Source organism: Euleptes europaea, chromosome 1 (genome assembly GCF_029931775.1).
Source record: "Euleptes europaea isolate rEulEur1 chromosome 1, rEulEur1.hap1, whole genome shotgun sequence".
In the NCBI taxonomy this organism is placed as follows: Eukaryota; Metazoa; Chordata; class Lepidosauria; order Squamata; family Sphaerodactylidae; genus Euleptes; species Euleptes europaea.
This window is the reverse complement of record NC_079312.1, coordinates 19,663,835-19,784,273: the sequence shown is the minus strand read 5'-3', so window position 1 is coordinate 19,784,273 and position 120,439 is coordinate 19,663,835. Positions and strand designations below refer to the sequence as shown.

At 47.4% G+C, this 120,439-nt stretch overlaps 3 protein-coding genes across 3 annotated transcripts; 2 read left to right on the top strand and 1 right to left on the bottom strand.

Moving 5' to 3' along the window:
* Positions 1 to 5,362: 5,362 nt before the first annotated feature.
* Positions 5,363 to 52,697, bottom strand: C2 (complement C2). Its single transcript, XM_056844632.1, has 16 exons — positions 52,649 to 52,697; positions 43,835 to 44,068; positions 42,076 to 42,261; positions 40,409 to 40,582; positions 38,988 to 39,098; positions 34,877 to 35,013; positions 30,716 to 30,857; positions 27,359 to 27,490; positions 26,354 to 26,443; positions 22,093 to 22,233; positions 12,988 to 13,126; positions 10,902 to 10,978; positions 9,710 to 9,801; positions 7,916 to 8,051; positions 5,879 to 5,928; positions 5,363 to 5,548 (listed from the first exon to the last, which is right to left on the bottom strand). The coding sequence occupies exons 1-16, from the start codon at positions 52,695 to 52,697 to the stop codon at positions 5,363 to 5,365; spliced, it is 2,076 nt and encodes a 691-aa protein (XP_056700610.1).
* Positions 52,698 to 58,805: 6,108 nt separating this feature from the next.
* Positions 58,806 to 65,838, top strand: ZBTB12 (zinc finger and BTB domain containing 12). The gene is made up of 2 exons (XM_056861146.1): positions 58,806 to 59,325; positions 64,800 to 65,838. Exons 1-2 carry the CDS (start codon positions 58,829 to 58,831, stop codon positions 65,827 to 65,829), a joined length of 1,527 nt encoding a protein of 508 aa, XP_056717124.1. The 5' UTR covers positions 58,806 to 58,828; the 3' UTR covers positions 65,830 to 65,838.
* A 14,906-nt stretch (positions 65,839 to 80,744) lies between these two features.
* Positions 80,745 to 119,171, top strand: EHMT2 (euchromatic histone lysine methyltransferase 2). The gene is made up of 26 exons (XM_056844621.1): positions 80,745 to 80,853; positions 82,034 to 82,314; positions 83,060 to 83,132; positions 83,304 to 83,404; positions 87,673 to 87,816; positions 90,209 to 90,349; positions 91,617 to 91,731; positions 92,805 to 92,906; positions 94,219 to 94,364; positions 97,145 to 97,288; positions 97,732 to 97,961; positions 99,857 to 100,048; positions 102,167 to 102,249; positions 104,352 to 104,458; positions 106,218 to 106,340; positions 107,314 to 107,415; positions 108,288 to 108,392; positions 109,263 to 109,417; positions 109,536 to 109,703; positions 111,510 to 111,654; positions 112,642 to 112,719; positions 112,893 to 113,008; positions 115,848 to 115,934; positions 116,100 to 116,178; positions 117,416 to 117,591; positions 118,991 to 119,171. Exons 1-26 carry the CDS (start codon positions 80,751 to 80,753, stop codon positions 119,169 to 119,171), a joined length of 3,477 nt encoding a protein of 1,158 aa, XP_056700599.1. The 5' UTR covers positions 80,745 to 80,750.
* The last annotated feature ends 1,268 nt before the right edge of the window (positions 119,172 to 120,439 follow it).

Genomic DNA, 120,439 nt, shown 5'->3' with positions numbered 1-120,439 from the left:
CGATTGGATTCCAGGCGGCTTTGCGGGATCCTATCTCCCCTGGCGATTCTCTAGATGCGCTTGAGGATCACACTTTTTATAGCCTCGTTGGTCTGGTTTTGGCATTACAACTTTATACTCATCAGCCTTGAAGGTGTTATTTGAGCCAGTGATACACCGGTATACATACAGAAGAAGAAGAATTAATATCAATCACATTGGGACTGTTCTATGGACAATATTTGGAAATCATCTTGTATACATTGTACTTACCTGCAGTGCCTATTGTGGATTATTGTTATATAAATTTTTTAAAACATTGATATATACCCAACCCCTTTCTGACTATATATTACTCTTCCTACACACTTGACACTGAGAGACACTGTCCTTCAGTGTTACTCCTCTGAAGATGCCTGCCACAGCTGCGGGCGAAACGTCAGGAAAGAAAATACCAAGACCACTTGGTCACACAGCCTGGATAACCTACAAGAACCAATTTAGGTCTATATTTATAACTAAATACCAAGACCACGGTCACACAGCCCGGATAACCTACAAGAACCAATTGATATATATACTAATTGCTTGGATTTTCTGTCACATATAGTTTGGCCATTGTGCTGTTTTGGTTTGTTTTTTTTTTGTTACTAATTTCTGTATTCAGCATAGGGTTATTTTTGTATTTAACTTGAGGACTGGCATATCCGACTCTCCACTAGGGTTGCCAACCTCCAGGTACTAGCTGGAGAGCTCCTGCTGTTGCAACTGATCTCCTGCCGATAGAGATCGGTTCACCTGGAGAAAAGGGCCACTTTGGCAATTGGACTCTATGGCATTCAAGTGCCACCCCTGTCCAAACCCTCCTCAGGCTCCGCCCCAAAAAACCTCCTGCCGGTGGCGAAGAGGGACCTGGCAACCCTACTCTTCTCAGCCATAGATGAAATCGCACCCAGATGCCCTCTTCGCCCCCCATAGAAAGAAACTGGGTCCCTTGGGATACCGAGGGGCTCAGGGATATGAAATGGGAGCTTAGACGTCTAGAGTGAGTTTGGCGGTGTGACAAGGCTGCAAGAGCATCTGATAGGACGTTTATGAGGTGGCCGTGAAGGCAGCTAAAAAGGAATATTATGCAGCCTCCACTGTGTCCTCTAGCTGCCGCCAGGCACAATTATTCAGAATCATTAGGTCGCTTTTGTCTTTATCAGAAGGACAACCAAATTTAAGAGTAAATTCGACACATTGCTGTGAGGCTTTTCCCCCAGCTATTAAAAGGCTGGGGATAAAGCAGATAAAGGCTGTTACTGCACTTGTATTCCCAGCGATGTATTAAGAGTGTGAAAATGTTATAAAAAGTATCGTTCGCACTTTCTTGTATTCCCACCGATGTATTAAGAGTTTGAAAACGTTATAAAAAAATACTGTTCGCACTTTGTTTGGCCCCTTTAGCTGTGAAGACGTCTTCCAACCATTTATAAGCCGTGGTATCCAAAAACCCTTTTAAAGTGATGTTTTTTACAACATTTTCAAACTCTTAATACATTGCTGGGAATACAAAGTGCGGTAACCCCCATTGTCTTGTCGCTCCGCCAAGACCTCCCAGCCAACCTCGACACAGCAAGGGAACTGGAGGCCCCTTGCTAGGGTTGGCCAGGTCCCTCTTTGCCACCGGTGGGAGTTTTTTTGGAGCCTGAGGAGGGCAGGAATGGGGAGGGGAGGGACCTCAATGCCATAGAGTCCAATTGCCAAAGCGGCCATTTTCTCCAGGGGAACTGATCTCTATCAGCTGGAGATCAGCTGTAATAGCAGGAGATCTCCAGCCACCACCTGCAGGTTGTAGTAGTGAAAATATAGTACTAGGCTCAAACCAATTAATTTAAATAATACACAAGCAAACTATGCAAACATATATTGTGAACAATGTGTAACATCTACAGACAAGTGAAAACAGCAGTGATAGTATGTACAAGCAAATCTAAGATGGAAAGACTTTTTCAAGGTAAGTAAAAATCTTATCTCTAGGTTGTTTTCTTCAAAAAGCAACACGAGGAAGGCTGAAAAAGTCCACAGTAACGCTGTCCGGATGCACACTAGCGTTTTCACTGCAAAATTGCAGCTTCATCAGCTGGAATCTTCATAGATATTAATTGGTTTGTCTTTGTAGATGCAATAATAGCAATCTAATACAGAGAGAATAATTCAGTCTATGTTCACAATATATGTTTGCATAGTTTGCTTGTGTATTATTTAAATTAATTGGTTTGAGCCTAGTACTATATTTTCACTACTATCCCAGTAGTACTTGTGCATATTTTTCTCAGACCACCTGCAGGTTGGCAACCCTACCCCTTGCCCATCTTCAGGTCCAGTATTGGACCATTTCAGCTCAAGCCGATGTGAGCAGGATCCTGTTAGCTGTAAGGCCCACCACTTGCCTCTTGGATCTGTGCCCCTCCTGGCTGGTCAAAGCCAGTCAGGATGCAGTGCGGGTTCCCTTGGGAGAGATTATCAACTTGTCCTTTAGTATGGGGACCTTCCTGGGGCAGGGGAGGTTGAAAGAGGCAGTGGAGCGCCCGCTCTTAAAGAAGCCATCATTAGATCCTAGAGATCTTTTTAACTACCGCCCGGTATCGAACTTATCGTACCTGGGTAAGGTAGTTGAAAGAGCGGCGGCCAAATAGCTTCAGGCTTTCCTGGATGAGACATTGGTTTTGGACCCATTTCAATTGGGTTTCCGCCGGAGACGGCTCTGGTCACCCTCACAGATGATCTTCTTTGACAGATGGATTGGGGCAGGGCAGCTGATTCTTTTAGATTTGTCAGCGGCCTTCGACATGGTTGATCACGATCTTCTAGACCACTGCGTCACTGGCATTGGGATACGGGGTTCAGCCCTTCAATGGCTGTGCTCCTCCTTCCGGAATCGGAAACAGAGGGTAACATTTGGGGAAGAGGTATCGCAGCACCGCCCTTTGGTGTGTGGGGTTCTGCAAGGGGCGGTCCTCTCTCCTATGTTGTTTAACATCTGTATGCAACCCCTCACCCAGCTTGTCAGGAGTTTTAGGCTGGTATGTCGCCAGTATGCTGATGACACCTGGCTTTACCTGTTGATGGATGGCCATCTGGACTCCGCCCCGGTCACACTGGCTAGGTGCTTGGATGCTGTGATGGATTGGTTGAAGAAGAGTTGGCCGAAATTGAATCCATTGAAGATGGAGGTCCTGTGGCTCAGCCGGGGTGGGGCGCCGGCTCCCAGCTCTGGATGGCTTGCAGTTAACACCTTTGCCCCCTGTCAGGAGCCTGTGTGTGACCTTTGATGCCTCCTTGTCAATGGAGGCTCAGGTCACAGCCGTGACCTTTCTTCCATCTCCGTCAGGCCCAGCATTTGGTGCCTTACCTCTCCTGACCTGACTTAGCCACTGTGATCCATGAGACGGTCACCTCCAGGCAGGACTACTGCAACTCACTCTACGTAGGGCTGCCCTCGAGACTGACACGGAAACTCCAGCTGGTACGGAACACAGCAGCGAGGCTCCTTATGGGGACTCTGCTGCGGGGCCCATATTCCGCCAGTGCTCTGTCAACTGCACTGGCTCCAGCTGGAGTACCAGATCAGGTTCAAGATGCTGGTTTTGACCTTTAAAGCCTTACACGGTCTGGGACCTTCGCAGCTGCAAGACCGCCTCTCCTGGTACACCCCCCAGAGAACGCTACAACCGTCAAGTAGCAATCTGCCGGTGGTCCCTGGCCCAAGGAATGTCCGGCTGTCCTCAATCAGGCCTCTACCGACTGGTGGAATAGCCAGGGCCAGTGCTACCATTAGGTGTACCAGGCGGTCGCCTAGGGCGCAGACCTCCGGGTGCAGAACTGGCCTGAGGGGCACCGTTTTAAACAGATTAGTTTCTTGAAAAAATGCAACTGACAATTTATATTTTTTTTATTTTCAGATTAAGTACCACAACAGTGCTATGGGATATAATTAATCATCATGTCTTATAAAAAGTTTTGTAGGAATGCATCAGGCTTTTATTTTTTCTACAAGACATCTGTTTTTGAAAATTGGTTAGCAATGCAGGGGGGCACAAGTCGTTAGCCTTGCCTAGGACGCAAAAAAGACTGGCACCGGCCCTGGGAATAGCCTCCCAAATGAGATCAGGGCCCTGTGGGACCTAAAGGAGTTCCGCAGCGCCTGTAAGATGGAGCTATTCCACCAGGCTTTTGGTTGAGGACAGCTATGGTTTTTCAATGAGTGCTGGCTTCCCTGTTGCCTCCCCTTTTTAGCATCTTTAGCTAGTTAGTTACTAGATGGGGGGACTTATGTCCGTTGACTTGCCCTTATTGTCCCGGCACACCAGAGACACTGCTGAGTTGTGCCATTTAGGACCTTACGTACCATTTAGGACCTTACGTATTTTAGCAATTGTGATATGAATTTCATTATTATTATTATACAAATGATTTTAATGTATTTATGGAATTTAATGTGTTTAACTTTGTCGTCAGCCCCTCTGAGCCCGGCTTTGTTGGAGAGAGCGGGATAGAAGAATGAAGAAGAAATGAAGAAGAGGAGTTGGTTTTTATATGCCAACTTTCTCTACCACTTAAGGAAGACTCAAACCGGCTTACAATCACCTTCCCTTCCCCTCCCCACAACAGGCACCCTGTGAGGTAGGTGGGGATGAGAGGTTTCTGAGAGAACTGTGACTGGCCCAAGGTCACCCAGCTGGCTTCATGTGTAGGAGTGGGGAAACCAACCCGGTTCACCAGATTAGAGTCCGCCGCTCAAGTGGAGGAGTGAGGAATCAAACCCGGTTCTCCAGATCAGAGTCCACCACTCCAATAAATAAATAACTCCCCCCAAATCCTCACATTTTTGTGTTTATTTGCAAATCCTCCTCCACACACATACCACAGGAAGGTGTTAAAAGATGAAAAAAGCATACAGGAATGGAGGCACTTCTGTGGGGGAAGCTCACAGCACTACCAGTTTGCTGGACATGCTTACTTTCTAAAACAAGAGGGACCAGGGCTGCAGTCTGCCATAACATTACAGATTCAGAGCAACAAATAGTTCCTTTCCGGGTCTGGCTGTGGCTGCCTGGTGGCACTCTGCTCATGTTCAGAGGCATAGGGTAGATTCACGTGCACTGAGGCGGAACGCAGGCGTTGAAAACCGATTCCCAGGTTTCAAAACAATAAGCCCTGTTACAAAGTTCTGACCCTTCAATATGAAAGTGGAAATCAGCACGAACAACCACATTTCACCAAGATGTTTATTATTATTATTATTATTATTATTATTATTATTATGCATCATGAAGACTGGCCAAGAAGAATTCTAGGTAACAGTGAAAGTGGGGGAGGTTGGGAGGGGGGTGGGAAATCATTGCTGAGGGATAAATCTCAAGGATCCAGCCAGATGGTGCCGCAGCCAGTCCTGCACACGAAACAGACTGAGGTAGAAATCTCGTGGCTTCTGTCCCCGCTTAGGTGTTTTCCGAACTCTGTGGTTAGACTCCGTGGCTTTATTTTTGCAGGCATCAAATGTACCCCAGCTGAGCACACCCACCTACAAGGAGAGGCACAGGAGCCAGATCAAGGACTAAAAGGGCCATCGACAATTTACAGGGACAAAGAGATCGATGATCCATCCCCACAAGATCCGTACAGAGAATTAACGTTTCATTCAAACAGAGCCCGGCAATAGTGAAATGGGCAAAAGAGGCAGGCTCAACCAAACGAAAAAAACAGCAATAGCAAATATACCTTGGGGAAATACACAGGTTGAAATCTGAAATGCTCCAAAATCCGCAACTTTTTGAGTACTGACATGACACCACAAGTGAGATTTGTAAAAGGAAGAAGGGCCACAATGCGAGAGCACCAGAGTTTGGCTTACCTGAAAATATCTGGCTCGCCTCTCTACAAACAAGGACCCCCCAGATTCACCTGTGAAAAGAGGAGAGTTAGAATGAAAAATAAGCCCCACTGCCTCAGACTTCCATTGCGCCCCAGAGAGGAAAGAGGATTTGTATTCATGGACCGCATAAACTTGCCGGTGCTTAAAACCTGGATTAAATTGCATATCCGTGTCTTGGGCCTTTTATGCACAGGTTGTTTCTGTTGGATATGCTGCTCTCTCCATGCACAGTATTTGCAGTCAAATTCTCAAATCACTCAGCACTGGCCTGAAACTGACCAATACGCAATGACCAAATAAGCAGCTGCTTAGGTGATTTGTGATTATTTCAGCATTATCGCTAGCTGCAAACAAACTGAAAAAAACCCCTGTTTGATCAAGCTGAGGTCTGAAACTGACCAATACTCGCTCTGAAACTGACCAATAAGCAGCCTCCTTGTATTCCAGGTTGGAGGGGAGGCGTTGAATGAGGGGGAAAGACAAGTGGGAGGGAGAAACGAGAATGGGCTTGGGGAGAAAACCCTGCATTGACAAGTCTGCACAGGGCTGGCTTTTGATTTGGGATTGAGGCAGATGTTAAACTCGGGGTAAAACAGCATCCACAAAACGCGGGGGAAACGTGAGGGGAGAGCCAGGCGACTTCTAAAGGTCAGAAAATACATGCATAATGAAAACGAAAGACCCGAAATACTAGGGCTTGACGGCGATGGAAACAACCCGTGCATTAAAGGTCTTGGTCACCAGGAAACAAACTAAACCCTAATCATCTAAATCACGCACTGCTAGCAAACGGCTACTCCAAGAATGAAATCAGCAGGGCCATTAAACCAAACAAAAATCAGAAAACTCAGGAAAAACAGTCTCCCATAGGAAAGGTATTCTTGCCATTTATTAAAGGAGTCACTGATAGGATGGAGAAACTTTTGAAAAAACATAACCTACGAACAGTGTTTAAATCCACCAAGAAAATACAACAAATGCTACGATCAGCAAAAGACAAAAGAGACCCCCTCACCTCTGCAGGAGTATATCGTATACCTTGCAGCTGTGGAGAAGTTTACATCGGGACCACACAACGCAGCATACAAACAAGGATAAAAGAACATGAAAGATACTGCAGACTTGGCCAACCTGAGAAATCAGCAGTGGCTGAACATGGACTGACACAAACAGGACACAGGGTCTTATTCCAAGACACTGAAAGACTGGACAATTCTACCAACTATTTTGTCAGATTGCACAGAGAAGCCATTGAAATTCATAAACATCAGCACAACTTTAACAGAAAAGAGGAGAGTTTAAGAATGAATAAGGCTTGGCTTCCTGTTCTGAAAACCTCCAGACTAACAAAGACAACATTCAACAATAGCCATGCAGATTAGTTTTGGATTACACACATTAACAGATCACTTCAGGATACAATGGTTCCATATTAACATACCATACCCTCATTAGCACATTATCTTGATACTTACAGGACAATGATTAGCACATTACTTTTGCAGGACAATACTCAGCTCAAACCCAACCTCTTTCTGACTATATATTACTCTTCCTACACCCTTGACACTGAGAGACACTGTCCTTCAGTGTTACTACTCTGAAGATGCCTGCCACAGTTGCTGGCGAAACGTCAGGAAAGAAAATTCCAAGACCACGGTTACACAGCCCGGATAACCTACAAGAACCAAACTATACCCTGTTTATTATGGCATTTAGACGTCAAAGTCCATTGGAGTTAGTTGAAGTCTTTTGTCTTAATTTTCTACAGAACCCTGTGTAGGGAGAAGGTGGTTGGGTGGGGGAACACGTGAGCCTACCAGTTAACTAACAGTTTCATGCCTGTCATGGTGTCTCAAAACTGAGAGACTAACTGCGTTTAGCTGTAAACTATTGCTTAGTTGCTTTAGATCTTTGTTTCAAGAACACGGTGTTAAGTAATTTGGATTTTAAAAAAATCTCCCAACCACCCAACTTAACAGGGATAAATTTCCTTTTCTAATCTAACAAAATAACCTTTGCAAGATGCGTCCTCCACCGCTCCATTCCCATCTTCTCCGCTGCACAGGAATCGGTCAGTCACGACTTCAGAGACGTTGGCCACTTTGGAATATAATGCATGTTGGAGCGCTGCAGAAATGCATTTAGGGCGCTACAGGAAGCAATGGACGCATAGATGGGATGTTAGATCCTTGCAAATATGCATACCACAAATTAATCAAATGCAAAGGGACCTTTACGTATAAATGCCATCATTTTATTACAACAGTCCTTGCAAAGATACCCCAAAGTCTAAAGTGGAGCTGCAAGTTTATTTCTGTAATCGGGGTCAGTGTCGGAATGAACCGCAACTTCCCAGTTTAAATTTCCACTTTGAGCTTCGTGGACTTCAAAAAACAGGAAGATTGGCAGGAACTGAAGCAAACTTCTCAACTCTTCAACATTTGAGTTTGCTCCTTGACTGTGGCGTGTGCGTAGGGTGTGGGGAGGGTGTACTTTCAAACATTCATCGCCTTGCTTCATTTGATGCATATGTTGGAGGGACAGGAGGCACGTGGGAAGGATGGGAAGTCGCAGGCTGTACTTCACAAAAGCCAGGCTACCACACTGCCGGCACGAGATGTTTGGCGTACTCCCAGACTGCACTTCTAAATCCAAAGACCTGCAGGGGTTCAGTATCCTGCAATATCTGAAAGTGCTTTTCCAACACCATCTTAAGAGTGTCATTGGTTTTTGTATTCTAGTCAAGTGCAGTAGCATCACTACCGTTACTGACATTTATCTCTTGGAATATCTGCTCCAAGTCTGATTGAGATGTGGTGGGAGTTTAGAATTTACCTGTGGGATTTTGCACTCAACGCAACATTTCATTTAAAACTGTCTGCTACCTATGCAAAGCAGCATCAGCCTTAATTTATAAGGGCCTGATTACACATTACGTTTTCCTCGTATCCTCCCCAGTCTCCCTCTGATCCACATGATCAATGTGGGTTGTGAAGTCTGTGCTGGGAACTTAATTACCAGGGACACATGGGCCCTATTTGGATTGGAACGAGGGCTTCTCCCCAGCAGCTCTAATTGCCTTCTGCCACTCCGAGTAGCAGAGAAGGCGAAAAGCTAATGTCCTCTGTGCTGCTACATCACTTACAGGGAAAACCCGGACGTGATGCTGGGTAGTTCTAGGAATTGCCAGAAACCACAGAGCTTTTACCATAGAGCTTCAAGCAATTCCTAGAGCTACCCTACATCACTTCCGGCTTTTCCTCAGAAGTGACATAGCAGCACAGAAGATGTTGCAGCTCCCCCCAGTTTGCCTGGCATGGCCTAGTAGCCCCAACTGGAACCCTGGCACACAGGGTGAGGGAGCTGAAGCCTCTTCCCCAACGCCATTTCCCCAACTTGAAACAGCCCTTGAGGGGGCACTAATTGCACTCTTGGGGGGGTTCTACATGACTTGATGGGATATTCTTAGGTTTCCACAATGGAGCAGAGTGGCTGTTGGGGGCTGTTTCAGGTTGGGAAAATGAAATGGGGGGAAGCCTGAAGCCCCCCTCTCCCTATGGGCTGTCTTCCCAATCCAAATCAGGCCCAGGCATGCCTGGGAATTATGTTCCCAGCATGGAACTTGCAATACACATTTGATCAAACAGAAAATGTAATGTATAGTTAGGAAATGCAGCAGTGGCAAACTGGTTTTATCTCCACTCCCAATTTTCTGGCCTTGAAGGGTGGGGGGGAGAATCCCCACCCCAGGACTCCGTATCTCTAATTATTTCTCAGAATCCCACAGCTAGGAATTAAAGTGCTTACGCTTTTCTTTGTTTTGATCAGTACGTTCAGTCTCTCGTTGTTCAGGGATACAAACTGTGCAGGTACCTTCTCGAAACTCAGCAGGTCCAACTCTACAAAGCAGAAAGGGACAAATCTATTGTGAAGGGTTTTTTTGGGAGGGGGAGGTCATTAGGCAACCTCCATTTAGCATTCTGCCGCTCTGGCCTTCTCACATCTCCCGAACAGAAGATCAAGATAGAAACTCCCTGTCAGATAACATTTCCTCTTATCCTGCTACTGTTCTGCCATTCTTATGTGATCTTGTGGCTTTATTTTTGTCAGATACATTTGGTATATTTGCTTTCAACAACATGTTGATAACAATGAGGAAAATGTTCCAGAAAGTGGAGATCAAGGGTTTTGAATCAAATCCCAACACATTCCATACTGTCAGCTCTCCCCCGTCCCCTGCTCATGGCCAAGGGGGACCTGGAAACCCTACAGGGGATACTCAGCTGGTTCGAATGAAAAAGTTCCCAGAAGGAGTAGAAAGAGCAGCTCTCTCCCCAACAGCCTCTTCCCTCAGCAGCCAGCTGTTTACCCTACAACACGGATCCCAAACATGGGGCTGATGGGCACCATGGCACCGGTTGACACTTTTCCTGATGGCCATCAAGAATTTTTTGTAAGTCAGCAGGGTTTTGCCCAGTAGGGCTTCTTATTGGCCACTGAAGATGAAGATGAAGAAGAGTTGGTTTTTATATGCCGATTTTCTCTACCTTTTAAGGAGAATATTGTGACTGGCTCCGTCTCCTTAGGGTTGCCAGGTTCCCCCTCTCCACCGGTGGGAGGTTTTTTGGGTGGAGCCTGAGGAGGGCGGGGTTTGTCTAGGGGAGGGACTTCAATGCCTCAGCGTCCAATTGCCAAAGCAGCCATTTCCTCCAGGTGCACTGATCTCTATCAGCTGAAGATCAGTTGTAACAGCGGGAGATCTCCAGCTATTACCTGGAGGCTGGCAACCCTATGTCTCCTGCAGCAGCCCTTTTGTGGCAGTCGTATTGTGGCTGCACCCACCACGTTGCATCAGAATACCTGCCCACAGGCTCAAAATGTTGGGGACCCTAGTCTACAGGGTCTAAAGAGAAGAAAGCACAAAATGGAAAACTGCAGTTCCTTCTGAACAATGCCAAGATACCCGGTAGCTTCTCCATCTGCTGTTAAATGCACTCACCGTGATCCTTGCAAGTCGCAGTCTCAGGCTTTTTCAGAGCTCTGTTGGCACCTGTGGTACAGGGAAGACAGATCGGCCTGCAAAGGAGGCACATGTTTTTGCGGCTGGCTTGGAAGTCACAGATAGACGTGGGGAGGAGGGCTGTGGGTGGGAACGTTAGAATGGCCCCAGCAAGGATCTCAGGGAAGCGTAACCAAAGCCTGTAGGCATTCCATGACTTCCTGAACATATCAGCTTTCATTTAAAGAATAGCACGCAGGTTTCTAGCCCTTATTGAAGATATGCTGGAAAGTGGTAGGGAGATGCCTGCTGAAACCATACAACCCGGAGGAGTGGCTGAACAAGAATCCTGGTAGATGAGGGGGAGTGGGGGGGCTTCATCATAATTCTGCATAATTCTTTGACCTTCCCTAAGACCAGCAAAACTAGAATGATGCAAAGAAGGCACATGTATGCAACCAGGCATGAGAGGATACAGAACACAGATTTTCTTGGTACAGGGTTGGGATTGCGCAGTAACAGATTTTCCACATTTGTAGCACAGTAAGGCTGTTAAAGATAGGACACTTTGGAGGACACTGATTCATAGGGTCGCCATGAGTTGGAAGCGACTTGACGGCACTTAACACACACACACACACACACATACAGCACAGTAACTGTTTGTACTGCGTGAGAGATACTGAGACATCTGCAAACATACAGTGCAAACCACACATCTCAGAAAATAATTTGTAGTCACAAAAACAGGGCAGGGATAGTTTCATACACACAGAGAGAGTGCCACAGTCCTAGAGTTGCCAGGTCCCTCTTCACCACCAGCAGGAGGTTTTTGGGGCGGAGCCTGAGGAGGGCAGGATTTGGGCAGGGGAGGGACTTCGATGCCATAGAGTCCAATTGCCAAAGCGGCCATTTTCTCCAGGTGAACTGATCTCTATTAGCTGGAGATGAGTTGCAATAGCAGGAGCTAGTACCTGGAGGTTGGCAACCCTACACAGTCCTGAGACTCCCCTATGGCCTCTATTGACCAAGGAAAAACATTATAGAGATCGCTGCAGATCCTCCAACATCTCATCTGCTGCAGGGGTGGGTTGGCCATTAAGGCCACTAGGAAACATCCAGGGGAGCTGAAAGCCTGAGGAGCCATTACCTCCCTCACTGGGGCCACCCCAACCCAGAGCAAAGAGGCCTCACCTACCCAGGTACCTCCTGCTGAGGGCTGGCTGAGCAAGCTCTCCTTTCCTCCTGAGGGGTGGGGCTAGGATCGCCAGGACCCCCTTTGCCACCGGTGGGAGGTTTTCTGGAGTGGAGCCTTGAGGAGGGCGGGGTTTGGGGAAAGGAGGGACTTCAACGCCATAGAGTCCAATTGCCAAAGCAGCCATTTTCTCCAGGCGAACTGATCTCTATCAGCTGGAGTTTAGTTGTAATAGCACGGGATCTCCAGCTAGTACCTGGAGGTTGGCAACCATAAGTGGGTCCAAGGTGAGCTGGGGGAAGGGCCGTCTTCCTGTTCCATTCCCTCCAGCCCTGCTGTGGTGTAAATCTTGTGCTAGATTTTCACTATGGCTGATCTCAGTAGCAAACAGATTCCTCTATAGGGTTGCCAGATCCCTCTTAGTCACCAGAGCCTGAGAAGGGAGGGGGTTTAGGGAGAGGAGGGACTTCAGTGCCATAGAGTCCAATGATAGTTCTTCAGGTGAACTGATCTTTATCAGCTGGAGATCAGTTGTAATATCAGGAGATCTCCAGCTACTACCTGGAGGTTAGTCAACCCTATTTCACTATCATAACATCATTGTTGGGAAAAGTCACCTTGCACATGCTCTAAGGAACTGGGACAAGTTAATTTCCTTTTTAAAAAAAAAAGACAATTCATAAAAACTAAGGAGAAGCACTCTGCTCATCCTCAGAGTCACGCACGAAGCTCTGAGCTCCTTGGAAAAGTGGGATAGGAAATGTACTAGACAACTAGATCAATCCACTGAACTTGGGATGCCAGGATTTTTGAACACAAAACCTTGCAAATCTCCCTGAGCGCCTGTGTCTCAGAGGGCAACAGAATGGAGTCCTTTCACTTCTATATTACCCAAGTTTCCCAGGCCCGTCCAATTCAAGCAGGGAGATGTCATAGTCATAGAATTCCTGGATGCCCTGGGCTGCCTTAGCTCGGACGTTGTATAATTCATGGTCAATTCGTCTCTTTATGTGCAATTGGGTCTTGTCAGCTGCGGGAGAGGGGGAGAGAAAAAAAGAAGCCGCATCAGAATCTGTTTCACTGTGAAATATCCCATTGTTCTCATGAGGAATCTAATTATCTTTGCTACCGTTTTTTCTGCACAACCAGATCCCATGAAGGAGAAGAGTTGGTTTTTATATGACAACTTTATCTACCACTTAAGGGAGACTCAAACCGGCTTACAATCACCTTCCCTTCCCCTCCTCACAACAGACACCCTGTGAGGTAGGTGGGGCTGAGAGAGCTCTAAGAGATATGTGACTAGCCCATGGTCACCCAGCTGGCTTCATGTGGAGGAGTGGGGAAACAAATCCAGTTCACTAGAATAGCTTCCACCGCTCATGTGGAGAGGGGAATCAAACCTGCTTCTCCAGATCAGACTCCACCACTCCAAACCACCGCTCTTAACCACTACACCACGCTGGTCAAAAAGGGTGTACAACAGGAGTCCCCAACATGGTGCCTATCAGTGCCATGGTGCCCACGAATACCCTTCTTGGAGCCCGCCAAGTGTTTTGAGAAAGTGGGCAGGGCCAGGTAGGCTTTTGCCCAACAGGGCTTCTGATTGGCCAATGAAGATCGCATAGGCTTTGCAGATGACTTAAAAGGTGATTTGGCCGCAGTTGCCACCACAGCACAAAAATCTTCATTGTGTGGCTGATGATGTGCTGTGTGTATGTAAGAAATTTTATTTTTAATCATAGGTTCGTTTTAAAAGGCATCCTGTTGAGCAGAGCTTCAGTGTGAAACTGCCCAAACCCCACCCTCCCCCGGCTCCACTCCCAACATCTCCAGATATTTCCTAATCCAGAGCTGGCAACCCTAGCTCAGTTTTGATCAGAAAAATTGAATTGGGGGGGGGGAATCATTCCCTTTTCTCCTACTTCTACTCCAAATGAGTTTGCACTCCTTACCACCACCCCAACCCAAGAAGTTAGAAAGCACGGATATCCTTTCCTTCTTATCCATGCAAAAAACCCTGGGATTTCCGGGGGGGAGGGCGTACCCCACTTTGGAGCACTTTAAACAGAAACCAGGCTTTGGACCAGCTCCCCCCAGGCCTCATGGTAACTTCTAGGGCACAGTCTCCAGAGGCTGGGGATGTGTGATCTGGGGTTGGTCCAAACGTGATTCAGGGATGCTGTTTAAAGTTCAATCATACTAGTATAATAAAGAACCAGGAACTGCAAATTCAGAACTGGGAACCAACTTCAGCTCTGTGGTAAGTAGAAGGAAGGGTGGTGTTCGGGGGGGGGGGATTCCTTTCTTGGTCAATAACCTTCTGGAATTATTACAGAATTTCAATTCACAGTGAGCTTAAAAATTAATGACACAGCACTTTTTGGGTACAAAATGGCCCTGCTAGCATAAAGCCAGGAAAATTGCCTCATACGCTGAGGAAAGCCACACCAATCGTGGATGATATTAGGCTAAACCTGAACCAAGGCACTGCTTATAGGCTATTCTCACATGAATGTTTTCCTGCACCTTCGCTTCCTTACGGTACAGCTCTTTTCTGGAGATTCTGCATGATGTCCTTTTTTCCTACTTCTGTTTCACCTCCATCCCCCCCCCCCCAAGGGGGGAGCTTTCTTGAGATCTCTCTCAAATCTGGCTTGGTACAGTCTTTTTAGAATGGCCTTTGGATGCCGTGTGGATAGGATGATGTGCATTTTTGCATATCCTGTCCATGTTGATGCCATTTTAAGTCCTGCACTCACCATTCCCACACACACACCAGAGAGCTTTTCTTTGTGTGTTTTTTTTAAACTGGGAATGACCAGATTGCTATAGCATTATAACAATCCATTACTAGTTCACAGGATTCTCTTTTTAAAGTAAATTTGTAGCCCTTTTCATTGTGGAATTGTAAGGGTAAAGGCACCTTTCCCCTCATGGCCCCACAACAATAAGGGCTAGGGACTAACATTTTAAAAAAGAAAGCTGGGAACATATACATTGTTCAAATACATTGGTATAATGCTATAAAGTTCTAGCAATTTCTGATTTCTGATTGCAGCAGCAATGAGAGCTTCATGGAGAATCATTTCTGTGTGGAAGCGGCCATGATCGTACTGCTGGTGACCATTTAGATATAGCCATTGTGTTGGGCCTTGGGCTCCCAGCCCTCCAGAAGCCAAAGAGAGACCTAGCTTGGTAGTAGAAAGTGACATGAAGTTGCAGCTGACGTATGGCAACCCCATAGCGTTTTCAAAGTAAGAGACGGACAGAGGTGGTTTGCCACTGCCTGCTTCTGCGTAGCAACCCTGGACTTGCTGGGTGGTCTCCCATCCAAGTACTAACCAGGGCTAACCTTGCTTAGCTTCTGAGGTCTGATGAGATCTGGCTAGCCTGGGCCTTCCAGGTCAGGAGTTGAGCCCCAGCTCATCTCCCTAGAACTCAGTCCAGCATCAAAGCCCATACCAGACATTTTCCTTTTGTTCCTTACCCAAAAAGACTTTCCAGCTGGAACTGTCGTTAAACTTGCTGAAGCAGTGAGCAGCTGTTAGAACCCATGTCTTCGCGATCAAGGCACCCCGACAAGAAGGTTCCATCTGTGACTGTAATAAGAGAGAATGATGAAGATGACTCAGCACTGAGAAATGAAAGCAAGTCTTTACGTAATGCACAGTAAACTTTGGAACTCACTGCCACGAGGTGTAGCGATGGCTGCTAGCTTAGGCTCAAACTAGATGCTATGGCCATTTATGCTTGGTAATTAGCAGTGTGTTCCAGGCTGAAGTGCCCCGCATATTTTTTTGAGTTTTTTAACGTTGAACCGTCATTCAGGAAGTGAATGCGAATCGACAGAGGAACACAGAGATGACAATTATTTCATGACAGATAGGTTTGATGAACTGCAGTTAAGGATTAAGAGAACATGTTAGTTATAATATGGAGTAGAGAGGCTGTGCTAAATGAATGATTACTATGCGAACTATTAATTTGGTGACAGAACGCAATGAAAGTCTAAGCATATAATATTCCTGAATACAGTATAGTTTTAGAGGGAAGGATAGGTTTGAATTAATATGAACAGAATGGAACTGAGAAATAGTATTTAGAATGTAGAATATGGAATTACATGTGGGTATTGGGCGCAGAGTGGTAAGCTGCAGTACTGCAGTCCAAGCTCTGCTCATGAACTGAGTTCGATCTCAACGGAAGTTGGTTTCAGGTAGCCGGCTCAGGGCTGACTCAGCCTTCCATCCTTCCAAGGTCGGTAAAATGTACCCAGCTTGCTAGGGGTAAAGTGTAGACGACTGGGGAAGGCACTGGCAAACCACCCCTTAAACAAAATCTGCCTAGTAAACATCAGGATGTGACGTCACCCCATGACGCGGTGCTTGCACAGGGGACCTTTACCTTTTTTACTGGGAGAAACAAAAGGGTGGGTTGTATGAGGGTTGCATTGGGCACGGGAAAGAATTATCCTGTTATGTTATTTTCCTTTTTATCCCCTTCCCTTTCTTCTTTCTGTATCTAAAAGAAAATTAATTTAAAAAAGGAAGTGAATGCAAAGCCGGCGCATACCTGCTTTGTATTTCTTAACAGCCTCTTTAACGTGACCTTTTGTGTTTGCTCTACCCCCCGCACCAAAGCAGTTACTGAAAGAACCATGAAAAATTACAAACGTGGCTTAGTTACGCAAACAACCATTGCCAATGGCTATGCAAGCGAAGGAGCAAAGGAGCAGGTGAGTGTGTATATGGGGGGGTGGAATTTCTCCTTTTGCATCGGGTCTGTGAATAGGCATTTTAAAGGTCGCATTTTAAAAAAGAGCTTTGAGCGAGCATCAAAACCGACCCTGCAGAAATGGCCTATGACTTTTAACAAACTGGGTCCAAGAGGCTGCAGGGAACTGCCTTTCAAAGAGCCGCAGGGGCCCAATTCTGCTTGGGACTGTGACATGGGGGGGGAGGGGCTCCTGCCTTCCACTTCCACCCTTTTCCCAAGCCAAATGGCCCTGGGGGGGGCATTATTTGCCCTCCTTTTGAAGCTGCACATGGACCCAATTCATTAAAAGTCTGACCATCTAGTTCAGTGGTCCCCAACCTATTTGAGCCTGTGGGCACCTTTGGAATTCTGACATAAGCGTGATGGGTGCCACCACAAAATAGCCTCTACAGAAGGTGAAGCCGGCCACAAAAGGGTGACCACAGCGTACCTTCAGTCACACTGTGGAGATCCTTGTGCTATGGTGGCAGCTGCTGCCAAAGCCAATTTCCAGTGGTCAATCAGAGGCCTTGCTGGGCTGAAGATCTGGCTGGCTCCGCCCACTTTCTAAAAACACTTGGTGGTTATCAGGAAAGGTGCCAGCGGGCACCATGGTGCCCAGGGGGGACCCCAATCTAGTTTGAGCCTTAGATTACATGAAAGGGGATTAGGTACATTTATGGAGGAGAGGTCCATCACTGGCTATTAGCCATGGTAGCTAAATCATGAGAGCCAGCGTGGTGTAGTGGTTAAGAGCAGTGGACTGTAATCTGGAGAGCCGGGTTTGATTCCCCGCTCCTCCACATAAGTGGAAGACACTAATCTGGTGGACCGGGTTCGTTTCCCCACTCCTCCACATGAAGCCAGCTGGGTGATCTTGGCTTAGTCACAGTTCTCTTAGAGCTCTCTCAGCCCCACCTACCTCACAGGGTGTCTATTGTAAGGAGGGGAAGGGAAGGAGATTGTAAGCCAATTTGACTCTCCTTAAAAGGTAGAGAAACATCATTTATGCATGGGAGCTTTACCTGAGGGTTGTTGCTTGCTGGACTCACACTTTCCTATTGGGAATCTATGAACCAGTAGTCTCCCAAGTTCAAACCTTGGCTTACTTTGCAGTGCTCACTGTGAGAGAAAATCACCCCCCAAAAAACCCCAACTGCCGCATAAAAATGCATTTTAAGAACGAAAAACAAAAAATGGAGCAATCTCAAAGAAGGAGGGGGGAGAAATCCAAGCTTTGTTTTTAAAAAGCCTTTATTTTGCTCAGAAAGAGCTCCGTGGAAGCAGGAAGTACTTGCATCCCTGCCTCTTTACATGCTGCTTTGTGACTGGCTGTGTCCAGTGCTTTGCCTTCTGCACGGAGATTTCAGCCAGGCTGAACTCAGGAATAGGGAAGAAGTGGGTTAACAGAGGAATGGGAAGACCCAGATATTGCGAGGGCTGGCGTGTGTTTTCTCATGGAAGGAAAACACATGCATAATTCCAAGGAATATCCGGGACAGACAGGGGGCAAACGTGAGTCCAAGTACCCATGCATAAACAACCAAAATCAGCATATAAAAACCAACTCTTCTTCTTTTTCTTCTTCTAAATGGAACCTCCATGTTCAGTGTACATCTGTATGCCACTAGCTGTGTGGCAACCAGTAGGGTCATGCCTTCGCTCCTGTCTCCCTGATTGTGCAACTTATGGCTACATTAATTTTAATTTTAATGTAATAGGGATTGTACTTTTGGAGAGGAGGGCATTAAATATTATGTCAGGGAAAGGAGCTGGCATTACTTACAGTATGTTGGAGCAATACATGCCATGGTTGCTGTTGACCCCAACGGGCGCTAGCAGAGTCGTTTGCAATACCGCATAGATCCTTCAGATCTCTTGGATCTGAGAGTAATGGGAAAAAAGGAAAGTTATTCTCTACGCATGTTGCTCTTTTACAAGCTGTTCACAGATATCCTTTCCTCAGTCAGTTTTTATGTGTAATCTATTGGATACTGACAACCCGCTGCTCTCCAGAATTTTTGCCAGATTTCTGACAAGTTTTTTCTACTTTAAATGTCACTGTAGCATGGATAAAGCAAGTGCTGTAAAGACATGTTGGCTGCTTACGCATGGCTGTTCTGTCTGGCAATTCTCCTGCGAATGCAGCGATTCTCCATTGTGGTTACACATTATCTTCTCCAGCCTGTGTGGCCAACTTACTCCCGTTCTGAAACTTCCCCAGGTTTTCCCATCCCAGTTTTGTCATGAAAATAATTTAAATTTCGCGGCAATTGCGAATATTTGCCAGTGTGTAATTCAGCGCGCGGGTCGATTCTCCTGCGTCCCGACATGCCCCCATTCGACTTTCCCCCTCCCACTTCTTCTCCCATTTACCTCCCGGATGACCTCAGGAAGATGTCCACCATTGCCTGGAATACCCGGACATTCCACGACTGCTCCTTCATCATTTTTTAAAAACATTTTGACGGTATGTCAGTATAACAATGAATCGACGTGGGATGCGCTTCGGTTTTGTGAAAACACCGCAGTGGCAAGAAACGGTGTGGGTGGGAGCTTTGCCATTGTTCCCCTATACACACACACACACACACACCTCTGCTACAGAAGCAGCTGCTGTGGAGGGTCGCACAATGTGGGAAGGAATGAGAATAGGTCTCCCCCTCTCCCCACCAAGAACAAAGAGGCTGCCCTCCACCAAAGCCTGCTGGAATCCTCCCCCCCACCCCCTGCCCTTGGAGCTCTTTTGCTGCCCGGGGGCACCAGCGCCCGGCCGCGCACCTTGTTGCACCCTACAAGAATCATGATGGCAAGTTGCTTTTTTTTTTTTTTTTGCCAAGGCAGAGAAAGACAGAGTGGAGAGGTGTAAATGCATGCTTGCAAAAAATAAAAAAGAGGAAGTTTTATGTTGATGCGACGGTGTACCAGCATGCTGGTATGAAAAATGTATAGTGGGGAAAAAGAAAGAAAATCACTCAGTGTTAGGTCAACCTCTAACCGGCCTCAGCCAATTACAAAGCGGTGATGAAAATGATGAACACTCCCCTACTAACCTGTGGCACTACACATGGGAACATTCCTCCCTGATCGTTTGCGGGATTGATTCAGGGTGGAGATCACCGTGCATACTTCTTTTTGATCTCGGGGTACAACAGAGTGAGACATGAGAGGGACAAACCAAGGACATCCTAGCCATGTATAAACGACCATTGTCCCTTTAAAATGCCCCCTGTTTTACAGCTTCCCATTCTCAGCCTAATTCCTTCCTTCCTTTGTATGGTGGATGTAGTTCCTGTACGTATGCATTGGAGGAGGGGGGTGAAATGAAGGATTTAAGTACAACTTTTCTCTTTGGAGCCAAAAGATTTCTCCCCCCTTTTATTCATCAAAATGGTAATTTTGTAATCATGATCCTAAAGAAAATTAATGAGCAATCTATTTTGTCTGCAAACTGGGAACCAAATTCAGCCTCCTCCCCCTCCCACCTCTGTCTCAGAGGAACAGTATAGGTACAAGGGGCAAATAGTGGATTGGGGGGGGCGCAGACTGCTACTTAGGGTGGCTAACTTTGGGTTGAGAAATTCCTGGAGATCTATGGGCAGATCGTCAGGAGGGTGGAATTTGGGGAAGGGAAGTTCAGTAGGGATATGATGCCAGGAAGCCCACCCTCTGAAGCTTCCATTTCCTCCAGAGAAACTGATCTCTGTAGCCTGGAGATCACTTGTAACTCCAGGAAAACACCAGGCCCCACCAGAAGTTGACAACCCTTCTGCCACTTGATCCTCCCTCCCTCATTGGTTGCTTATGCATGGGAGCTTTACCCGAGGTTCCATTGCTCACTGAACCCACTCTTTCCCTGTGCGAATCTATCCACCAGCAGTCTCCACGCTCAAATCAAGCAGCATTTGAGTCCCCGTCCCTTGAAATGCTGCTTTGTAATTGGTGTAGTGCTTACAGTGAGAGAAAAGTCCCCATCACCACGGAAACCCAAGTGCTGTGTCAAAAAGCATTTTAAAAACAAAACGGAGCTCTCTAAAAAGAACAGGGGGGTGGGGCAGCAAGCCCAAGCCTCATTTCAAAAACCAATTCTTCTGCTCAGAAAGAACTCGGAGAAAGCAGGAAGCATTTGAATCCCCACCCCTTGACACGCTGCTTTGTAATCGGCTGTAGTGCTTTCTGTGAGAAACCAAGCTTGCGTGTCCCACGCTTTGCCTTTTGCATGTTGATTTCAACCAGGCTGATCTCAGGGGGGATGGAAGAGTCAGGTTATCAAAGGAATGGGAAGTCTCAGGATTTGTGAAAGCTAGCCACAAGGTCATCTCTAATGGATGGAAAACTCTAATGGACAAAACAACTGAGACAGACAGGGCGAAAGTGAGTCCAAGTACCCATGCATAAACTACCATTGTCCCAAGATGGACAGTCAGCCTGCTCTGCTCCTGTTCTCTACAACCTGCATTTGGATCACTCCCTTTCCAAAGGGACAGCCAGTGTGATGTTGTGGTTAAGAGTGGGGGTTTGGAGCAGTGGACGATGATCTGGAGAACAGGGTTCGATTCCCCACTCCTCCACATGAGCGGCGGAGGCTAATCCGGTGAACTGGATTTGTTTCCCCACTCCTGTACATGAAGCCTGCTGGGTGACCTTGGTCTAGCCACAGTTCTCTTAGAGCTCTCTCAGCCCCACCTATCTCACAGAGCGCCTGTTGTGGGGACTGGGAGGGAAGGTGATTGTAAGCCTGTTTGATTCTTCCTTAGTGGTAGAGAAAGTCGGCATATAAAAAAACAACTCTTCTTCTCCTCCTTCGCCTTCTCCTCCTGCCCCGGGCTGTGGACAGGATGAAAGGAAAGAGATGCTCCATTGTAGACGGGGGTGGGGTGGGGGGACAGCAAGGGCCATGGCTTTGCCAGTGGGCTGAGAATCTCCAGGTATTCCCTAATCCAGAGCTGGCAACCGTACCTCAGAGAGACGCTGCATTCTGCCATCTCTATAGCTACCTCCTCAGCATTTCGTGTCCCTTCATTCACACACATGTACACTTTCCCTTGAGTTCAGGAGTGTCCCCTTTCTTGAGCTCCAATGGGTATATCTTTGCAAAACTCTCAGCAGCAATCTCTTTAACCCTTTCCCTGACAATCCTAGTTGTTAATTTTATTGCTTCTTTACATTGTGCTCCCAAGCCAACCCTGCCCCTTCCTTCTCCCATCTAAGCCCATCTGGTCGAGAGACTGTACTCACCCAGAACATCTTCGAAGGCCTTTTTGAGCTCCTTAGGATCAGTCAGTATGAAGACGTGTCTCTCGCCCGCCTTATTAGAAGCCACCTCGTTCATGGCTGCCTGGTCCACATCCAGTCTTCCAATGCCGAAGACATAGATATCTGAATGAGACACATCATGCATCTGTTGGGAGCAAGCTCAGACTCATGAAAGTTTATACTGGAACAAATATTGTTAGTTCTTACAAGGTGCCACTAGACCCCTGGTTTATTCTGTTGCTACAGTCTACCCTACTCATTAAAGAAAGGAAATGTTACTGGAGAGCCCAGAAATAAAAACTGTCAGTTCTCGCAGCTGGCAATGAGGCAAGATGAACCCAATGCATTAGAAACCACGTGAAAGGGATAGAGCCAGTGTGATGCAGTGGTTAAGAGTGGCGGACTCTAACCTGGAGAACCAGGTTGGTTTCCCCACTCCTCCACATAAAGCCTGCTGGCTGACCTTGGGCCAGTCACAGTTCTCTCCGAACTCTCTCAGCCCCACCTACCTCACAAAGTGTCTGTTGTGGGGAGAGGAAGGGAAGGGGATTGTAAGCCACTTGGAGACTCCTTAAAGGTAGAGAAAAGCGGGATATAAAAACCAACTCTTCTTCTCCTTCTACTTGACTTCTAAACATCAACAACTTTGGGGAACGAATTCCCGTCTTATATTTATCCCATCCTTCCTCCAAAGAGCTCAAAATGGTATATATGTGGTTGTCTCTTCCTCTATTGTCATCCTCACAAAAAGATCCTGTCGTGAAGATTAGGCTGAGAGATGGTGATTAGTCAAAGGTGATTCAACAAGCCTCATGGCGAAGTGGAGATCTGAACTCGGATCACCCCAGTCCTAACTAGACACTCTTACCACTACATCACACACTCCGTGAACAAGCAACGAGCTTCCCGCATGAGGGCATTTTGGAGACCCAAGTCCAGTCCAGCAGTGTGCCGTGGGTCTGCCTGCCTGCTGATGCCTCCTCAGATGAGAAAGAGACGGAGGGAAACAACCCCAGCCCTCAGATGCTGCAGGATGACCCACCAGACAAGGCAGAGACTCTGTCAGATGTGGGGGGGGAGGGAGGGGGGAGAGTCTCAGGCAAAAGTCAGCATACCACACCCTCAGTCCTGCAGCCCAGACCCAAAACTGAAGTAGAAGCACGACAGCAGCTAGCCTCATCCCCGGGGCTGCCAGAACCTGTGGAACACCAGAGAAGAAGGACACCGAGGGAGCTGCAGGACTGGCACCGTAGTGCACGGATGGCAGCCCAGCACCGGTCAACCTCTGCCTGTGAGCTTGTGTCACCCCAGGATCAGGGCTGACAGCCAGGAAGGCTGCTCAGACACTGCTGAGTTGCACCTGTCCCTGGAGGACTCAGTAGGTTGATGAGGTGCACCTGCTCCCAAATAATTCAGCAGGGGTTTCCTGATAAAAGCAGCCAGGATAGGGTGAACCAGTGTGGAAGTAACCCATCTACAACACTCCTATGCCTGTTACTGGTTCTTTGACTTGTTCCCGACCTCAGTGTGTTTGAGTTTCTGGACTGTGCTGTGGCTTGTGTGCTTTGGATTTGCTCTTCTGGTGTGATGCTTGGATTTAATCTGAATACCTGTGTTTTGACCTTGGACTGTATTTGGACTGTGGTTGTTTATGCATGGGTACTTTCACTCACGTTCGCCCCCAGGCTGACTTGGTTGTTCCTTGGAGTTATGCATGAGTTTTCCATCCATTAGAGATGAAATTGCGCCCAGGCCTTGCAAATCATGGGTCTTTCCCTTACTCTTTAATCCAGATTATTCAATCTCTCCTGAGATCAGCTCAGGTGAAATTTCAATGCATAATCCAAAACCTGGGACACGGAAGCTTGGGGGTGACGTTTTTCTCCCACAGCCAATTAAAAAGCAGTGTTTTAAGGGGCGGGGACTCAAATACTTTCTGCTTTCTTGGAGCAGACTCACACAGGTCTTAAGGATTTTTAAATGATGCTTGGGTTCCCCCCATTCCTTTTAGAGAGTTCCGTTTTTGCTTTCCCCCCCAAAAAAATGCAAACATAGCACTTGGGTTTCCACGGGGGGGGGATGTTTCTCTCACAGTAAGGACCACAGCCAATTACAAGGCATTGTTTCAAGGAGCGGGGACTCAAATGCTTCCTGCTTTCTCGGAGCAGACTCATACAAGAAAGGATTTCAAGGGGCGGGGAGACGCTTCCAGATTTGAGCTTGGTGACTTTGCTGGTGCATAATAATTTTTGGATTCACTATAGAAAAATGTGGGTGGAGCCAGCATTGAACCCCAGGTAAAACTCCCATGCATAAACAACCTATGACTGTTGTCTCTCACCTCACGTGCCTGCTCTCTCAGACCCACCTACCTCATGAGGTGTCTGTTGTGGGGAGGGGAAGGGAAGGTGATTATAAGCCTGTTTGATTTTCCCTTATTTGGTAGAGAAAGTCACCATATAAAAACCAACTCTTCTTCTTCATCCTCTTCTATCTCCTCCCACTCCCCAAGTAACCCTTGCTCTATGCCTAGGAAGGCAAAAAACCTCCAGGTTCCCTGGCCAATCTGGCCTGGAGGAAAATTGATTCCTGACCCCAAAGTGGCGATTGGCATTACACTGGGCATGTAAGTAAATCGATACCATCACTTTGCATGATCTGGACACTATACTTCTGTTGATACAGCCCAAAATCACATTTGCCTTTGTAGCAACCACATCACACTGCTGACTCATGTTCAGGATATGGTCTGCTAAGACCCCTAGAACCTTTTCACACACACTACTGCCAGGACAAGTCTCCCCCATCCTATAATTATGTATTTGATTTTTCCTTCCTAAATGCTGAACTCTACATTTATCTCTGTTGAAATTCATGTTGTTAGTTTTAGCCCAGTTTTCCAGCCTATCAAGATCATCCTGTATCCTGGCTCTGTCTTATACTGTATTTGCTACCCCTCCCAATTTAGTATCATTTGCAAATTTAATAAGAATCCCCTCTATTCCTTCATTCAAATCATTTATAAAGATGTTGAACAAAACAGGGCTCAGGACAGATCCCTGAGGCACTCCACTAGTCACTCCTCTCCAAGAGGATGAGGAACCATTAACAAGCACCACTGGGTGCAATCTGTTAATCAGTTACCAATCCACCTAACAGTAATAGGATCCAAGCCACATTTTACCAACTTGTCAACAAGAATATCACGTGGAACCTTATCAAAAGCCTTACAGAAATATTTCCACACTGAGCTTCCTTACCCTACGTGGGACCGGCATCAGAATTTTACCCTTGGTGTGATATATAATGTAACCTACAATTTGAACATGAAAAATGTGTAGAAATTTATGCAAGATGCCTTCTGAAGGACTGAAGAAGGATTGTTAATTAGCCAAGAATTTGAAACGGCCGTATCCTCCATTGCTAGTGGCATCCGTCATACTACATGACATTTGTCTGCGAAAGAAGAATTTTTGTACTCAGATTTGGGACAATTGAGAATATTTATGAAAGGTTTTTGTAAGTCCTATTGTATATATTGTCCTATATTGTATGTTATTGCACGTATCTATTTATAAAGTATTTGCACTTTATTTAAGCAGTGTTTCGCTCCTGTACTAATTTCCAAATCATCTGATATCTGTACAGTTGTGTCTTATTTCTTCCCCAGCCTCCAGGTACTAGCTGGAGATCTCCCGCTATTACAACTGATCTGCAGCCGATAAGAGATCAGTTCACCTGGACAAAATGGCTGCTTTGGCAATTGGACTCTATGGCATTGAAGTCCCTCCCCAAACCCCGCCCTCCTCAGGCTCCCCCCCCCCAAAAAATACCTCCCGCCGGGGGCAAAGAGGGACCTGGCAACCCTAGTTACAAACCTCCAGGCGGGGCCTGGAGATCTCCCAGAATTACAACTGATCTCCAGACTGTAGAGATCAGTTCTCCTGGAGAAAACGGCTGCTTTGGAGGCTGGCTTCTATGGCGTTAGACTCTGCTGAGGTCCCTCCCCGCCCCAAATCCCACCCGCCCCAGAGTCCACCCCCAAATTTCCGGGAATTTCCCAGCCTGGAGTTGGCAACCCTACGGGGAATGAACCTGTGTGCAAAGCAGGTGCTCTTTCCAAGCGCTCCCAAGGCATCCCCTGCCGGTCTTTATGAGAAACTAGGCTTACACGGGGAGGGGCTTTCCCTCAGGTCCGACTGGACATACGTTGCTCTGACAAAGTAGGCTTTATTCAACTTACCCAGATAGTCTTTGCGGTTTTCTTTCACGTTCAAGAAGTCTTCTATCCTCCGCACAGCAACTTTGGGGGAGCCGCCCATATTGGACTTCCCTAAGAGAACGCCCAAACAATTTAGCAAAAGGGATGGTATTTCTCAACCCGCCCACAAGGGTGCCATGAGGTAAATGGTTAAAGGCTGAAGGCTGCCATGAAGTAAAGGTAACCGGTTAAGGGCTGAAGTCTGCCATGAGGTAAACGGTTAAAGGCTGAAGTCTGCCATGAGGTAAATGGTTAAAGGCTGAAGTCTGCCATGAGGTAAAAGTAATCGGTTTGAGGCTAAAGTTTGCCATGAGGTAAATGGTCAAAGGCTGAAGTTTGCCATGAGGTAAATGGTTAAAGGCTGAAGTCTGCCATGAGGTAAATGGTTAAAGGCTGAAGTTTGCCATGAGGTAAATGGTTAAAGGCTGAAGTCTGCCATGAGGTAAATGGTTAAAGGCTGAAATCTGCCATGAGGTAAATAGTTAAAGGCTGAAGTCTGCCGTGAGGTAAATGGTTAAAGGCTGAAGTCTGCCATGAGGTAAAAGTAATTGGTTAAAGGCTGAAGTTTGCCATGAGGTAAATGGTTAAAGGCTGAAGTTTGCCAAGAGGTAAATGGTTAAAGGCTGAAGTCTGCCATGAGGTAAATGGTTAAAGGCTGAAGTTTGCCATGAGGTAAATGGTTAAAGGCTGAAGTCTGCCATGAGGTAAATGGTTAAAGGCTGAAATCTGCCATGAGGTAAATGGTTAAAGGCTGAAGTCTGCCATGAGGTAAAAGTAATCGGTTAAAGGCTGAAGTTTGCCATGAGGTAAATGGTTAAAGGCTGAAGTCTGCCATGAGGTAAATGGTTAAAGGCTGAAGTCTGCCCTGAGGTAAACGGTTAAAGGCTGAAGTCTGCCATGAAGTAAATGGTTAAATGCTTAAGTCTGCCCTGGCTTCTGCAATATGGAAACACACAAGCTTTTCCCACCTCCCCTTCTGCCCCTCACCATCCGTCAGCAGAATGATGGCGTGGCGGATTTGATCCCAGTTCCTGCTGTTAGCTGCTCGGTGGTTGATCATCATACTGTAGACAGCCATCAGCGCTTCCTGGATGTTGGTCCCTGTTGCATTGCCATGATCTGCAAGAGGGAATGAACAGACACACACACACCCCGGCTGAGTTGTACGTACTTACACTTTGCCACCTCCCAAACGTGAGACGGCACACGAAGCAGATTTTTTAAAAATGGCAAACAATAAATATTTTTAAAGCCAACAACATTAAAACGAAGAGAAGTAAATCAGGAGCAAGACAGAAATACAAAAATAAATAAAGGCAGCGCTGAACGACGTAGAAGTTCAGAAGACTGAGGAATGGGAACATGGGGGTTGCCATCATGTCAACAGCATAACGTCATTTCCAGCTTGAACCCTGAAGTGACACCACACTGCTCTAGGATTCAGCAGGAACTCTGTGGTTTGACCACTGAGTTTCTGCTGAATCCTAGAGTGGCGTGATGTCACTTCCAGGTTCACCCCATGCTGCTGATGTGATGGCAATATCGCTTCTTGGCCTTTTGGCTAAGATCAAGTATAGTGTAGTGATGGCAATATTTCTCCTATTTCCCCCCCTTGCCAGCCTACCGAACGGTAGCAAGGATTGGGGGGCTGCCAGTGGGAGATCTCCTGCTGTAGCAATAGACCTGGCAACCCTAGAACTATGAGGCCATTTACTCAGTGTTAGCATACGAGCCTGCCCCCCCCTCCCGGACGGGATCCGGCAACCCACTGTGCTGACACTGGACTACTCCGCTGGCCGCGCGCCCGCCCCAAACGCTACTGGACGGCCGCTGCGCGCTCCGTCATCACGGACTCGGCCGCTCCTGCGAGCGCCGTGCAGCTAGCAGTTAGGAAGCAGATGCAGGGGCAGCCTCCGGTGAACCAGAGGGAAGCCATGTTCCTGTATAGGCTCTATTCCAGCTGCAGCCATGTCAAGAGAAGCAGAATGTCAGGAAATCAGTGTCAAGCAACCCCCCCTTGCAACATCCACCGCTTAATGGGTCATCAGCAGCAATCCAGATATCATGATGAGTCATTCCTCCACCTCAGCAGCAGCGACCCCAGGACGTTTGCACAGATCGCTCCCATTGTTCCTGAATGCTAATCTCGTCAGCAGAGAAGTTCCAGTTGCAAAAGCCATTGGAATTAGAATAGATTTCCAAATTCTCACTACCCTGCCCCGGCAGCCACAGCTTAATCCTTTTGTCACCTTTTGTCACCTGGGGACCTAGGAGGGGTGCAACCCCTCTCCCTGCCCCCAGAAAAACAGTATAACTGGGGTGCTCCCCGCCCATTCGCTCTCTCTCCCTTGGGCCTTCCCCTCCATACTGCCTGGCACTCTGCCAGAGGGGGTGTTCATGCTTGGACACCTAGCCCCCCCCCCCGTCCCCTTTTTATCCCCCAAAACTGCATGGAATTCAGGACGGACAACTAATCTGCAAGAGAGGTGCAGTATATTTCCTCCTCTGCCTGCCACATGGCAAAAGTCTCTTTATTCCTCTCTTTGATTCCTAGACTGTGTATGTTGTGTGATGTGTATGTGTAGTTTTGTATGTGCGTGTGAACATATAATCTGAGTAAATTACTTTTAACCTAATTCCATTGCTTCTGCCTCTTTACTGGTCATGGTATGGACTCTGGTAGATAAAGGTTGCATCCCAGCTCAAGTTATGCCCATTGCCGGTTATTGATTCTCTAATTCCCCCATATAACAATTTATAACCGGGCATTTTGGCTAACATCAGGGTCAATTTTGATGCTCGCTCAAAGCTCTTTTTTAAAATGCGACCTTTTAAATGCCTATTCATGGTCCCGACACAAAAGGAGAAATTCCACCCCCACCCCCACTCGCCTGCTCCTTTGTTCCTGCCATTTGCATAGCTAATGTGCGGCTGTGATTTTGCATGCTTCCTTGAGGGGATTCTTTGAGGCGGGGGCGGAGTAAACACAAAAGGTCAAGTTAAAGGGGCTCTTAAGAAATACGAAGCAGGTATGCGCCAGCTTCGCAGTCACTTCCTGAATGACAGTTCAGCGGGAAAAACTCAAAAAAAATATGCGGGGCACTTCAGCCTGGAACACGCTGCTAATGACCAAGCATAAATGGCCTGAGAGTTTAGCTCAAATGTCCCACACCATACTCTACCATGACAAAAGGCTTCCTGGGCTGCTGTGATTTAGAGCAGTGCTGTTCACTAGCTGCAACCTTGTAGAATGCAACTTTATTACCTCCCTCTGCAGCCCAAAATGCCACCCCAAATTAGGGCTGTCAACTCAGGGAAATTTCTGGAGATTTGGATAGGGAGTCCAGGGAGGAGAGAGTTTAGGAAGAGGAGGGACCTCAGTGGGGTGCAACGCCACCCTCCAAAGCAGCCATTTTCTCCAGGGGAACTGATCTCTGTAGTCTGGTGATGACCTGCAATTCCCAGGGATCTCCTGATCCCATTTAGAGACTGGCATCTCAAGTCCATCCCTAGTCCTTTCCCTAAACCCCAACTCTTTCCAGGCTCCACCTCCCAGATCTCCAGGAATTTCCCAGCGCTGAGTTGGCAACCCTATAAAATTAGCTACTTCCTCCAGGCACCCCTCGAATCAGGACCTTGCCCCCAGAGGTCCTTGCAATATCGCAGGTGCTTTGTGGGGTGATGTCCCATTTCCTGGTGGGTGGAGCTCTGGATGGAGCACAGCCCTGATTCTTCAGTGCCCTATTTAGACCCACAATTATCCTTGGAGCTAAAAAGAGGAGGAGGAGAAGACAGAGAAGAAGGAGGAGTTGGTTTTTATATGCTGACTTTCTCTACCACTTAAGGGAGAATCAAACCAGCTTACAATCACCTTCTCCTCCCCACAACAGACACCCTGTGAGATAGGTGGGGCTGAGAGAGTGTGACTAGCCCAAGGTCACCCAGTTGGCTTCATGCGTAGGTGTGGGGAAACCAATCCGGTTCACCAGATTAGCTTCCGCTGCTCATATGGAGTGGGGAATCAAACCCGGTTCTCCAGATCAGAGTCCACCACTCCAAACCACCACCACTACACCACGCTGGTGGTGTACAACCGAGTCCTGTTTTGCTCCTTTCATCACCCCTACAGTTAGAAGGGGGACAAGGGGAGTTACAGAAGAGGGGAAGGAAGGGAGCCATGATGAGGTGGGATCTGTGGACATCCTATATCCAAGCCTGCATAAAATCCTGCAGCCAGGTTTGGCAATGCTGCAGTTAATGGGTGCTCTCAAACCACCCCCCAGGCCTTGGATTTTAAAATAAAATTAGAACCCGCTGCTAGTAGCCCTAGAGGTCTGGCGGTACCTTCGTATTTCATTTCATCCCTCATCTTTTCGATAACCAGGTCTGGGTCTTCAGCAATATCATCAAAGGTGTCGACGATCGTCAGGGGCTGGCTGGCATAAGATAATAGGGCGAACCTGATGGGCATTTCGAAGCTGGCAATCTGGAAGCGGGAACGACAGAAGGAGCACTAAAGTGAAGGAGGATGAGGGGAGAAAGGAAGGGATAGCTGGAATCCTGTGAGTTGTGTGTGTGTTATGTGACATCAACTTGCTTCCGACTTATGGCAACCCTATGAATTAACGATCTCCAATCATTAACAGCCTTGCTCAGGTCTTGAAAACTAAAGGCAGTGGCCTCCTTTATTGAGTCAACCCATCTCATATTGGGTCTTCCCAATATGACTCTGATCTGGAGAACCGGGTTTGATTCCCCACTCCTCCACATGAGCGGCGGAGGCTAATCTGGTGAACTGGATTTGTTTCCCCACTCCTACACATGAAGCCAGCTGGGTGACCTTGGGCTAGTCACGCTCTCTCAGCCCCACCCACCTCACAAGGTGTTTGTTGTGGGGAGGGGAAGGGAAGGTGATTCTAAGCCAGTCTGAGTCTCCCTTAAGTGGTAGAGAAAATCGGCATATAAAAACCAATTCTTCTTCTTCTTTTTCTTCTTTCTTTTTTCCTGCCGTCTAACTTTTCCTGGCGTTATTGTCTTTTCCAGTGACTCTTGTCTTCTCATGAATTGCCTTCTCAGTAGAAGAAGAAGAGTTGGTTTTCATATGCCGGCTTTCTCTATTACTTGAGGGAGACTCAAACTGGCTTACAATCACCTTCTCTTCCCCTCCCCACAACAGACACCCTGTCAGGTAGGTGGGGCCGAGAGAGCTCTAAGAGACCTGTGACTAGCCCAAGGTCATCCAGTTGGCTTCGTGTGCAGGAGTGGGGAAACAAACCTAGTTCACCAGATTAGCCTTCGCCGCTCATGTGGAGGAGTGAGGAATCAAACCCTGTTCTCCAGGTCAGAGTCCACAGCTCCAAACCATTGCTCTTAACCACTACACCACGCTGGCTCAGTATGTATTAAATATGATGAAATGTCACCTCCCTTGGAGTGACCTTCTAGATTTGTCTCCTAGAGAGGAAAAACTGTTCTCTGGTATTCCTGCACAGCAGGCTTTTTTAGGGTTTACCCCATTAATCAGAGGCTTTATTTCTTTAGAATATATTTATGCCGCATTATCAATAAACAGATAATGTGATAAGCAAAAGCACAAAACAATGCATGACAAAACAGGGCAACACCAATGAAGGAACACTTGAAACAAGTAACGTCACATGTTATGAGTAGGGTTGCCAGCTCTGGGTTTTGGGGGCGGAGCCTGAGGAGGACGGGGTTTGGGGAGGGGAGGGACTTCAATGAGAGTTCAGTCGCCAAAGTGGCCATTTTCTCCAGGGGAACTGATCTCTATCGGCTGGAGATCAGTTGTAATAGCAGGAGATCTCCAGCTAGTACCTGGAGGTTGGCAACCCTAGTTATGAGAGAGGCTGTGGCTCAGAGGCAGAACAGCTGCTTTGTATGCAGAAGGGCTCAACTGCAGCCCCAGGCATCTCCAGATAAAAGGACCAGGTAGTAGGGGATGTGCAAAACCTCTTCCTGAGATGCAGGAGAGCTGCTGCCAATCAGAGTAGACAATACTGATCTCGGTAGGCTATTGGGCTGACATAAGGGCTGACGTGTTGAAATCAACAAAACAGTCTCAGATCAACCTCCGAAGACCAAGCAAAACAAAAAGAACATCTCTTCCAAGAGGCAAACCTTTTCACTTCCTAGGTAACCTTATGACTTCACCTGTCTGCCCATGTGCCATGCAATCTCATCATTGTGACTGACTGATAAATAAATCTGGTTGCCTGAGCAGGATCTGCCCTGGACAGTCCTTAGATGGGAGACCACCAAGGAAGACTCAGTTTGCTATACAGAGGAAGGCAATGGCAACCCACCTCTGCTCATCTCTTGCCTTGAAAATCCCATGAGGTGCAACTTCATGGCATTTCCCTAAATTGGTTGCGACATGATGGCACTTAATTATTATTCATTAATGCCTGAGTCATCGGGGCCAAAGTGGATTTTAGAAATTCCAAGCTCTGTTTTCAGGGCAACCAGTTAACAAGACAGCACTAGCTCAGATATGTTCTGGTGCCTGATTCCACATTTCAAAGCCATACACCACAAAACATGCATTTAACACATTTCCCCCTAATCACTACAAAAATCCCCTGAGATCTGTAGTTCTGAGAGGGTTTGGAAAGTCTGTCACAATGTTCTCATTCCTCCCATAAGGCTTTGTTAGCCACAGCGCCTTTGAAAAAGCCACATCGGCTGTCCGCACAAATTCTAAACTGATTTAACGGTAAACATGATCTGAGGTAACTCGAAATCAACACTGTACCTAGCAAATCCGTTTGACTATAGCCTTGCACACAAGATGTTGTGCATACTGGCGATTCACACAGAAGAGGAAAGGGTATGAGGGCCCCTAACAACACATAGTTGCCTCATGGGGGGCACAGCGCCTACACGGATACAAACTTTATACACATACGCTGTGCCCCATATTTGGAAACCTCCATAAAGTAGTGTCAAGCACAGGCATGTTCTAAAAGCAGCTCCAATCACAGTGACAGAACCTATGGATTTTCAGTAGGGCACCACGACTGTGTCAGGAAAATATGTGGGGTCAGGGCCAGGATGCTCATTTCCACATAGAATCATAGAGTTGGAAGGGACCACCAGGGCCATCTAGTCCAACACCCTGCACAATGCAGGAAATTCACAACTACCTCCCCCCGCACACAGCCCCAGTGACCACTACTCCATGTCCAGAAGAGGGCCAAGATGCCCTCCCTCTCATAAACTGCTTAAGGTCATAGAAACAGCATTGCTGACAGATGGCCATCTAACCTCTGCTTAAAAACCTCCAGGGAAGGAGAGCTTACCACCTACTGAGGAAGCCTGTTCCACTGAGGAACCGCTCTGATAGAAAATTCTTCCTAATGTCTAGATCAGGGGTGTCAAACATAAGGCCCGGGGGCCGGATCCGGCCCCTTGAGGGCTCTTAACCGGTCCGCCAGGCAGCTCCCCCCTTCCCAGTCTGGGCTGGCGAGTCTGCTGTGGGCTTGCCAGCCACCCCACTCCAGTCCCGAGGTGTCAATTATAGATGACTGTTAAATAAAAGAAAATACCGTTAAGAGTGTTATTGTTTTAAGCAAGTCTGTATTTTAATTGGTTCTCGTAGGTTACCCGGGCTGTGTAACCGTGGTCTTGGTATTTTCTTTCCTGACGTTTCGCCAGCAGCTGTGGAAGCATCTTCAGAGGAGTAACACTGAAGGACAGGGTCTCCTCTTCAGTGTTCAGTGTTCAGTGTCTCCTCTTCAGTGTCTCCTCTTCAGTGTTACTCCTCTGAAGATGCCGGCCACAGCTGCTGGCGAAACGTCAGGAAAGAAAATACCAAGACCACAGTTACACAGCCCGGATAACCTACGAGAACCAATGAACTCTGACCATGAAAGCCTTCGACAATATTCTGTATTTTAAGTAAAAAATAACATCATTGACGGCTTTGCCTGTGTCTTCTATGAAGTTTGAATCTCAGAAACCTGGCATTAAATTTTATGGTACGCATGGCCTGGCCCGACCAAGTGACATTTATGTCATATCCGGCCCTCGTAACAAATTTCAACACTCCTGGTCTAGATGGAAACTCTTTTGATTTAATTCAAACTCGTTGGTTCTGGTCCAACCTTCTGGGGCAACAGAAAACAACTCGGCACCATCCTCTATATGACAGCCCTTCAAGTACTTGTAGATGGTTGTCATATCCCCGCTCAGTCTTCTCCTCTTCAGGCTAAACATACCCAGCTGCTTCAACCTTTCCTCATAGGACTTGGTCTCCAGACCCCTCACCATCTTTGTTGCCCTTCCCCGGACATGTTCCAGCTTGTCTACATCCTTCTTAAATTGCGGTGCCCAAAACTGAACACAATACTCTAGGTGAGGTCTAACCAGAGCAGAGTAAAGCGATAATCCCTCCCTGACATGATCCCTTCCTGACCTGCACACCCTTGTGTTGTGCGAACAGGCATAACGTTTGTCCCTTCCCAAATCTTGTCTGTACAAACTTACCCGGTCAATGATGATTTCCAGAGATTTTTTAAACATCTCAAAGTGCTTGCTGGTGACGCTGTGGGAGGCATCCGCAAGCAAGTAGATATGGAGGAAACTGTCTGTGGACAGTATAAGTTTTCGTCCTAAAGATGGATCTAATAAAGAGAAAGAAGGGGGAGGGAACCCTATAATTTGCAAGTCCAAAATTCCCAGCCAGCAACCCGCCACACATAACTGATTTTGTACTATGGTTGTTCGCATTGCTGGCTCATCAAAGGAAAAGAAACCCCCAGCACTATCTATCACTGAACTGCACTGAACTTGTTAGAAATATATAGAGCAGTGGTTCCCAAACTTTTCGGGCCACCCCCGCATTGGTTCCACAAACTCAACCCCCAGCGCCCCCTACCCAATCCTATAAAAAGCATTATTCAAAATAGGGGTTTGCATGACTCACTACAGAAAGTAAGAAGAATAACATTTCAAAACAGTAACAATTAATTGCACATCTATTCAAAATCAAAACTTTTTTGTTGAAATTTATTCAACAAAACTGATGAACTTGATCCAGTGGTACCAGCTCTTCAAAGTCTGGGAAAAAATCTGATAGTTTCCACCAAATTTGCCAGCATGGTGCCATAGCTTGATCTATTGTGAATTAATGAACAACACAGTTGAAGGGGCCCACCTCTAGCGCCCCCCCCGCTGCTCCTTGCCTCTTAGTGCCCCCCTAGTTAATCCCCCCACAGGGGGTGGTACTGCCCACTTTGGGAACCACTGATATAGAGGATCATAAATCTTTCTTATTTTTAATAAATAGAATGTAACATGAATTCTTATATTTTATTACTATGCATCACAGTTCAAGCAGGTTGGAATGAGCAACCTCTCAGCATGAAGTCGAGGACCATCTGAGAGCTGATAGGCTGCAAAACAGAGGTTCTCCCATACCTTTTAATCTATGAGGAGGTTTGCGGGGGTACAGATTAGGCAGCAGTGTCGTGAGCCACTGTTAGAGAAGGACTTTGGGATCTTGCTCCTCATTCCATTCCCCCAAATCCTTGGTTCTCAAGGTCACCCAGATTCTCCCAGTACTCCCTGAGACTGAATACAAGGTTCTAGAGCTAAACCCTAAGAATATCTTACTCACATTGAGATAGGGTTGCCAGCCCCCAGGTACTAGCTGGAGAACTCCTGCTATTATAAATGATTTCCAGCCTGATCTCCAGTTCCCCTGGAGAAAAGGGCCTCTTTGGCAATTGGACTCTATGGCATTGAAGTCCCTCCCCTCCCCAAACTTCGCCCTCTTCAGGCTCCACCCCCAAAACCTCCTGCCGGTGGCACAGAGGGACCTGGCAACCCTACATTGAGGCCAGAGGCCAGGAGCGGACTGGCCATTTAACTTACCGGGAAATTTCCCAGTGGGCCCCTGGTGGCCAGGAGAAAGCGTAACCAAGCTCTAGCAACTCCGCCCAGAGAAGCAGTGGCAATGGTACCAGGCGTCCGTCCACCCATTGTCTTTTCTCAGACTGCTGCCAGTTTTCAGGAGGAAGCCATGTATACAGGGTGTCCAGCTCCGGGTTGGGAAATACCTGGAGAATTTGGGGGTGGAGCCTGAGGAGGGCAGGGTTTGTAGAGGGGAGGGACTTCAATGCCATAGAGTCCAATTGCCAAAGCGGCCATTTTCTCCTGGGGAACTGATCTCTGTTGCCTGGAGAACAGTTGTAATATTGGGAGATCTCCAGGTACCATCTGGAGGTTGACATGGGTACCCTAATATGCATTGTTTGCACTGCTGAGATGGCAGATCCCTGTAGCGCTGGCTTGTAGCTAGGGTTGCCAACCTCCAGGTACTGCAAAAAATACTCACAATACTAGTAACAACAAGTAGGGAAAAAAGAACTAGCACGACTCAATTAGAAAAATGAACAATTCATTAAAGTGCTATAAATGAAACCACCACAAGTGTACAATATATACAGTATAAACAATGGAATACAAGGAGCAAATGGAAAAAAATCCAAAGTCCAACGGTCTATTCTTATTCCAAAATCTTCTGATCCAAACGTAGGCTCAAAGTCCACATAAATCTAAGGTTGTATCAAGAAAAACGGAGGGAGGAAACGCTATTCCGGATATCTTAGCGCTTTCACCAAAGCATAGTTTCATCAGCCTCTTAGTGTGTTAGAAAGCAAACTCGTTGGGAGGAGTATAATCCATATAGTTAAATTTTTCTTTTTAACATTCAAAGATATTAGTTTCATATAAAGGGTTTTTTTGCGGGTTTTTTGGATTTTTGTTAATTATTATGCTCCCAAAAAAAGGGCTGCTAAACCTTCCGGTCCTAAGCGTTTCCTCCCTCCGTTTTTCTTGATACAACCTTGGATTTATGTGGACTTTGAGCCTACGTTTGGATCAGAAGATTTTGGAATAGGAATAGACCGTTGGACTTTGGATTTTTTTCCATTTGCTCCTTGTATTCCATTGTTTATACTGTATATATTGTACACTTGTGGTGGTTTCATTTGTAGCACTTTAATGAATTGTTCATTTTTCTAATTGAGTCGTGCTAGTTCTTTTTTCCCAACCTCCAGGTACTGGCAGAAGATAGACACTTCTGTGTACTCAGTAGTTCAATTCAAATTCACACAGAAATCATACTATCAAGAAAATCACAATCATATTCCAATATCTAAGTCTACAATACAGTAGAAAGTACAACCAGCATAGTCACATACAAAACAGTGGTTTCACATCAAAATTCACAAAAGTGTAAATACAGGTTAAGTATATAGATATCCAATTCTAGTCTATAGGTGTCTAGTGATATTTCTTTCTTTCATAACAGGCTCAAGATTCATCAGATGTCAGACAGGCGAGGAAGATGGCCGTTTCTGTTCTTCATCAGTTCCTCTACCTTAATTTCTTCAGAAAATAGGAATCCTATTGACTTGACTAGGCTGCCTAAGCAGAAGGACCAGTTTCTACCCATGGGGAGTTTATATTTATAACTAATATGTTAAAGGAAATATACAACAATTGAAGAAATTAAAGTAGAGGAACTTTTGTGAATTTTGATGTGAAACCACTGTTTTGTATGTGACTATGTTGGTTGTACTTTCTACTGTAATGTAGACTTAGATATTGGAATATGATTGTGATTTTCTTGATAACATGATTTCTGTGTGAATTTGAATCGAACCTCCAGGTACTAGCTGGAGATCTCCCGCTATTACAACTGATCTCCAGCCGATAGAGTTCAGTTCCCCTGGAGAAAAATGGCCACTTTGGCAACTGGACTCTATGGCATTGAAGTCCCTCCCCAAGCCCCGCCCTCCTCAGGCTCTGCCCCAAAATCACCCACCGGTGGCAAAGAGGGGCCTGGCAATCCTACTTGTAGCAGCACCACAGCGCCCACCCAACTTGGCTTGCTCCAGGGCCATCTTAACTTCCCAGTCCTCTGGGGCTGGAAAAATATATGTATAGTGAGCCTAGGGTTGCCAGCGGCTAACTGATCTCCAGGTTACAGAGGTCAGTGCTCCTGGAGAAAATGGCTGCTGTAGAAGGTAGTATCTACGGCAGGGGTCCCTGACATTTTGAACCTGCAGGTACATCTGGAATTCTGACACGGCCTGGTGGGCGCAGCAACAAAATGGCTGCCGCAGGAGGTGGCGCCAGCCACGAAACGATTGCCACAGCTTAACTTCAGAAACACAATGAAGATCCTTGCGGTGTGGTGGCAGCTGCTGCCAAAGCAACCTTTTAAAAAAAATCTGCAAAGCTAGTCAAATCTCCGATAGTAAATCAGAAGCCTTGCTGGCAAAGGCTTACCTGGCCCCACCCATTTCCTAAAAACACTTGGCGGGAGATGTTGGCAGGTCCATGGGCACCACGTTGGGGATCACTTATCTATGGTATTATATCCCACTGAGGTCCATCCTCTCCCCAAACCCCATCTTCCCCTGGCTCAACCTCCAGGAATTCCCCAACCCAGAGCTGGCAACCCAAAGTGAACCTCTGACCCAATGGCTGATCAGATCACTTTCCAGTCTCTGTATTAGGGCCTACCCTTAGCCTACAGTTGTAGCATCACTAGAACAGAACTAAAGATTAGAGGGCTCAGACCTACCTTGGGGCAAATCCGAGTGGTCAGACCCAGACGATACCACACTCAAAACATTGGTTAACGAGGCTCCGAATTCAGCTGCAACGTCTTCAGCCCGATCATAAGAGTACGGGGCTGTGAAGGAGAGAGAGGAGACAGCCCTTGTGGGACAAAATGGCTGAACGTGGGTTCTTGGAGAGGGGTGGAGTCCATTGGTGTTGGAGCTGAGAGGAGGGGAAATAGGAACCAGGTTTTGTAAGATTTGAAGGAAGACCTGATCCTAGTGGCTTCTTTGGGAGTCAAATGAGCATAGAGCTTGTCTGGAAAAGCAGTATTAAGATATTTTCAGTAAATAGAACAGAGCAGAACTGAGTGAAAGCTCAGGGGATCTCTGGAAGATCGGTGGGATCCATTTGTTATTTAAAGGTTGCATAATAACAGCAATACTTATATTTAATATTTAACAATTACTTACAGTAGCTCAATATTGCGCATAGAGCATGTACAACTTGGTCCCTGAAAGGTTTACAACCTAAACACAATGAACGAACAAGGGAAATAACTGAGGGAAACTGAAAAGAATAGATGAGGGACTGAGTCAATCAATGTGTGTGTGTGTGTGTGTGTGTGTTAAGTGCCGTCAAGTCGTTTCCAACTCATGGCGACCTTATGAATGAAAGTCCTCCAAAATGTCCTATCTTTAACAGCCTCGCTCAGATCTTGCAAAGTGAAGGCTGTGGCTTCCTTTATAGAGTCCATCCATCTCTTGTTGGGTCTTCCTCTTTTCCTGCTGCCCTCAACTTTTCCTAGCATGACTGTCTTTTCCAGGGACTCTTGTCTTCTCATAATGTGACCAAAATACGATAACCTCAGTCTATCAATAGGTGGATGGAAAAAATAGTTCCAATGCGTGCGGGGGAGGGACATGAATCACCTTTAAAAGTATCTACAATATCAGAGAGAAGATCTACAACACTGATCATGTATGTGGGTGACCCGTGGGTTTCCTGGTGCCTATTTGCTTCTTCCCAAAAGTAAAAAGCCAATCCTGACTTTCCCCCACCTCACTGGAACAGTGCCTGGCAATCAGCAGTAGGGCTGTGGATGGGAATATGGGGGGACGTGGGCTAATGCCAGCTGTGGCATCATATCACTTCTGGTAAAAAAACAGAAGTCACATGCATGGCTCTAGGAATAGTAGCTCTAGAAATTGTTGGAAACTGTATGGTTTTACCATAGAGCTTCTGGAGATTCCTAGAGACAGGACACAGCAGCTGGCTATTTTTTTTTATTCCCCACCACCATCTCCACTCAGAGCAGCAGTGGGCAACGGGAGCAGGGGACAGTCACCAAGAGGGTCAACATATGTTGAAAGTAAAAATACAAACACAAAAAGGATAGGAAAGTCAGTGAAGATGGAGGAGAAAGATGGCCAGAGCACTTACCTCTACAACTCGTCTCTGCTCCTGACCATTCCCCCTCCGGAGTACAGACATGCTCGGATGACCCTACCAAGTCCAGCCCCGTCTGACACTGGAAGGAGACCCGATCTCCAAGACGATTACGCCCTCCGCTGGAAATTGCTCCTGGTGGGATGGGGAGACTTGGGCAATGTCCCGCTGCAGAGAGAGCAAGACAGCACATGCACAGCATGGAGAGAGAAACTGTGACAATCTGGGGGAATCTGCATAAGCGTGGCAACTTTAGTAATTCCACCCTCCCAGCCCCACCACGAAGCAACACCATTGCCAAGCACTATAGTGCATGGGCTTGCCATTTTCCCGCCTGTGGCAGGAAAAAAACCCACCCTCAGCCCCAATCCCCTGTCCTCAGTGATTTGAGGTACAGTGTCCCGTGGAGAAGACTTTTTAAATTTACCTCCCATGCTGTTCTCCCCATCACCATTTCCAAGTTGCTTTTATACCACTCTGAGAATATTTTCTCCCCAAGCAGTGAAAAGTAGCTTGGTGGTGAAGATTGGGAAGGGGGAATTGAATAAGGGAGAAGGGTAAGAAGCGCTCTCCCTCCCCCCCACCTTAGGGTTGCCAACCTCCAGGAACTGTGCTTAAGACATATATAACAGTCACGCAGAACAATGGAATACATGAACAAAAGAGGTGGAAATATATACAATATATACAAAACTGAATAGATGTACAGTCTATGCAACAAGGTAAAGAGACACTAAGGTCTTCTAGGTATATATTTCTAAAGGTTTCTTCAACAGGTCCAATTGCTGGTACATAGATCCCAAAAGCAACACTTTATGGGAAATGCTGGGGGACGGCCGTTTCAAAGTCTTTTCTTCAGCCTCATGTTATGTTTAATATAGGAATGGGGCTGAAGAAAAGACTTTGAAACGGCCATCCCCCAGCATTTCCCATAAAGTGTTGCTTTTGGGATCTATGTACCAGCAATTGGACCTGTTGAAGAAACCTTTAGAAATATATACCTAGAAGACCTTAGTGTCTCTTTACCTTGTTGCATAGATTGTACATCTATTCAGTTTTGTATATATTGTATATATTTCCACCGCTTTTGTTCATGTATTCCACTGTTCTGAGTGATTGCTACATATGTCTTAAGCACTAATAAGAATTTTGCTACTTTTGTACGCTTGGTCTCTTGTGCAGTTTTTTCTAACCAATGGGTATTAGCACGGAGGTGCCTCATTGTTTTGATTTATAACCTCCAGGAACTAGCTGGAGATCTCCTGCTATTACAACTGATCTCAAGCCAATAGAGATCAGTTCACCTAGAGAAAATGGCCAATTTGGCAATTGGACTCTATGTCATTGGAGTCCCTCCCCTCCCCAAACAGGCTCCGCCCCAAAAACCTCCCACTGATGGCAAAGACGGACCTGGCAACCCTACCTCCCCACAAGCTGGTTACCCTCTAAAACCTGCAGCTCCAGCAACAATAACCAGTAAAAAGACAAACATGCCCTTTAAATTAATCACGGAACTATGTGTAAGATGTCATTCTGCCCTTAGGGTAGCATTTTGTGAGCACAAAACAGGCACAGCCCATAGCCAGTGTGCGCGAACAGCTCTCACTCTTATAGAGGACGGATCTGTGCCAGGAAGCATCAGGGACCGAGTGGGAATTCACCTCCATCGTTGCAGACCGGAGAAGTTCCGTTCCAGCGGCCGTTGGACTGGCAGTGCCGCTGGGCCGAACCATGGAGCTGGTACCCATCAAAACACTCAAAGTTCAAGACGCCGCGAACAGGGTATGCACTGAGCCGTGGGCTGAAGAAACCATTTTCAAAGGCCCGCTGAGGAGGGCATCGCATGCCTGCAGTGGAGAAAATCAAGCCTCAGAACAGCCAGCGTGGCCTGGTGATTGGCGTGTCGGACTAGGACCTGGGACAACCAGGTTTCAATTCCTGCTCTGATATGGGAGCCCACTGGCTGACCCTAAGCTAGGGTTACCCATAGGGTTGCCAGCCTCCAGGTATCACCCCAATTAGCCTCACACCTTAGTTAAGAATATATTAGCTATGAGTCAGCCCCTTTGGAATCACAAGGTCAGAGACCATCAAAGTATGTTATTTCAACTATAAGAAGCGAATGCTCGTGAGTATGTTTGTATTATAAATTATTCTTGCTTTTTGCCTTTTGCTTTAGAATTATAGTACGACTTAGCAAGCATTGTCTTTACTTTTAGCTAACAATCAGCACACAAGCTCAGGCTCTTGTTACAACTACGTTGCACAAAGCTTATGCTTTCAAATGAAATTGTGAAATTAATACAATTCATTGCAACCTAAGAATTGGACACAGGTGGCTGAAGAAGGAAGAAACAAGATCTTTTACTGGAGACTTGTCGACTTGTCCCACCTTTTTGTGTCCTTGTTTAAGTTTACCATGTTTATGCTATATGTTGTATGATATATTTGTAACAAGCTGCTGATTTATTTGTCTCATTGACTCAATGTAAGAAGTATTACATTGATCATATTCCTATACTTATTGCAAAGCCATTGTATGAAAGTAATACAAAGGAAACTGTTCATTGTCAGTAGTTTTATTTTACAGTGTTTTATTATATATATCCAGTACTATTGCACTTAGTTTAAAATACTGTACATACATATGTGATGTTACTTTTGATTTTGAGCCACAGTAGTTGCAATTTCTAAATAAGCCTTTCCCTAAAGCAACTCTGTTATACTGTATATATTTTTGCATAGCTCCAGGTAGTAGCTGGAGATCTCCTACTATTACAACTAATCTCCAGCTGATAGAGATCAGTTCACCTGGAGAAAATGGCTGCGTTGGCAATTGGGTTCTATGGCATTGAAGTCCCTCCCCTCCCAAACCCCGCCCTCCTCAGGCTCCGCCCCAAAAACCTCCCATTGGGTGTGAGGAGGGGGAGATCTCCCGCTACTACAACTGATCTCCAGGTGACAGAGATCAGTTCACCTGGAGAAAATGGCCACCTGGGAAGGTGGACTCCATGGCATTTAGGGTTGCCAACCTCCAGGTACTAGCTGGAGATCTCCTGCTATTGCAATTGATCGCCAGCCAATAGAGATCAAATCACTTGGAGAAAATGGCCGCTTTGGCAATTGGACTCTATGGCATTGAAGTCCCTCCCCAAACCTTGCCCTCCTCAGGCTCCACCCCAAAAACCTCCCGCTGGTGGTGAAGAGGGACCTGGCAACCCTAATGGTATAATACCCCACTGAAATCCCTCTCCTCCCCAAACCCTGCCCTCCTCAGGCTCCACCCCCCCCCAATCTGGGAATCTTGAGACCATAAGGAGGGACAAGGGACGGTGAAATGGATATGCAAGCTGCCTTTAAGCTGATTTAAGTCCACTAGACTTCAAGCAAACTCCAAGGTAACCGGCAAGGTAACCATACCTCGGCATGATGCTTGGGTCACCCGTCTGCCAGAGGAATACATGGGAGCCCAGTTCCCATCTGACTGGCAGATCCGCGTTCGCACTGGGTGTGGATAGGAGCCATCTGGGCATGAGTAGGTGAGGATGCTACCTTGGCGGTGCCCATCTGAGAGTGACACGTTGCCACCTTTGATAGACACCTGCGTTGAGCATGACGGGGTGGAGTCCGGTAGAGATTCTTGGGTCGTAACAGCTGTAGCAGGTGGGAAAAAAGAGACATCTGTTTAAGTTTTTTTTTTTAATAGGATTCGACTCTTCCTCAGTGTTCATTCTCAGCCAGATCCCGGCTGTGGCGCAGCCATAAAGAGAGTGCCTCAGAGAATATGCAGAGTGCCTTTTCCTTAATTCATATCTGGGGAAAGAAGAGCCAGGCTTGCAATGAGACACCAACTTTCTACCCCTCCTCGTGTCTCTGAGCTTTGTGTTGGGTTTTACAGCATTTTTTCAGCAATTTGCTTTATGACTACTTCATAGATGCTTTTGCAGTACTATTTTCTCCCTCTCCCAAAATACAATAACTCAGAGGTCTCAGATGAAGCTGATGAGCAGTAGATTCAGGAAGGCCAACCCAGGTCGTGAAACCCTACCCCCCATCCCCTGCCTAGGGTTGCCAACCTCCAGGTACTAGCTGGAGATCTCCTGCTATTACAACTGATCTCCAGCCGATAGAGATCAGTTCACCTGGAGAAAATGGCCACTTTGGCAATTGGACTCTATGGCATTGAAGTCCCTCCCCTCCCCAAACCCCGTCCTCCCTCAAAACCTCCCGCCGATGGCAAAGAGGGACCTGGCAACCCTACCCCCACCTGTGGCCGCAGGGTACCTAGCAACCCTAAGCTAGATCCAAAAGACAAGCTAGGATGTGATGCATTTTGTTGTTGGCTGCTCAGTCAAAATTTTGCCCCTGGATCTTTCCGAGTTTTGAAAAGTACTGAGGATTCTTGGTACGCTCATCTATGTAAAACACTTTAATAGCAGAACAAAACAGGCTAAAAAAAATTGTGAATGATTGTTGAAGTCTCACTTTAAAAAACCCTAACTTAACCAAGAAGTTTTGGCTGCACTTGTTTCTGTCCTTTTTAGATTTTTCTCCTTTCTGTTGGGGCAGTCTCTATTGTAGGGTTGCCAACCTCCAGATACTAGCTGGAGATTTCCTGCTATTGCAACTGATCTCCAGCCGATAGATCAGTTCGCCTGGCGAAAATGGCCACTCTGGCAATTGGACTCTATGGCATTGAAGTCCCTCCCCTCCCCAAACCCCGCCCTCCTCAGACTCTTCCCCAAAAACCTCCCTCCGGTGGCAAAGAGGGACCTGGCAACCCTAGTCTATTGGGTTGTGGGAACAGTAAACACAATCAAGTAACCCTCTTTGGTTAACCAGGAAATGCAAGTTGCCAGAAGAAAACTGCAGAGAGGACTGGATAAGGAAGTGATAACTCTTGTTGTTGGAGCAGCCCAGCAAAAACAACGTGGTACTATCTAAAATTACTGTATTTTTTTCGGAATGGTCCTTACCTTGTATACTTTTTTATAAAAGCACAAGTCCAGTGGCATCTTAAAAACTATTATATATATTCAAGCATAAACTTCCACAATCTCACTTCATTGGATTCATGACGAGTTCCTCCATTAGGCAGATACATTTATAAAAGCAGCAAATGGAAAGGTGGGAGGGGGGTAGAAATGGATACTAGATCCCCCCCCTGGCCACCGGTGGGCTATGGGTAGGGTTGCCAACCTCCGGGTACTAGCTGGAGATCTCCTGCTATTACAACTGATCTCCAGCTGATAGAGATGAGTTTGCCTGGAGAAAATGGCCGCTTGGCAATTGGACTCAATGGCATTGAAGTCCCCTCCCCGAACCCCTCTGCCCCCCAAAACATCCCACCGGTGGCAGAGAGGGACCTGGCAATCCTAGGGATGGGGGGGTAGGGTTCTCAGATTCAGGTTGGGAAATTCCTGGAGATTTGGGGATGGAGCCTGGCGAGGACAGGGACCTCACTGGGATACAATGCCGTAGAGTCCACCCTCCAGAGCATCCTTTTTCTCTAGGGGAACTGATCTCTGTCAGCTGGAGATGAGGTGTAATTCTGGGGGGTCCCCAGATCCTGCCTGGAGGCTGACATCCCTAGGTAGAGAGGTTAAGACCTGTTCACAAGAGGGCCCCTCTCCAAGCGAAACTGATTCGAGTCCAGTAGCACCTTAGAGGCCAACAAGATTTTCAGGGTGTAAGCTTTCGAGAGTCAAAGCTCCCTTCCTCAGACACAAATAATGGGTGAGAACGACCACTCCTAGCCGTTGATAGATAGGCAAAGTATGTTTAACCAACAAAGTATGATTAACCTGTCAGATCTCATCAAGGGAGTACCGGGTGAAACACAATAGGCAGATGCAGTTGCTAGGAGCGAAGGAGTACTGTTTTATTTTGCAGTTACATGTTAACATAGCTACCCATCATGGAAAACGTCTCATAAAGATATCACAGAATGTACCACTAGTCTTTTATCCCTCCTGCGTAGACCTCTTTTGCTTCTATCTTATAGCTATATCTGCCAGCTAAGGTATTCAAGGAATCTGATGCAGTAGGCTCAATTCCATTCAATTTTATTCCACAATGAATCGGAGGAGGAGGAGGAGAAGAAGAGTTGGTGGAGAATCAAACCGGCTTGCAATCACCTTCCCTTCCCCTTCCCCCCACAACAGACACCCTGTGAGGTAGGTGGGACTGAGAGAGCTCAAAGAAAACTGTGACTAGCCCAAAGTCACCCAGTTTATGTGAAGGAGTGGGGAAACCAACCCAGTTCACCAGATTAGCGTCTGCCACTCATGTGGAGGAGTGGGGCATCAAACCCAGTTCTCCAGATCAGAGTCCACCGCTCCAAACCACTGCTCTTACCCACTATACCACGCGGGCAGCTTTGATAGCCTGTCGGACACCTCAAGTCTTTCTTTCTCTGTTTGATTAACTCAGCTGCCCTTCTGGAGAAAAATGACGGAAATGTAAAGAATGGGGAAGAGAAAGGGCCGAAAAAGTAACCAGAATATGGAGTCAACATCCAGTTCTAGGGAACTCTGGACCTTGGTCTCTGTTTTGTAATATTCTGGTTAGTCCCAGGACCAAGGTATTGCATTGCTGTTTGGGGAATTTTTCCATGGATCAACAGGCAAATCTACAATCTTAGAGTACAGATAAGGAAGAAAGGACATCAGAAAAGAGTTCCCATTAAAAAGAAAGGAGGAGGAAGAATTATTATTAAAGGAGAGAGAAGCGAAAAAGGGGAAAGAGGAAAAAAAAACCAGGCAATCCAGGGCAGTTTCTGGCCCCACTCCCACTTGGATAAACTCCACACACTCCCCAGTGGCAAAGGATCGACTACCTGCCAAAAAGATGAAGGTACAGAGGGAAAGGCGCATGGTGCGGCCTCCGTTTCCAACAGGCATCCGCTTGCGTTTCGTGCAGCTGCCGCAGCTGCAAAATGGGGATCTTGAACCCAAACTTTTCAGCTACCGAGCAGAGGCTGGGCAACGGCTGGATCCTCCTTCAAAGCTCGAAAGAGAAAGGATACCTGGGGTGGGGTGAGAGGAAGGGGGATTATGCAAGAACACTGAAAGGCTGCTGCTTTCTGCCAAACATCTCATAAAAGGGCTAGTCTCTTCTGTGCTGAGTTGTCGGCTGTTTAGTTCTGAGCAGCGAAACCAGGGGTATCATCAGTGACCGGGTAGCTCGCTGGCTGCTGCAGAGTAGTTTATGCATCCCCTAGAAGACCCAGGAAAAGGCTGCAAAAAGATCTGCCCTAGGTTTTTTTTTAATGCTTTGGTTTGACAGCATCATGACCTGGCTCCGGATTCCGACTCAGAAGCCTCAGAGGAGGACCTGAGGAGCCGGAAACATGGGGGGGGGGAGAGACAGGGCTGCCAACCTCCAGGTACTAGCTGGAGATCTCCTGCTATTACAGCTGATCTCCAGCCGATAGAGATCAGTTCACCTGGAGAAAATGGCCACTTTGGCAATTGGACTCTATGGCATCGAAGTCCCTCCCCTTCCCAAACCCCACCCTCCTCAGGCTCCGCCCCCAAAACCTCCCACCAATGGCGAAGAGGGGCCTGGCAACCCTAGGGGGAGAGAGCAGGAAACTACAGGAGATCCTTTCAGGGTAGCTCCCCCCCCCCCATCTGTTCCAGAGGCTGCCCCAGAGGAGCTCTGCCAGAACGTGCACCTGAGGTAGGGTTGCCAACCTCCAGGTGGCACCTGGAGATCTCCAATATACGCCATAGAGTCCAATTGCCAAAGCAGCCATTTTCTCCAGGGGAACTGATCTCTGGCTGTTACCGCACTAGGTATTCCCAGCGATGTATGAAGAGTTTGGAAATGTTATAAAAAATACTGTTCGCACTTTGTTTGGCCCCTTTAGCTGTGAAGACGTCTTCCAACCATTTTTTAGCCGTGGCATCCAAAAACCCTTTTAAAGTGATGTTTTTTATAACATTTCCAAACTCTTGATACATCGCTTGGAATACCTAGTGTGGTAACAGCCTCTGTCGCCTGGAGATCAGTTGTAATAGTGGGAGATCTCCAGCCACCACCTGGAGGTTGGCAACCCTAGCAGATGGCATTCTGGGCGCAAGAATGGCATGACAGCAGTACCCTTCCTTTGGTTTCTGTCTGGTACTTTTCGGGTGTACTGAATGTGACCACTGGGGTTACCAACCTCCAGGTACTAGCTGGAGATCTCCTGCTACTACAACTGATCTCCAGCCGATAGAGATCTGTTCCCCTGGAGAAAATGGCCGCTTTGGCAATTGGACTCTATGGCGTTGAAGTCCCTCCCCTGCCCAAACCCTGCCCTCCTCAGGCACCGCCCCAAAAAACTCCTCCAGGTGGCAAAGAGGGACCTGGCAACCCATTTAACTGTCATGACTAACAAGCTTTGATATATGTATTCCATTGCTATAGGAGGAGTAAAAGATTGCTGTGTGATGCTAGTGTGCTTATTTGGGGGGGGGGAGCTGTTCCATACTTGATGTTTCGCTTCAGGTTTCTTTGGTCGGTAACTTATAAAGCCAGCCTGCATCATTATCTCTGCAGGGTGCTGTGAGAGCAAAACATGCCCTGTACAAACATAACCTCCCCACTTTCATTTCCCGTAAACCCTTGTGATTGTTGCACATTTGCCAAGCCAGGAATCAAGGCTACTCCACCACCACCCCGCCACATCTTTTAAAGGGCCAGACAACATCCAACCCCCTCCCGCAACTCCCATTTTGCCTAGGGTTGCCAACTTAATACGGGACATTGTTCCACTGAGATTATAAGAACAGTGACTTATCTGTGTATATATATTTCCCTGTATATAGAATGGAACAACTTTCTAACATATTGTAAAAAAAGTACATATGATAATTTATCTTGTAAAGTAGTACATATTTTACCACTTGCAGGTTTTCTCTTAAAAGTAAAGAATTTAGTGCATTGGTGGCTGCGTACCGAATAATTCCTTAGCCGGTTGCCAAACCTCCAGGTGGTGGCTGGAGATCTCTTGGGGTTACAAGTGTTCCCCAGGTGACAGAGATCAGTTTCCCTGGAGAAAAGGGCCACTCTAGAAAGTGCACTCTACGGCATTATACCCCATTGATGCCCCTCCCCTCCTCAAATCCCACCCCCCCTCTCATGCTCCACCCCAAAATCTCCCGGTATTTCCCAACCTGGAGCTGGCAACCTTGATTTTGCCACAGATAACAACTGATATAGTGTCAGTAGAGAGATATACTTTTTTGGGGGGGGGAGTTGCTGTCTTTTAATCTGTTCTCATTGCGTAAAGGTGTGCGAGCACCGGGTAATTCCTGACCCATGGGGTGACATTACATCCCGACCTTTACTCGGCAGACTATGTTTACAGGGTGGGTTTGCCATTGCCTTCCCGTCATCTACACTTTACCCCCAGCAAGCTGGGTACTTCTTTTACCGACCTCGGAAAGGATGGAAGGCTGATTACGTACCGGTCAACAATTCAGATCAACTGGTGTAGTGCAGCCAATGGGCAGGCACCTGCCGGACCCACAATATTGTCTTGAGTACCCAGTTATGAAACTGGAAAACAGGTTGCTAATGCCTAATCGTCTCAGCAGTCCTTTATAATTCTACACAGCTATTTTAATTTTCAAAAGAGAGCATGATGCATTATATTTTCTCCAAAACAGCTGCCTGCCAAAATCACCCCACCGATGTAAAATTTCTGGGAATTCTGAAGCCATGAAAAAAAAATTGTTGTAAAAACCCCCCACGAACTACAGAAATTTGGGGAGAAAAACTGTGTGTGTGTGTGAATATATATATATGCAACAATTTCCTATCAAACCTAAACCTATTTTGCTGTTTTAACAATACAAAATGCATAATTTATAACTTAGTATATGCATATGTGTTAAGTGCCATCAAGTCGCTTCTGACTCATGGCGACCCTATGAATCAATGTCCTCCAAAACATCCTACCGTTTACAGCTTTGCTCAGGTCTTGCTAACTGAGGGCCTCGGCTTCCTTTATAGAGTCAACCCATCTCATGCTGGGTCTTCCTCTTTTCCTGCTGCCTTCAACTTTCCCTAGCATTATTGTCTTTTCCAGTGAGTCTTGTTTTCTCATAATGTGACCAAAGTACGACAGCATATAAAACTGTATTAATAGACAGCTATGGAATTTAAGGGTATAAATGCCTTGGTTTTCTACAAGCAAAATAGCAAATACGCTCAATGCTATAGTGAGAGAGATGCAAACTCTTGCACCCTATCCCTTCTTAGAACATTTCACTCATTCTAAAAGAAAATAAGTGATAGTTTTGTTTGTTTAATTTTCACAGAGCTTCTCCACATTTCCCAATTTTCCAATCAGAAGAAATGGAAATAAGTGCCCGGGGGAAAAAAATAATAGAAAAGAAAGTCCCCCACCTGGATTTTTCTGTTGTTTTTTTACATCTCTAACCCCTCCAGCACAAACTTTTTTTGTAACTGAAGAAAACACCAGATGAACTTTGTTTATAGAATTTTGCCTTCTTTGAAAATACAGATCATCACTGGCCACACAATTCGGGGGTGCTCAGTTCCCAAAACAGTCCACAGGTGGCAATCTTAAATGTTCCAAGTATACATTTTAGTGGTTTGTGCCCGTCACAGTTTTTCCCTGCCTCAAAGGGCCACAGGGCGGTGCTGCTGGGTCTTCCCGCTGCCATTTGTCTTCACAACAATCCTGTGAGGTAGGTTAGGCTGATAAAGGGAGTAACTGGCTTCAGTGAGCTTTGTGGCAGAGTAGGGGTCTGAACACTGGTTCTAGCCTGACACAATAATCACTGAACCACACTAGCTCTCACTGTCTTGAATTTGTACCTGCCAGATCCAACAATACTTACTTTGCCAGGGAGTAACTGGCAAAAGCTGTAAATAATTAATAATAATAATAACAATACTTACTAGTTTCTTGTGCTAGACCTCTCAAATTCACAGCACTGCAGCAAAGAAATAGAATTGGGGGGCTATGGTTGCCAACCTCCAGGTAGTAGCTGGAGATCTCCTGCTATTACAACTGATCTCCAGCTGATATTCACCTGGAGAAAAATGGTCGCTTTGGCAATTGGACTCTATGGCATTGAAGTCCCGCCCCTCCCCAAACCCCGCCTTCATAGAATCATAGAGTTGGAAGGGACCACCAGGGTCATCTAGTCCAACCCCCTGCACAATGCAGGAAATTCACAACTACCTCCTCCCCACACCCCCAGTGACCCCTATTCCATGCCCAGAAGATAGCCAAGATGCCCTCCCTCTCATCATCTGCTTAAGATCACAGAATCAGCATTGCTGACAGATGGCCATCTAGCCTCTGCTTAAAAACCTCCAGGGAAGGCGAGCTTACCACCTCCCGAGGAAGCCTGGTCCACTGAGGAACCGCTCTGACTGTTAGACAATTCTTCCTAATTTCTTCCTCAGGCTCCGCCCCACAAACCTCCTGCGGGTGGTGAAGAGGGACCTGGCAACCCTAGGGGGCGGGGGGCAGGCACAGGTGGACTGTAGGAACCACCCCAGGGAAGGAAAGGGTCTGGGGACACATATGGTGGCAGGGATAGTGCCATGGGGTGGCCCATGCTGCCTGCCCTTGCTGCAGCGACTGGGGGCTCAGGTGGGTAGAAGCAGCCCCCTGCCCAGGGCAGTGGCGCTGCCATGCCCCCACCCCATGACCAGCAGCAGCCCTGAAGCCTCCATGGAGGCAGACGTGGCCTTGGACGGTGGTGATGAGCCCTCTCTAGCCCTCGCCAATCTGCCCTGTTGAGGGTGAGCGCTGGACCCAGGGTGGGGGAATGGCTGGGCCCAGCCAGTTCTATGGGCCACAAGCCAGCTGATGGACGGCCCCACACCACACCCCTTGGCCAGCCACATCCCCCGGCTCCGCTGCAGTGGGGTTGCAGTAGGGTTGCCAACCTCCCAGGGGTAAAACAAGAAAAAAAGCACCTCCGTGCTAATACCGTTAGGTTTGGAAACTGGCACGGGAAAAATTCAGTACAGTGATACAAAATATGTATTGTGTTTCAAAACATTTCCACAAGTACAGTGGACTACAAAAAGTGACAATAAATGGCTGCTTTGTACTCCGCTGAGGCCCCTCCCCTCCCCAAACCCTGCCCTCAACAGGCTCCACCCACATTGCCAGGAATTTCCCAACCCAGATCTGATGGCTGGTGTGAAGGACAGCAGCCAACGTCCCCTCTGGACCAATAAGGGAGCCCATGCTACCTGGCCTGTCGGTCCCATGGGGCAGGGCCCTCTCCATTGCCTGTGTCATGGTTGAGAGGTTTGTGTTCAGAGCAGGGTTGCCAACCTCCAGGTGGTAAGTAGAGATCTCCTGCTATTACAACTGATCTCAAGCCGATAGAGATCACTTTGCTTTGGCAATTGGACTCTATGGCATTGAAGGCCCTCCCCTCCCCCAAACCCACCCTCCTCAGGCTCCGCCCCAAAAATCTCCAGGTATTTCCCAAGCCGGAGCTAGCAACCCTAGTTCACAGTAAAGTTTATTCATGGTTGTGTACTGCGTTGACTCCGTCGTAGCGTGGCTCAGTGGTAGAGCATCTGCTTGGCATGCGGAAGGTCCCCAGTTCAATCCCCGGCATCTCCAGTTCAAAGGGCTAGGCAAAGTACGTGATGTGAAAGACCCCTGCCTGAGACCCTGGAGAGCTGCTGCCGGTTTGAGTAGACAATGCTGCCTTTGACGGACCAAGGGTCTGATTCAGTATAAGGCAGCGTCATGTGTTCATGTGTTCTCCAGACTGCATCATCTGGTTTCCCCCAATTCTGTCCCTGGATTGTGCTGTCAGTCTTAGGCACCTTCCTATGTTCATAGAATGCATGATGGCTGAACTTCAACAGGCAATATCAACCTTTTTGGGGGGGGGGGTTAAGATGAAAAGGCCACAAGTCGTGCAAACATTAGTCCTCATGTCAGGAGCCAAACACTCGCCCCCTTTCCCCCAGCTGAGCTGCAAGTGCTTACATTTTAATTCCCCGCCAGAAGTGTGCCCTTTGCAAGGATTAGAAAAGAGCAAGAGTCCAGTAGCACCTTAAAGACTTAACAAAATTTCTGGCACAGCTCCCTTCTTCAGCTACAGCTAGACTGTGATTCCATCTATCCTTAAGTAGAGACGAGTGAATCAGTCATACAATGGCAATGTAAATGTCAATTAACAGGTGTAATTGGATTAGGTGTGATATGCAGAGGGGTAGTGTGTGCGTGTTTGTGTGTGTTGTGCTGTCAAGTCCCTCCCGACTCATGGCGACCCTATGAATCAATGTCCTCCCAAACGTCCTATCATTGACAGCCTTGCTCAGATCTTGCAAATTGAGGGCCGTGGCTTCCTTTATTGAGTCAACCCATCTCTTGTCGGGTCTTCCTCTTTTCCTGCCGCCCTCAACTTTTCCTAGCATCTTTTCCAGTGACTCTTGTCTTCTCATAACGTGACCAAAGTACGACAGCCTCAGTTTAGTCATTCTAGCTTCTAGGATGGGTTGTCAACATTGGGGGAATTCTCCCCCCCCCGGGGGGATTTTATGGTTCCAGGGGGAGAATTGGGACTATTACTCAGCAAAGTGTGATGTTCTGTAGATTATGTACAATCTGTAAAATTGTAGTTTGTTTTTTTAATTTAATCTGCAACTATCCTGGGAAGGGGGAATTATATTCTGAACAATGGTGAAAGGGGGGAACAGAGCAAAAAAGACACTGTCTTTCAGTGACACTGAAAGAGACACTGTCCTTCAGTGTTACTCCTCTGAAGATGCCTGCCACAGCTGCTGACGAAACGTCAGGAAAGAAAATTCCAAGACCACGGTCACACAGCCCGGATAACCCACAAGAACCAAGGAGCAAAAAAGGTTGAGAACCACTCAGTTTAGGCTTGATCTAGAACCCACTGGTTTGTTTTTTGGGCAGTCCACGGAATCCGTAACACTCTCTTCCAACACCACATTTCAAAGGGATCTGGGCCCGGGGAAATCGGCATTGCCAATGAGACAGGAATCCCTCTGAGCGACAAACTAGCACGGCTACCCATCGTGAGCTATCTTTTTGCAAGGATTTGCTTTTAAAGGAAGAAGGCAATCTGCCAGGGATGCCCAACAGCCGACGGCCGAGCTTGCTGCGCCTAAACCCCAAGTTTTGCTCACTTTCCCCGACTACTTAACGAGGGTGGGCATGGCATGGCATGGCATGGCATTGCAAGCCTGTGATTCCACGAGAGGGGCGGGCTTAGTAACCAAGGTGATTTTGGGGGGGGGGAACCATCCTCCCCGCCCATCAAATTCCTAGACGCCTTCTAATGACGTCACGGGCCTTAAAGGGGAGGCGGGAGCGCAGTTAAAGGCGCCTCGGCGGCTTCATCTCGCCACGCGCTGGAAGTTGTTCTCCCCGCCCCTTCTTTCACTGACCTTTCTCTACTTTTTCCATGTGGCTGACAAATATTACTCCCCCCTTGCTGGGTGCCTGGCCCTTTAAGGGGCCCCCCTTTAAACCCTTTTCTCTCGCCGTGGCCGTTTGGGGGCCCACCCTCCCCTCTTCTCTGAGAGAGGGGGCCCCAGCCTGCAAGGTAAGGGGGCGGCAGGGAAATGGGGGGGGGCGAGGGGAGGGGTATTTCCAAGCTGAGCAGGGCAGGAAGGAGGGGTGCAGAGGTGGATGGGGGGGGTGCAGAGGTGGACGGGGGGGCTGGAGGGTGGGGATCACATTGTCTGTGAATGGAAAGGGGGCCTTTGCAAAGGGATACAGGGAGCTGCATTGAATGTGCGTGGGGGAAAGGGATGAATGGGAAGTGGGGGAGCAGACAGGTAGGGTGAGCATGCGTTGTGCATGTGCAGAGCAAGCGTGCAAAAAGTGGGTGCACATGGGCGACTTGGGGTGCCCAGAGTGGAGGCAGGAGACGCGGTTAGGAGAGGTGCAGCGTTCCCCACGAGAAAGAAATGGGTGGTGATGCTGGGGTCATTGCTCCACATCGTGTTGCTGCTGCAAGAATTGTACTAGCTAAAGTTTGGAAGCGAGGGAATGAACAAAATATTGTCGAAGGCTTTCACGGTCAGAGTTCGTTGGTTCTTGTAGGTTATCCGGGCTGTGTGACCGCGGTCTGAACGTGGACTGACCCAAACAGGACACAGGGTCTTATTCCAAGACACTGAAAGACTGGACAATTCTGCCAACTATTTTGTCAGATTGCACAGAGAAGCCATTGAAATTCATAAACATCAGCACAACTTTAACAGAAAAGAGGAGAGTTTAAGAATGAATAAGGCTTGGCTTCCTGTCCTGAAAACCTCCAGACTAACAAAGACAACATTCAACAATAGCCATGCAGATTAGCTTTGGATTTCACACATTAACAGATCACTTCAGGATACAATGGTTCCATATTAACATACCACACCCTCATTAGCACATTATCTTGATACTTACAGGACAATGATTAGCACATTACTTTTGCAGGACAGTACTCAGCTCAAACCCAACCCCTTTCTGACTATATATTACTCTTCCTACACCCTTGACACTGAGAGACACTGTCCTTCAGTGTTACTCCTCTGAAGATGCCGGCCACAGTTGCTGGCGAAACGTCAGGAAAGAAAATTCCAAGACCACGGTCACACAGCCCGGATAACCTAGAAGAACCAAGGGAATGAACCTTCGATTCGTGACTGGAGAGGGAAATTATGGATGTATGTATGGATGGCCAAATTAACCGAATTCTTACATGAGAATGATATGGAAGAATTCAAAAAAACCTGGGCAAAGGCCATCACATATTGGGATAAAATGGATTTTACTATTTTAGTGAGTGAACTTTACTTACTTTTCTATTATTACTATTAACAATTTTCAAAACTGTTTAGACCAGTGGTTCCCAACCTTTTTTTGACCAGGGACCACTAGGACTTTTTTGTTCGGTGCAGGGACCCCAAGGTTCAACATAAAAATGCCGAGAATTTGAAAATAAACTTTAATCATAACTGTTAGTTAAACATTAAACTTAGAATAATATTTGAATATATATTTTTATAATAGAGAACTTTTAATTGAAAATATTAATTTATTATGGGTTTATAACTTCGCAGACCTTAATTTAGTTCTCATGGTTTAGACACTTCTGCGGAAGTCAGGTGAAGGGTCACTTTTTAAGGTGGGTGGAGGGTCAAAAGGGTATTTTTGCTTTGTTGAATTTTATAGCTTTGTATAATTATAACTGATACTCTATTATAATTGATACTCTTTTGTATTTTCTTTTTATTTTTTTGTTATTGTATTTGTTTATTTTGTTTTATATTATAAAAATATAAAAAATTACATTTAAAAAAAAAAGGAGAGGTGTAGCGCTGGGAATGGCTGCCCACACAATCTGATTTGTACGAGCAAAGGATCCAGAGAATCGCGAGGGACTTTGTATGTTGGACGTTACTCCACCCTGAAAGCCCGTGTATGGGAAGTTTGTAACTCGTCATGTGCGATGCTGGCACAGATGTGCATCAGGAAGCACATTCTGCTCCCTCCTGCATGTGGTGAAAATGCATACTTGGGCAGCTCTCGCATGTCACAAACTTTGCGTGGTTAATTGTACCTAGCGTCTGGCACGTTTTCTCCACAGGTAATTTGTGAACAGGAAATTAGTGCTTCGATTTGTGTGGAGATGATTGCCTGTGATGTTTGTGCGTGTATGTATTTCACAGCGTGTTCATGTGCCAGGGAGCCATGGCCGATTTCTGCTTCCAGCCCCTGGGCACCTGGCTTGGCACCTTTTGTTTTGTATGCACAGTAAAATGCACTCTTAAGGATGGGACAGAAATATTAAAATAAGTAATAAAGAAACAGAAAAAATGCAGCACTGATAAGTATCACCCTTTTTCATGGGTGGAAGAGTTTTCAGTGCAGGAAAAATGCCTGGTTAATATATTTTTCTGTTCGAAATGCCCCAGTCTATCCAAGGAGGTACACACAACTGAATAGGATCCCCTGAATTTTTAACTTGTGGGATTGGAAAGTGTGGGAGTAACTCTGGTGGATGTCTGAATGTAGATGCTGGTTGCATTGTTTTCAGTAATGTGTACTTGGATGCAAGTTAAAATGCACATCCATATCCCGGTGGAAGTGGACACATTTAATATAGAAGCACAACCGCAGTTGGACCCAGGCACTCATGCGTGTTGAAACAGTGATGTGGCTGGGGTTATGGGTGGAATTGCCTTCTAGAGAATTAGGCCCTCAGTCCATCTGGTACAGCCCAATTGAATGCTGCTGGAAATGGCTCTCCAAAAGTCTCTGGTTAAATTTTCTCCCAGTGCTATTAGCTGACATCCTTTTACCTAGAGATGTTGGGAACTGAACTGAGGACTTTCTGCATGCTGCTGTGCCACTGAGTCGCAGGTAAAACTCTGGAAACTTGATTTATGAAGGACTTCTTGCCCTGATAATGATAATAATCAAGTCTTCAGGGCCCTTCTATCATTGAAGGCACCATGGGCTCAGCAGGTTAGAGGTCCACCCAAAGCAGGGTTTTCTTGCTGGTGGCTGGAGAACTACTTCCCAGGGGAGTCTTGCTTGGCTCCTTCCCTCCTCTCTTTTTGGAGCTGGGCTAAACCTACTTGTTTCTAAATGGCTTTTGTAGAGGTAACAACCAAGTTGGGGGAATAGATTCCTTCATGGTTTGAAACCAAAGGGTACTCCCTAAACAATGCCTCTGCAAACCACCACTTGAAAAGCTTAAAATACCCAAAGCACCAAGAGACGCTGTGAATGTTCCCTCAGCAGAAAGGGACCGGCTGGCCTGTGGTTTTACTCCACAGAGCTCCAGGAAGCTGGAACCATGTTGGTGGGGCCAATCCTATGGGTCTTGCCCTCCCAGTTGTTTGGGGCTCCCCCGTGGCCAGGTGGCGGTAAGGTGAAAAGACCCCATACAACCGGTTCCTACTCACTAAAGGTTTCTGTTGTGGGGAGAGGAAGGGAAGGAATTTAATTCTCCTTAAAAGGTAGAGAAAATTGGCATATAAAAACCAACTCCTCCTCCTTCTTCTAAATAAATAAAAATGAGTAAATAAAAAGAATGTTGGTGTACTCAAAGATGTTGGAAAATTAGACACTTGTTTCGGAAAGTGGTTGTGGACTTGATCCCATTTTGAACAGGAAAATCTGAAAAGGAGGTGTGATATTATACAGACCGTGTGTGGGATAAATTAACTTCATTTTTCAGTTCCGTGTTTCTCAGCTGAGCCTCTGCTTACAATAGGCTGACTGCAATACTGAAACTCAAACCCTCTTCCTATCTGTTTGTTTCCAGCATTTCTGTTCTTCAGGCCACCCACTGGGACTTCTTCCTTGTAACTTTCTTCCTTCGTCTTTGCCTCCACCTTCACCGACTGGCCCACCCCTCCCACTGTGCAAGAGAACCAATGGCATCCGGCGTGGAGCTCCTTCGCTTCCAGCTCCCCGGCCACGAGGCGGCCACGCTCCGCAACATGAACCAGCTCCGTTCTGAGGAGCGCTTCTGCGACGTCACCATCGTGGCCGACAGCCTTAAGTTCCGGGGCCACAAGGTCATCCTGGCTGCCTGTTCCCCTTTCCTGAGGGACCAGTTCCTTCTCAACCCTTCCTCCGAACTCCAGGTTTCCCTCATGCACAGCACCAAGATAGTGGCCGATCTCCTCCTCTCCTGCTACACCGGTGCCCTGGAGTTCGCCGTCAGGGACATCGTCAACTACCTGACGGCCGCCAGCTACTTGCAGATGGAGCACGTGGTGGAGAAGTGCCGGAACGCCTTGTCCCAGTTCATCGAACCCAAAATCAGCCTCAAGGAAGATGCCACAAAGTTTGGAAGCCACCGACGGTCTCAGACCCCCAGTGTGGTGGACTGTTCCACCTCGACCCGAAAGGAATACTCCCGCAAGAGGTTTGCTGAACAGTTGCTTTTCCATTTAACCCCCCACTAATAAATCTACAAAAGTTACTAGCCCATGTGCATTTTCAGTAAGACTTACACATGCACACATATTTGTTGGTCAAGGTGACTTAAAAGAAAAAATCATTTTTTTTGTGTGTTTCCGTCAACTAGAGGTGGTTTTTAGTCACCCCAGAAGACCAAGGCAAGCAACTTAAGGACATTCCTTTAACTCTATGGTTCATTACTTTGGTTAATAGTGCCACCTGGTGGCAATGGGAGACATAATCACACCATATACTCCGATGCGCATGGGTTTTACTGATTTAACCCCATGCAACTAAATTTCCCCTGTAAGCTGCAGTACTGCAGCCAAATCTCTGCTCACGACCTGAGTTTGATCCTGATGGAAGTCGGTTTCAGGTAGCCGGCTCAAGGTTGACTCAGCCTTCCAGCCTTCCGAGGTCGGTCAAATGAGTACCCAGCTCACTGGGGGTTAAGTGTAAATGACTGGGGAAGGCAATGGCAAACCACCCCATAAACATAGCTTGCCTAGTAAATGTCGGGATGTGATGTCACCCCATGGGTCAGTAATGGCCTGGTGCTTGCACAGGGGGGAGGGGGGGGGCTACCGGCTACCTTTCCCTTTTTAAAACTAAACTCTACATCGGGTGGGGAACGTCAGGCCCGGGGGCTGTTTAAGGCCCGCGAAATAATTTGGTCTGGCCCTTCGTGGGTCCTGGCACATCTCTAGCTCAGAAGGATTTAAGACTGGCGATCCGCCCCCTCCCGCGGCCAGGAACAGCCTCTATTCAAGGTGGATGTGAGTTTGTTTTGCCGAGAAAAGGAACCTTCTTTCCCCCTTGCAGAACAGTCGTTAGGTATGAAGTTGCTAGGACCGCCCAAGAAACTATGTTAACCCTTTCCCACCCGGGCTGTGGAGAAATGTATTTCCTCTGGACTACAAGAGGGCTGGGGGCGGAAGTGGCGACAATGGAGGGGTTAAAGGGGGCAAGGCCAGAATGCACGGCCCGCGAATGATGTTATAAATATCAAAATGGCCCTTGGCAGAAAAAAGGTTCCCCACCCCTGCTCTACATCTTCGTTCACAGGCTAGGGTTGCCATCTACAGCTGGATGAAATTCCTAGAGATTTGGGAGGGGGGTTGCCTGGGGAGGCAGGTCTGCAGAGATGTGAGGCCAGAGACTCTGCCCTTTGGAGCTCCCACTTTCTCCGGGGGGAAACTGACCTCTGCAGTCTGGAGATCAGCTGTAATTCTAGGAGAATTCCAGGACCCTCTGGGCGGTTGACACCCCTCAGTGATACCCAGGAGTGTGACAGCTTGGAAGGGTGTTCCCTTCGTTGTGGGGATAGTTGCCACCATGGTTGCTGTGGCTGATCTGTGGCTGACCTGTTGCACCTGCTGCTTGAATTGAATTGTACGGTCCAAGACCAGTTCTAAAATACAGCCGGTAGCACCACTGATGCATAAAATGTTTTATAATTTGCATTAAAACAAGCAGGTAAACATCTGTTTACTTGGAACAGGGGCTTCATGTGACCAAGGACAGTCTAAACTGCATCACATGGTGATTTTGAGCATGTGAACCAATCCATTCCCTTGACTTCCCACATAGTTAAATTGTGGAACTCCCTGCCCCGGGATCTGGTGATGGCTGCCAACTCGGAAGGCTTTAAGAGGGGAGTGGACATCTTCATGGAGGAGAGGGGTATTCATGGATACTAGTGATGATGCATACCTATTCTCTCTAGTATCAGAGGCACATGCCTATTATAATAGGTGCTGTGGAGCACAGGCAGGATGGTGCTGCTGCAGTCGTCTTGTTTGTGGGCTTCCTAGAGGCCCCTGGCTGGCCACTGTGTGAACAGTCTGATGGACTTGATGGGCCTTGGTCTGATCCAGCATGGCTTTTCTTATGTTCTTATGACTGAAGACATTTTCTATACATACATATTGAATATATACACTCCTGTCTCATACTGTGTTAGATCTTTGCTCCAACTGGCACAGTGTTATTGTTGTTGCCATTATTAATATATATTTCTTGCCTGCCCTCCCCAGCCAAAACCAGGCTCAGGGTGGGTAACAACAATAAAACCACAAAGTACATATATAAATACCAGTTCAAACATTTAAAACCAGTGTGGTGAAGTGGTTAAGAGCGGTGGACTGTAATCTGGAGAATCGGGTTTGATTCCCCACTCCTCCACGTGAGCAGCGGACGGTAATCTGGTGAACCGGGTTGGTTTCCCCACTCCTCCACAGGAAGCCAGCTGGGTGATCTTGGGCTAGTCACAGCTCTCTGAACTCTCTCAGCCCCACCTACCTCACAGGGTGTCTGTTGTGGGGAGGGGAAGGGAAGGGGATTGTAAGCCGGTTTGATTGTTTTCTAAGTGGTAGAGAAAGTCGGCATATAAAAACCCACTCTTCTTCTAAAACAGTAAAATACAGACTCACAAATTATTTAAAAAGATGGTGCACAATTACTAATTAAAAATATTTTTAGAAAAAGATGGTGCACAATTTACTGTAGTACCCACTGTAGCATAATAAATGTCATAGCCAAGCAGGCAGGCCATCCCCCCATAAAAAACACAAGTTATACAAGAAAAGAAGGGGGGAGGATAGGAACGCCAGCATTGATAACCACCTGTGGCTGCCCTCAGTTATAGGCCTGGTGGAAAAGCTCTGTCTTACAGGCCCTGCGAGTCTCCTTGAGGTCCCGCAGGGCCCTGATGTCGCTAGGCAAAGTATTCCACCAGGCTGGAGCCAAGGCTGAAAAAGCCCTGGCTCTTGTTGAGGACAGTCGCACGCTCCAGGGGCCGGGGACCACCAACAAGTTGTTATTAGTGGAGCGTGATGTTGTGACTAGCAGCTGTGGTTCTCCAAAATCTTGGAGCAAAGGAAGTCTTTCGTAGTACTCGCTACCTAAGATTTCTTAACTGGGAGCAGGATCTTCTCTATGCAAAGCAGATTAATCTACCACTAAGCAACATCCCTCCCAAAGGTGTCGGGGGGAAAAGGCATGTTTACCACAGCGTACTTCAGCTTCCAGTGGTGCACATGTGGCAAAATACCCCTTGAATGCACAAAGGGGCTTTGTACTGAAAAGGACCTTTGGTCCATGGAGATCAGCTCTGCCTACTCAGGCGCACGCTACGTGTCCTGCTGGGTATCCGTGATAAGACATGCAGTTTGTTTAAAAAGCAGCTGGAGAGGGTGGTGGTGGAGATTTCAGTCAGTAAAGAGAGGTTGATTCCTTCCTGCCCTTAGATACTTTCCCTGCTGGAAACTTGAGGTTCTATTGGGGGAGATGGGTGTGGTGTTTAAGGATTAAAAACCTGATCCCGTTGGGTTTCCCCCCTCGCATCCATGACAAAAAGAGTTTTGACTCCCAATATCTTGTTGGTCTGTAAGGTGCAACTGGACTTGAATCTAGCTGTTAAGACTTACAGGATAGCAAAATGTTCCAGCCCTGCTGGAAAGCTTTGTCTGGGGTTTTTAGGCCTTCTCAGTGGGCCCTCTTCTAGACTCTCTACTAAATGTCCATGTAGGACATTTTAGGAACCCCGTGGCACAGAGTGGTAAGCTGAAGTACTGCAGTCCAAGCTCTGTTCGTGACCTAAGTTCGATAATGACGGAAGTTGGTTTCAGGTAGCCGGCTCAAGGTTGACTCATCTTTCCATCCTTCCGAGGTCGGTCAAATGAGTACCCAGCTTGCTGGGGGGTAAAAGGAAGATGACTGGGGAAGGCACTGGCAAACAACCCAGTAAACAAAGTCTGCCTAGTAAACGTCGGGATATGACGTCACTCCATGGGTCAGGAATGACCCAGTGCTTGCACAAGGGACCTTTACCTTTTACCTTTAGGACATTTTTATCCCATCCTTCTACTATGCTCTCTACTAAATGTCCAGGTAGGACGTTTTTATCCCATCCTTCCACAAAGAGTTTGAAGCAGTGGGTAGGAGGGCTCGTTTCCCTTTCCTCATCTTATCCTCAAGATAACCTTGTGAGGGTAGGTGAGGCTAACATGGCTGTCCCACATGATGCTGCTTTCTTTCAAAAGCCCTGAGCGATTGGCCTGAAGTCCTCTTGTGAACTTCATGGCAGAGTGAGGAGTGGGCAGCCGGCAGGGGCAGACTCACCCAGAGGTGGGGGCCCTTGCCAGTCCCACACGGATATTGCTGGCTGTGTGCTAATGTCACTTCCTGTATGCTCCAGAAGTGACATCAGTGCATTGTCCCATGGTTAAACCGTAAAGTTTTGACCAAGTGTTGGAGCGACCCCAGCGTCCCCCAGCGATGCACTGACATCACCTCTGGGCATACAGAGAGTGACATCAGCATGCCAGGATGCTGCTGCTGATCCCTCCCCCCACACACACACTCCAGCTTGAGAAGGTGCAGAAAAGAGCAACCAAAATGATCAGTGGACTAGTGCAACTGCCTTGTGAGGAGTGGTTAAAATGCTTAGGGCTGTTTAGCTTGGAAAGAAGACAGTTAAGGGGAGACATGATTGAGGTCTATAAAATTATGCCTGGTATGGAGAGAGCGGACAGGGAGAAGCTTTTCTCCCTCTCTCATAATACTAGAACGCGGAGTCATCTGCTGAAGCTGGAGGGTGAGAGATGCAAAACAGATAAAAGGCAGTATTTCTTCACACAATGAACAGTTAAATTGTGGAACTCTCTGCCCCAAGATGTGGTGATGGCTGCCAACTTGGAAGGCTTTAAGAGGGGAGTGGACATGTTCATGGAGGATAGGGCTATCCATGGCTACTACTCAAAATGGATACTAGTCATGATGCATACCTGTTCTCTCCAGGATCAGAGGAGCATGCCGAATATATTAGGTGCTGTGGAACACAGGCAAGATAATGCTGCTGCAGTTGTCTTGTTTGGGGGCTTCCTAGAGGCCCCTGGTCGGCCACTGCGTGAACAGACTGCTGGACTTGATGGACCTTGGTCTGATCCAGCAAGGCTTTTCTTATGTTCTTATGTTCTTTCTCCCACTGGCAACCATACTCCCAGATCCTAGTCCAACAGACCAATCACTATGCTACCCTGGCCGCCCTCCAGCATTGGCCTTCCAAACTGTCATGAAACCAGACTCCAATCAACCTCCTAAAATGCCGAAAGATAATTAAAATCTTGTACTTGCTTTGATTCTAGACCGTTAGGGAGGGGCCGTGGCTCAGTGATAGAGCATCTGCTTGGCGTGCAGAAGGTCCCAGGTTCAATCTCCAGTTGAAGGGACCAGGCTAGTAGGTGATGTGAAAGACCTTTGCCAGAGATCCTGGAGAGCCGCTGCTGGTGTGAGTAGACAATACTGACTTTGATGGACCAAGGGTCTGATTCAGTATAAGGCAGCTTCATGTGTGTTCATGTGGATAGAGTCCTGTCCCTCAGTCGGTGCTTACTGTTGTTATCACTGATGTTTTGTTTTTCTTCCTCCGGCTGACAGGCCCATGCTGCGGCCCATCAAGCTGGAGTTTCCGCTGGAGGAACACCTGGAGATGAAGGCTGAGGACGACGACGAGGAGCAGGATGAAGACTACGGAGACGATGACGCCGTCTCTGACATCTGCATCGTGAAGATCGAGTCGGCCATGGAGGTGGCCCAGCGTCAGAAGAAGAAGCAGCAGCAGACGGGCGCGGCTTGGAACAAGGAGGCGTCTCCTCAGCAGAGCTGGAACAAGGAGTCTTCTCCGCCGCCAGCTTGGGGCAAGGAGTCTTCTCCTCCACCGGGGTGGAACAAAGATGCTTCAGGAGACCAAGAAGAATCTCAAGTCAACTCTACAGTGGCAGAAGCGGTGGGGTCCCCTCCAGAACCAACGCCAGAGAAACCTCAGCAGGGCGTAGTCAAGGCGTGTTACAGCCTGTACGAGGATGCTGAAGGTTCGGGCCTCCTGATCATCCCCAGCGGAGGCTACTTGGAGGAGACCAGCGAAGCAGCGGCTGTCGCGTCCGAGTGCCAGAGCAGCGGTGGCGGGGTGGGGCTGGTCTTGGCGGGACTGAGCGGCCGCCCCTTCTCCAGCTTCCCCGCGACCGGGAGGGGCAGCGATGGCGGCTCGGGGGCGGCGTGGGGCGGCAACGGCACCTCGAGGATCATCTGCTGCACCAAGTGTGACGAGGTCTTCCAAGGGGTGGAGAAGCTGGTCTTCCACATGCGAGCCCACCACTTCATCTTCATGTGCCCCCGCTGCGGCAAGCAGTTCAACCACAGCAGCAACCTCAACCGGCACATGAACGTCCACCGCGGCGTCAAGTCGCACTCCTGCACCATCTGCGGGAAGTGCTTCACCCAGAAATCCACACTGCACGACCACATGAACCTCCACAGCGGCGAGAGGCCGTACCGCTGCTCCTACTGTGAGGTCCGCTTCGCCCACAAGCCCGCCATCCGGCGCCACCTCAAGGAGCAGCACGGGAAGACCACGGCCGAGAACGTCATGGAAGCTGGCATGGCCCAGATTAATGTCCTCATACGCTGAAGGAGAAGGAGGAGGCGGCAGCAGCAGCTGTGGGAAGTCAAAGAGGATGCTACTCCTGAGCTCTGAGGGAGGGAAGTGGGGTGTAGGGGGTTAGGATGTGGGGGTGGAGAGCCAGAGCTCCTTGAGTTTTGGGGGATGGGTTATTAGCGACTAGTGTACTAGAGGGATGGGACACCTGGATTCTTTGGAAGGGGGGGCAAGACTAGTGGATTAGAAAAGAATTAGGTCAGACGGGAAGCCAAGAGGTGTGTGGGGGATCTAGTCCAGTCAGAGCAGGGGGCTGAGGGATCTGAGATCCCTGGGATCTGTTCTCTTCCTTTGCCTTTCCCAGCCTTCTGTCCGTTATGCCCTATTATCCGGAAACCACTACCTCTTTTTACAGCCAAGCAGGCATAAGGATCGTGGCCTTTGGGCTGTTTGGGGAGAGGGGCCATGACTCTCTAAATACCTCCTCCATTAAAAGGGCATAGACATGGCCTCGCCCTCGGCACCCCGAAGTGCCAACATGGCCGTCGAGTCAGCACGGCATCAGGAGGGAGGCTGACTGGACCCTTATTCAGTGGAAGCGACAGCAAATGTTGCGGCAGACCTGTCCCTTCTGACCCCACCTCCTGCTCTTTGGTAATTTGTTCTGAAGCGGGGGCTGATTCACCCAGGGACCCATAAGTAAGCCCCCCCCCTCCAAATGGTCAGAAGCCTCCGGGTGATTGTAGCAGTGTAAAAGCAGGAACCTAACTGAATGTGAACTCGCCCTGAGATTCAAACCGTGAAACGTTTGAGTGAAGAGAATCTACTTTGTAGCTTACCGACAGAAGCCTAGTAGTCTTGGTTGGCAGGGTATAATGTTATTCAAATACACAAGCCCTGTTTGCAAGTTACAGCGAACACACGTGCAGTCCACATACAGCGTACACTGGATTTTTCTTCATACACGTGCTGAGTAATTCTCATGTTACATTCAATGCATGTACAGCTGAACATGTGATTGAAACCAGACCATTTATCCAAGTACTGGTCCCTGGTTTCATTTGTAAAGCGAATACTCGTTGGCTTTTTCTTACAAACAGATGGACACGAATAAAGGCAGTATGTACATGTGTTCGCTGTAGCAAATAAACAGGGCTAGAGAAGCCGGTAATCCAGGGGAAACCAAGAAGAGTGTGAAGATTAACAGTTCAAAGATCAGGCTGAGTGTATTCTGCATTCTTGTAATTGCCCTGGGCAGTTGTGGAATCTCAACCTCTTGGGCTTTTGAAAAAGGAAGTCGCTAGTCCTCATGGCTGTGAAGACACATTTGAAAATGTGGTAGAGGATACCTGTGGGATCTTGGAAACCATTAGTGTGTGTGTGTGTGTGTGTGTGTGTGTGTGTGTGTGTGTGTGTGTGTGTGTATGTGGGGGGAACTCAGTAAAACTTTTTGTGGTCTGGTTCTTACCCAAGGCTTACAGAAGAAAAATTTCCTTAAGCCAACCCCCATCGAGTGTTTTCCGGAGCTCTTTCCAAGCATTGCCTGGCTTTACCAGGTATAGTAAAATAAAACGAAAGTCTAGTGGCACCTCAAAGACTAGCAATATTTATGTTCTTCCAGGACATTCCATTGTTGGCCTAGGAGAGGCAATTCTGCCATGGAGAAGCTTCAAATCGAGATTACATTGTGAGATTGCTGAACTAGAATTCATTAACAGGTTCAAGACAATGGACCTCCCAGAGCTGAATAGGGACATAGGATTCTTATCCCATTATGGATGCCAATATCCTGCATTTCCCACCTCTGTGTGTATCTCCTAGCTCTAATCCAGCTGATGACGTTTTGCATCATACCTCCGCATTCTGACTTCAACTGGCCCTTCTGTCCTGGATATAAGGGCTGATAGACTTTCATTCCCATTTGTACCTGACAAAGTGAACTTTAACTTACAAAACCTTATCTTGGAAAATTTTGTTGGTCTTCAAGGTGCCAGTGGACTCAAACTGTGTTCTATTTCAATATGAGCTTTCACAAGTTACAGCTTCCTTCCTCGGATATGAGGAAGTGAGCTTTGACTCACGAAAGCTAATCTTGAAATCAATGTTGTTAGTCTTTAAGGTGCCGCGGGACTTTGTTTTATTTTGCTACAACAGACTAACATGGCTACCCTTTTGCATTTACTATGTTTACAAGGCATCTTGAGCCGGTTTCTTCACCGCCGTGGGGGCTAGAATCTTCCTTTTCAGAGTGGGAGCTGAGATTTCTTGGGATGCTGGATTCCGCACTCAGTACCTAAATCACCGTTTTGTGCGTGGAATCATCACAGCCCTGGAACCACTCCCGGTGGCATTAGGACAAGAGGATTTTTCTCTCTCCTTGAAACAGTATTGATTCTGATCCCCTGGACCCTAACTAGCTTTTTTTTTTAATTCAAACTTTTTTCTAAAAAGAAACAAAATAAAAACAAATTAAAAAACAGAAGGGTTTTTGGCAGTTATGTGTCGGACTAAAGGTCAAGCTGAATCAGACTACTGGTATATCAAGGTCAGTACCGTCTCCTCGGATTGTCAGTGGTTCTCCAGGATCTTTTGCCTCAGCGACTACTGGAGGTGCTGGAGACTTAACTTGGGACCTTCTGCACACAAAGCACAGAGGCTCATAAAATTGGGTGGGCAGGGGAGTGAAGCAACACACAGAAGGGAGTTAGGAAAAGACACACAAGAATTGTTTGGCCTTGAGCAGAAAATGGGTTGATCTAGGCCAGAATTGTATTTCAAGCTGAGGCCAGTGTGCTGTACCAGGGCAAAGGCCGTCCTGTGATACTCAAAGGAAAACTTAATTTTATATATGGAAGTCAACTGGCGGTTGCTAGAATGGTTAATAGTGGCTGATAAGCCTTGAATTTATCTACTGGTTTTTTTTACAAAATGTTCCTTTCTGGAGCTTTGTGAAAGGGGTCATCTCAGTCCAAGATCTATCAAGTCCAGCACTGTGGACCAGCAACCACTTATGAGAAGGGACATACAGCTTTAGCTCCTAGTAGCTGAGATTGACAGCTCTGAACCCGGAGGTTCCCTGTGGATTTGTCTTAATCCATTTATAAAGCCATTTATTTATCATGTTTTTCTTTCACCCTCCCTCCAAGGAGCTCAGGGAAAGCTAAGAACGTAAGGAAAGCCCTGCTGGGTCAGACCAACGGTCCAACTCTCTAGTCCAACATCCTGTCTCACATGAACACATGAAGCTGCCTTACATTGAATCAGAGACTTGGTCCATCAAAGTCAGTATTGTCTACTCAGACCGGCGGTGGTTCTCCAGGGTCTTGGGCGGAGGTCTTTCACATCACCTACTTGCCTGGTTCCTTTAACTGGAGATGCCGGGGATTGAACCTGGGACCTTCTGCATGCCAAGCAGATGCTCTACCGCTGAGCCCACGGCCCCTCCTCTCCTCACACAGTGGCCAACTAGTTCCTCTGGGGAGGCAATGATAGGGCATAGAGGCCGAGGCCTTCCCCTGATGTTAGGCCTCCTGGCACTGGGATTCAGAGGTTTACTGCCTCACAATGTGGAGGTTTATGGTCCCCCTCCCATTTTATCCTCGCAGCAGCAATGCATGAAATAGGTTAGGCTAGGAAAGACCAGTCCAAGGTCATTCGGTGACATTGTGAGACTGAATCCAGATCATAGAATCAGAGTTGGAAGGGACCACCAGGGCCATCAAGTCCAACCCCCTGCACAATGCAGGAAACTCACAACTACCTCCCCCTCCACACCCCTAGTGACCAGAAGATGGCCAAGATGCCCTCCCTCTCATCATCTGCCTAAGGTCACAGAATCAGCATTGCTGACAGATGGCCATCTAACCTCTTCTTAAAAACCTCCAGGGAAGGAGCGCTTACCACCTCCCGAGGAAGCCTGTTCCACTGAGGAACCGCTCTAACTGTTAGCAAATTCTTCCTAATGTCTAGACAGAAACTCTTTTGATTTAATTTCAACCCGTTGCTTCTGGTCCGACCTTGAGCAACAGAAAACAACTTGGCACCCTCCTCTATATGACAGCCCTTCAAGTACTTGAAGATGGTTATCATATCCCCTCTCAGTCTTCTCCTCTTCAGGCTAAACATAGCCAGCTCCTTCAACCTTTCCTCATAGGACTTGGTCTCCAGACCCCTCACCATCTTTGTTGCCCTCCTCTGGACACGTTCCAGCTTGTCTACATCTTTCCTAAATTGTGCTGCCCAAAACTTAACACAGTACTCTATTGAACACAGATCTCCGCAGTCCTACTCTAATATTCTAAACGCTACATTGCAACGGTTCTCTACCATTCCCCGCCTCAGCCCTGACTGCAGCACACGGACTGGCCTACCTTACAGGGCTGGAGTAATGTGGGTAAAGCACTGAATGCTGACAGCAAAAGACAAATGGTCAGTCTGAAGCTGAGAAACACAAGTGGCTGTGAGACGGGAAAGGAGAAAAAATGCTGAATGGGGATTAGTGATATTTATTTACTCCAATTATATTCCACTTTTCTCCCCAACGGGGACCCAAAATGGCTTACAACAGTCTCCTGTCATCCATTTTATCCTCACAACAACCCTGTCAGGTCAATTGTTGTGTGACCGGCCAAATATCACCCAGTAGGGTTGCCAATCTCCAGATGGGGCCTGGAGTTCTGGAACCACAATTGATCTCCAGACTACAAAGATCAGTTTCCCTGGAGAAAAGGGCAGCTTCAGTGGGTGGACTCTTGCGCCGTATCCTCACCAAGCTCAACTGCATCCCCCTCAAACTCTGCCCTCCCCAGGCTCCGTCTTCAAATCTCTAAGAATTTCCCAGTCCAGAATTGGCAACCTTCCATGGTAGAGCAGAGATTCAAAACTTTTGTTTGACACACTAACCCAGGAGTGTTGAACTCAATTGTTTATGAGGGCCGGCTATGATATAAATGCCATTTGGTTGGCCCAGGGCAGGCTTTGCCTTGCTAGGCCAGATCGAGAGTGGGGAGGGGGATGGCTGCCTTGCAGGCCGGATAAGAGCTCTCAAGGGGCCGAATCCAGTCCGCAGGCCTTATGTTTCTCACACCCCTGCTCTAACCACTACACCACACTGGCTATCCAACATAGTGTAGAAGTTTCCCAAACTTTTTGACTCGTGGAGCACTTTTTAGGAGAATTTTGTCATGCAGCACTAATTTTCACCTAGCACCTATATAACTGAACCAAATGACAGAAGTATTTTTCTTTCCAGTCTCTTTGTGGATAGGGTTGGTACAGCCCTTTGCAACCGGCGGGAGGATTTTGTGGCAGAGCCTGAGGAGATCGGGGTTTGGGGATCGGCTTCAATGCCACGGAGTCCAATTGCCAACGCAGCCATTTTCTCCAGGGGAACTGATCTCTATTGGCTGGAGATCAGTTGTAATAGCTGGAGATTTCCAGCTAGTACCTGAAGGTTGGCAACCCTGTTCATGGAGCACTAGATGTTTCGTAGAGCACCAAGTGCTCCTTGGAGCACAGTTTGGGAACCTCTAGTATACAGGTCACTGGCCACCAAGATTAAGTTAATTCATGCCATCATATTCCCTATTACTATGTATGGGTGTGAAAGCTGGACATTGAAGAAAGCTGATAGGAAGTAGATTCCTTTGAAATGTGGTATTGGAGGAGAGGGTTACGGATACCATGGACTGCCCCAAAAAACAACAACACAAAACAGTGGGTGATAGATCAAATCAGTCCTGAACTGACCTTAGAAGCTAAAATGACTAACTGAGGCTATCGTATGGTTCCCAACCTTTTTTTGACCAGGGACCACTAGGACTTTTTTGTTCGGTGCAGGGACCCCAAGGTTCAAAATAAAAATTCCGAGAATTTGAAAATAAACTTTAATCATAACTGTTAGTTAAACGTTAAACTTAGAATTATATTTGAATATATATTTTTATAATAGAGAACTTTTAATTGAAAATATTAATTTATTATGGGTTTATAACTTTGTTTTGTGGACCCTAATTTAGTTCTCGCGGACCCCTGGGGGTCCACGGACCCCCGGCTGGGAACCAGTGCTTATGAGAAGACAAGAGTCACTAGAAAAGACAGTCATGCTAGGAAAAGTTGAGGGCAGCAGGAAAAGAGGAAGACCCAGCAAGAGATGGGTTGACTCAATAAAGGAAGTCACAGCCCTCAATGTGCAAGATCTGAGCAAGGCTGTCAAAGACAGGAAATGTTGGAGGACTTTCATTCATAGGGTCGCCATGAGTCGGATGCGACTTGGCGGCACTTAGCGCACACAGTGTAGAATAAGGTGCAAACCCAAACTCCGCGTAATGCTATTTGTCAAGACTAGCCAAAATAACAAAAGAGCGTGTAACTTTTTAAGTTCTCTACAACTCTTCATCAAGCCGACTTAAAAAAAAACAAAAAAAAAAAACTTCCCTCCTTTTATAGTAACCTGTACAGCGCCAACATATCAAGAAGGTATTAATACCTTTCCTGGAAGTCCGTTAGCAAAAAAGTTGATACAATTTATTTTTAGATGGAAGAGGGAGAAGGGGAAGTCATTGCATTGTTAAATTAGTGATATTATATGTTTTTTTATTACTATTATTTTCAGTGTTGGATATTGTTGTTATGTTGATACGTTAAGTGAATAAAATTTAAAAATAAAAATAAAAAAAAAACTTTCCTGGAAGCAACCAACGAATGAAAACCCCTCTGCGCATCCCCCCTTCCCCGTTCTCCAGGGCAATGAATGAAAAAGAGCTCCGCCGGCGCCTTTCTTCCCCGCGCGCTCTTTGTCTGCACGGAGCGCCGCGCGCCGCCGCGGCTGCCCCTTTAACGGCTCCCTCTCCCGCCCCTTGATTCGCCCCGTGGCGGTGACGTCAGTGCGGGGCCGGTTCTGCTGCTGCTGCTGCTAGCGGCGCGAGGCCATGGAGGCTGCCGGAGCGGGAGCCACGCAGGTTCGGGGCGCGGGTGGGAAGGGGGGGGGCGATCAGGGACGGGGTGGAGGCTCTGCAAAAAAAAAGAGAGAGAGAGAGAGAAAGAAGCAATCGAGGCCGGCCGGCTTTCTCCTTCCCCCAGTTTCCAGCCAGCGCTCATCACTCATTGTCCTCCTCTGACTCCCCATTGCAAACTGGGAGGGGCTTCTTGCAGGAAGACCTGGAAATGCAAAAAGGAGATTTGGGTGTATTGCAAAAGAGCATGGGCGGCGGGGGGGGGGGGTAGCTCTCATTCTAGGGACGGAGCGATCCCGGGAGGCGGGAAGGCGAGGTTGTGGCTTGCAGTTGGAAGCGATTTTGGGGAGAGGGGGGTGGGGTCGAGGGGGGCCGCCGCTCCCCGCGCTGCACGGATTTGGGGGCAGCCAGTTGCTCCAGTTCAAGAGATGGGAGGGTAATCGCCGTGGATCTACAAAGTCTTTATAACTGGATAAGTCCCAGTGGGTAGCCGGGTTAGTCTGTCTGCTGTAGTAGAAAAGGGCCAGAGTCCAGTAGCACCTTAAAACCTTTTTGGGCAGAAAATATTTTTGTTAGGCTTTAAGGTGCTCCTGGACTCTTGCCCTTTTCTACTAACTGCATAAGGATGGCGAAGAAGGAAGGGGAGGCTTCCGAGGAAAGGGAAATAATGCCCTGTGCCTCCTTAGGATTCTAGATTGCTGAAACCCGTGCACACTCGCCAGGAACCCAAGTTGGGTCGCTTTGGGGCTGGCAGTTCCCATTTGACTGTTTCAAACTCTCTCCGCCATCTGGTCCTTCCATCGTTTGCTAACCTCTGATACTTTTTTTTCCCCCCTGGCTAATCAATAAATAAATAGAAGAGCTAGCAGAAGAATTTCATCTGCCCGGTTCTTTGAAATATTCCATTTCAGATGCAGCACAGGGTGCCCCAAGGACCGAGGTCTTAACAGTGACCTGCAGACGTGATCGCATCTTGCCTGTGCTTAAGAGACCTTCACCGGCTCTCAATACCCAGCTTTATTCAAAGTGCTGGTTCTGACTTTCGGTGGCCCAAACAGTCTAGGAGGGCCTAGAAAGGCTGCTGGCTCCCCCCTATGTTCTGCTAATGCTTTGAGATCTGCTCAGGCCCTTTACTTTTTGAGGTGAGGCGGGTTGCTACCAGAAACGGGCCCTTTTATTCGGTGTCACCCAGACCTCGGAGGGCCCTCTTGAAGCATGGTAATCAAGCACCTATTTTGGTGTTTTTTGGGCAGAATTTAAAATCATTTTTTAAAAAAAATCATTTTTAATTTAATTTTTTTAATTTAAAACATTTTTTTAAATTCACATTTAGTTGCTATTTCTAGGATTCTGTCTGCTGGCTAGGGCTGTTTTGCTTTTACCTTGGACCAGGTGGAAAGGCTGAGGGGGGGTACACATTTTAATATATGAAACGAAGACAGGTACATTGTAGTTTTATTTGAAAGGCAGGCTACCATACGGTCATATCATCCAAATATCCTTATTATTATCTTTGTCGGAAATTAGTCTAGCCACTCACAGGAAGAGATCATGGGAATCTTCTTCCATTTAGATCCCTTGCTTTTGTTGATTTCCATAGGGTTAGGCACCCCTTTCTGGGCTGATACTCCCTGGCTCAAGGAGAGCCACGTTTGCAGTTCCTATGAACCAAAAGGCCACATGGCTACTGTAGGTCCTGCGTGCCACTGCACCAAACACAAATACAATAACATAAATATTAAATGGATAACTAGAATTTTTTATTTACCAGAGTACTTCTGAGTACCAGGCTAGTCAGCTCTCGGAAGCTAAGCAGGGTCAGCCCTGGTTAATACAATCTCCTTCTCTTCCTCTCCCTCTCCCCACAACAGACACCTTGTGAGGTAGGTGGGGTTGAGAGAGTTCTGAGAGAACTGTGACTAGCCCAAGGTCACCCAGCAGGCTTCATGTGCAGGAGTGGGGAAACCAAAAAGAGTCCGCTGCTCGTGGAGGAGTGGGGAAATCACATGAAGCTGCCTCATACTGAATCAGACCTTTGGTCCATCGAAGTCAGTATTGTCTACTCAGCCCAACAGCAGCTCTCCAAGGTCTCAGGCAGAAAAGGGTCCTTTTCATCACCTACGTGCCTGGTTCCTTTAACTGGAGATGCTGGGGGTTGAACCTGGGACTTTCTGCATATCAAGCAGATGCTCTACTATTGAGCCACGGTCCCTCCCTAAACCTGGCTCTCCAGATTAGAGTCCACCACTCTTAACCACTCTTAATTCATGCCATCGTATTCCCTATTGCTATGTATGGGTGTGAAAGCTGGACAGTGAAGAAAGCTGATAGGAAGAAAATAGATTCCTTTGAAATGTGTTGGAGGAGAGTGTTACGGATTCCGTGGACTGCCAAAAGAACAAATCAGTGGGTTATAGATCAAATCAAGCCTGAACTGACCCTAGAAGCTAAAATGAATAAACTGAGGCTATCGTATTTTGGTCACGTCATGAGACGACAAGCGTCACTGGAAAAGACAGTCATGCTAGGGAAAGTTGAGGGCAGCAGGAAAAGAGGAGGACCCAACAAGAGATGGATTGACTCAATAAAGGAAGCCACAGCCCTCAATTTGCAAGATCTGAGCAAGGGTGTCAAAGATAGGACATTTTGGAGGACTTTCATTCATAGGGTCGCCATGAGTCGGAAGCGACTTGACGGCACTTAACACACAACACGCACACACTCTTAACCACTACACCACGCTGTCTCTACACCACTACATGTAGGGCTTGCCTCTCTGGCTTTGAAACCCTTTCTGAGTCACCATAAGTCAGCCGCGACTTGATGGTGCTTTTCCACCACTGCATCTGAGCATGTGGGCTTTTCTCTCCCAACCCTTGTAAAATCTTAGCCAGCCCTTGGGTGTCTGTAGTGATGGAGAAGGGAAGGATATCTAAACTTTTCCCCTTGCTCAGGTTCATCAACTGGAAGTAGTCTTCCCTAAGCTATTCCAAGTGCCATGGAGTTGTTGTTGTTTTTTAAAAAAAGACAGGTCTGAGACTGTCCTTAACAAAATCTAAGAAGTTAATTAATGCAAGTTAATTAATACAATTGTATTCCCTATTACTATGTATGGGTGTGAAAGCTGGACAATGAAGTTAAATGATAGGAAGAAAATGAATTTCTTTGAACTGCCAAAAAAACAAATCATTGGGTTCTAGATCAAATCAAGCCTGAAGTGACCCTAGAAGTTAAAATTACTAAACTGAGTCCCGTTATGAGAAGACAAGAGTCACTGGAAAAGACATTCGTGCTAGGAAAAGTGGAAGGCAGCAGGAAAAGAGGAAGACCCAACAAGAGATGGATTGAATCTATAAAGGAAGCCACAGCCCTCAATCTGCAAGACCTGAGCAAAGCTGTTAAAGATAGGACATTGATTCATAGGGTCACCATGAGTCGGAAGCGACTTGACAGCACTTAACACACACACAGGAAATTACACAAGATAAATGAGCCAGCCACACTTATCGACATTGCCCCCACACAGCTGTTTTTAGGGCGAGATTACACATCTGGAGTCCTAACGTAGAATGCCCCAAGATCTTGTTCGCAGAGTCTGTGGTTTTTTTGATTTCTTTTTGTTTTTTGCCTGAGCAGGGATTCAACGCAGCCAATCAGACAGAAGCCAGGCGTCACCATTTGAATCGCCTTATGCCCCAGGAGATTAAGACATTACAACTTTTACCATCTCGGGCCTCCATAGAGCAGAGGTGTAAAACTCAATTGTTACGAGGGCCAGATATGTCATAAATGTCCCTTGGTCGGGTCGGGCCGGGCCATGCCTCGCCAGCCCAGATTGAGTGGGGGTGTGTGGCTAGGCTGGTTTGCGGGCTAGATAAGAGCTCTCAAGGAGCCGGAGCTAGCCCTCGGGCTTTGTGTTTGTAACCCCTGCTGTAGAGTCTCAAGGTTATTATATAACCTCACGCCCTGACCTGGATAGCCCGGCCTAGCCCAATCTGGCCAGATCTTAGAAGCTAAGCAGGGCTGCCCTGCTCAGTATTTGGATGGAAGACCACCGAGGAAGTCCAGGGTTGCTACACAGAGGCAGGCAACGGCAAACCACCTCTGAATGTCTCTGGCCTTGAAACCCCTGTGGGGTTTCCATAAGTCAGCTGCAACTTGGCAGCAAAAAAAAAAAAAAAAAATTGGGGTGTTGTTTTTTGAAGGTAGATCTTTCCCATTTGCCTTCTAAAAATGTAAGAAACCAGACCGCTTCTGAAAGGGAGTTGCATAGTTAAGTGACACCTGCATCGACAAAAAGCAAAGGTGTAACAACCTTTTTTTGCTCTAAGCAAGCCTGTATTTGGGCCATACCTTGGGTAAAAGACTTCTTAAGAAGCCACCTTGAGCTCCTTGACAGAAGAAAGGGGACTATAAATGTTAACATAAGCAAATCAGTCGTACCCTTGAGGAAGGTCAGACTCCAATTCAGTAGCACTTTAGGAAGGTTAGGTCCTTTTTCTGTCTAGAAGAAAGGGGAATATAAATGTTAACATAAGCAAATCAGTCGTACCCTTGAGGAAGGTCAGATTCAAGTTCAGTGGCCCTTTTAGGAAGGTTAGATCCTTTTTCTGCCCAAAGGAAAGGCGTGGTACCCCTTTACTGAGCTTAGCTAGAAGGGGGTGGAGCTGACTCAGCTGTGGGAGGGGGCGATTGATTAAATCCTGGCTTTCTTGGCTGTGTGATTATTTGGCATGGGGTTGCAGAGATCCAGAGAATTGGCTCAGGTGGGACAGGACCTGACGGGGTTTCAATTCATCCCTGCTCCACCCGTGATTCACATAAGGGCCCGCGTGGACAGGTTGTGGGCTAGTAATTTGTTGGCTTGTTTGTGGACTAGTCCTTTTGCAGGTTATGCTGCTCAAGATCAATTGATCGAGGAGCTTCTAAGGGATAAAAGGAAGGGGGAGGAAGGAATTTTGCAGGCTTACTTACAACACGGGCTGCAATCATGGAGGGAGCAAGCCTAAGCAGGTCGACTCAGAATTCACCCCTGTTTGATTCAATTGGGCTTCAGGGAGCCCCGTGGCGCAGAGTGGTAAGCTGCCGTACTGCAGTCCAAGCTCTGCTCACGACCTGAGTTCGATCCCGACGGGAGTCGGTTTCAGGCAGCCGGCTCCAGGTCGACTCAGCCTTCCAGCCTTCCAAGGTCGGTGAAATGAGTCCCCAGCTTGGTGGGGGTAAAGGGAAGACGACTGGGGAAGGCACTGGCAAACCACCCCGGAAACGTAGTCTGCCTTGTAAACGTCGGGATGTGACGTCACCCCATGGGTCAGGAATGACCCGGTGCTTGCACGGGGAACCTTTACCTTTACTCCCAGGGAAGCGTTGTTAAGATTGCAGCCTGAGTGAGGGACAGATCTATGTGCATCAGCCTTTGGAGGTAGTTAGCTGGGGATTGTTATTCCGAAGTAAGACCTGCTGTTTTGTGCAAACAAATGATAGGGGGTTTCAGCCACATGGTGTCTGTGGCGAGTTCGGATTGTTGTTGCATTGTGTTTGGGATTTAGAGCGCAGTCTAGTTGTTGTTGTGTGTGTTTTTTTTTTAATTTCATGATTCCTTAATGTGGGATTTAGGAGAAGTTGGTCGGGGGGGGGGGTCTTTTGAAATGGGCAGGAACTTAGAGTTTTGAGGTGGTTGTCTCTAAGAGAACCAATGGTGAAAACAAACCCTTGTATTGAATATGGGAGGTTCGTATGTACACTGGGATGGATACATGCATCTATGATTTCCTCTTTGTAAAAAAAAAAAAAAAAAAAAGGTAAAGGTGTCCCCTGTGCAAACACCGGGTCGTTCCTGACCCATGGGGTGACGTCACATCCCGACGTTTCCAAGCAAGACTTTGTTTGCCGGGGTGGTTTGCCACTGCCTTCCCCCGTCATCTCCCCTTTACCCCCAGCAAGCCGGGTGCTCATTTGACCGACCTCGGAAGGATGGAAGGCCGAGTCGACCTTGAGCCGGCTACCTGAAACCGACTTCCGTCGGGATCGAACTCAGGTTGTGAGCAGAGCTTGGACTGCAGTGCTGCAGCTTACCACTCTGCTCCACGGGGCTCCTTTCCTCTTTGTACCCAAGTATCTATACTTGCAAATTCCGGTGACCACTTCGTGAATCTGACAGACGGGTGTCAAGGCCCATCGGAAAGTCCGTGCCACAAATAAGGGTGAGGGGTTTGTCTCGGGACTGTTTTTATTAAAAGAAACGAAGGTGCTGCCCACGTGGGAACAGGCTGGTGAGGTTTCCCCGTTGCAGCTGCCAATACGAGCCATGGGCAGCGGGGCTTCTACACGGCAGGTTCCCCCCGTTTTCCTTGCCCGCAGCTGACATATTGTTTTAGTGTTATAAGTCTGCCTGTTAGGTTCTCTGCTTTCCCGGCTTTTTTAAAAAAATAAGTCTCATTCATCGTGGAGGTAAAAGGGGAGAGGCCTTTCTCTGCAACGGAAGAGGCTAGGCTTCCCCCCCCCCCCAATAAAGCGAAAGCCCTTAAAGGCTAACATTTATTTCCGTATGAGCTTTTGTGAGTTGCAGCCCACTTCATCAAATAGATATGTGAAGGGAAATTGTGCTGGGAAATCTTACGGTTTTCCTCCACATACCCGTCTGACAAAGGTGGGCTGTGACTCATGAAAGCTCATATTGGGATAAATGTTGGGCTTCGAGGCGCCACCGCCTTTTTGTTTAATTTGGGGGGGGGGCATAAGCTGATGCCTCTCTCCCCTTTTATCTCCACAATGAATGAGACTTGCTTTAAAAAAAAAAAGGTGGGAAATCAAAGAACCTGATAGACAGACTTATAACGCTATAACAATATGTCAGTTGTGGGCAGGGGAAATGTGGGGAACCTGCCGTGTAGAAGCCCGGCTGCCCATGGGTCGTATTGGCCGCTGCGACGGGGAAACCTCACCAGCCTGTTTCCACGTGGACAACTCTTTACTTCCTTTTGACAAAAACAGTCCTGTGACAAACCCTCACCCTTTTTGTCTCCTTGCCACCGTGACAGGCTAGCACAGCTACTTCTTAGCAAATGACTCCCCTTCCCCAGCAATCGGAGGAGCCAACTTACCCACTAATGTGTATATGACACAAGAGCGTTACGTTGGAGTTGGAGTTTTGGACTAGGGCTGGGGAGGCCTGGGTTCAGATTCATGAAACTTGCCAGGTGACGTTGGGCGAGTCATTCTCGCTTAGCCTGATCTCTTTTACAGGGTTGTTAGGGTGAAAATGGAGGCGAGAAGAACGACGTACGCTGCCCTGGGCTACTTGGTGGAAAGATGGGATAAAAATACTTAATTTCCGCTGGTGGCATGCGGTCAGCACAGTGATAGACAGGATTAATCCATAGATGGGAATGCAAGCCCCACTGAACAATAGAGAGCCAGCATGGTGTAGTGGTTAGGAGCGGTGGCGTCTGATCTGGAGAACTGGGTTGGTTTCCCCACTCCTGCACATGAAGCCATCTGGGTGACCTTGGGCTAGTTACAGCTTTCTCAGCCCCACCTACTTCACAAGGTGTCTGTTGTGGGGAGGGGAAGGGAAGGAGATTGGAAGCCACTTTGAGACTCCTTAAAAGGTATATAAAAAGTAGAGAACGTCATCTTATAAAAATCAACTTCTTCTTTGCTTTAATCTCTTAGGGTGAGCCTTCTCGGGGAGCGACGGGGACAACGTCGTCGGTGGAAGTGGGAGCTGATGACACAGGTAAGAGTTAATGGAAATTTGGGACTGGAAATGAGGTGGATTCCATTTCCCTCTGTCCTCCGGAGACAATATTTGCCAGAGCAGTAATCCTTCAGCACTGTGTGTATGAACATGTTTGTTTTTCAGGTCTCGTACCTTCCAGAGATAGTTCTGACCCCTCCTTAGGATCCTTGTCTCCCCGGAAGCACAAAAGCAGCTTGGGAGGAACAGGGGAGGGCCTGCCGGCCCATGGCAGAAACTGTGATGATGGAGTGCGAACACAGATGACCGGGAGCAGTAGAGAAGCGGGCGGGATGTCGCCCGAGCTGGGGGTTGTCTCAGCTGGTTCAAACTCCAGCCCCACTCCAGGGAATAAGGGTCTGCCAGGTAAGATTGGTGGGGTGAGGACCAAGAGCCAGTGTGGTGTCGTGGTTAAGAGCGGTCGTTTGGAGCAATGAACTGGAGAACCGGGTTTGATTCCCCTGTCCTCCACATGAGCGGCTGAGGCTAATCTGGTGAACTGGATTTGTTTCCCCACTCCTGTACATGAAGCCAGCTGGGTGACCTTGGGCCAGTCATAGCTCTGTTAGAACTCTCTCAGCCCCACCTACCTCACAGGGGGAGGGGGAGGTGATTGTAAGCCGGTTTGAGTCTCCCTTAAGTGGTAAAGAAAGTCGGCATATAAAAACCAACTCTTCTTCTTCAAAGACTGGAACTTGTATATGTGCCTATGTGACACAGATACCTGATCTAAACAAGAATGCTATGTGTGATTGTAAGCCTCCAGTGACTGTATAGCAGTTCTTTCAGTTGTCACCACCACTTGCCAAGAGCCCCCTTCAGACACGCTTTGGGTTTTGCCCCTTTGTCGCTCACCCTCAGGTAGACCCCCCTCTCTTCTTGGAGTCAGAGCAGAGGAACCAAACAATGAAGAAAGCCCCCACCCCTGGTGGTGTCGTCATCTGGAGGAAAGCATTCAGACATTTTTGTGGTGGTTCATTTAACTATGAAACCTACCCGTCAAAGCAGTTTCCAGGAAAGAACGTTACTAATTTCAGTCACTCTGGACTAAATAAGTAGGCCCTTGGTCTTCAGTATCTGATATTGCACACTAGCTCTCCGTTTATGGGTTTGTTTAGTCCGGAGAAGAGAAGGTTAAGGGGTGACATGATAGCCACGTTTAAATATTTGAAGGGATGTCATGTTGATGAGGGAACTAGCTTGTTCTCTGTTGCTCCAGAGACTAGGACACGGAGTAATGGATTTAAACTAAGAGAAAAACGATTGCACCTAAACAGGTTTTAAATGTTACATCAAGAGGTTTTAAAGCAGAGGCTAGATGTCCATCTGCTGGGCATGGAGTAGGGGTCACAGTGTGTGGGGGGGAGGTAGTTGTGAATTTCCTGCATTGTGTAGGGGGTTGGACTAGATGACCCTTCTGGTCCCTTCCAACTCTATGATTCTTACACCACTCTATCTACTTATGTAGTTAACCTACACATTGGAAACTATGGTGGCTTGCAGATGCAGCTGAGGGCTCTGGTGACTTTTCCTGTCTTTTCTTTAGGCCATGCGGCCAAGACTTTCCCATCATCCCCCAGCAAAGCAGGCGGGCCCAGCCGAGCAAAGATGTCCCTTACCGGAGCTGGCAAGTCTCCCACGTCCGTCCAGAGCCTGGCCATGCGCCTGTTGAGTATGCCTGGGTCACGGTTATCTGGGGACACCGCGGCTGCCTCCGCAGACGTTCCGCCACCTGCTCCATCTCACCCTCCAGCCCCGGCAGCCGAGGAGGCCAAGCCAAAGGTGCACCGGGCCCGGAAAACCATGTCCAAGCCCAACGCCGGGCAGGTAGGCCTGCCGACGTCTGAAAAATCCTGTGCTTGGGGATGCTGTGAGGTTTTATATAGTGTTTGGCTGTGCTGCCTGTTTCACACAACTGGGTTGTCCTCGGTTGCTGAATCATGAGTGTTCATTTAACGCAAAACCATGGTTTGGTGGTACTTCTGATCAAGAAGAAAATATTTGTGACTTCTGATATCTAGCTATATAAGTATGACACAACAGGCTATAAATTGCATTTATCATTGGCTGTGTTCTGAATATTTGGACTTTGTACGTCAATCCGTGTGGACGTTTCTTTCTCTGCCTTAGAGAAACACTATTCCGAAAGTAACTACTAGCCTGTACTTCTAGAAAGTTCCAGGTACTCAGTCTGTCAGTTAGACGATCTTACTTGGTGGTGTTTCATGAATATAGAGAGGCTAACAGAAATTCTCATTTCCACAGTTGCTGTCCTAAGTAGATTAAAAATTTTTTAATAGTGCTAATAGCCTGTGGTTTACATGACCACTGGCCTATCTGTTCATTTGCAGATGGTATGTTTTAAAATGTTACATCAAGCCATTAGTGTGTCATCTTGTTCATCGGTGAATTAGTTTGGTTCTTGATTTAAAGATACAAATCTTTTTCTCCCCACCTTGGGAATGCAAGTCATGATTTGAAGTGACTTTAATCCGTCAGTCCTAGGCAGTGGAGCCATAGCCGAGGAAGATAAAAAGGACATAACCATCCTTCTTTTTCTCTTCCTCTCAAGGTCCCCGAGAAGAGAGTTTCCGAAATGCTCCATTTCCGAGTCTCGGATGACCTGAGGAGCATTGCGGAGCCAGGTAGAGCTTGGAAACAAACAGAGGTGGCTGAACTGTGGAGATGTTTGGGTCAGGATAAGAGGGGGTTGTGCTGTAAACCCTGAGGGGGCTGTTATGAGAGCCCTGCTGAAATTTTCGCTTCATAAACCTGACATTTTTCTCTTCCTGACATTTTTCTCCTGTCTTCCATAGAAGAGCCTGCCAAGCGGCGGAAGTATGACTACATGACAGATGCGATGCACAAGAGACTGCCTCTCTCTCTCCAGCGGTCGAGTCCCAGAGCCACTACTGAGGTACATCTCTGTCCTGGTTTTAAATTTCCTTTCAGTTTTCAGACATTTTTTAAAATATCCAGATGAGGTTCAGTTCTGGTTATGACAATGTACACAGCAGGAAGTGGGGGAATGGGTTGTACAACCGTAAACGGTTAATTTGCGTTTTGCAGTCACATGTTGGAATCCTCCCTGATGTTAAAAAAAAACTTGCAGGTCCCCCCACCCCACCCCAAAGGCATAACAAAATGAGGGAGCAGAACTTTTCTACTTGGGATGAATTTTTAGCTTTAAGGGATTATCCAGAGCTAGAATCCTTCCACTGCAGTCTGAAACAGGACAACCGATTCCATCACCTCAGCATGCTGGTCCCACATTCTCTTGCATATATGAAGTAGGCCTTAGGCCGCTCTTACACACGAGGTGAGCAGTGAAGTGATCAAACGCTGTTACGGTAGAACTGACTAGACTGCTTCAGGTTATAGTTGAGTGTGACTGCTCTTAACGTCCCATATGTAAAGAAATATCTCAGTAACCTGGCATAGGCGGGAAGTTGAGGGAGAGAAGTATTGGCCCAGCCCTGGTGAAGTCTATTCTACCTGGGGTTGCCAACTGACCCCTGACTGAAGAGGACAGGCCTTACCCGAATGGTGTCTGTCAACACCATGACATCACTTCCAACTGCATAACCGGAAGTGAACACATGAAGCTGCCTTGCACTGAATCAGACCCTTGGTCCATCGAAGTCAGTATTGTCTACTCAGATCGGCAGCGGCTCTCTGGGGTCTCAGGTAGAGGTCTTTCACATCACTCACTTGCCTGGTTCCTTTAACTGTAGATGCCGGGGACTGAACCTGGGACCTTCTGCATATCAAGCAGATGCTCTACCACTGAGCCACAGCATGTAGCAGGGCGTTCTAGGATTCACCCAAAAACTCAGTGTTTTGGGTAAATCCTAGTCCACCCCACAATGTATTGATGTCACTTCACTGGAAATGATGTCTCAGCATCAACAGACACCATTTTACTCCCCCCCCATTATTCTCTTGCCACCCTATGGAGTGGCTATGCAAAAATATAAACAGAGTTGCTTAAGGGAAAAGCTTATTTAGAAGTTGCAACTACTATGGCTCAAAATAAGAAATGATATCACTTTGTATGCATAATATTGCAGAGTAGATATATTGGTGCAAAATATATTAAATTATAATACTGCAAGTACAACTCTGACAAGAAACTATTTCATTTGTATTAAACTCATACAAGTAGTTTTACAAATAATATAGGAGTATGGCCAATGTAATACTTCTTACAATAGGTCAATAGGACAAATAAATGAGCATCTTGTTACAAATCTGTTATACAACATATAACAAAAAAACATGGTAAGCATGAACCAGGACACAAAAGGGTGGGACAAGCCACGGACACGGGACTGGACACAGGTGGCTGAAGAAGGAAGGAACAAGATCTTTTACCGGGGACTTGTCCCACCCTTTTGTGTCCTGGTTCATGCTTACCACGTTTTTTTGTTATATATTGTATAACAGATTTGTAACAAGATGCTCATTTATTTGTCCTATTGACCTATTGTAAGAAGCATTACATTGGCCATACTCCTATATTATTTGTAAAACTACTTGTATGAGTTTAATACAAATGAAATAGTTCCTTGTCAGAGTTTTATTTGCAGTATTATAATTTAATATATTTTGCACCAATATATCTAATCTGCAATATTATGCAAACAAAATGAAACCCTATGGAGTGGCAGCAAGGGCCACAGGTGATTGGCAGGAGGTTGCCTACCAAATTCTAACTTTTCATTCTGCTGCACATGTGAACCAGACCCTGAGGCTTGATTTAACCATGACGCAGACAGGCAAGAAGAGTTTATTTGTGTCTTCTTTCATGCACACAGTATCTTGCAACATGAGTGTGCTAGAGACCTGTAGCTCGCCAGCCCAGTGCCTGCCCAGGCTAAAATTGTACATGTAGTAGTGCAGTTATTTGAGATATTGTGCATGTGAAAGCTCGCATAACTAAGTGCTCATCTTCTTAGGATTATAATTACGTCAGATCACTTGTGCAGCAGAACAAGGTGAGAGAATACTGAGGTAGTCGAGTAAGTCATACCATTTCTGTCTGTAGAATGGGGATCACTTTTTAATCATTCCTTATATGAACATAAATCCATAGAAGTAGATATCAGCAGAACAAAGTATATATATGTGTGTGTGTCCTTGCTCTTCTGGCTCTATTGATTCATTAGCTCATGCCCTTTTGGAATGCCACTTTTATGAGGAGCTTCGATCACGTTATATCTCCCCTTTTAATATATAAATCTAATGCCTCTGTGTCTGACATAATGCCTTTTAATTAAGTGACAGGGATCCATAGGCTACATTGTCAGTGGCAAGATTTGTTTCAGTCCTTATGTCCCTCAAACATTAGATTTAAAATTATGCTGCTCAAGATCAATGGATTAAGGAACTTCTAAGGGACAAAGGAAAGGAAATAATGTTAGAATTAAATGGACTCAAACATGTGGTTTCCCCTTCTTACACTCAGGAATGGTGCAGTCTGCTTTGCCTCCTCAGAACTTTCATTCTTTGGGTTGTGTAGACCAGGATTTGAATGATCTTCCAGTTTAATCAGAACATCAATAAAAAATTATTTCTTCCTAAATTGTCATATTAATAAAAACCATAATCCTGCAGAAAAAGATACAAATTTTGTGACATATGTATCACAGCAGCCATCATATAAAATTATGCACGGTATGGAGAAAGTGGACCGGGAGAGGTTTTTCTCCCTTTCCCATAATACTAGAACGCGGGGTCATCTACTGAAGCTGGAGGGGGAGAGGTTCAAAACAAATAAAAGGAAGTATTTGTTCACACAACGCATAATTGAATTGTGGAACTCCCTGCCCCAGGATGTGGTGATGGCCGCCAATTTGGAAGAGGGAAGTGGACATGTTCATGTAGGAGAGGGCTATCCATGGCTACTAGGCAAAAGGGATACTAGTCATGATGCATACCTATTCTCTCCAGGGTCAGAGGAGTATGCCTGTTACCTTAGGTGCTGTGGAACACAGGCAGGATGGTGCTGCAGTCATCCTTTTTGGGGGCTTCCTAGAGGCCCCTGGTGGGCTGCTGTGTGAACAGACTGCTGGACTTGGTGGGCCTTGGTCTGATCCAGCATGGCTTTTCTTATGTTCTTATCATTTCCAGTTTTTAGAAGTGTATGTGTTGTTAGAGAGTAATTAAAGTTGTTTGTATTTTGGCCATAAGTGGGGACGACAACGTAAAAACCAGTGTTAAAAAAGTAATTAAAACTTTTTCCAAAACCTGCTGCCAGATTAATCAGTGGCACCTTTTCTATTAATACAACCCCCCTTTAATTTGATGCATCTAGCTATTGACTCTAATTAGGTTGTTTAAGAATGCTTGCAAAACCTTCTTTCTCAAGGGTGTGTTTACATATGAGCCAGCTCCTGTGAGCTGTATATGTGATGGGGTGTGGGAATGAGTCTCATTCTCCCTTACCCTCTTATGTAGAAAGTGTTGTTTGTTTGTTTATTTAAAACATTAAACATGAAGTTATTGGGAACTTCTGTATATGCCCCTTGATGTGTGCATATGACTTGCCCACACATTCTGGTCCTCCCCACCCCTTTCGTAGAAGGCAGATGATAGGGTAAATATATTTTGTATGCCACACATCACCAAGCTTATATTTGTATTTATTGAATTTTATTTCTGAATTGCTATCCTACGGACGTCAGTTTCAGGTAGCTGACTCAAGGTTGACTCAGCCTTCCAGCCTTCCAAGGTCGGTAAAATGAGTAGCCAGCTTGCTGGGGGTAAAGTGTAGATGACTGGGGAAGGCACTGGCAAACCACCCCGTAAACAAAGTCTGCCTAGTAAAGGTCGGGATGAAATGTCACCCCATGGGTCAAGAATAACCTGGTGCTCGCACAGGGGACTAGCTTTACCCTTTACCCTAAGCAGGAGGCCTCTTTTCCTATGAATAATAGAATCATAGAGTTGGAAGGGGCCACCAGGGTCATCTAGTCCAACCCCCTGCACAATGCAGGAAATTCACAACTACCTCCCTCCCCACACCCCCAGTGACCCCTACTCCATGCCCAGAAGATGGCCAAATGCCCTCCCTCTCATGCCTAAGATCATAGAATCCGCATGGGTTGTTATCACCCCAGTGGGTACACAACTTTCAGGAGGAACGCTGGGTACCACCTCCGTTCAATCTGTTCACCTTTCCAGATCACAGTGACGGAAGAGATGACTGCTCCCGCCACTGCTTCACAGGAGGAGAGAGCTCAGGAGTGGGAGACGGAAGTGGGGGACGACTTCAGCCTCTACTACGACAGCTATTCTGTGGACGGCCACATTGACTCGGACAGCAAGGTATGCGAAATAAGGCTTTTAAGAGTTGTTTTTGGTAGGATTGGGGGGCGGGAAGGGTGGATGACCCAATTAATAACAGTATTAGCCCCTTAAACTTGCTTTCTCCCCCCCCATAAAAGTTGATATCCTGCATTTCCATCCAAAGGCAGCTCCCCCCACATGCTTCAAACAAAAACTAAGCCACACAAAACCATGTATAAACTGAAAATTAGAAGAAGAGTTGGTGTTTTATATGCTGACTTTCTCCACTGTTTAAGGAAGACTGAAACCGGTTGATAGTCACCTTTCCTTTCCTTCCCCACAACAGACACCCTGTGAGGTAGGTGGAGCTGGGAGAGCTCAAAGAGAACTGTGACTGGCCCAAGGTCACCCAGCTGGCTTCATGTCAGAAGTTACTATGGCAGATAAGCCAATAATCCCCGGTCAGCAGTAGCTGTCCCCCATCCAACCCAGAGCCGGGTTAGAGTGTCAGACTAGGATTGTTGAGACCCAGGTTCAAATATCTGTTTCCCCAGGTTTGTATTATTTATTCTACTTATGTGTGTGTGAGGAAGCAAGGTACTAGGTCAGGACGCTGCATATGAACCCTAGAAATCATACTCTGTGATCTGTGCCATCAGATTCTGCCAGGCATTGCCCAAATATTTCCAACCTAAATTCCCACCCAGCAGATGGGTGGGTACTAAGATTCAGGATGGCCCAAAGGAAATACCACTTAATGAATAAATTGTAGAATTCAGGTCCAGTAATGGCCACGAGCATATGTTACCGAAACTGCTCTTTGATTGGGGAAATTAGCATGAGCAGCGGTACCAATTTACTTATATATCGGGATCGCCCAGTGTATACCAGGGTTGTTTTCAATGACTCTCAGAATAAAGACAGACCAAAGATTTCCAGATTAAAAGGTGTTGATGTATTTATTCATTCATTCAATGTTGCAAATACATACATACAAGAAGGCTAAGAATAACAGGAGGTAGGATTAGAGACATTTAGGCGGTTGTTATTAATTAGGTGATACTTTACCAATCTCTAGAAGTGGAGATGTCCAAAATCCGTGGCTTATAGATATAAAACAAAGTACAACGTGGTCTGGGAGAGGGATTTTCCAGAGCCTTGAACCAGCCAAGTCGCCAGAAGAGGGGGGGGGAAGGAGTGTGGAGCTCCGCGAAAACTCCACACACCAGAGAGGCAAGACAGAGTTAAAGGGAAGATCTGAACTGAACTACCTTGTTGGGGAGGGCAAAATATACCCTCCTCTGGGGGTGGGGGGGAAGTGAGATTCCCCACATGGCTCCTTCCTAAAACAAAAGGGATCAAAGACTTCAGGACCAAAGCTTGGGTAAAGTGACAATTTGCAATCTAAGCTGGCACCTGTGATTTACACATCCTCAGGATGGCTTGGCTCGCTGCTCTTCTCATGTTTGATATTGATTTATGATGGTGTGAATGTTTACCCTCCAGGGATGCGGAATGCAGATTGCAGCGGATGTATTTTCCCACAGGATACGGCAGGATACGGGGGGATGCAGAGGAGGGCGACGTGATGCTCTTGCTTCAGCGTAATGGCTGCTCTTTGGCTCAGGAGACAATCAGGATCCCTTTGGCTGGTTCTGCAGGGGTGATCCGGTCTCTTGTCCTGGACAGCCTGGCTTGCACGAAGCGGGGGAGAGCTAGCCCAGAGCGGTGGGCTATTGATGCTTTGACAGTTCAGTGAGTCTCTGGGGTAGTTGCCATGACCAGGGCTGGAGGTCAGGTAGCGCTTATAGCAACAAATAAACTGCTTTAAAAGAGGGTCGGACAGAATCATGGAGAATAGGTCCAACGGTGACTACCAGCCATGGTGACTAAAGGGAACCTCCATGTCCAGAAGCAGTAATCCTCTGAATGCCAGTGGTAGAAGGCCACATCGGGAGAAGAAGGCCTTGCCTCTGTGTCCTGTTCGTTGGCCCTCCAGGGCCACTGGTTAGCCACTGCGCACAACAGGAGTTAGATCAATGGCTTGTCTGATCCAGCAGGGCTCTTCTTTAGTTTTTAAGGACTACTCACTTGCTTTTTAAAAAATAAACAAGAGACTTTTGGAAAGCTAAACTATTCAGTGGTATCCATTCTTCGGTGTACCAGAGGTCCTGTGGAAGTGCAGGTTAAAGATTGCGTCAGTTCTCTGTGGCTATAGATACAAGCACCACCTCTTCTTTCCAGAGTATTTCCCCTGAAAACTCACTGCTGGTTTTCCCAGTTATGGTTATTACTAACATGGACCCTGAGCCCATCAGGTGGTGCCTGACGAATGCTTACCCCCCCCCCCCCCGGTAGCATTTACACCACAGCTGAAAGCAGATTTTTCTTTCCCCTGGTTCTCACTGCGCTTTCCTTCTTTGCATTTCAGTCTGATGCAGATGCTGCAGAAGAGCACATGAGTGAAGAGGAGGAGGAAGAAGAGGAGGAAGAAGAGGAGGAGGAAGAGGAAGAAGACGAGGATGATGAGGAAGACGATGATGATGAAGAATCGGGTAACCTCTCTGACAGGGTGAGTTGCAGCTCAACTTTCTCATTTCCCTCCTATCCGTTTTGTTGCTTAATCTGAGTTTTTTTCTTTCTCTCTCTCTTTCTCTCTCTCTTTTTATTTTTATTTCTTTTTCTCTCTCCTCCTTTCTTTCTTAATTAAATTGTTGCTTCTCTTCTCCCATTGCACCCTCCCTCAAGTTCTGTTCTTTTTTAAAAAAAAATGTTTCATCTCTCACAGAAACATTTATCATCTCTCCTCTTTTCTGTCCCCTGTTACTTTGCACATTCATGTTCCTTGTCCTCATTCTATAAACTGCCTTCTGCCACCTAATGGCCATAGCTTAAAAGATGTCTCCTAACCTGCTGCAAATTCTGATTTTCAAAATTAATCCAAGCTGCACTGGCTGTGGAGGTCACAGATTGGCTATACATCCTGCCGTGCAGTGCCAAGTAATGTTGCATAAGTTAAGAGCTGGTGAGATTTTCTAGAAGCCAGTTTGGAGGGTGGGAAAGACCTGGGAATTCCAGCTAGAGGAACTTGTTCTTGAGGATGTACTCATGTCTGCCCCCCCCCCCACGCAGCCTTCCTTTCAGGGTTTTGTGTAGTAATAATGGAAATAATGGCCTCTGAGTCAAGCAAAGTTGATGAGCCAGTCAGTGTGTTCTGGCACCAGTGGCTGCTGGTTTTATGGTTCTCATTTTGGATATGGGGTAAAAAGCAGGAGAAATATAGTTGTTTTATGGGCATCCCAATAGCATGCTGGAAACAGGATAGCTGGGGTAGAGAGCCAGCATGGTGTTGTGGTTAAAAGCGGCGGACTGTCATCTGGTGAACCGGGTTTGATTCCCCACTCCTCCACATGAAGCCTGCTGGGTGACCTTGGGCTAGTCACAGTTCTCTCTGAACTCTCGCAGCCCCATCTACTTCACAAGGTGTCTGTTGTGAGAAGGGAAGAGAACTGTAAGCGACTTTGAGACTCTCCTTAAAGATAGAGAAAAAGCGGGGTATAAAAACCAACTTTTCTTCTGGGTGTGCCTTTGGTCTAACCCAGGCAAGTTCTCATGGTTTTACCGGTCACCTGGCTTTTTAGAGCTTTGCTTCTTCGAGGAGATCTCTCAGTCTCACTCACAGAGAGGGAGTGAGCTGTGTTTTGAAAGGAAACGTCATTAATGTATTGTGTGTTCCCTTAAGGCCTGACTTGCTATATGTGCTAGGAACAAAAAAGGTCTTGGAGGAAACGGTTTCTTTGCTCCCCTTTTTCCTCCCCGGTTTGTTCTCGTTGCCCCAGAGCGCCGCCTCCAGCTCCAAGAGAAAGGCCAGGAAGCGCTGGCGGAATGACAGCCCCTGGGTGAAGCCGTCCCGTAAACGCAAGCGCAAAGAGCCACATCCCAAGGATGCCAGAGGTGACTGATCAGGATAAAAAGGGGGGTGGAGTGAAACCGAATGGATTGATTTAAGACATTGTTGAGGACATCAGTTATGAGCCACAGGTTCTCCCCCCCCCTTCACGTACACTTTCCTTCCCTGTTTCTTTTCTAATGCTAACTGTAGGTTGGCAAGATGTCAAAATCTGCAGTGCTTTTCGTCTGGATTAGAATCAGAAACAGACTTCAAACCATGTGTTTAGGCTCTGGTTGGGGGGAAAGGGCTCACCGTAGTTTGCTAATTAGGACATTAACTGGACTTCACCAGAAGGGAAAACGTGGAAAGAACAGGAGGCGTATGAGCCTGCAGCTTTTTTTAGTAGTCTCCAAATCATCCTTTGGAGTATCGCCTGAACCAAGCAGTGGTCTTTTCTGCTGGTAGAAAAGCGTTGTTTTAATGACGGATGACAGACCATTGCAATGCGAGATCTGGATCAGAAAGTCATTTTTTGCACTTGCCAATTTTTTGAACAACAGTTGTTAAGTCATGGGATAAGAAGGTAGGTCTAGCGTGGTGTCGTGGTTAAAAGCGGCAGAGACTAATCTGGTGAACCAGGTTTGATTCCCCACTCCTCCACATGCAGCCTTCTGGGTGGACTTGGGCCAGTCACAGTTCTCTCAGAATTCCTGCAGCCCCACCTACCTCACAAGGTATCTGTTGTGGGCATGGAAAGGGAAGGCGATTGTAAGCCACTTTGAGACTTCTTAAAGGTAGAGAAAAGCGGGGTATAAAAACCAGCCCTCCTTCTATGGATCAGTAAACAGAAAGCAGAAGGCAGGGCTAGTTTTCACAATTTGGTGTGTGTGTGATAAACAAGGGTCCTCTCAGGATTGTTAGGGGCCCACTGCTACATAAGTTATCCGGATGTAAGGTCCAACTGTGAGGTAACCAACTTTGTGGACAACATTAAATTATTCAGGAGTGTGAAATGCTCTGGAACAGTCTCCAAACTGGATGAACGGCCAGCAAGATCTGGTATAAACAAGTAAAAAAGGGATCTGCCTGGCCAGTGTTGTGGTCTTTCCCTGATTTTTGGATTTCTCTACTCCAGGATTCAATGGTGGCCCTTCAGCCACACAGAGCGAGTACACGGAGGTGCCTCTTGGCTGTCTGGAGCTGCCCAGCGAGGGGGCGCTGTCCCCCAACAATGCAGGTGAGTGTGCTTTCCCTCCTGTAGCCCCCCATGCGATAGCACCATAGCAACCAGCGTGGTCCCGTAGATGGAATTCTGAGTGGTCTTTGCTTCAGATCTGGGTTCACCTTTCGACTTGGATGTGATGAGTGGCCCATCTGGGATCGACCAGAGACCGAGCCTTTTCCATCGTGGCTCCAGCTCTGTGAAATGGGCTCCCTGAAGCGATGAGGGGGATCTGTGGAAAAGCATTCCAGTGGATCCAAGCCTTAGTTCTACCCCATGGGGGAATATCTCCTGGATTTTTTCCCTTGGGCTGCAATTGGAAGATTATTAATAGAAAAGGTCTTGTGAAAGACGAAGAGTTGGTTTTTATACGCCGGCTTTCTCTACCACTTAAGGAAGAATCAAACTGGCTTACAATTGCCTTTTCTTCCCCACAACAGACACCCTGTGTGGTAGGCGGGGCTGAGAGAGCTCTAAGAGAGCTGGGACTAGCCTAAGGTCACCCAGCTGGCTTCATGTGGACTGGGGAAGCCAACCTGGTCTACCAGATTAGAGTCCGCCACGATTAACCACGACACCACGCTAGATCTACCTTCTTGTCCCACTTAAAATCTGTTATTCAAAAATTGGCAAGTGGAAAAAATGACGTTCTGATCCAGGCCTCGCATTGCAATTGCAATTAAAACATCGTTTTTTTACCAGCAGAAAAGACCACTGCTTGGTTCATGCAATTCTCTGATCGATGATTTGGAGAATACTAAAAAAAGGTTCAGGCTCATACGCCTCCTGTTCTTTCCACATATTTTTCCTTCCGGTGAAGTACAGTTAATGTCCTAATTAGAAAACTATGGTGAGCCCCTTCCCTCCCAACCAGAACCCAAAGAAATGGTTTGAAGCCTGTTTTTGATTCTAATCCAGAAGAAAAGCACTGCAGTTTTTGACATCTTGCCAACCTACAACAAGGAAAGTGGTACGTGAAAGGTGGGGGGGCTGTGGCTCATAACTGATGTCACAGAATCATAGACTCATAGAGTTGGAAGGGACCACCAGGGTCATCTAGTGCAACCCAGTTCACCAGATTAGGGTCCTCCGCTCATGTGGAGGAGTAGGGAATCAAACCCGGTTCTCCAGATTAGAGTCCACCGCTCCAAACCACCGCTCTTAACCACTACACCACGCTGGCTCTCAAGGTCATGGTACAGGTTGAGGGAAATAATGTTGGTTGCCACTGAGTAAATCTCAGTTTACAGAGACCCAAGGCTTATGTGTTTATTCTTCAGTTGGGAATGGCCATTTCTGGGCCCCACTAAGTTTCATCCCTTGACAGGGGTGTCCAACGAGACCAGTTCATTGGAGACGGAGCGCTTTGAGGAGCTGCCCCTCTGCTCCTGCCGCATGGAAGCCCCGACCATCGAACGCCTCAGCCAGCAGGCCGGAAATCAGTGCATGGCCACAGAAAGCGCCGACGGGGAGGTGAGGAGGGGTGGAGGTTTAAGAGGATCCGGAGGCTATGGCAGCTAACTTTTGTTCATCGATGTACATTGTTAAAACAATGGAGGCTGCTGGTTTTTACATGGTCATGTTATTCTATGGTGCTGGGTGCCCGTGTCCCAATACTTGAGAACGAGCAAGCGGGACTTTGGGTGGAGCTATGCAAATGAAGGAGGGGCCCTAACCAGTTAGCCAGTTAGGTTGGTCATAACTTGATCACCAGGGGTGGGAATGTGTTCATCCCCCCACTCCCTTGGTCTCTTGAGGCCTGATTTTGAATGAGAAGCTGATGAGGCCAAGGCCTTTACCCACGGGACTTTGGGATCATTTCTCCCTCTCTCATAATACTAGAACGCGGGGTCGTCTGCTGAAGCTGGAGTGTGAGAGATTCAAAACAGATAAAAGGAAGTACTGTATATAGTCGAGTATAAGCCGAGTTTTTTAGCCATGATTTTTGGCTTAAAAAACTCACCTCAGCTTATACTCGGGTCAATACGGTAATTCGCCTGCCGGGCCCTCTCCCAGCGCGCTCCCGCCGGCCAGCTGATGAGCGAGCTGTCCCCCCACCCCACCCGATCGCGCCTTCTGCGTGGCGGCGGTGGTGGCTTCTTTATCCCCACCCCACCTTCTGCTGGGCGGCGGCGGTTTCTTCCCCCCCCCCCACCTCACCCGGGCTGGTCCTGCTTGCCAGCTGACCCTGCGGGGCCTCCTGCGCGCAGGGAGGGGGCCGCCACCATCGCCACCGTGCCTGGAGCCCGGTCAGGTAAGCCTGCGGGGGGGGGAGGGGGTGCATTTCCCCCTCGGCTTATACGCGGGTGCCTAGTTTTCCCCCATTTTTGGGGTGAAATTAGGCACCTCGGCTTATACTTGGGTCGGCTTATACCCGAGTATATACGGTATTTCTTCTCACAACGCATAGTTAAATTGCGGAACTCCCTGCCCCGGGACGTGGTGATGGCTGCCAACTTGGAAAGCTTTAAGAAGGGAGTGGACATGTTCATGGAGGAGAGGGCTATTCAGGGCTGCTAGTCATGATGCATACCTACTCTCCAGGATCAGAGGGGCATGCCTATTATATTAGGTGCTGTGGAACACAGACAGGATAATGGTGCTGCAGTCATCTTGCTTGTGGGCTTCCCAGAGGCCCCTGGTTGGCCACTGTGTGAACAGACTGCTGGACTTGATGGGCCTTGGTCTGATCCAGCATGGCCTTTCTTATGTTCATTTAAACAGGGCTTTGCCTATTACAAAGATGCTACTCAGTGGCCCCTTAAAGCAGGGACTTCTCCTTTATGAGCCCCCCTCTATATACTTGAGTCCTTAGGCGAAGTACCGCTCTAGTATTTGAAGGTCAGGGAAGCCTTGATTGATGGCTTCCAGTAACAGGGCTGTTTCGGTGGTGGCACCTCCATCAGAGAACTCCCTCCCTGGGGAAGCTTGCCAAGCTCTGGTTGTAGATCATTCCAAGAGCCTGTGGGGGAACCGAAGCCTTAGTAATTCTCACAAAACGATAAGCCTTTATGGGGTGTGAGGCTGCAGGTGCGCAGTTCAGTGCATCTCATTGTGAAATATTGCCTCCATGCTGGAAACACAGGTTGCAAGGTGTTTATCTAACAACTTGTAGCTGCTACAAAATTATACCAGATAGTAGTAACGGAAGTTCAAAGAAATTGAAGAAGAGCTATCGAAACAGGATTCTAGCCGGCAGACCTTTCACTGTTAAGGTTTTGTGTTATATTATCAATACTTTGTTTTTGCTTACTTTATGTATGCTGCAATACATGTCTCACAATTTCTTTGAACCTTTGTTACTACTATCTTGTATAATTTTGTAGAAGCTACAAGTTGTTAGATAATCACCTTGCAACCTCTGTTGCTGTGCACATTTTTGTCTTCTATCAGAGGTTTCTCCTCCTTCTTTTTCCCCACACTGGAAACAGACATGTCAGAGAGAAGGTGTCTAGCCTTTTCCCTGCAGTGCTAGTTGTTTCTCTGCGGGGTTCTCCTCAACCCCCCTTTAGAGCATTCGGTTATGTTTTTAAGAAGCGGCTAGATGGCCATCTGTCAGCAATGCTGAGTCTATGACCTTAGGCAGATCATGAGAGGGAGGGCACCTTTGATATCTTCTGGGCATGGAGTAGAGGTCACTGGGTGTTTGTGTGGGGAGGTAGTTGTGAATTTCCTGCATTGTGCAGGGGGTTGGACTAGATGACCCTGGTGATCCCTTGCAACTCTATGATTCTATAAGAACATAAGAAAGGCCCTGCTGGATCAGATCAAGGCCCATCAAGTCCAGCAGTCTGTTCACACAGTAGCCAACCAGGTGCCTCTAGGAAGCCACTAACAAGACGAGTGCAGCAGCACCTGTGTTTCATAGCACCTAATATAATGGGCCTGCTTCTCTGATCCTGGAGAGAATAGCATCATGACTAGCATCCATTTTTTCTAGTAGCCATGAATACCTCTCTCCATGAACATGTACAGTCCCCTCTTAAAGCCTTCCAAGTTGGCAGCCATCACCACATCCTGGGGCAGGGAGTTCCACAATTTGACTATGCATTGCGTGAAGAAATACTTCCTTTTAGCTGTTTTGAATCTCTCACCCTCCAGCTTCAGGAGATGACCCCGCATTCTAGTATTATGGGAGAGGGGGAAAAATGTCTCACCCTCCCCTGCAATCTGAAGCGGTTCAGCCCCAGACCCAGGTTAATTACCTCAGAGAAAATTAGGCCAGAAATCGACAATCTTTTTGTCTCTTGTAGCTTAGCGGCTGCAGCAGCAGCATCATGAAGCGGGAGACGATGCGCCCCTCGAGCCGCGTTCCCCTCATGGTCCTGTGTGAGGCGCATCGAGCCAGGATGGTGAAACACCACTGCTGTCCCGGTTGCGGCTACTTCTGCACTGCGGTGAGTGAGGAAAGTGGAGGAGAGAATGGTTTGGTGGGGGGAAAGCTTGGCAGCCGTGACTGAGGTAGCATCAGTGGAACTGGTTTGGGGCGGCTGAGAGGAAGGATGGTTTCAGATTGCCTGTGTCTAGGGGAGGCCATACACAAATGTGCATGTTTGCCAGGCCAGGGCTGCCAAGGATAACTGTGGGAGCCTGAAATGTAACAGGCCCAGGAAATATAACAGGCCAACGTGGTGTAGTGGTTTGGAGTGGCGGACTCGGAAGCGACTTGATGGCACTTAACACACACACACACACAATCAGAGATGTTGATTGTTGGCACATCCCTTGAAGCGCGTAAAGGGGCTGTGGTAGCCCGGCCTGTCTCAGGGAAATTCGACAGACTAGTTCATGATGTTCCTCAGTTCGAGCCCCAGAGTCCTTGACAGCTCCTTTCTTCCAGGGCACTTTCCTGGAATGCCACCCTGACTTCCGGGTGGCTCACCGCTTCCACAAGGCCTGCGTGTCCCAGCTCAACGGCATGATCTTCTGCCCGCACTGCGGAGAAGACGCTTCCGAGGCCCAGGAGATCACTATAGCCAAGGCGGACACCTCCACTCCGGTCCCCGTCCCGCCATCGCATGGGCAGGGAGCATCCGAGTCTACAGGCCGTGCCGACACGACCCAGCCCAGGTGAGGGGAAGGGAGTGTGCTGTGGAACGTTGGTCCCTGGTTTCTCTGGAAAGGGAATTATAGATTTGATTGTAACATTTTTCAGTGTATAATGGGTTTTTGCAGTTCTTAGCTCTCTGGACAGACATGCACCCGAAGAGTCGACTCATCATTTTAAACTAGCTGATTATATTTTAGTCATATTTGCTTCCTGGAGCTCCTTATCTCTTCAGCCTTGCAGTTTTTAGGGGAGGGACCGTGGCTCAACGGTAGAGTGTCTGCTTGGCACACAGAAGGTCCCAGGTTCAATCCCTAGCATCTCCAGTTAGAAGGATCGGATAGTCGGTGGTGTGAAAGGCCTCCACCAGAGACTCTAGAGAGCTGCTGCCAGTCTGAGTAGACAATACTGACCTTGGACCATCAAGCAGACGATGCTGACCTCGAGAAGACGGCTTCATGTGTTCCCCCTTACCAAAGCAAACGGCCCTTTCTGAGCTGAGGCCCTGTGTAAGGGCATACCGAGGCCCCTCTTTCCCAGCGTCCCTCTTTAACTCTCCCTCCCCCTCAATTCTGTGTCTACCTTCCTCAAGTTTCTCAACCTGGTGCTTGCTTTGTCCCCCTCTCTTCAGGCGCCGCCTCCCTGTCCTCCATGACACCTGTGCTGTCCTCCCAGCCTGCCTAAAGTCTCCCTGACTGCCTAATGTGAGCTAACAGTACACATTTATTCCCCTCGTGTGAGGGTTTCCCCCTGTCCAAACAGGCCTTCTACTTCCCTTGCAGAAGATAACACTCCTTTGGGCCAGGTTATTTTTAATGACATTAAAAACTGTAATAAAGAAATAAGAAACCAGGTTTTGGCATGGATGCTGCTACCACTTCACGGAGCGAGGTTTGAAGCTTTCTTCCAACTTAAGGGGTTCTTCCTCCAGTGGAAGAGCCACTTAAGTTAGCCGAAGAGTGAGGTTCGTGTCCAGTATCACCTTAAAGACCAACCAAGATTTCCAGGGTTTCAGCTTTCAAGAATCAAGGCTTCGTTTGTCTGGCTCTCAAAAGCTTGTATCCTGGGACTCTTGTTGGTTTTTAAGGTGCTTCTGGACTCCAGACTTGCTCTTCTGTGCCACACCAACATGGCTACCCACCTGAAATGAAGTTTTCAGAAGTCTCCTTATCATTAACTGAATGATAATTTGGGCAAACCAGTCTCATAACTAAATCTCAGAAACATTTAGAGTAACCTTACACATATACTCTTTAGAGGGTGTGTGTTTTTCCCCAATACTTTATACATTTCCCTCACTGCTCCCTGACCTTTAGAGGGATGGGCTGTGGCCCAGCAGTAGAGCATCTGTTTTGTGTGCGGAAGGTCCTGGGATCAGTCCCAAGAATCAGGCAACAGGTGATGAGAAAGACCTCTACCTGAGACCCTGAAGCACCACTGTCCATTTAAGTAGGGAAGGTTTAAGCAGGTACTGAACTTTGATACACCAATGTTTATCATTCTGAAGAAGTGAGCTGTGGCTCACAAAAGCTCATACCCTGCCAGAAATGTCACTAGTATTTAAGGTGCTGCTGGACTCTTGCTCTTTTTTTTACTGATAAACCAATGGTCTGACTCTGGGGCAAATTCATGTGATCTTTCTCCAAAAGGATCTAGGATGTGTCTGAACATTCTATGACGCTGCAACATTGGGAAAGGCAATTTGAAAGCACACATTTTTTTAAAGCTTATAGCAAGGGGCATTATTTAAAAAGTTTATAAGGAGGTTTATCTTCCGAACAGGTTGATAAAGGTTAGGTTCAGCAATAGTAGTGTCCAATATCACCTGCCAATCTCCTTACCTTCCTAGGATACAAAGAAGGGCGCTCTCATCTTGGGTGTCTTACAGCTCCCTCTCTCTCTCTCTTTCCCCCCTCAGTGCTCGGATGAGAGGGGGCTCAAACATCGAACCTCAGCTGGAAGATGTGCCGGGTCTTGGCGGCCCAGGAATTGACAGTGCCGGCCCACGTCTGATGCTGCCTAATGGGGCCGTGCTGTCCGCTCAGGGCCTACCTGGAGGTTCTGGGCGGGAACAACTGGAGCGTGCCCTGGTGGTACAGGAATCTGAGCGGTAAGTGAAGCTAAGCCCCACTCCCCTCCTTGGAGGCAAGCCTCTCTTTTATTATTGCTATATCTGACAGTAAAGAGTGCCAGTCCAATGTTGTACTAATATAATTCATACATGCACACATGAAAACAGCTTCAAAACACTAAAGAAAACCCCTTAAGCCTGCCTGAGGAGGACTGAATATGCTCCAAGCAGGGTGGAATGTTGAGAGCAGGTGAAAGTTAAATCAAAAGGAGGGGGAGAAAGTGCCTTGCTCCTGAAGGGGTAGATTTTGTGGGTTAGGGAGGATTTCCAAATTGCCCTCTCCCTGTGATTCCTAGTGGGACCCTAGCCTTTCTCTATATCTTAATAGTAAAGTAGCTGCTCCCATGTATCACGAAAGCTGGTGCTGCCCACAGGAAAGATAGGGGGTCTCTACTTGGGGGTTTCTCCAGGTAGGCTGAAAATACAACTTGGCAAATTAACTGGCCTGATGAGATCTAAATATGTCCCAGGAGGGAAGGGATGTTGAGGGATAACTATGCGCTCCAGGAGGGAAGGGATGTTGAGAGCAGCTGGGCATCAGTTAAAGGAGCTGTTGCAGGGAGAAGAAGGATCACCCTGCTTGAGCCCATGAGAACTTAAAGAATCCTGGGAGTAGGTTTTATAAATTCTCTGCGCAAATACATGTTGCATCCTCTGAGGGGTGGGGAGACCATGTAATTTCAGGAGTGGCAGTCAGTTTCTTGCCTTCCCTGAAACAGCAGGGTGTCCTCATAGCAGTGAATGGCAACCATTCCTTGTTTGCACATTCAGAGATGCCACTGAGGTGAGGGCTAATGCTGCCCCTTGACCTGGAGGCTCATCCTGCCCCCATCAGGGAGAAACAAACCTGTTCTGGTCTGCATGGCCCTGTCTTGGCTTCTCTTTCCTGGTCACCGCTAAACAGTGATTCTTAATGGGAGTGGGGGTGACCAGCAGATCTTGCAAATGGAGAACTTTGGGGGGGGGCATTCAGGATTTTAGGCAGGAAACCCTAGTGGGGTGTTGCTTTATACAGTTCACCCCACCCTGGGGATAAAATTCCGGATTCCAGCTTTCTCCCCCAGGCCCTTTAAAGCATCACACAGCAAATAGGAATCAAACTTTAACAATTGTGGGACAGCTTGGGACCATTTCGCATGAGGGTCTTGTTAAACATGTGCCCGAAATCCATGTATTGTACATATTATATATCATAAATATGATATAGACTTGCATATATATGTATATATCTGTGATAAATAGAAATAAAGTGACCTTGTCTGTCATGCTGTTACATCTAAATAGACAACAAAAAGGAGGGGGGACTCAACCATACAAGTACAGCAAGCCTCAAAGGTTGAGCTGGAAATGTATAAAATCTTATAAAATAATTATATTAAGTGTACACAATAGATCCGATAAAAATACTAGGCCTGGAATACAGGCCTACATATAAAACCACCAGGGTAAAGTGTTACGGAAATATTCAACACAGTTGATGATATACATAATATAAATTATCAATAGACCATACACATTTTGACCCCGGGCCTTCCTCTGTGGTCATATATATATAAAACATGATTATTAAAAAAAACATCCGGAAATTAGAAACATATCTATGTATAACCAGATGTAAAGTAGAAGCACCAATCATAGGTCTTTAAGCGTGGTAACTTGCTCACGCAAGCACCTGTTATAAAAGTATCAATGTTTCCAGATGTGTATCACATGAACCAGTCACAAAATTTATTGGCCAGGTGCTGTTACATCCTAATTTTTAAAGGGGGGGGGAACTGATGATGATAGTCGTGACCTGTTGAACACAGCTCAGTGGGACATTACCCTGAATCTTTGAAGCCTCAATTGGGGCTCTTTCACGTGTGCTGAATAATGTGCTACCAGTCTACTTTCAGTGTGCTTTAGTGATCAGTTGCAAGTGGGTTTTGCTATTTATACCGTAAAATCTATTTTGAAAGTGCATTGGAAGCGAATTGAAAGTGTGTCGGTTCAGCATGTGTGAAAGCAATAGTATGCACTCTTTCTCAGCTCTTGTTTGCCTGGCCTGAGAGCGAAATCACCTCTCATGTTCTCTCCTCCTTTCTCTCTCGGTTGCAGACGCAAGAAGCTGCGATTCCACCCGCGGCAGCTGTATCTCTCCGTCAAGCAAGGGGAGCTTCAGAGAGTGGTGCTAATGTTGCGTGAGTGGGTTTGCACACGTGTTCCCTCGTCCATTGCACTTCAGTTATTTATGTGGGGAAAGGCCAGGGGTGTCCGTGAACCAATTTGGCGGATGCTGATATAAGACCTCCTGTTGGCAGAGCTGACATTCAAAGCAGGCTGATTCTGGTTTGTAGCTCTGTCCCTTGGTACCTGTGCTGTACCAACTCCAACAATTGCAATATAATATAAGCAATACTTTAGGGATTATGTTAGAGCAGGTCATTGTCATAACCTATCATGCAGGTCTCTGGAGTGGCAGCATATGTGTGTGTGCGTAAAGTGCCGTCAAGTCGCAGCCGACTTATGGCGACCCCTTATGGGGTTTTCAAGGCAAGAGATGAACAGAGGTGGTTTGCCAGTGCCTTCCTCTGCACAGCAACCCTGGTATTCCTTGGCGGTTTCCCATCCAAATACTAACCAGGGCTGACCCTGCTTAGCTTCTGAGATCTGACGAGATCAGGCTAGCCTGGGCCATCCAGGTCAGGGCGGCAGCATATACGTTTACTAAATAAACAGATGAATATTGTCGAAGGCTTTCACGTTCAGAGTTCATTGGGACTTGTAGGCTATCCGGGCTGTGTGACCATGGTCTTGGTATTTTCTTTCCTGACATTTCAACAGCTGCGGCAGGCATCTTCAGAGTAGTAACACTGAAGGACAGTGTTTCTCAGTGTCAAGTGTGTAAGAAGAGTAATATATAGTCAGAAGGGGGTTGGGTTTGAGCTGAGTCATTGTCCTGCAAATAATTAAAGGTAATGTGCTAATCATTGTCCTGTAAGTATCAAGATAATGTGCTAATGAGGGTGTGGTATGTTAATGTGGAACCATTGTATCATGAATACAGATGAATATCTTAATTAATTTGCTTCCTTCTTTACAAAAAAGGCAGGGTCAGAAATGGAAAGAAGGTGATTGCTAGTTGATCATAGTTGGAGTAGAAGGGGGGTTACAGGACTCAAACTCTGAGAGCTGTGTCGGTAGGGTAGGCACCTTGCCTAACTTCTGTGAGAAAATAGTGCCTTCTGACCACACTCCCATCCCCACCCCCAGTGCCGTGTTTGGCGCTGCGGAGAGAATCGGAGGGGAAGATTTAGGGCACTTTCTCACATGTTGAATAATTAGGGTTACCAACCTCCAGGTGGTGGCTGGAGCGCTCCCGCTATTACAACTGATCTTCAGGTGATAGAAATCAGTTCCCCTGGAGAAATGGCCGCTTTGGCAATTGGACTCTATCGCATTGAAGTCCCTCCCCAAACCCGACCCTCCCCCAGACTCCACCCTCAGAATCTCCAGGTATTTCCCAACCTGGAGCTGGCAACCCTATAAATAATGCACTTTCAATGCACTTTAACAATTGTTTGCAAGTGGATTTTGCCACTTCACACAGTAAAATCCAGCTGCAAAGTGCATTGAAAGTGGATGGAAAGTGCATTATTTGGCATGCATGAAAGCGCTCTTAGTTACTCGTGATGGTGTAATGAAGGTTAGGTCTCCTAAACATAGCCTTGTAAAGACGTTCTGCAAAAGAGGCTTATTATCTAGTAGGGTGGTGGCAGACAGTGCTGTCATAGAATCATAGAGTTAGAAGGGACCACCAGGATCATCTAGTTCAACCTCCTGCACAATGCAGGAAATTCACCTCCCACACCCTCAGGGACCCACACTCCATGCCCAGAAGATGGCCAAGATACCCTCCCTCTCATGATCTGCCTAAAGTCAGAGAATCAGCATTGCTGACAGATGGCCATCTATCCTTTGCTTAAAAACCTCCAGGGAAGGAGAGCTCACCACCTCCCGAGGAAGCCTGTTCCACTGCGGAACCGCTTTGACTGTTAGAAAATTCTTCCTAATGTCTAGATGGAAAGTCTTTTGATTTAATTTCAACCCATTGGTTCTGGTCCGACCTTCTGGGGCAATAGAAAAAAACTCAGGACCCTCCTCTATATGACAGCGACAGTCAAGTTGCAGCTGACCTATGGTGACCCTGTAGGCTTTTCAAGGCAAGAGATGAGGCAGTTTGCCATTCAGTTCTGAAAGTGGCTTTGTCTCTCAGCTCCTGCTTTCTGCCTTCCCTTTCCAGTGGACAGCTTGGACCCCAATTTCCAGACCGAGCAGCAGAGCAAACGTTTCCCGCTGCATGCTGCGGCGCAGAAAGGATATATGGAGATCTGTCACGTTTTGCTGCAGGTGAGGAGAGAGAGAGAGAGAGAGAGAGAGTGTATATCTGTCTGGGCTTCCCCTCCTACACCCGTGACCATCCCTTTCTAGCTGACCTCACTGTTATTTCTTACTATACATGACGCTGCCTTATACTGAATCAGACCATCAAGGTCCGTCAAAGTCAGTATCGTCTGCTCAGACTGGTAGCAACTCTCCGGGGTCTCAGGCTGAGGTCTCTCACATCACCTACTTGCTTAGTCCCTTTAACTGGAGATGCCGGGGATTGAACCTGGGACCTTCTGCATGCTAAGCAGATGCTCTACCACTGAGCCACAGTCCTACCATACTACTGTCCATGATCATTTCTTCCCACCTCCTCCATCTTTCAGCCTCCCTAAAGTCTTGTGCTCTCCTGTGTTCTTCTACATCCTGTGTCTGGGACTCTCTCCTTGAATGTCTATGTCACATTTTTTTGGAAAACTTTCCCTCTTCAGATTTCTTCTCAAAACCTACCCACCTTTTTCTTAGAGGTGTTCGTCTCAAAAATCCTGAAGCTTCAATCCCACTTGTAACCTTGTTTAAGTGGCTGCATTTGCTTGCGTGTGTGCCTTCTCCCCCATTTATTTTTACTACTGTTGAATTTAGTTCTTTGACAGGTTTTTTGTTTTTTGCCGTCAAGTCATGGCTGACTTATGGCGACCCCGTAGGGTTTTCGAGGCAAGAGACGTTCAGAGGTGGTTCACTATTACCTGCCTCCATGTCATGACCCTAATATCCCTTGGTGGACTCCCTTCCAAGTACTAGCCAGGGCAGACCCTGCTTAGCTTCTGAGATCTGACCAGATTGGACTAGCCTGGGCTATCCAGGGCAGATAGTGCTGTAAAAATAACCATGTGTGAATCAGAAATCTGCAAGATGGCAACCTTTATATGAAAGATATTCATCAGATCTCAACTCCTTGGTTCCTTAGAAGATAAAGAGTTATGTTGATAAATTGAAAAATATAATATTTAGAATTAAACATAGTTAGAAGAAATATAGAGTATGTCACGTATAATTATATAGTGATTGATAGGTGATTAGAAAATGCTAAATATCTTTGATCTTTTGATATATTCTTAGCCTTTTGATATTAAAATAATTGGGGTGAGACAAGGATTGATGAAGGATGCATGTATGTGATGTTTTAAAGATATTTGGACACAGATGCAAAGTCTTTATTATTATTATTATTATTTCCCCTTCCCAATTTTTCTTCTGTACCCTTATTATAAAAATAAAAAAATATTTTTAAAAAAGAATGTGCAAGAGGGGGGGACCCCCAGGGTCCAGGCATTTGTTTTGAAAACCTTGGGTAATCCTTAGGTTGGCAGATACATATTTTAAAAAGTTGAAATAATTTGAATGGTCTGTGGCGATGTTGCAGTAAAAGAAAATTCATGCATGCATTAAAAAGGTAAGGATTGACTCTGTGTGTAGGAGCTGATCAGTTGGTCCAGAGTGATTAGGAGAATGGGAAGAAAGAAGAAACAAGATTGGGGGGGCTGGCAAGAAGGCACCTTTCTTACAGAAGTAAGACAGGGCATTTGCCCTAGCAGTGTAAATCGAAAAGCCAAAAAAAGCAAAAGGGGCATGCCACTCTTTCTCTGGGTCTAACCTACCTCAAAGGGTTGTTATGAGGATAAAATGGATGGGGGAATAACCATGTACGCTACTCAAAGCTCCTTGGTGGAAAGGTGGGATAAAAATGAAACCGGGAAATATGGAATGATCTCTCTGGCTGCAGGCTGGTGCCAACATAAACACGGTGGACAAGCAACGCCGGACACCTCTGATGGAAGCTGTCGCGAACAACCATGTGGAGCTAGCGCGTTACTTGATCAAAAGAGGTGGTTGTGTTTACACCAAGGTCAGGAGACAGAGAACACTCTTCTGGTGGAAGCATGTCTGTGTGAATGGATGGGGAGAGGAAACTTCCTCATGGTGATATTTAGGTGTGTTTGAAGTGGTGTAGAAGTAAGGATGCTTTTTTTTTTTCCTATCAGGGTTCCTCTGCCTTTAACAGGTATAAGAAAAGCAGAAATTCCACAGCTGCTTTGTTTTAGCCGGTTGTGAAAATAAGGAATGCCTCACCAGTTGAATTTCTGCCATTTCGGATGCTGTTAAAAGAACAACGCTCTTTCGGGAGGGGATGGAACAGCAAGTTTTATGTAGCAGGCAGCTGAGAGCAGCATTTGTGACAAGAGCAGACTGGAACTTGGTTTTGAACATGCCTCTATGAGAGAGCCTGAAATGCGAGGGTGACCTGAGGGGTTACGCAATAAGGATTCACAATGAAGGGCATTATTCGACCAGTTGCGAGGCCGTTGGAGCAAAAGCTGGTGTAGTGGTTAGAGTGTCAGACTAGGATCTGGGTGACCTTGGGCCAGTTCACACACTCCCAACCTCACCGAGTGGATGTTTTGAGGATAAAACGGAGGAGAGGAGAACAATACAGGCCTCTTCCGTTCTCCACTGGGGAGAAAGGCCGGGTATAAATGAAGTAAAAAAATAACATTTTGGAAAGATAGCTGTGAGAGAAACTTGGTTCTGTCACTGCACAGGTAGCTTGGCAATGGAATGAGGCACAGTTCTGAGGCAGAATTTTTACCTCAGCAATAAAAAGGTCAATGGGCCCAAACCAGAACCCCCTGAGAGATGTCCACATGTTTTCGAATGGGGTGGCGGGGGATCCTGTTGTTGTCACCTTAGATGTAACAGGAGAAGGAAGTAAAAGGAGAACCACGGATGTGGCCCCGGTATGTGGGGGTGGCATGTTGAGGTGTGGGCCTTTATTCATACTAATTGCAGTCATCTTTCCTTTTCTGTTGCTGCCGCCAAAGGAGGATGACGGATCGACGTGCCTCCATCACGCCGCAAAGAACGGGAACGTGCAGATGGTCAGCTTGCTGCTCTCCACGGGGCAAGTGGACGTCAATGCTCAGGTGAGGGAAGAGCTCGCTCTAAGGGTGGGGGGCAGGCCTCGGGCCTGGCAGCTTCGCTCCACCGTCACCGTGTTGCAAGTGTGTGGTATAGGAGCACAGAGCAGAGACTGAAAAAACATGTCGAGGTGGGCAAAGAACACCTGCAAGAGCTAGTTCTGGAGCGACACATCGCTACAACCTTAAAGACTAGAAGCTTTTGAGAATTAAAAAAAGAAGCAAACCAGGATTCCCAGCATCCCCAAAGCTGTTTTGTAATGGGACCAGCGTTCCCATCCCAGCTCCTCTGAGTTGCTGTCTGTCCAGTGATGAAGTGTGCGGTGTGTTGACGAACCAGGTGATTGTGGGATGGGGATAGCAGGGGCCTCCAGTCATCACGTAGCTTGCACATAGAATCATAGAGTTGGAAGGGACCACCTGGGCCATCAAGTCCAACCCCCTGCACAATGCAGGAAATTCACAACTACCTCCCCCCTCCACACCCCTAGTGACCAGAAGATGGCCAAGATGCCCTCCCTCTCATCATCTGCCTAAGGTCACAGAATCAGCATTGCTATGTAACCTCTTCTTAAAAACCTCCAGGGAAGGAGAGCTTCCCTGTTTGCATCTAGTTTGCGTGTAGTGTGCACAGTGCTAGTAAAGTGGTTTGTACTACCTGTTGGCACTTTGTCTCGTACAGTATGGCTAGATCTTGCGCGCGAACTGGGCTTGCGGCCCCCTCGTGCCACTCCTGTGCAGCAGAGGTGGCTGGTGGGTAGGCGTGGACCCTTCCTCAGACAGGGCCGGGTGGTGGTGGCTGAAAATGGTGGCCTGCTGAGATTTGTCTGTCCAGCTGACACTACTCTTTCTCTTTCGCTCTCTTTCTTCTCATTTAGGATAGCGGGGGGTGGACCCCCATTATCTGGGCTGCAGAGCACAAGCACATCGAGGTGATCCGCATGCTGCTCACCCGCGGAGCTGACGTCACCTTGACGGACAATGTGAGCGGCGACCTCCTGATTGCTATATGGGAGGGGCCTGAGACTTGTGAGAGTTGAATAACTGCATGAAAAAAGGCAGTGTGAGGGCCTGGCTCATCATAAGAAAGACACTTGATCAAAGGGACCATGGTAGTGTAGTGGTTAAGAGCAGTGGTTTGGAGTGGTGGACTCTAATCTGGAGAACCAGGTCTGATTCCCCACTCCTACGTGAGCGGCGGACGCTAATCTGGTGAACCGGGTTGGTTTCCCCACTCTTCCACACGAAGCCAGCTAGGGGACCTTGACTCTCTCAGCCCCACCTACTTCAGGGGGTGTCTGTTGAGGGAAGGGAAGGTGATTGTAAGCCGGTTTGATTCTTCCGTAAGTGGTAGAGAAAGTCAGCATATAAAAAACCAACTCTTCTTCTCTTCTCAGTTAATTGTTTGTGTGAGTTTGTCAGTTAAATCAGTTCCAACTAGACCAGACATGGCACCAGCATCCAAAAGCACTCTAAACCTCCTTGCCTCTCTTTTAATTTTCATTTCTCCCCATCTTTTCACCTATCAAGAAGGAAATGATGGCGTGGGTCAATTTAGCAGCAAAGGAGGAGGAAAAAAAGGAGGTGTGATCAGCAGTTAATTGGATACTTTTAAAAAGCGTCTGTAAGTTATTTAATCCATGAGCTCAGTGAACCGATTAAGAATTAGAAACCTAACGATACAAGGAAATTAGCATTCTCTGTGATGTAGTGATGAGTGTTGGGCTTGGTACTGAACTACTAAATACGTAATAGTTTTGAAGTACTAAATGTTCTTGTTTCCCCGAATGAGGGCTCCTAGCGTGTCCGTTGGTCACAGTGCTCTTCTGCTTTCTTCCTCTTCTCCCATACAGGAGGAGAACATTTGCTTGCACTGGGCCTCCTTCACAGGAAGCGCGGAGATCGCGGAAGTCCTGCTGAACGCGCAGTGTGATCTCCACGCGGTCAACTTCCACGGAGACACGCCCCTGCATATCGCTGCCCGGGAGAGCTACCACGATTGCGTCCTGTAAGTAACGAGAATGCCGGGGCTCTTGCATTTGTGCGTGTCGCGGGGTAGCGTGGCAGGGTGGGGGCTGTCCCGATGTGTCCCGGTTCCTTTGTGCCGACCTTCCGCCCGCCTGCAGCCTGTTCCTGTCGCGAGGGGCTGACACCGAAGTCCGGAACAAAGAAGGGGACTCGCCCGTGGACCTGACCTTGGAGAACTCTGAGGTGTGGTTCGCCCTCCAGCTCAACCGCAAGATCCGCCAAGGCATCCTTAACCGCTCCGTGCGCACAGAGCGTATCATCAGCAGGTGAGCAGCCTTGTACTTTTTGTTAGAGGAGAGTATACAGGCATACCTCGGAGATGTTGCGGATTCGGTTTCCAGGCCGCTCCAATAAAGCAGATATCGCAATAATGTGAGTCGCAGAAATTATTTTGGCTTCCCGGTGCTTATAAAAGTTAGGTTTACACTAAACTAGGCGCTTTCACGCATCCTGAAATAATGCACTTTCAATCAACTTTCTGTTTTACCTGGCATACTAGCCGCAAATAAAATTTATTTATTTATTTAACTTTCAATGCACTTTAACAATCGTTTGCAAGTGGATTTTGCCGCTTCACACAGTAAAATCCAGTTGCAAAGTGCATTGGAAGTGGATTGAAAGGGCATTATTTAGGATGTAGTAAAGCACCCAAAGTAGTCTGTTAAGTGTGCAATAGCAATAGGTCTTTAAAAATGTACATACCATAGTTTAAAAATACTTTATTGCTAAAAAAAATGCTAACCACCATCTGGACCTTCAGCGAGCCGTAATCTTTTTGCTGATGGAGGGTCTCACCTTGGTATTGTTGGCTGCTGAAAAAGCGCGATATATGCGCAGAGCAATAAAGGGAAGCACAATAAAACGAGGTATACCTGTATTTTGGGACAGTGGGTTGATGCTCTCTGCTGCCCCCGGTGGATGAGATTGCATCTGCAGCACTTCCTTCACGGAGTTGTGGCCATTTCAAATGCCTGTTTAGATGTTGTTCCCCAGGGAGGACTCAAAGTGACTTATAACATTCTTCTGCCCTCTGTTTTATCCTTGCCAACAGCTCTGTGTGCATGCCTAGAGAACCCCTCAACACAGCTATCATAGACCACTTTCAAGGGGCCTGAATGAAGATGGAGCCATGCCGGCAGAAGTCTCCCCTTCCTCTGTGGGGTTTGGGGGGGGGGGGGTCCAAGCTCCTTTTTAACCCTTCGCCCTGCCTGAAGGAAAGCCCCTCCCTTAGGTCACACATCTCCCTGTGTAACTTTAGGCAATGACATCAGCGGTTCCCAGCTGTTGTAGTCACCTACCGCCACCTAATAGGGCTGCCAAACACCCCGCCCCAGCCTCCTGTTACCCACTGCTGCTCCAAGCTGCGGCAGAGAGAAATCTAAAAACAAACGACCGCCGGCATTATGAGCATGATGACATCGCCTCCAGGAAAAACCTGAAAGCGATGGAGGTCGCTCTAGGAATCGCTGGAAATTCTATAGATTTTTAGAGCTAGCGTCATCACTTCCAAGTTAGCGATAGCTCTAGGAATCCATGGTTTTTGTCAATTCCTGGAGCTACTGCTGTCATTTCAGGGTTTTCCCTGGAAGTGACATCATGCTGATGGTGGTGCCCCTCCCCACCATGTCACAACCCCCAAGAGTGTAGTGGTGTAGTGGTTAAGCGCGATGGCTTGGAGCTGTGGACTCTGATCTGGAGTACTGGGTTTGATTTCCCACTCCTCCACATGAGCGGCGGAGGCTAATCTAGAGAAGTGGATTTGTTTCCCCCACTCCTACACACAAAGCCAGCTGGGTGACCTTGGGCTAGTCACAGTTCTCTTAGAGCTCTCTCAGCCCCACCTACCTCACAGGGTGTCTGTTGTGAGGAGGGGAAGGGAAGGTGATTGTAAGCCAGTAGAGAAAGTCAGCATATAAAAACCAACTCTTCTTTTCACCAAACTCCACAAGTGTGTGGGAAGAATGAAGGCCAAGTTTTTAAGCTTCACTGTACACTTCACAAGCGTCACATAAACACTGCAGCAGAACCAATATCACTGTCCGTTGTTCCACTTGTCTTTTCCCACTTCCCAGGGACGTCGCCCGCGGCTATGAAAATGTGCCTATCCCCTGCGTCAACTCCGTGGACGATGAGCCGTGCCCGGAAGATTACAAATACATCTCGGAGAACTGTGAGACCTCCACCATGAACATCGATCGCAACATCACCCACTTGCAGGTAGTTGCTCCAGGTGTAACGTTTTGGTCTCAGGACCTGACAGCCAGTGTGGTGTAGTGCTTAAGAATGGTGGTTTGGAGTGGTGGAGAATGGGGTTTGATCCCCCGCTCCTCCACATGAGCGGCGGAGGCTAATCTGGTGAACTGGATTTGTTTCCCCGCTCCTCCACATGAAGCCTGCTGGGTGACCCTGGGCTAGTCGCCGCTCTCTCAGCCCCACCTACCACATGGGGTGTCTGTTGTGGGGAGGGGAAGTTGATTGTAAGCCGGTTTGATTCTTCCTTAAGTGGTAGAGAAAGTTGGCCTATAAAAACCAACTCCTCTTCTTCTTCTTCTACCTAAAGCAGCAGGGTTGGTCAGGTTGAGGCAGGTCTGGAAAGGAACCCAAGTCCGTTCTTACTTACTGTAATGATACTGTGCTAGACTGAATGCTAACCCCTCTATGGTTATGCAGGGCAGGATTTTGAACATACCAATCCCAGAAAGGACCTGTTCTTGCTCTTCTGGCTCTATTGATTAATTAGCTCATGCCCTCTTGGAATGCCGCTTTTATGAGGAACTTCGATCACGTTATATCCCTCCCCTTTTAACATATAAATCTAATGCCTCTGTGTCTGACATCATGCCTTTTTTATTAAGTGGCAGGGATCCCAAGGCTACATTGTCAGTGGCGAGATTTGTTTCAGTCCTCATATCCCTCAAACATTAGATTTACGCTGCTCAAGATCAATGAATCAAGGAGCTTCTAAGGGATAAAGGAAAGGTAACGATACTGTTCATATGGCCAAGTGGGCCCTGAGCAATGTCACGCTAAGATCAAAATTAAAAAAGGAACTATATATACTGTCTGTCTTCTTCCTGCCCTCCCAAACTGGAAGCCTGCCCTACTGCATTGTGCTGCCCTTGAGCTGTCGATTACCCCCCACCCAGAGTCTTCTGCTGCTGACCCCGAGTGTTACTCTTCTGCCTCTTCCTTTCTGTTCCCCAGCATTGCACATGCCAGGATGACTGTTCCTCCAGCAATTGCCTGTGTGGGCAGCTCAGCATTCGCTGCTGGTATGACAAGGTGAGTAAAGCGGAGTGGGCTGGCCAGCATCGTAGGCAGAGGCACCTCTTAAGCCCTCTAGTAAAGTTCTGGCTGAGGATTTCAGGGAGGAGGGAGGAAGCAGCAGTATTCCAAAGTAATTTCCCTGCCCACCTCCCCTCTCCCCCCCCCCCCCCGCTTTCCCTTCACCACAGGATGGTCGTTTGCTGCAGGAGTTCAACAAGATTGAGCCGCCCCTGATCTTCGAATGTAACCAGGCCTGCTCCTGCTGGAGGAACTGCAAGAACCGCGTGGTGCAGAGCGGCATCAAGTGAGTGATGCCTGTGTTCTGTGCGGAGGAAGGGGTGGCTGGCTCCATCGGGTAACTCCCGTGACACGTTTGCACACACCAACAGCTCCTGACTCGGGAGATCACAGCAGAGCTTGAAATGGCTTGTGGGGTGGGGTGGGGGGAGAAACGATCTTCTGCGCAAGTAAAGGGAAGGGAACCCCATTGTAGCATTCTGCAGATTAACCTGTAGAGCCCGTTGCCACAAAAGAGAGGTCTATAAAATTATGCATGATATGGAGAGAGAGGGGACAGGGAGAAGCTTTTCTTCCTCTCTCTTAATACTACAACATGGGGTCATCTGCTGAAGCTGGAGGGTGAGAGATTCAAAACAGATAAAAGGAAGTATTTCTTCACGTAATGCATAGTTAAATTGTGGAACTCCCTGCCCCCCGGATGTAGCGATGGCTGCCAACTTAAGAGGGGAGTGGACATGTTCATGGAGGAGTGGGGTATTCATGGCTACTAGTAAAAAGGGATACTAGTCATGCTGCATACCTGTTCTCTCCAGGATCAGAGGAGCATCCCTATTATATTAGGTGCTGAGAAACACAGGAAGGATGGTGCTGCTGCAGTGGTCTTGTTTGTGGGGCTTCCTAGAGGCACCTGGTTGGCCACTGTGTGAACAGACTGCTGGACTTGATGGGCCTAGGTCTGATCCAGCAGGGCTTTTCTTATGTTCTTAAAATGGGCTTAGTGGCCACTGGTTTTGAAAGCTTTTAAATAGGAGACGAGACGGAGCCTCGCAACGTAGGTCTGTTAGCGATGATAACCACAGTGGTCCCTGTGTATGGTCGGAAGGCACTCGATATAAGTACCTTGTTAACGCTTAAGCAGGTTTGGAAGTGATCAGTAACTGGGTGGGAGACCACCTGGCTTTAACAGTGTGTTTGCCACCTTGGGTTTGTGATAGCTGGCAGGATGCAAACAACATTACCTCTGTTCAAACATGCAAGTTGCCAGTTGCAGTAACTTGGTTGGTAATCCTGAATGGCAGATATTACTGTAAAACAGGGCTGTTGAGGGGGAGGATCACACATGCCATCCTGAGCTCATTGGTTGGAGGGGAAGGATACAAATGGGTGAGAAGCTCACAACCTGAGTTTGATCCCGATGGAAGTCAGCTTCAGGTAGCCGACTCAAGGATGACTCAGCCTTCCATCCTTCCGAGGTTGGTAAAATGAGGGGGTAAAGTATAGACGACTGGGGAAGGCGATGGCAAGCCACCCCGTAAACATAATGACCTAGTGCTTGCACCTTTACCTTTAAGATTTGACGAGTGTTTGATTGGATCAAGCATCTTTACCGTTAAGATTAGAAGAGCATTTGATTGGATCAAGTGTTACATATACTCGCCTATTACAACGCTTATTTTTATGGGCTCCAAAACTTTCCTGAATGATATTAATTAATTTACTTAAAACATTTATTAGCCACCTTTCTCCCTTGCAGAACTCAAGGTGGCTTAAGTGGTGTAGTAGTTAAGATCTGTGGTTTAGAGTGGTGGACTCTGATCTGGAGAACCGGGTTTGATTCCCCACTCCTCCACATGAGCGGTGGGGGCTAATCTGGTGAACTGGATTTGTTTCTCCACACCTACACACAAAGCCAGCTGGGTGACCTTGGGCAAGTCACATTCTCTTAGCCTCACCTACCTCATAGGGTGTCTGTTGTGGGGAGGGGAAAGGAAGGTGATCGTAAGCCGGTTTGATTCTCCCTTAAGTGGCAGAGAAAGTCGGCATATAAAAACCAAGTTCTTCTTAAAATCTAAATGAAACTATTTAAGATTTTTTATTTTTAAAGGGATGTTTATTATATCCCGTATGATATTTATTTTGTTTTTATGCCGCTTGTGTTTTGGTAAATAGCTTTTAAAAACAGCTTGGGTTCTTTTATTTAGTGGCATGTTTTATATTATGACTTTTTAAAGTTGTAAGCAGGACTGCATAGAAATATTCTAAATAAACAAACAGTTACGTTGCATTCTATTTATACCCTGCCTTATCTTCTGTTGTGAAACTCAAGGTAGCGAAGCAGATCCAACCATCCTCCAAGGAGATTTCCAACCATCCTCCAAGGAGACTTCCTACAACTTAAGTGTCTCTTTGGAGGAAGAGCCGTTTGAGTTGACAGAAGGCTCTGAGCTTTGCTCCGGGGAGGAGCTGTTTAACCTGAAGAGGAGGAGACTAAGAGGGGACATGATAACCATCTTCAAGTACTTGAAGGGCTGTCATATAGAGGATGGTGCCGAGTTGTTTTCTGTTGCCTCAGAAGCTCGGATCAGAACCAACTGGTTAAAATTAAATCAAAAGAGTTTCCATCTAGACGTTAGGAAGAATTTTCGAACAGTTAGAGCGGTTCCTCGGTGGAACAGGCTTCCTCGGGAGGTGGTAAGCTCTCCTTCCCTGGAGGTTTTTAAGCAGAGGTTAGATGGCCATCTGTCAGCAATGCTGATTCTGTTACCTTAGGTAGATGATGAGAGGGAGGGCAGCTTGGCCATCTTCTGTGCATGGAGTAGGGGTGTCAGTGGGGTGGGAGGTAGTTGTGAAATTCCTGCATTGTGCAGGGGGTTGGACTAGATGACCTTGGTGGTCCCTTCCAACTCTATGTTTTCATGATTAGGGGTACGACCCATCCTGGTGTGCGTAGGGTGCCCAGGAGGTCTCCCATCCAAGCATTGACCACGCCAACTTAGCCTCAACAAGATTCATCTTGGGTCACCAGTCCGAGCCCGGCGCTCAAGATAAGTGACGCAACCTAACTGGCCTCAATATTCCTCAGAGCTTTCTCTGTGTCACATATCCCTCCTCCTTCTCTGCAGGGTCCGGTTACAGCTGTACCGCACAGCCAAAATGGGATGGGGTGTCCGAGCGTTGCAGACCATCCCCCAGGGAACCTTTATATGCGAGTGAGTAGACCAGAGAGGAAGAGATGCCTCTCCCCGGGTGTATCTGGTTGGAAGGCGGAGGCCGTTTCCCCTGAAGGTTGGGGGTTGTCTTGCTGGTCAGCAGGATAAAGAGATAAGTTGACTCCCTGACTTTGGTCGTACCTTTTTGTGTTTTCCTGTGCCAAGATACGTGGGGGAACTGATTTCGGATGCAGAGGCGGATGTGAGGGAAGACGACTCCTACCTGTTCGATCTAGATAATAAGGTGAGTTCATCCTTTGGGGTGGGAGTTGGGATGGGGGACGGAATCGAACGACTTAAAGCAGTTCTTAATCTAGCCTCACAAGTTTGGGGTGACAGCTGCTAAGGTGGGGAAAAGGCCATGTACCTCTTGTAAACAGATAATGTTCGTTTCTTTTATAATTTCTTGAGCTGTCGGTGTGTCTCCGAGACTCCTGAAGGGGAGAAAGGAAATAAAAAGAGGGGGGAAATGCATTGGAGGAAGGAACGATAACTTGGACCACAGTCCTTACCTATATCTTAAAGAAATACATTTGTTTGTTTGTTCAAATGATTTTTTTAATGAGGGAAATATCCTGTCCAGGTGAATTATACAGTGTGGTGCTTCTTAGTACTTTTTTTCATCCAGTTCTATACACTGTGTTCCTCTTTGGTGTTTTAAAACTACTACAGTCAGCCTTCTGGTAACTGTGGGGAGTCATGCTGCTCTGGGGGGCAATTCCCCCCCCCCCCCGCAAGAAGGAACAAGTTTTACCAAAGACTTCCCTTTGGCAGGAAGGGAAGAACACTTGGCAGTCTGATTTTGCGCAGGGAGCATTCTGGGTATCAACACACCACACCCAACTGCTGGTGGCGGCTGAATCCTGTGTCCCTAGACTTTCCCTGCCTGATAAAGTCTTTCCTCCCAGAAAAGGATAAAAAAGGTCATGCAACAGGAATGCTCCGGCAGTTCTTTAACACATGCAAGTCATGACCGTCAGCAACTTGGCAATAGGCATGCACATGTGAACTTAATCTGAGGTTCTGGTTGATGGCTTCAGAGGTGAAGGGGGCAAATGCGTTGCTGGATGGCTGGGGTCCAAAAGTTACAGTTAGAAGAAGAAGAGTTGGTTTTTATATGCCGACTTTCTCTCCCACTCAAGGAAGAATCAAACCGGCTTACAGTCACCTTCCCTTCCCCTCCCCACAACAGACATACACCCTGTGAGGTAGGTGGGACTGAGAGAGCTCTAAGAGAGCTGTGACAAGCCCAAGGTCACCCATCTGGCTTCAGGTGTTGGAGTGGGGAAAAAAATCCAGTTCACCAGATTAGCCTCCGCTGCTCAAACTGGGGAGGAGAGGAAGAGGAATGGACCTGGGGGGGCGGGGTTAAATTAATGCGTAGTGAGACTTGACATGGGTTTCCAGACTTTTTCTGGGCTGGAAAGAGGAGGAGGTCTGGGAACTCTCCAGGTTGTATCGATGCTTCCTTTCCTCTACAGGACGGCGAGGTGTACTGCATCGACGCTCGCTACTACGGCAACGTCAGCCGCTTCATCAACCACTTGTGCGACCCCAACATCATCCCCGTGCGGGTGTTCATGCTCCACCAGGACCTGCGCTTCCCCCGCATCGCCTTCTTCAGCAGCCGAGACATCCGGACTGGCGAGGAGTTGGGGTCAGTGGTTGGGGGTGGAGGGATGTGTTGGGGAGGAAATGCAGTTGTTTACGCAGAGAGGGAAGGGGATGGAAATTTTTTTTGGGGGTCCTGTTTCAGAATGCCAGAAGTGTGTTCCATTGCAGGGGACGGCATCTAGGGACCCTCTTCCTGCAGGGACGGCACTTACTCTGGGCACCAAGTTAGGAGTAGAAAGGGCTCCTCAGCGTTTTGCGCTAATGACTTTGTAGAACTGCTGTTTTAACGTGCTGGGGCACCAGAGATCTCCCTCATATATTGCCTGCGCTTTTTCCTGCTGGACAGATAGCTGTATGAGGCTGTTTGGCATTGGGACAACAGTCCAGCAAGGTGAAACCCCCTCCCCACCTAAAGGTCCCATTCCCCTGTTCCTGTTGGCCACCACCATTTCCAGTGGCAGTGGGAGAAAATAATTTTTTTATGCAGCATAATGTGCGGCTCAATGTCACTTCCTGTAAAAACAAACAAACCCTGAAGTGACATTGGTTGGTTCTAGGAATTGCCAGAAACTCTGTGGCTTTACCATAATGTTTCTGGCGATTCCTAGAGCTACCTATGTCACTTCTGGTTTCTCAGTGATGTGGTTGCCACAGCCAGCGTTGTGCCCCCCTACCCACCCCTGATTTTGATCCAGACCAAGGGCTCCTGTGACTTCCTTTTACAAAGGAAAGCCGTTTGAGAGCTACATTGATGGCACCCCCCGGCATTTCATCTTCTTATTAGGCCCTTAGAGGAAAGCATTATGTAACAAAGTGAAGCGGGTCTAGAATATTGGACAGGTTGTTTCCACACAGTGGCAACCGACCCCTCTGCGTGGGCATATTCTCTGTGCCTTCCCCTGGCACTCGCCGGTGATATACCTATTGCCAACCAGAACCAAGAAAAAAAAAGGCAAATGCCTACCGGTGGGGTGGGAATTCCATGAGGAGAAATGGGGAAGAAACAGTGCCAAATGTGGGTTGGGAGGTGCAGGAACACGGAGTAAGAACTCCCTATATAGAGCCAGCATGGTGTAGTGGTTAAGAGCGGTGGACTCTAATCTGGAGAACCGGGTTTGATTCACCCACTCCTCCACATGAGCGGCGGATTCTTAATCGGGTGAACCAGTTTGGTTTCCCCACTCCTACCCATTACACCAACTGGGTGACCTTGGGGTGGTCACAGCTCCCTTAGAGTTCTCTCAGCCCCCCACCTTCCTCACAGGGTGTCTGTTGTGGGGAGGAGAAGGGAAGGTGATTGGAAGCTGGTTTGATTCTTCCTTAAGTGGGAGAGAAAGTTGGCATATAAAAAACGACTCCTCTTCTTAAATCTGCGTTGTCAAGAGACCAGGAAACCCTACCCTCACACCTTCATTTCTCTTTTCTCCCTGTTCCGTGCGCAGATTTGACTACGGCGACCGCTTCTGGGACATCAAGAGCAAGTACTTCACGTGCCAGTGCGGCTCGGAGAAGTGCAAACACTCGGCCGAGGCCATTGCCCTGGAGCAGAGCCGCCTGGCCCGCCTGGAGGCCCACCAGGACCTGTTGCCGGATGCCAGCGCCCTCCCCGCCACCCAGGCTTAAGCTGGGCTCAGCTGCTAATCCCGAACGCTGGGATCTTCCCGCTTCTTCCACTAGCTGCGTGGTTCTCTTCCCGGACAGGCAAGGGGGAAAGCGTGTTGGAACACAACGGCATTCTTGTCTTCTCCATCAGGAGTTCCCATTGGAAAAAAAATGGAGCTCTGAAGAGAGATGGGATCCCGTTCCAGGGGGGGTGAAAGAGAGAGAACTTCCTGCAGATGGAAACCCTTTGCACAGAAAAAAAGGGGATAAGGAATAAGCACCTGTACTTGGATGGTCTCTTCCTCCCACTGAGCAGGTCTGCATGGGTTGGTACCCCCTGCTCTATATACCAACTGGGTACGGTGACCCACCAGGGCCTTGACAACTCCCACCCTCCGAGGCAGGCACCAAAAACAAGAACTCTGAAATGTCTCTAGTGGGTTGCCATACACAAGCTGCCTTTGAATTGGGGGAGGTGTATCACAAGCTGTGCTGGCGGGATCTAGACACGGTCGCAACCGAGAACAAAAATTGATGGTGACGTCTAAGATGGCAGCGCCTCCTGCTGGTACAACGAGTGTGTGTCCGCTCCGTGTGTCTGCTTCACGTGGGGGGCAGGGTCAAGCTAAATAAGAAGGAAGTTACCGATCTCTCACCGTTCCTCTTTAAAAGCTCAGTGACAGCCGTAAGGGGCGAGGGGGGCTTGGTTTAGATTAGAACCACACGGGGAGGGCAGGATGGGTTGGAACCTGTCCTCTCTAAATATTGTCTTGCTAATTCAAACCACCCCCGTCGCCCTTTGCCGTTTTAAAGGGGACGATGCTAGAGTGTCCGACTGGGGCTTTTAAAGACCAGTGGAGACACTTAACCTCCGCCGCATGTAGCACCTGCCTCTATTGTCTGTTCCTCCTTGTTGGCGTCTGGGAAACCGTGTGCGTTTATAAACTTCTTCTCATTTTGGGCCAAGCAACTTCGACTTTTTTTCATAATGAAATACATTTTTAAAAAAAATTGGAGCCAAGACTTACTTTATGTTGCTCTGCAAGCTTCCACTTGGAAACCGGCGCCCCTGTTTTCTAGTTGCTTCCCTTTTCGGCTCCTGGAACAATGGGAGTCCGGTTCAGATTTAAGGGGGTCGCCCCCCTTTTCTCTTTATATGGTTTTTCATTTTTTGTTCTGTTTTTTTAAACTTGTAATGTTTCTGGGGCCGTAAAACAAATAAATGTTGGCATCTGGTGATTTTTTTTTGTATAGAAACCAAGGCACGTTGCATTGTGTGTTATTACCCA

Coding starts and splice junctions, on each gene's coding strand:
- EHMT2 (XM_056844621.1), top strand. CDS start 80,751: ATGACCGGGAGCAGTAGAGAAGCGGGCGGGATGTCGCCCGAGCTGGGG. Junction 111,655..112,641: donor GCAACATCACCCACTTGCAG/GTAGTTGCTCCA, acceptor TCTGTTCCCCAG/CATTGCACATGCCAGGATGA. Junction 117,592..118,990: donor CGGACTGGCGAGGAGTTGGG/GTCAGTGGTTGG, acceptor TTCCGTGCGCAG/ATTTGACTACGGCGACCGCT.
- ZBTB12 (XM_056861146.1), top strand. CDS start 58,829: ATGGCATCCGGCGTGGAGCTCCTTCGCTTCCAGCTCCCCGGCCACGAG. Junction 59,326..64,799: donor AAGGAATACTCCCGCAAGAG/GTTTGCTGAACA, acceptor TCCGGCTGACAG/GCCCATGCTGCGGCCCATCA.
- C2 (XM_056844632.1), bottom strand. CDS start 52,697: ATGACACAGGCAATGGAGAGGGCCCTGCCCCATGGGACCGACAGGCCA. Junction 42,262..43,834: donor GACCCAAGCATCATGCCGAG/GTATGGTTACCT, acceptor TCTCCACTGCAG/GCATGCGATGCCCTCCTCAG. Junction 5,549..5,878: donor GGCGAGCCAGATATTTTCAG/GTAAGCCAAACT, acceptor CTCTCCTTGTAG/GTGGGTGTGCTCAGCTGGGG.